This window comes from Bombina bombina, chromosome 3 (assembly GCF_027579735.1).
Source record: "Bombina bombina isolate aBomBom1 chromosome 3, aBomBom1.pri, whole genome shotgun sequence".
Taxonomy (NCBI): domain Eukaryota; kingdom Metazoa; phylum Chordata; class Amphibia; order Anura; family Bombinatoridae; genus Bombina; species Bombina bombina.
The window spans coordinates 215429923-215574101 of NC_069501.1; the positions used below are offsets into that span (position 1 = coordinate 215429923).

Below are 144179 nucleotides of genomic sequence, written 5' to 3' on the forward strand. Positions count from 1 at the left end.
TCTCAACATTCACAAATATACATTTCTGACATTCAAAAACAAAAGAAAAACAAATCAGTGACCAATATAGCCACCTTTCTTTGCAAGGACACTCAAAAGCCTGCCATCCATGGATTCTGTCAGTGTTTTGATCTGTTCACCATCAACATTGCGTGCAGCAGCAACCACAGCCTCCCAGACACTGTTCAGAGAGGTGTACTCTTTTCCCTCCTTGTAAATCTCACATTTGATGATGGACCACAGGTTCTCAATGGGGTTCAGATCAGGTGAACAAGGAGGCCATGTCATTAGATTTTCTTCTTTTATACCCTTTCTTGCCAGCCACGCTGTGGAGTACTTGGACGCGTGTGATGGAGCATTGTCCTGCATGAAAATCATGTTTTTCTTGAAGGATGCAGACTCCTTCCTGTACCACTGCTTGAAGAAGGTGTCTTCCAGAAACTGGCAGTTGGACTGGGAGTTGAGCTTGACTCCATCCTCAACCCGAAAAGGCCCCACAATGATACCAGCCCAAACCAGTACTCCACCTCCACCTTGCTGGCGTCTGAGTCGGACTGGAGCTCTCTGCCCTTTACCAATCCAGCCACGGGCCCATCCATCTGGCCCATCAAGACTCACTCTCATTTCATCAGTCCATAAAACCTTAGAAAAATCAGTCTTGAGATATTTCTTGGCCCAGTCTTAACGTTTCAGCTTGTGTGTCTTGTTCAGTGGTGGTCGTCTTTCAGCCTTTCTTACCTTGGCCATGTCTCTGAGTATTGCACACCTTGTGCTTTTGGGCACTCCAGTGATGTTGCAGCTCTGAAATATGGCCAAACTGGTGGCAAGTGGCATCTTGGCAGCTGCACGCTTGACTTTTCTCAGTTCATGGGCAGTTATTTTGCGCCTTGGTTTTTCCACACGCTTCTTGCGACCCTGTTGACTATTTTGAATGAAACGCTTGATTGTTCGATGATCATGCTTCAGAAGCTTTGCCATTTTAAGAGTGCTGCATCCCTCTGCAAGATATCTCACTATTTTTTACTTTTCTGAGCCTGTCAAGTCCTTCTTTTGACCCATTTTGCCAAAGGAAAGGAAGTTGCCTAATAATTATGCACACCTGATATAGGGTGTTGATGTCATTAGACCACACCCCTTCTCATTACAGAGATGCACATCACCTAATATGGTTAATTGGTAGTAGGCTTTCGAGCCTATACAGCTTGGAGTAAGACAACATGCATAAAGAGGATGATGTGGTCAAAATACTCATTTGCCTAATAATTCTGCACTCCCTGTAAATATATATATACACACACACACATTGGTACCCTTTCCATTCAAACATTTTGCCTTATACTATTTCCCTTTTTAACCCTTTTAAAACATTTTTATCATATTAAAAATATATTTTTATTAAAAAGTGTATGTATGAGTGTAATATTTAATTTTAATATGTTTGTGAAGTGTTTTGAGAAATCTTTTTTTTAACCTTTACATTTTACGCTAGGGGACCTATTTATTAATGTGCGAGCGGACATGATACGATGTAGAGTATCATGTCCGCTGCACATCGATAAATGCCGACAGCATACGCTGTCAGCATTTATCATTGCACCAGCTGTTCTTGTGAACTGCTGGTGCAATGCCACTCCCTGCAAATTTGTAGCAAATCGGCCGCTAGCAGGGAGTGTAAATTAACCTGATCGTATAGGATCGGGTTGATTTCTGTCCGCGGCCTCAGAGCAGACGGTCAAGTTATGGAGCAGTGGTCTTTAGAGCAGCGGTCTCCATTCTGAGCTTGATAATTCGTCCCCTTAGTCTCAAGTTGCACTAAATATTCTAGTGCAGTTTCAGCTCTTGCACTGGCACAACCTATAACTTTCAACTTGCAATAGGGTTGCCACCTCAGCCATGTTTTCCAGGACACTTATGAGTTACACATGCTGCAGGGAGGAACACATATTGTTATTCTGGACAGCACTATTCATATTCCTCCCTGCACACCCTGCAGCATGTGTAACTTATAAGTGTTCTGTATTTTAAGAGACAAGTGGCAACCCTAACTTGCAATATGAGCTCTATTTAGCATGGACATGATATCCATTAAAAATATAGGTTGTGCTAGAACTGTGGTTTTCAAACCTCTCCTCGGGCCTCCCTAACAGGCCAGATTTTCAGGATTACCTTGGGTGGGAGCAGGTAAAATAACCATGTTTACTAGTTCAGATATCCTCAAAATCTAGAGAGATGTTGGCCGGGCTAACCCTTCTCTGGTACATGGGATTTGCTAATTTAATAATTTAAGCACCTTACTATATGTTGTCATGCGGAGGAATAGTTTAATCTCTTTAAGATGGGGTGATTTCATTTCCTGTAAAATACTACCAAACAGTAAAAAGTTTTACTACCTTTTACACTATAACACAAAGCTGTTATTTCTGTCAGTAATATACATAGATAAGTGATTTAAACCCATCTGCCAGTAACACACATAGAAGAGTGACTGAACATCTTCCTATCAGTGACACACATGGGACTGTGATTTCACCCCTTTAAGGAGGATAGTGCTGAAGTTAGTTCCTTTACTGGGAAGCAGATTCAAGTGATTTGACTCAGGAAAAGGGCTCCTGCAGCAGAATGATCCAGTGGCCAGTATTAAGTTTCAAGGCAAAAAGTTTTCTGCCCCCAGGGCTGTCAGCTGTTATGCTGATCAGATGTTGCTTAATAGACAATAATGATATAATCAAATTGATCGATAATCAATATAAACTATAATCTAAATTCCATCTGTGCTTTGCTTTGCTGCAGATTCTCTTTTTGCTCACAACCTAAGCTCAACCAGAACATCTGAATTCAGTCTGCAAACAAATGTTATCAAATTTACAAGCTCAGCTGTCTTTATGAAAAAAAATCCTCTGTCTTCCATGCTATTACCTTACTTTTACCAACACTATTTATCCAATTTTAATTGCTTCACCCTTCTTCATATTCTCCTTAACTCTATGGGGTATATACAATGTAGTGTATCATGTCCGCTGCACATCGATAAATGGCAACAGCATACGCTGTCGGGATTTATCATTGCACCAGCAGTTTTTGTGAACTGCTGGTGCAATACCGCCCCCTGCAGATTTGCGGCCAATCGGCCGATAGCAGGGGGTGTTAATCAACCCGATCGTATTTGATTGGGTTGATTTCTGTCCGCGGCCTCAGAGGAGCGGACAAGTTATGGAGCAGCAGTCTTTAGACCCTATAACTATAAACATTTTGGGCTCCACCTCCATTTATTGAGCAACAGATACTGCTTCAGAGGCCCATTGTTTTAGGCTCGCCTGAAACGGAAGTTAAAAAGCAGCGGTCATAAGACCGCTACTCCTTAATCTGTTTGTCACCTTTTAGGTGGTGGATTGAAATCATCCCGATCCGATCGGGATGATTCATAGCCCCTGCTAGCAGCTGATTGGCTGCCAGTGAGCAGGGGGTGGCATTGCACAAGCATTTCACCAGAATGCTTGTGCAATGTTAAAAGCAGACAGTATATGCTGTCCACATTTAGCAATGTCAAGCTGACATGATTTGCTATAGCGAATCATGTCCGCTCAACATATGATAAATCCTCTTCAGCTATTCTTACATCCCCTCATGCAAAACTCACATCTTGCGCTTGCGTCCCACTGCTCCTCTATTCACTACGGAACCTTTGAGCTGCCACTTTCAGGATTTTTTTAATAAATTGTGCGCAAGATTTATCAAAACGTACCAGCGATTTATTAAATCATGAGCATGATTAAATAGATTGTGCATATAATTTACCAAAACGTTAGCCCATTTAACCTTTTTTCATGCGCACATTTTATTAAATTCTGTAAACAATTAAATACATTGTTCAAGAATTGATTGTTTAATAGAATAGTCATAGTGGATTATTTAAACCAGCTCCTCTAAAGTAGTTGGGAAATAAAGCAGAACAGAAAGACTGAATTATAATACCATACATAAGAAATGCTGTAAATACATGCTAGAGATAACGATGTATTCAAAGCAAAGATTATACTTAGAATAATATGTAGATCTAGTGTACAATTGTATTATTTGTTTAAATATTGAAAATATAAGTGTAAAGGTTTAGTTTTTATAAAGTAATGGGCGCCGTCATGTTTGAACAAGTTTTGTATTTATCCCTGTGTGTGCAAACAAAGTATATTACAAAGATTTTAAAATACACAAAACTAAACATTTTATATTACAATCTCATACTGTTTAATATCAATTTAAGACATAAAGAACACTCATTTTGCCTATATATATTTTCTGAAGTGTTTTTTTTTTACCTATTCAAAGAGGATAGTTTTGTCCAATTAAATGCTCACTTTTTCTCCAGTCACTTAAACTAGATCCTGCAGTGGAACCAACAACCTGTAAATGTCACTGTTATACAAAGAAATGTGATTTCCAACATCACCTGACCTTTGTGGCCCCTATAGGGACCTCAGGGCAGAATTTAAATTATTTGAGGCTTTATGGCATGTTTTTTGTTCTTAGGTAAAGAACATATTGTTAGTGTATATTCCTTAAAAGCCTATCCTGCCTTATCTCCATCTTCCCCTAGGAGGAATTCTCAGGCCAATCTTTGGTCATTCAGATTTTGGTTATCTTGTATTGACTGATACTATCTAATGAAAACTGGTTTAAACAAGAGAGTAGTTCAGCTGTTATTTAAAAAAGCCTGTTTAGAAATAAATTACAGTATTTTTGTTTTTAGTGTAAATTATGTTGCTGTATTAAATAAATCATATTTTCTTGTCAAACTTTTAAAGGATTATCCTTCTCTACTAGTGCTTCCGAAAACTCAGTGACCAATGAATAGCTAGATATGGACCAAGCCCTTCCTATTAGTTACTATTTAAATGTTAACATAATTTACTTACACCTAGATTACGAGTTATGCGCGCTATAGGGAAATTAACGAACGCAACAAAAGTCAAGTTATTTAACCCCTATAGCGCAGCCATTACAAGTTTTCAAACAGCTGTCTTGTGCGTGTGATATGGCTGTGTTAAGCTCCATACCGCACAAAATAGAAGCGCTGTTTTGACGTGCTCGTGCATGCTTCCCCCATAGACATCAATGGAGAGAGCGGGTCAGAAAAAAGCCTAACACCTGCGATCGAGGAATGAAAAGCTCCGTAACACAGCCCCATTGATGTCTATGGGAAAAATAAAGTTATGTTTAAACCTAACACCCCAACATAAACCCTACATCTAAACACCCCTAATCTGCCGCCCCCAACATCGCTGCCACCTACATAATGTTATTAACCCCTAATCTGCCACTTCCAATATCGCCGCCACCTAAATAAAGCTATCAACCCCTAATCTGCCGTCCCCAACATCGCCCCCACTATAATAAATCTATTAACCCCTATTCTGCCACTCCCCAACATCTCCGCCACTAAATAAAGTTATTAGCCCCTAAACCTCTGGCCTCCCACATCACTGTCACTAAATAAATCTATTAACCCCTAAGCCGTCAGCACCCCACATTGCAATAACCTAAATTAATCTATATATTAACCCCTAGGCCTAACGTAACCCTAACACCCCCTAACTTTAACATAATTAAAATAGAGCTAAATTAAACTTACAATTATTAACTAAATAATTCTTATTTAAAACTAAATGCTTACCTGTGAAATAAAACCTGAGCTAGCTACAATATAACTAATAGTTATATTGTAGCTAGCTTAGGTTTTATTTTAATTTCACATGTAAGTTTGTATTTATTTTAACTAGGTAGACTAGTCAGTAAATAGTTATTAACTATTTACTAACTACCTAGTTAAAATAAATACAAACTTACCTGTGAAATAAAACGTAACCTGCCTTACACTAAAACCTAACATTACAAAAATAAAAAACCTACCATTACAAAAAATAACAAACGAAATTATCCAAAATAATAAAAATTATTCCTATTCTAATACCCTTTAAAGAAAAAAAAACACTTCAAAATAAAAAAGCCTAATCTAGAATAAACTACCAAGGACCCTTAAAAGGGCCTTTTGTGGGCCCTTAAAAGGGCCTTTTGTAGGGCATTGCCCTAAAGAAAACAGCTCTTTTCCTACAAAAGAATAACAAACACCCCCTAACAGCATACAAACCCCACCCCCCAAACCCACAAAATAAAAATAAAGTAAAACCTAATCTATCCATTGCCCTGAAAAGGGCATTTGTATGGGCATTGCCCTTAAAATGGAATATAGCTCTTTTTCCTGCCCTTAAAAGGGCATTCAGCTTTTTTATGAAATGTCCAAGCCCTAGTCTAAAATAAAAACCCACCCCAAAACGAAAAAAAAAAACATTACACAAAATAACAAACAAATTATCAAAAATAATAAACATTATTCCTATTCTAATACCCATTTAAAAAAAAACACCCCGAAATAAAAAACCTAATCTAGAATAAACTACCAATAGCACTTAAAAGGGCCTTTTGTAGGGAATTGTCCTAAGTTAAACAGCTCTTTTACGTGAAAAAAAATAAATATACAAACACCCTCTAACCCCCATCCAAACCCACAAAATAAAAAATAACTATCTAAAAAAACCTATGTTAAAGGGACAGTCAAGTATAAATTAAACTTTCATTATTCAGATAGGACTTTTAATTTTAATTGACTTTCCAATTTACTTTTAGCATCAAATTTGCTTTTTTCTCTTGGTATTCTTACTTTAAACTAAACATAGGTAGGCTCATATGCTAATTTCTAAGCCTTTGAGGGCTGCCTCTTATCACATGCTTTTTAAATCTCTTTTCAACACAAAGAGACAGAAAGTACACGTGGGCTATATAGATAACACTGTGTTCAGGCACAGAAAGTTATTTAAGATCTAGCACAATACAATGCTAACTTTAAGACAATAGATAATAAACAGTCACAGTCATGTGATCAGGGGGCTGGAAGAAGGTTCCTAGATACAAGGTAATCACAAAGGTAAAAAGTACATTAATATAACTGTGTTGATTATGCAAAACTGGGGAATGAGTAATAAAGGGATTATCTATCTTTTAAAACAATAACAATTCTATGGTTGACTGTCCCTTTAACCATTGCCCTGAAAAGGGCATTTGTATGGGCATTGCCCTTAAAAGGGCATTTAGCTCTTTTGCTTTGTCCTGAAAAGGGCATTTAGCTCTTTTACCAAATGTCCAAACTAAAAAAAAAAAAAAAACACCCAAAAAAACCCATCACTAACCCTCGAAGATCCACTTACAGTTTTTTAAGTCCCGCTTAAACGATCATCATCCAGGCGGCAAAGTCCTCATCCGGGCAGAGAGAAGTTTTCATCCAAGCGGCCTCTTATATCTTCATCCAGGCGGCGAAGTCCTCATCCCGGTGGCAAGAAGTCTTCACCCAGGCGGCCTCTTCTATCTTCATCCAGGCGGCATCTTCTATCTTCATCCTGGCGGCACGGGTCCATCCTGAAGACATCTGGCGCGGAGCATCCTCTTCATACGGTCGCCGACGTACACTGTGGTACACTGTGATAAGCGTTTCCCTGAGGAAGGGGCGTGACCCTGAAATGCGTAGTGGTAACGTATACACAAAGTCTGGCCAGGCAAGTGTTTGCAGTTTTTTTCACTCTTTATCAGAACCAAGTATATTAGTATATTTTTATTGTATTATTGTTTTTTATTTGTGTTTTAATATAGCGTACATGTATTCTGTTGAATTTACATATTATTTGTTTTGCGGGTACTGATAGGCACCGCTTGAAATCTATATTAAACTATACCGGTCAAAACTACGCCATTAGGCGTCTGTTAGGAAGGTACTTGTTAAATATCTTTTAAATGTTTTAAAACTGAGATTTGTTAATAAAGCAAGTTGATATTTTTTATATATACATTGTGTATTTTGAATTTGTATTTGCTATATGCTGTTTCTATACTTCTAAAACAATTTTTCTTTTTTAATTTATTTGTTTAGCATAAGTGATAAAAATATTGAGAATAAAAAAGATACATACATATATATATATATATATATATATATATATATATAATTGCAACAAAGTAAGCAATTACTTTTTTTAGTGTGTGGCGCTTTCCTTTTTAACCTAAAAATGTACTTATTATATGAAGTGGTAATTCCTCTTGAGATTCTTTATTGGGTTGTCATATGGGTAATTATGGCCACATGCTTATCAGGCATATTGTGCCACATAAGCCTAGAGAAATAATATAAAATGTTTGACCATACATAATAATAATATTAGTACTCATCATCATCACCATAATAATAATAATAATAAGCATTGAAGTATATATGAAATATTTATTTTGCTCTATTTCCTTGTAAATTAATTCTGAAAAGTGTGGGTTTTATGATTCACAAGAGAAGTACATGTGTTAGACTACAGAAATGTAACCCTGTTACATTCTACACAGTGTTTGTCTAATCCGTGTAGTAGTCCCTTTATATCTGTCCCTCAGCACAGGAGATAAGAGGCTTTTAAAAGGTATGTCACTGGACTGGAAATGTACTATTTGGTTCACAAAATAGAAGTTTAAATGCTATTTATTACTCTGTGATAAGCGTTTCCCTGAGAAAGGGGCGTGACCCTGAAATCTTTGTACATAGATCTTTTGCAATGACTTATATGTCCCTTTAATCTCACCACCATGAACCATATGTGCAGCAGGTCATAAAACAGTACCTATTTATGTTCATAGTAGACAAGATGTGGTATTATTGTTAAATGCTTTCTAATTTATTGTTTTGCATAAAAATAGACATTTTTTTTAAATGGTCATTCTACTGTAAAATTAAAATGCATTATTTTGTTATTTTATTTTCATGTCACAGGACCACAATTTTAATAAAGTGTTTTAAATGAGTAAAATAAATAAAAAAAATAAAAAATTCTGTGTTTTGTTAGCACAACAATGTCCCTTTAAATACTATAATTTTTGGTTTATGGGTGTCTAGATGGCATATTTTGTGTTAATCTATATTATTATTAATATCTATGTGTATTTCAATATTACTGCCAAATAATAATTCCCATCATTATTAAATGCAACTTTGGAGTATGCTGTTTGCTGTCTGTAACTTACAATGTGTAAGTTATTTAATGGTTTTGGCTGAAATCTTTTTTTTTTGGGAGCAGTGCAAGACAACATCATTTAGTAATTGTGAAAAGGATGGGTGTTATTGACCTTAGCTAACCCTGCTGTGACATATCTATAAGAAAGCAGCTATGCAGCTGAGGAATTCCTTTTGCTAACACCCAGGGGACTCCACTGCTGCTGAGTGTGAAGACTGCAATAATCTGCCTGTGTCATCAGTTCAGTACGTGAGTTGGTTTATCCTGGGAGGACGATTCCACTTGAGCAGCCTTTAGCTGGGGCTGGGGCAGGGCAGCAGCAGCAGCAGTCTGCAGCAAACCTTGCAAACAAGCAGAAGTCTATAGTAACTCCGTCACAGGCTCCTGCACCACCCAGTTACTCTCAGTCACCTGTCTCTGATAAAGATACAGCTCTGCATTCTAACAGCTTTTTATCCTGGTGCCTCCATGGGATTTTAGCAGCTCTGCAGTAGTTTTTTTTTTTTTTAAATAGAATTTTTGGGAGCTAGCTCTCAGGACTGGACTATCATTGACATGGCTATTAACACAGATGCTCAGTACGAGAAGGAGCAGAGTGGCTCAGGTAACGCCTTGCCTGCAGACTCCCATGAAACTGAGAAGCTTCTCACATTTGTCTCAGATGGTAAGGAGGAGAACGGCATGAAAAAGTCCTTCTCTGTGACCATGTCCAGTGAGAAGTCCATGGCAGACCTAGATCAGAATGGGCACAGTCTTCCCTATAAGTCTGTGTCTGCAGGACAGCTGGAGTCAGCCCCCCTTTCGCCATCCAGAGCCAGCCTTGCCAGGGCTTCATCTACAGCAACCACCACCGCCCAGGACCAGGGCAGACCAACCGATTATCTGGTCCTGGCCATCTTCTCCTGCTTCTGCCCTGTTTGGCCAGTCAACATAGTCGCACTGGTGTTCTCTATCATGGTGAGTAGAATCCCACATGGGAGTCACCGCTATCAAAACTGCATATAGTCATAGAAGACAGCTTGAAGCCTCACTATGCAAAATATTATACATTTCTTTAAATCATAATATTATTTTTTTTAAACATATTTAAAATGCTTAACAGTCATCAGTAAAAAGTTATAGTAGAAGATCTGTAACTGCGTTATATGTAATGATGTATTGCAGGTATTCTAGAGTCAGTGAAATCACTTTTGTGTAACAGTTATTCATCTGCACTTGGTTTGTATTATTCATTCCTTATGTAATAATAATAATAATAATAATAATAATAATAAAAATCATAACATAATAGTCATATGCGATCTGTAGTTCTGGTTTCCTATAGAGCACGTTCTGCTTACTGTAAAATCATTACATTGCTTTCTCTGATAATGGGATACAGCAAGAGCCAGGCTCCTCCCTACGGTTTCCCTCATCCAATATAGTTTTTACTACCTCAGCAGTTGAAGTTTAAGACTATGCTGGTAATCAGATTCAGAAATAGGCAGATATATTGAAAAGCAAAGATTTATGTGCCATTGTTATCTGTTGTAGTGTAGCATATTCTGCATTTACCTAAATTAACTCTTAAAGGGACACACTCTTTTTCTATCATACACCTAAAAACTATCAATTAAAAGCAATCCGAATTGGAATGTGTGTGCGCTGATTGAAGCATGGACTTAATTACAGCTTATAAGGAAAAACTGCCACTGTTCTGTTGGCATAAAAGTGTAAACCTCCATAAGCATGAAAATAAAATAAAAAATACAACTTTTTAGTAAGCTTGACGACATTACATTTAAAATGTAATATTGTAATGCTTGAATGCCCCTTTAATAAACTAGATATAATAAGTACAGTTTTTTGCTTCTTTTAAATACAATACCCTTTTAAAAAATAGTATTTTTTAGTAAAAGAGATAAATTATCACTATAGATGACCAGTTAGGAATAATGTACTAGTCAACAGAAACACATCTCATGTGACACGCTCATGCATACTGTGGAAATAATGGACATCCTTTCAGAATACTGGCAAATAAAATGCCACAAACAGCTTATATTTTCTGTGCAACTTCAATAATTAAATCATCTTGTGGGTGGTACTTTAAATAATTTAGTATTAAATGTGCGCCTTGTGAAATAGCCAAAGAGGTAACAACCGGTCCAAAGGAAATTGACTATTTAATGTGCAGCACTAAGCAGATGAGGGAAAATGCTGTGCCCCAAGCAGAAGAGATACTAATGCCCTCACAAAATACCCTTATTGATTTGCAGACAGATGTGGATCAATAAAGGACTCTACGGTTGACATCAGCTCCACAAATTTATTTGCTCTGCAGCATTTGAGATCCAGAAATTTATATTTCATTTGGTTGTAAAATAATATATATAACTTAGTTCTTGAACTCAATTCTTTTAGATTTACTAACAGGCCAGATTTTCAGTTTTACCATGAATGAGAACAGGTTAGTCAATCACAGTAACGGAGTAGCTGATTATTATATTACATTATTATTATTATTATTATTATTATTATATTGTAATATACTTCAGACATTCTGAAAATCCAGCCTGTTAGTGGACTGATTTTAGGATTTCATTTGATAAGAACAGGTTTGTTTACCACAATTACTATGCAGTTGTTTATATCATATGTGCTTTCATTAAGACATCCTGAAAATATGGTTTAATTGTGAGGCCTGAATTTAATTAAAAAATAAATAAATAGAGTAAGACATAGGTCAGTGCTATACCAAAAGAAAAGGAGTGATGAACACTTTTATTCTTTGACAATATGTGTTTGTATTTCACTAATTGTCTATCTATCTATCTATCTATCTACCTAAATATGTCTATATCTTATTCTATGCATTTTATTGTGTTCTGTGTTCATCTAAATAGCAGTCACTCTGGCTAGAACACATCATTCTCACAGCACAAACTGCTACTGCAGTCATATAACTTGGGTGGGGACATGTAAATGAGAAAACGCTCAGTGCCATCAATTGTAGTTTTCATTCATTTACATTGATGCTTTTATGATTATGTTAGCTGTTTCAGCATAGCTATTTAAGCAAATAAAAAAAGAAATAAAAATAATTATTATTAATGGGCACAGCCAGTAAAACTACTTATTCAGTGGCCGTTTCTTGGCTCCATCTAGTCCTCATCATGTGGCATTCAGATCATTTCAAACAAGCAAAATAACACAGGTACTTAAACTATATGTAGAGAATAAAGTTGTGTATGCACACAATCTAACAGAAAAAAGATCATTTAAACGAAAAAGAGAAGTAATTCAAAAACAGTAAATTTATAGTTAGGTAGTTTTGAAACAGAATTTTTTTTTTTTACAAGGTAGAGGAAATGCATATTGAAGCTGTCCATGGTGCTGAACTAAATATTACATGAAAAATCTCTTAAATTCCTAGCAAAGTTGTCTGACTATGATACCTGTCTTCTACAATCCTGGCTTGCTTCACATATTACTGCATCTTCTGAAAATTATTTTGTTTGAATAAAAGAGCTTTTTGAATTCACATTTAATATGGTCTACTTCTTGTATTGAACCATTAATGTTAATAATTAAAGGGACAGTCTACTCCAGAATTTTTATTGTTTAAAAAGATAGATTATCCCTTTATTACCCATTCCCCAGTTTTGTATAACCAACACTGTTATATTAACCCCCTTAGTGCTAACGACGGCTCTGAGCCGTCGCAGTGTTTCCCACTCTGGTGCTAACGACGGTTCAGAGGCGTCGCTAGCACTCTCCCACCTTGAGGGAGATCTGGGGGCTCTCACCCGCTCCTACCCCGGGCCTGCATAGTGACAGGCATCGCCGGGGCTTCACGTTATGCACGGTGACGTCATGTGCAATAACGTGATGATGTCACCTCGCAACTTTATTTATACTTAAACATGTTAAGTATAGGAGCCTAACCTTTCCAACAGTCTAAGTCTTGGGGATCTAAAAAAAAAGTTAAAAAAATGTTTAAAAAACAAAACAAAAAAATCTTAGCACCCAGGTGGGAAAGTGCTTAGCACTCAAAGGGTTAATACACTTTTTATCTCTGTGATTACCATGTATCTAAGCCTCTTCAGACTGCCCCCTTATTTCAGTTCTTTTGACAGACTTGCATTATAGCCAATCAGTGCTGACTCATAAAAAACTCAACAGGAGTGAGCCCATTGTTATCTATATGACACACATGAACTAACACTGTCTAGCTGTAAAAACTGTCAAAATCCACTGCGATAAGATGTGGTCTTTAAGGTCTTATAAATTAGCATATGAGCCTACCTAAGTTTAGCTTTCCACAAAGAATACCAAGAAAACAAAGCATATTTGATGATAAAGGTAAATTGGAAAATTGTTTAAAACTGCATGCCCTATCTGAATCATAAAAGTTTAATTTTGACTAGACTGTCCATTTAATTAAAATTCATTGTGCAAATAAAAAAAAAATGAAAGGTTACATTTTAACAAAAAAAGTTATCCTCTTGTTTATTACATTTCCCTTTACTATAGTGTGAGCAATCCAACGCTTTGCCAATTCTTATACACATTACTTAGTTCATAAAAAAGCTATTTATTTTTCTTTAAACCAATATAGTGCAACTTAGTATCATGTTGATTATAATAGATAGAGAAGTGGCATTGCTTTATAGAAAGAAACAGTACAAATATGCAAAAGAAGAAACACTTGCTTAAAGGGACACTAAACCCAATTTTTTTATTTCATGATTCAGATAGAGCATGCACTTTTAAGCTAGTTTCTAGTTTACTCCTACTATCAATTTTTCTTCATTCTCTTGCCATCTTTATTTAAAAAGCAGGGATTTAAAGCTTAGGAGCCAGCCCATTTTAGGTTCAGCACCCTGGATAGCGCTTGGTTATTGGTGGCTACATTTAGCAAACCAATAAGCAAGCATAACCCAGGTTCTGAACCAAAAATGGGCCGGTTCTTAAGCTTTACATTACTGCTTTTTAAATAAAGATAGCAAGAGAATGAAGAAAAAATGATAGTAGGAGTAAATTAGAAAGTTGCTTAAAATTGCATGCTCTATCTGAATCATTAAAGAAAAATATTGTGGTTAGTGTCCTTTTAAATTACTTAAATAATATATGTTTCCATTCAATGTTTAAGCATGCCTCGATTTAACCTACTTAAAGTGATGGTAAACTCCATGTAGCCAAAAGCTGTTACTATAATCTGTGTTCTAATTATAATATGATCCAATTTTCGTCTAATCATTAATGTTAATGTAAAATAAATTACAAATGCAGTTTTTACATGAAGCCCCCTCCTGTTCCCCGCAGTCGAATAAGAAATCCTTCTGAGCAGCATCCAATCAGCAAACTTGTCGTTCAACAGGCTACCTTTTAGGTCGGCGTTATACGCATGCACATTATATCGCACTTCTCCCAACACGCTCCTCCAGTTGAAAGCGTTGCAAAAGGGCACAAAATTTGCACATGCATGTTAATGTTGCTCATGCATGGGGACACACTTCACACTGTCACGCCAAAGTAAACAATGAATCGTTCATTCTAGAGCATTTCATTGTTTACTTGGATCTGTGCCAGTAAGTGTCTCATAATGTTATTTTATAATAATATACGTATAGCACTTTTGAACTACTTATTATTATTTCAATTAACTGGAATTTACACCTAAATATATGCTATGTTAAAAATAGGTTATTATGGAGTATATAAAATGTTATTTTTAAATAAGGTATAAAAAATAAATCAGATATGATTGTTACTTTATTTTATGTGTGTGTATTACTGTATATAAATTATTGGCATACGTCATCTAGAGCCTTGCACATGCGCTATTAGAGAGCCGTGTCGGGAGCGCGCAGAGACTCTGACGTGTAGAGCGGGTGGGACCGATATGCACGTCACTTTGGTGCTTGAAGTTTTGTGGGAATGAGCTAAAACGTGATATACAATCATTAGAAAATGATAAATATAAAACTAAAGTAGGTAAAACAAAATTGTTGATGCGGTTCAAGTATTAGATGTATGAAGGGTGTAATTACACAATTGTACAAGTGCGGTGTTTACCATCACCTTAATGTTTTCATGATAAAGTATTACCTTTTAATATGTACTTTTTAAAATCTATAATGTAATTATGAAATTTTTTAAATCTGTTAAAATGTTAATTGAATATGTTCCTTTACTTTACAAAAATAACTAACTGAGCAATGTTTGTTAAGGTACTTAGCAAGTTTCTATTCAACTGTGTGCAATATATGTACATTTTGTACAGATTTTCACTTACCAGTCAATGTCAAAATTAAACTGATTATACATTTTCTAAGCTTAATAGAGTTTTATATTAAATAAACTGCCAAAAAGCTCCATATTGTAAGATATAAGCAAAAAAATGTTTTTGGGCAAACAGAACTGAACATCTAGAGCCAATAAGTAATCTAGTATTCAAAAGTTGCATAGTACACTGTATTTGTTTAACTTGACAAAAAAAATATAATTAAACACTGATATATATTTTCTTTTACAAGTTTCAACCCCTTATCCTCCAAGGAGTAATCAATTGTAATCCTTAATATATTTAGATAGATAAAGAGATAGATAAATAGATAGAGATATAGTATTAGCATTGTTAGAACTGAGGTTGTGATTAATCACATTCAGATTGAATATATAAAATATAACACTTGTACAAGGTTTATCACATTTTATTTAATAGCTGGCTCTTCTGAGATTGAAAGTGTCACATTTGTTTGCAAAACAGCTTGTGCTCATTGCAAATGAATGCAGCAGATAATTCCTTGTCCCAGCTGGCTGATTTTCCTTATGTTTATGGGTAACTAGAAATATTATCCTGTTATTTATGTCAGTGTGTTTGTAAACCATGACAAAATGCCATGCCAGTATTGTGTCACTGGAGAAGTTACTCAGAATTTGAATTGACATACATTGTTCACTGATAAAATATCAAGCGACATGTTACAATATTTTTGGCCTGAATAGTCAGTTTAAAGGGACAACTAGTCATTACTTTTGTTTACACTCCCTAAAGAATCCTAAAGTCAAATTCTGTTATTTGTGTATTCTGCAAAATGCTGTAGAACCAGCTACATTTCACACCGTCATTGCTTACAGTAGTAAACACACTAATTAACGGCTAGCCCTAATTGACAGCAATCAAGGGAGGTAAGATAAACATACTCACCAGGGTATATAGGTAGTATGTTGGCACAATATATTGTTTTCTAAATTGGTAATAAAGGTTTATTTTGTATGAAAATGCAACAAAAATAAATTGTGACCTTTTTTTGAATAAGATTGCTGTCAGAAAAAGCCAAGGCATGTGATTCTTTATCATTTTACATAAATTGTGACATACAAATACAAATCTAAATGTGAAGAAGAAAAGCTGCTAATATAAGAGCTGTGAAGAAATAATCAAAATCAATATTCCTTAGTACTTTATTGTTTAAAACAAGGCAGAATAAGCAATTTGGACATATTAAAGCATGTTGTAGGGTAAAACATAAAAAAATATACAGGTGGCCCTCGGTTTACAGTGGTTCAATTTGCACCGTTTCAGAATAACAACCTTTTTTTCAGTCATGTGACTGCTATTGAAAAGCATTGAGAAGCAGTGTATTGATTAAAATAGCCAGTAGGTGAAGCTGTTCGCTTGTGTTGCAGCAAAGATATGCAAGCCTAGCAAGCTGAAATTAATCAGTTTAACCAGACCTGAGCTATCGAGCAGCTTGCAAAAGAACAAGATCTTCCTGTCTATAAATCAGTCCAGATTGGAATGCATAGAAATAGCTGTTTGCAGAAAAATGCAAGTAAAGTCTGTGTTGTGTGATTACTTTATTAGGTTTATAATGCTGTTTAGCAAATGTTTTTGTTCATTTAACTTACTTTAATTATATATTCTATGCTGTGTGATTAGTTTTTGTTTCAAAGCTTTAAAAATAATGTATTAGGTGTTACATATGCCAATTTTGAGAGGGGCCTGGAACCTAACTCCCTCACTTCCCATTGACTTACATTATAAACTGGGTTTCAATTTACAACGGTTTCGATTTACAAGCATTCCTTCTGGAACCTAACCCCGGCGTAAACTGAGGGCTACCTGAAAGAAGACCACATGCTACAGTGAGTTTTCCTGCTGCTATAAGAACTGTAATCAAAACATCAAAATCAATATTCCTCTGTATAGTGTTGTATGATGCAAGTGAGAATAATCATTTTAGGCATGTTAAGCCATGTTGTATGTTACATGAAATATGTTAAAAAGTTTACCTGAGATGTTGATGTGCTGAGGATGTCAGCCATTTCTCCACATTTAATTGAAAGCAAAAGAGCAGCTACTTCCTAGGCAAACTGCTGAAGTGAATGTTGTGACATCACAAGTCCTTTAGCAAAATGGGATCTAGATTTATTTTTGACAGTGTTTTGACACATACTTGGCCCAATCCAATATACGGCGTAGGTTTCAGCGTAAGCGCAGTTCCTAAGTGGAACCTTGAACCGCGTACCTTGAATTCCTATTCAGTGTACGGTGGAGATCGTATGAAGAGGATCCTCCACGCTCCATGGCTCTGCGATCGCCGGTCTTCACTTCCAGGCTTGCCGGTCTTCAGTTCCAGAGTCGCCGGTCTTCAGCTCCGCGGTCATCGGTCTTCAACTCCGCCCTCCGCTCCGCACCGGCTGGTTCCTGGAAGAAGAAAGAAGAGGTCGCCACTTGGAAGAAGACTTCAACGCCTGGAACAGGACCTTCTCTGCCGGTCTTCAGGACAGGTGAGGACCACTTGGGGGTTAGACTTAGGGTATTTTAAGGGGTTTTTGGGGGGTTTATTTTATTTAGATAGGGTGGGCAGAAAAAGACCTGAATGCCCTTTTAAGGGCAATGCCCAACAAATGACCTTTTCAGGGCAATGGGTAGTTTAGGGTTTTTAGTGTTAGGTTATTTTTTTAGGGGTTTTGGTGGGTAGGGGGTTTTACTGTTGGGGGGGGCTTTGTGTATATATTTGGAAAAAGAGCTGATTATCTTGGGGCAATGCCCTGCAAAAAGCCCTTTTAAAGGCTACTGGTAGTTTATTAGATTAGGGGGTGTTTTTATTTTGGGGGGCTTTTTTATTTTCATAGGGATTAGGTATAATTTTTTAAAAATTTTGTAATTTTCTTTATTATTTTCTGTAATCTTAGATTTTTTTATTTTCTGTAATTCTAGCTTAAAGGTACAGTCTACTCCAGAATTTTGATTAGACTGCCCCTTTAATTTATACTTAGCTTATTTGTATTTTTAAAGTAGTGTTAGTTTTTTTAATTTAAGAGTAACTTTAGTTTTTTGTAAATTAGGTAATTTTGGTTCATTTAGGGGGTGTTAGGTTAGGAGGGTTAGGTTAGGGGGGTTAGGTTAGGAGTTAGGTTTATTGCGTTGTGGGCTATGGCGATTTAGGGGTTAATACTTTAATAGGTTTATTGCGTTGTGGGCTATGGCAGATTAGGGGTTAATACTTGGATATGTTTATTGCATTGTGGGTTAATGGTGGATTAAGGGTTAATAGTTTTAATAGGTAGTTTGCGATGTTGGGGTTTTAGGGGTAAATTGAGTTATTACTTGCGGTGTGGGTTTGATGGCGGATATAGGGGTTAATAGACTTTATTAGTTATTGCGGTGGGGGATTGCGGTTGACAGGTAGATAGGCATTGCGCATGCATTAGGTGTTAGTTTATTTTTGCAGGCATTTTCGGGAGTTACGATGCTCCCTTACTCAGCGCAAGGCTTGCTACGACTGTCTTTTATGGCGAGGTAAAAATGGAGTAAGATTTCTCCATTTTCCCCACATAAGTCCTTGCGCTGTATATTGGATACTGATTTGCGAAGCTTTTCTATGTTAGCTTATGGGAGTAAAAATTGCGGGCGACGGGTGAAATATACGCGTGTAACTTGTATGTTACGCCGTATATGTGATACCAAAACAGCGCAAAAAACGGCGTCGCCGGATTTTGCAGGCAACGCTGCATATTGGATAGAGCCCACTGAAAGTGTAATTCCCAAAAAAAAGAATTGTACTTCCAAATGAAAAAATCGTATTGTATATTCCAAAAAAGAAGATTGTACTTCCAGAAAACAAAAATGGTACTTCCAAAAAAAAATTACAATTGTGTTTGTAATTAAAGATTTGTATTCTAGAAAAAAAAGTATTTTAAAAAAATAATGTGTGTTTGAAAATATAGATTTGTATGTCACAATTTATGTACAATGATAAAGAATCTTATTCCATACTTTTTCTGCAAGTGCTTTATATTCTAGCAGACTTTAAGGGAAAAAATTATGAAACTTGTATATTTAAAAAAGAAGATATTTTTAGATTCTGATCTTCTGATCTGCATTACTTCATTCCTCTAGCATTGTCCCTCTGGTATCAGAGGTTGCTCACAGAGCTGTTCCCAGTTGCACTGCAATGCACACTATAAATCTCTCTGGACAATTTCTCATTCCAACTGTAACCTACAGTATATTGTATCATCTTTTTCACTGCAGCTTTACACGAGACTTCTCCATGAGCAAATAGATTTATTTGTTTAAAATAATCTAATAATGGTATACATCTGTATTTTGCACAGAATAATACTTTTATTAGTGTGTGGACTGAAATAGATAGATGAAAGAATGATAGATAAATAGATATATAGGAGCCAATTTACCAAGCAGCGGATGCTGCTTAGTTTGCGCACCAGGAACAGGAGTTAAGAAGCAGATACGATCGGAATGATTGACACCCCATGCTAGTGGCCGATTGGCCGCGAATGTGCCGGGGGCAGCATTGCACAAGCATTTCACCAGAAATGCTTGTGCAATAATAAATGCCGTCAGCGTATGTTGTCGGCATTTAGCATTGTCGGGCGGGCATAATCCACTACAGCAAATCATGTCCGCCTGACATTTAATAAATCGGTCCCAAGATTAGATATATAGACAGACAGACAAGTGGCTGGTTAGACCACTGGTTACATTTTTAAATGTGCCCCAACTGCCCTCCAAAAAATTGTGTAGTGCCTTTTGGTAAATAAAACATATGAGCATTTAAAAAAAAAAAAAAAAAAAAACTGCACTAAGCAGTTTTATGGGGTTAAAAGTGGCGGGCACTGAAAATTGTCTTTACATTGCGGTCTATGGGGACTGTGCTTATATACATATATATTTATGTGTTAATATCTGTGTGTATATATTTATACACATATAAATTTACAATCTGCTGTCCATCGATGCGCGACTTACCCCCTTTGCTGCACTAGTTCTCATGTCGTGTCTCACAGCATGAGAAAGAGGCTCCCATTGGAGCCTATGGAAGCACGCTCTTGTGAGCACAAAGCGTCTGTGTAATGCGAATGCGACCTCGCTAAGCATACCTAACTTGTAATACCAGCGCACATTTGCGTGTGCTAGTATTACTAAGTGGAGTGCAACTATCGCTTTCGCGGAAGCAATATTTTGCGCTCCACTTATAATCTAGCCCTTAGTTGTCCAAGGTGGCCCAGGTATGCTTGCAGTGCCTTCAAGTGTGCTTGCCTGCTCCCTTTCTGAGATCAAAGGTCGGATTTAAAGGGACAATAAAGTCAAAATTAAACTTTCATGATTCAGATTGTCAGTATATGGCTGGGTTATAACACAATATAGTTAATAATTTTTTTTAAAATAAACCCTTAATTAATATGCATAATTAACACAATGAGATTCCAAGATATTAGCTGCTAACATTCAACAGTACAATCAGCTATATAGCCACAATTGGTTCTAATACAATTCTAATTAGGACACTAAAAGTACATATCTTCTTAATGTAAACAGTCACTTTAAATGTTTACTTATAATTAAAACCAATTTTAAGATATATATATCTATATTTTTCAAAGATAAATTACTTAGCATACAAAAGAAAAGCTTAACACTATACAGGACTATGAAACACAGTTTAAAATACAGGGTGCCCCTTTAAATCTATTAATTACAATTTGACTATGGTCTTACCAATTACCTTTGTTTAAAATATAAAAAATTGGAACAACCATACATCACCAAAATTGACCAAATCGATAATTCAGCTTCAAAACTTGTTCCACCTCATATGAAAATAAGTGTAATTGCATTTGATAAGAAAAAGTATGGCCCACTTTGCTTATAGTTTGACTGTGTCCAACGCAACAGTCAGTTCAGCAAAATCATCAGCAGCCAGTCCCTTCTCCTATCCTGCACACAGCTTATCTTGTCTTTTAATAATTGATGAAACAAATGGGTGGCCCTACGGATCTGCTTTGTGATTGGATCATTTTGGCAATGTATGTTGCTAGGGAGATGCATCTTTGTTAACAATCAATTGTCTTTTGGTTGTAATTCTTGCATTGCAACACCGGATTTTGGCCATCGGATGGCAGCATGACAAACAAACAGCAATACATTTAATCATTTCTAACATTTAAAAATGTTTCTTTAAAATGTGTAATAAATGCCATAATTTCTTTACATTAATAATTTACATGTTCAAATGTATTGTACTATGTCACATTATTCCTTCTGATTATTTTAATATGAAACATCAGTATTCTTTTTAATATCATATTACATCAAAATAGTTTATACTGCTAACTATTAGCTTAAAATTTAAAATAGTCTTCAGTATCCTGGCATTTATATAAAAACCATAGCGTATTTCATATTCAATACTGCACTGCATCCCAACATGAATATAATATATTTCATATTTCTAATAAATCTTGAATGCATGAATCGTGTCTATGCAGATCTGAAATAAAAATAATAGTGTTATTAATCATTGCTTTTTAGTTCCACAGATATCCATATTCATATTCTTCCTGTCATTTTCCATTAGCTTCCTGGAACATAGAGAAATTTTATTAATTTTGGAATAACTTAAACATTTTATATCTATCTATCTATCTATCTATCTATCTATATATATATATATATATATATATATATATATATATATATATATTCATTTCTATGCTGTATTTTGGGGTTAAGAGTATAATTTAAAACATGTGTTTTTAGTTGGTCAAATTTCCATTGCTTCAATACACAGACGGGTAATTAACAAGTCTATGCTAATCACTATGCAGCCAGAATTACACTTGTTTATCTCCATACATTCCAGGATGTGTGCTGATTTGGTTGACCATCAGCCCTTTTTTGCTACCCCCTGCAGGGCTGTGAGCTTCAAAAGCTATGTTAATCAGGAAAAAAGTGTCTCCTATCTGATTTCATATACTGAGCATATAGCCAAATATAGATTGACCATCTCTTATTGAAGTTTTTGCCTTTGCAATGGTTCAATGGTCCTATTGTAATTTAAGCTATAAAACTCTTTCTCAAAATCACTTTTACAACATTCCTTTTTAAGTGACTTTGTGACCCATCCTGTGTGATCACAGCAGTGGGGGAGGATTGAATATGGGTTTCAAGTCAATTTTAATGTTTTATGAATGAATTAATCATTTGGTGCTGATAGGCCAAATATATATATATATATATATATATTAATCTTCACATATACCTTGACAAGATAAAGCATGCAGTTTTAACAAACTTTCCAATTTACTCCCATTATTAAATTGTACTCAGTCTTTTTATATGCACTCTTTCTGAGGCACCAGCTTCTACTGAGCATTTGCACAAGTTCACAGGGTATATGTATACTAGTCTGTGGTTGGCTGATAGCTGTCACATGATACAGGAGGCTGGCAAATGAGGGGGAATAACATTTGTCAGAAACAAGCCTACTGCTTATTTGAAATTCAGAGGAAGTGATATTGCATTTTCTTTTTTATTATGCACTTGTTAATTATGCAATTCTACCATATTTAATGGTCCTTTAATTAACCTTAGTATTAGCCTGTGTCCACTTACTACATCATAGATGGACAACCCAACTAATCATAAAGTGAAAATGTCTGGACTTTTTTTTGGGTGGTACAATACAATGGCTGCAAAGGAAACTTGTACATAAAGTTTGGTTAGCAGCTGTAATTGCTTGCCATTCGCATTTGCCTTTGCAATAAACGTGCCCGGGCATAGGAACGATCACCTTCTCTACTTCAGGAGTCATAGTTAACAGCAGGTACTTTCTCAGACTAGTCACTTGCTTTTTGAGCTAAAGATCTGACCAAGAAGGTTAGCCAAAATATGTCAAATTGCACAGTTGCTATCACTGAAGAACTGGCCACAACAGTTCTGCCCTCTACGAGGAGGTGCAGGCAGCTGGGCGGCCCACTCAGACAGCGCAGGCTGCTTACAAATTGGACACCAATGACATTCAGCAGAAGAGGATGTCACCACAAATCTTTCCTTCCCACATGGGACATATGGAAGTTGGCAGACAATTTTGGGATCCACACCCAGTTGCTTGAATGAAGATTATTGCCCTGAATCATTTGCTAAAATGAAGATCCCCTACCTGATGAATCTGGGAGCTCCTCAGCATCTGATTTCCTCCTCTCTTCAAAGGCTCATTCTGCGATCTGTGCCAATTAAACAGTTCATTCATAAAGAGTATGCAGAGGATAGTGCAGAATGGAATGATCTTCCAAGAATATATGATTACCCCTTCACCACACATGCTCCAACTTCTTTGCAGTATCTACAGCAGTTTATTGAGGACATGTTCTGTTCTGAATGGCACAAATTCATGTGACTGTTTGGATTGCTCGTCATATGTCAGCTATTGTTTGGTGCTAAGACGCCTTTCTTAGAGGACAGGTACTGCTAGGATTTGTGTGGGGTAAGGTGCTTTCAAGCTTCTGGCAGACACGGATGTAACACTATCCCTTGTTATGGACTTTCAAACAGTTTTTTTTAACTTTTTAGATGGTTGCTGCGATAGCCTTTATTATGGTTTACTAGTAAAGTTTTATTTTTGTTTTATAACTTTATAGGTACTTAAAGGGACACTGAACCCAAATTTTTTCTTTCATGATTCAGATAGAGCAGTGATTTGCAACCTTTTTTTTGCCATGGCACACTTTTTTACATTAAAAAATCCTGTGGCACACCACCATCCCAAAATTTTACAAAATCACACATTGTAGCCTAATACAGGATATATATATATATATATATATATATATATATATATATATATATATATATATATATATATATAGTGAGTGCAGAATTATTAGGCAAATGAGTATTTTGACCACATCATCCTCTTTATGCATTTTGTCTTACTCCAAGCTGTATAGGCTCGAAAGCCTACTACCAATTAAGCATATTAGGTGATGTGCATCTCTGTAATGAGAAGGGGTGTGGTCTAATGACATCAACACCCTATATCAGGTGTGCATAATTATTAGGCAACTTCCTTTCCTTTGGCAAAATGAGTCAAAAGAAGGACTTGACAGGCTCAGAAAAGTCAAAAATAGTGAGATATCTTGCAGAGGGATGCAGCACTCTTAAAATTGCAAAGCTTCTGAAGCGTGATCATCGAACAATCAAGCGTTTCATTCAAAATAGTCAACAGGGTCGCAAGAAGCGTGTGGAAAAACCAAGGCGCAAAATAACTGCCCATGAACTGAGAAAAGTCAAGCGTGCAGCTGCCAAGATGCCACTTGCCACCAGTTTGGCCATATTTCAGAGCTGCAACATCACTGGAGTGCCCAAAAGCACAAGGTGTGCAATACTCAGAGACATGGCCAAGGTAAGAAAGGCTGAAAGACGACCACCACTGAACAACACTCACAAGCTGAAACGTCAAGACTGGGCCAAGAAATATCTCAAGACTGATTTTTCTAAGGTTTTATGGATTGATGAAATGAGAGTGAGTCTTGATGGGTCAGATAGATGGGCCCGTGGCTGGATTGGTAAAGGGCAGAGAGCTCCAGTCCGACTCAGACGCCAGCAAGGTGGAGGTGGAGTACTGGTTTGGGCTGGTATCATCAAAGATGAGCTTGTGGGGCCTTTCGGGTTGAGGATGGAGTCAAGCTCAACTCCCAGTCCTACTGCCAGTTTCTGGAAGACACCTTCTTCAAGCAGTGGTACAGGAAGAAGTCTGCATCCTTCAAGAAAAACATGATTTTCATGCAGGACAATGCTCCATCACACGCGTCCAAGTACTCCACAGCGTGGCTGGCAAGAAAGGGTATAAAAGAAGAAAATCTAATGACATGGCCTCCTTGTTCACCTGATCTGAACCCCATTGAGAACCTGTGGTCCATCATCAAATGTGAGATTTACAAGGAGGGAAAACAGTACACCTCTCTGAACAGTGTCTGGGAGGCTGTGGTTGCTGCTGCACGCAATGTTGATGGTGAACAGATCAAAACACTGACAGAATCCATGGATGGCAGGCTTTTGAGTGTCCTTGCAAAGAAAGGTGGCTATATTGGTCACTGATTTGTTTTTGTTTTGTTTTTGAATGTCAGAAATGTATATTTGTGAATGTTGAGATGTTATATTGGTTTCACTGGTAAAAATAAATAATTGAAATGGGTATATATTTGTTTTTTGTTAAGTTGCCTAATAATTATGCACAGTAATAGTCACCTGCACACACAGATATCCCCCTAAAATAGCTATAACTAAAAACAAACTAAAAACTACTTCCAAAACTATTCAGCTTTGATATTAATGAGTTTTTTGGGTTCATTGAAAACATGGTTGTTGTTCAATAATAAAATTAATCCTCAAAAATACAACTTGCCTAATAATTCTGCACTCCCTGTATGTATGTATACACACACACACACACACTGTACTGTGCTGTCATGCCATGCCTCTTGCAAACTATACGTGACATATTGACATTCATTCACAAACATTCATAATGATTGCCTGTGAATGAATGTCAATGTCATGGTTGTAAATGATGCCTGATGAGCCTGTCACATACCTCCCAATATTTAAAAATTTGAAAGAGGGACACCCCCGCACTGTTGTCAGTCTGCCGCGGCACACCTGAGGATCTCTCATGGCACACTGGTTGAAAAACACTGAGATAGAGCATGCAATTTTAAGCCATTTTCTAATTTATTCCTATTATCAATTTTTCTTCGTTCTCTTGCTATCTTTATTTTAAAAAGCAGACATCTAAGCTTTTTTTTTATTCAGAACTCTGGACAGCACTTTTTTATTGGTGGATGAGTTTATCCACCAATCAGCAAGAACAACCCATGTTGATCACCAAAAATGGGCCGGCATCTAAACTTACTTTCTTGCATTTCAAATAAAGATACCAAGAGAATGAAGAAAATTTGATAATAGAAGTAAATTAGAAAGTTGCTTAAAATGTAATGCTCTATCTGAATCACGAAAGAAAAAATTTGGGTACAGTGTCCCTTTAAGGTTGACAGTTTTTTCCTCTTTAGTTTTTCTGTTATATCTACACACTGTAAAAATGATTTGCAATAATAATAGCCCTAAGATACTGTCCTGCTTAGCTGAGTACTTATTTAAAGGGAAAGTCTAGTACAAAATAAAATTTCATGATTCAGATAGGCCATGTAATTTTAAACATTTTTCCAATTTACTTTTATCACCAATTCTACTTTGTCCTCTTGGTATTCTTAGTTGAAAGCTAAACCTAGGAGGTTCATATGATAATTTCTTAGACCTTGAAGGTCGCCTCTTATCTGAATGCATTTTGACAGTTTTTCACCACTAGAGGGTGTTAGTTCATGTGTGTCATATAGATAACACTGTGCTCATGCGCTGATTGGCTAAAAGGCATGGCTGTCAAAAAAACTGAAATAAGGGGGCAGTCTGCAGAGGCTTAGATACAAGGTAATCACAGAGGTAAAAAGTGTTTTAATATTTTTAATAATCTGGTGTAGGCTGTCCCTTTAACAGTAATTATTGTAGACACAATATTTCTCAAACAGAGGATTTTTACTGTAGAGCAGTTTGGTTGCATTTAAAAGGACATAAAACAAGTTGGGATAGAGACAAAATATAATAATATGTACTTTAATTATTTTACCTGCAAATTTATACTGCAGTGTCTCGCCATTAATCCTTTCTTTTAAGTTTCCGAATTGTACAGCTCTAACTCCCCCCACACAATTCCTTTTATGGCTGTATCTATATCTAGCTTAGCTTTGGTAGAATGCAAGACTTTAACACTCATTATCTGCTGGCGCATGCCTAGACGCAAATAAGCTGCTGTGTACTTAGTTGAAATACAATGTCTGTGTTTGTGATGCTTAACACTGATGAGGGGGGTGGATCAGACATCTCCAGACTGCATGGTTATGTATGTAATTTTGCTTATTTTTGAAAATTATTTTAAAATACTTGCCAGCAATTTTTAAACCATTTTTATTAACGCAAACTATTTTTACTTAAGGATATGCACAAATCTCAACATGTTTTATGACACTTTAATATGAAATAAAGCTTGCAATTTGATTGTGTAGTCACTTTATGGTAGATTCTGTTGCTGTTGACATTATTTTAATCAAAATGTAAGTCTGTGAGGATTCGTATGCTGCTTTAAGCTTTTCAAATTATTAAAGGGACATAATACTCATATGCTAAATCACTTAAAACTGATGCAGTATAAATGTAAAAAGCTGACAGGAAAATATCACCTGAGCATCTCTATGTAAAAAAGGCAGATATTTTACCTCACAATCTCCTCAGCTCAGCAGAGTAAGTTCTGTGTAAAAAGTTATAATTCAGCTGCTCCCAGCTGCAGGTGAAAAAAAATAATAAAATGAAGAAATAAACAGCAGCCAATCAGCTTCAGCAGTGCTGAGGTCATAACCTCTTTTACTGTGATCTGATGAGATTTGACTTAACTCTCATGATATTTCATGGTAAACTTCCTTAAACTGAATAGGGAAATAAGATGAGTGTGCACAAAAGCTCACTCCCTTAGCTGTCCTGGGACAGACATACTGAGTTGCTGCTTAGAAGTCCTTTACAATGGGATGTGGCTACTGAGGAACTTTTGAGGTAAAATATATTTATTTTTTACATAGAGATGTTCAGGTGATATTTTCTAGTCAGCTTTTTACAGCTATGCTGCTTCACTTTCAAGTGTTTCAACATTTGGGTATAATGGCCCTTTAAGAATATAACCAGAATTTAAACTTTGCAATCTGTTTTATTGAAAATTACATGCTGTATTGCACACTAAGCAACATAACAATAAATAACAATGATTGATTTAGATGTAGCATGTTTAGGATCTCATGATGTAACTGATATGGAACAATGACATCTGTCATTTAAAGGTTATTTTATTTTAAGACTTGATACAATTCTGATTTTATGCATTAGGAACAACTTCCTGTTTCTAATGTATCACTAACAACTCTGTACAGTGCATACATTACCATCTCTTGTTTAAAGTGTACTTTTAAATGTTAAAATCCACCTTTTTAAAAAAACTGTAAGACATGGAACAGTTTGAGAATTGGAAGTGCACACTGCATACTTCACAAGCCAAATTCTTCTACTTAGCTGGCTCTAACTGGCCCCAGCAAGGGGTCAGTTATAGAATTCAAACAATAATAGTTTTGCTAACTTTATGACATTGGATAGCCAAGTCCGGATAGGTTCTTCCAAGTAAGGCAAGTGATGAGGAGATTTTGGCTATTGAAAAAACAAACAAATGCAGCAAACAAGGTGTTAAAGGGACATTCCAGTCAAAATTTAAATGCACATAGATGAATTACATCTTTGAAAAGAAACATATTTGCAGTATACATGTATTGGCAAAAATGGTTCTAGTTAAAGGTATCACTGTTTTAGTGTTAGCATTTTTCTGTGCATGTGAAGCATAGCTAGATTTTCTCAGAGCACCAGCATTTTAAATACTACAGCAGCTCAGAGCACCAGTAGGGTTGTATAATGTCAGCAATTAACAAATTGAGTCATTGCCAGATGGTACAATCACCATAGGCTCTCTGACCAAGTGCTGTGTTTTGCTGGTGCACGGTGCATATTTAAAGGACAAGTCAACACTCCATGATATCAGCATGCTGTAAATGTTTGCACAAAGTTAAAATAATAATTTAGAGCTGTACCTGGTTAAAATGTGCCTCATAATCGTTGAAAACAATTGTTTTGAAAATCTTTTTGCTTTACCATCCTCCCAGGTCATGTGGGTGATGTTGCATAATGAAAACTGCATGTACGCATATGCAGTTTTCCTCCACTACGCATGTCCGACCGGAAATGGTGACGTTGCATGTGACATCACTGGCAAAACAGGATTGTGCTTCTTTCGTGGAGCAGTGCACATAAAAGACTGTGCACTGCTCACATAGGCAGAAAAGCACCTGCCTGCAGGCAAATAGTAATAAAAGCTTATAATGGAGAAACGTATGCAACTGACATGAAAGGGAACAGCCCCAGCTTTATTGCTGATACAGCCAAGCTGCTCCCTTTCATGCTATGCCAGATGGTTTGCTCGAATTCATCAATGCACGGAAGTCACTGAAGCCATGTTGGATGTGTGTTCATGCGTACATTGAAAATAGCATGCAAATTAACGCACTATTGATTGGCTGGAAACCGTTGTCAATAACTGTGAGGGAAATACTCCTCTGGCCTGGGGTGGAGGGACAGCAGTGGCAAAATGGAAGAAGCTGCAGTTTTAAGTTAAGTTTTCTTCCTCTTCACCACATTAAAGGGACATGAAACCTACTTTTTTTTTTTTTTGCTTTCATGATTCAGATAGAGAATACAATTTTAAACAACTTTCCAATTTACTTCTAGTATGTTATTTGCTTCATTCTATTGGTATTATTTGTTGAAGAAACTGCTAAGCACATTGGCGAGACAATAACATGAGGCATGTATTTTCAGCCACCAATCACAAGCTCCTGAGCCTACCTAGGTATGCGTTTCAACAAAGCATAGCAAAGGAACAAAGCAAATTAGATAATAAAATCACAAGTTCTGAATTATGAAAGAAAATAATTGGGTTCCATGTCCCTTTAAACTCAGGCTGGTAAAATGCTTGGTGAAGGCAATGGCAAAGACGGACTCTAAAGGGTTCCCGACTAGAAAACTTTCAAACAAACGAATAGGTAAACTGAAACAAGAGGTCTTTGTTGGACCCCAAATCCGATATATCCTAAAAGATAGAGTGTTTATGGAAAATCTGACTGGGGAAGAATGAGAAGGTTGGATGAAATTTGATTTCTGTGATATTGTCAATAAACTTCTGTGTGCATACAGGAAAATGGGATGTTGCATATAACTTAAGCTACACTTTCTACACTCCCATTTAAATGTCTTCCCTATTAACCTTGGTGATGAACAAGGTAAACATTTCCACCAAGATATCAGGTCAATGGAACAGTACTACCAAGGTTTCTGGAATGATGGAACACTACTGTTTGATATTGTATCATAATGCCCCTGATGCAGTGTACCACAGACATGGACAGTCATCACATTTTTGAATAATATTTACTTGCATAGCTTAAATCCAATATTGTTGTATGTGTCATATTAAGAACACTTTTTGTTGTACTAAAGAGGTTTGTATTTCAAAAATGGTGGGTGGTAGCACAAATATGATTGAAAATCCATGACCAGTATTAAAAACTGGTCTAGAAAATTCTCTTTGTATTTCTGATGATTAAAAAAAGTTTTTTTAGTAGACCTGTGTAATTGTTAGTATTCAGACAACTCCCTTGGAAAAGCTTGGAGAGGGATTTAAGAATCAAAACGTTCTATAGGAAAAAGAGAAGCAAGACAGAAAATGTTAGCTCCTACTTTCGAGAAATAATAAGTATAAAAGACCTCTCACCACATAATATGATATTAAGTAACATGAGTGTAGGTTACAGACTCTATTAGAATCTTACAGTAACTTCAGGCAGCTCCCTGAGAAGAGATGGACCTGTACTATAATGAGTGAGGGGAAGTCATAAGATTTTAAATCCTCCTAATCCAGCAAGAAATGCACAAAGTAGAATATGTAGGAAGAGTAATGTAAAACATGTACAAGTCAAATATGAACATGTGTTTATCATGCAAGACAGTGCCTGATTGCTGAAATATGATTTGCACGTAAAATACATTAGTTTATTGCCTTTAGTATCCTGGTACCACTAGGAACAGGCTCCTTAGGTGCCCAATTTCCCTTTTCTTACCATGTCTGTTTAGTGAGGTTGCTATAGAATATTAGACAAGAGAGAATGGATTGCAATGCTGTATCCTGAGACTAAACATGCAGACGTCCTTGTGATTGGAGATTCAGTAGATAACTGAATAATTTGTCTTATTGATGAAAATGCTTTTTATTTCTCAGTATAAATGTGAGGTCATCTTGTAATGTGAGCGTGCAAACCATTCTCTGTGACTAAAGAGAATTATATTCTCGAGAGCAAATGTGTATTTTTGTATGATTTCTTTTTAAACACTTGAGAATTTTAAAATAGTAGATGTACTAAAGTAAGAATAAAAAGGAAAAACAGTATGGGACAAGAGTTTATTCCCCAAAACATTATTTAGCAGGACTGCAGGGAGTGCACTTAAAGGGACATGAAACCCCAAATTTTTCTTTCATGATTCAGATAGAGAATAAAATTTTAAACAACATAACAATTTACTTCTATGATGTAATTTGCTTCATTCTTTAGATATCCTTTGTTAAAGAAATAGCAATGCACATAGGTGAGCCAATCACACAAGGTATTTATGTGCAGCCTCCAATCAGCAGCTACTGAGCCTGTTTAGATATGTTTTTCAACAAAGGAAATCAAAAGAATGAAGCAAAGTCTCTATCTGAATCGTGAAATAAAACATTTGGGTTTCATGTCTCTTTAAATAGAAAATTGTATGGGGGCCATTCAAAATGCAACATGTAAATAAGGTCCATTTAGGAATTCTACTTTATCTATCTTTTGAGAAAGCATAAAATAGACTGAACTCATTACAAAAATCTTAATTTAGAATACTACATAGATACTTTCGTATACTACTTAGATATCCTATTCAGGGCACTTGGAAGAGTTCCAGCATAGGAACCTTGCATGTCTACTTTATTTCTTCACACAGCAAAAACCAAACAGGCTAAAAAATCACGCTATTTTATTAAATTAAAAGGCTACAACTTACGTGGGCCAAGCATGATGCACAGTCCACACATAGGACGCGTTTCGGGTTAGCCCTGTATTCACAACTGAATGGGAAACTGCACATACTGACTATTTATATAAATATACTCCTCATTTAAAATGAACAAGTTACACCTAAGCTTTCAAGGAACAATACTACAGAAATGAGTCAATAGTTAAAGTTTTCTCCTATACATACTATTAGCTGAGTGATATGCGAATCAATGAACAAACAAATAAATATATATATATGCTGCTTATTGGGTGATGCATTTACTTTGGAAAAATAGTTATTCAAACTGCTGACTATAGACTATAGCAATAGCTATTTTCACGATAAACTGAAGGATTATATATATATTTTTTTCCCTTTTTTTTTTTTCCCCAAAATAGTTGGATATTCTCTCTGCAATGGCTATTGAATACCTTGAATTCTCCCCATGCAGTAATAAGAAAACTTTTAATAAAGTAAAGACCAACTCCTGCAGCAACTCTGGGTATTGAGTAGGGTAACACAAGCTAGTGTAGATGCTATTCTTTTTCCTCTTTTTTTTTTTTTTCCCCCTTCTCTTCTTTATTTTTTTTTTTTAGGGGCCCATTATTGCCACAGCTCTGGCATGTCTCAGTCCTGAGCAGATATACAGATAAACAAGCAGGCTAGTAAGCAAATATACAGAGCAAATCAACCGATATACAAGACAGTTAATAAGACAGGTAGAAATCCATATAGAAGTTGCAGTACATCAAGCAGCAGTTCCTACCTTCTCCCGGTGTTTCACACTTTTTATTTGGGGGATGAAGACCTCAACAGAGGCAAGCCTGCGGCTACAGGGCGTCCACCTCCAACCTCTAAGACACCCCACAGTCACAGCGATGGTCGGTAGCTCTCTTTTCCAAAAAGTAGCTCCTAGACCCTCCTTGTGTTGCTGCTCTTACAGCCTGCACGGTATCCCGTGCCTTAGCGCTCACCCTTCCCGTTTCCCCCGATCGGGAGATGCCGATCTAGCTGGCTCCTTGCTACGCAAGAACTCTCCTTCGGCTCTGGAAACTCAGTAGGGCTCCTTGAATCTCAGTCTCCGTGGCAGACGCAGTCACCTCTGTTCCGCTGTTGCTATCTCCCCTCATCCTGAGTTTGTGCTTCTCACGCTGCGTGTTGACGTAGCAGCATACATGCCCCACCTCTCACACCTTCCAACGAAGGATTATATATATACCAGATTTCTTAAAGGGACATGAAACCAAAATGTTTCTTTCATGATTCAGATAGAGAATAACATTTTAAACAACTTTTGAATTTACTTCTATTATTTAATTTGCTTCCTTCTCTTGTTATTCGTTGCTGAAAGGTTTATCTAAGCAAGCTCAGGAGCAGCAGAGAGCCTAGGTTCTAGCTGTTGATTGGTGGCTGCATATATATATCGATTGTGATTGGCTCACCCATGCAGTCAGTTAGAAACCATTAGTGCATTGTTGCTCCTTCAACAAATGATACCAAGAGAATGAAACAGATTAGATAATAGAAGTGAATTAGAAAGTTGTTTAAAATTGTATTCTCTATCTGAATCATGAAAGAAAAAAATTTGGGTTTAATTTCCCTTTAACCCCTTAATGACCACAGCCCTTTTCCATTTTCTGTCCGTTTGGGACCAAGGCTATTTTTACATTTTTGCGGTGTTTGTGTTTAGCTGTAATTTTCCTCTTACTCATTTACTGTACCCACACATATTATATACTGTTTTTCTTGCCATTAAATGGACTTTTTAAGGATACCATTATTTTCATCATATCTTATAATCAGTGTTAATTTTGACGACAAATTTCAATTTAGTCTTAGTTTTAGTCTTTTGACTAAAATGCCATTTTAGTTTTAGTCGTATTTTAGTCATCTGAATTGTTTTAGTTTTAGTCTAGTTTTAGTCGACTGAATCTCCAGTAGATTTTAGTCGACTAAATCTCCAGTATCTACTGGAGATTTAGTCGACTAAAATCTACTGGAGATTTAGTCTACTGGAGATTTAGTCAACTAAAATCTAAGGGGTTTAGTTAAAGTGTAATGCATTATTTAAGCATTTCTCTATAATTTGCAAACTGATTATATACTCCAGAAGTAAACACCTGTTATCATTTATGGTATTAAGGTTTAAACCCTCAATACAGACACATATTTAGCCGTTGTGATATATCTTTATTAAACTTAAAATTAAATAAAACCAAGTTTCATAAACAAACAGAAGTGCAACTTTAAAATATAAAAAAACAAAACTGTAAACTGTATTGGCTGTATTGCACATATTACCCAATATAAAATTTTTAACAGTTCTCTGTTAATAATTAAAACAAGTATCAAGTAACTCAACACAACAAAAAGTTTCTGCAGATAGCACAGGCACAGCATAACTTAAATCCATACTCATGGGTTATGCTTATTTCTATAGGAAGAATCAATTGATTGTTCACAGATTCGAAACATTTTCGGCAACTTCCAAACAAATTATATAGTCCTGGAGTAAAGGTTTATTAACCTGATTTTATTTATGGTATTAAGATTTGAACATGCAATACAGATTTAACAGATTTAACTGTTGTGGTATATAACATGTCTTTATCTTAAAATTTAATAAAATTAAGTTTAGTAAATTTTACAAAAGAGCAGTAATTGGATAGGGATTGATTAACACCTTGCATAAAATGTTTTTGTCAGCAAATTTTGATTTAGTTTTAGTCATAGTCTTTTGACTAAAATGTCATTTTGATTTAGTTTTAGTCATAGTCTTTTGACTAAAATGTCATTTTGATTTAGTTTTAGTCATAGTCTTTTGACTAAAATGTCATTTTAGTTTTAGTCGTATTTTAGTCATTAGAATTTCTTTAGTTTTATAGTCATTTTAGTCTAGTTTTAGTCGACGAAATTAACACTGCTTATAATATACTATTAAAACATTTATAAAATATGAGGAAAAAATGGAAAAAACACACTTTTTCTAACTTTGACCCCCAAAATCTGTTACACAACTACAACCACCAAAAAACACCCATGCTAAATAGTTTCTAAATTTTGTCCTGAGTTTAGAAATACCCAATGTTTACATGTTCTTTTGGTTTTTTTTGCAAGTTATAGGGCAATAAATACACTGAGTGCAGAATTATTAGGCAAGTTGTATTTTTGAGGATTAATTTTATTATTGAACAACAACCATGTTCTCAATGAACCCAAAAAACTCATTAATATCAAAGCTGAATATTTTTGGAAGTAGTTTTTAGTTTGTTTTTAGTTTTAGCTATTTTAGGAGGATATCTGTGTGTGCAGGTGACTATTACTGTGCATAATTATTAGGCAACTTAACAAAAAACAAATATATACCCATTTCAATTATTTATTTTTACCAGTGAAACCAATATAACATCTCAACATTCACAAATATACATTTCTGACATTCAAAAACAAAACAAAAACAAATCAGTGACCAATATAGCCACCTTTCTTTGCAAGGACACTCAAAAGCCTGCCATCCATGGATTCTGTCAGTGTTTTGATCTGTTCACCATCAACATTGCGTGCAGCAGCAACCACAGCCTCCCAGACACTGTTCAGAGAGGTGTACTGTTTTCCCTCCTTGTAAATCTCACATTTGATGATGGACCACAGGTTCTCAATGGGGTTCAGATCAGGTGAACAAGGAGGCCATGTCATTAGATTTTCTTCTTTTATACCCTTTCTTGCCAGCCACGCTGTGGAGTACTTGGACGCGTGTGATGGAGCATTGTCCTGCATGAAAATCATGTTTTTCTTGAAGGATGCAGACTTCTTCCTGTACCACTGCTTGAAGAAGGTGTCTTCCAGAAACTGGCAGTAGGACTGGGAGTTGAGCTTGACTCCATCCTCAACCCGAAAAGGCCCCACAAGCTCATCTTTGATGATACCAGCCCAAACCAGTACTCCACCTCCACCTTGCTGGCGTCTGAGTCGGACTGGAGCTCTGTGCCCTTTACCAATCCAGCCACGGGCCCATCCATCTGGCCCATCAAGACTCACTCTCATTTCATCAGTCCATAAAACCTTAGAAAAATCAGTCTTGAGATATTTCTTGGCCCAGTCTTGACGTTTCAGCTTGTGTGTCTTGTTCAGTGGTGGTCGTCTTTCAGCCTTTCTTACCTTGGCCATGTCTCTGAGTATTGCACACCTTGTGCTTTTGGGCACTCCAGTGATGTTGCAGCTCTGAAATATGGCCAAACTGGTGGCAAGTGGCATCTTGGCAGCTGCACGCTTGACTTTTCTCAGTTCATGGGCAGTTATTTTGCGCCTTGGTTTTTCCACACGCTTCTTGCGACCCTGTTGACTATTTTGAATGAAACGCTTGATTGTTCGATGATCACGCTTCAGAAGCTTTGCAATTTTAAGAGTGCTGCATCCCTCTGCAAGATATCTCACTATTTTTTACTTTTCTGAGCCTGTCAAGTCCTTCTTTTGACCCATTTTGCCAAAGGAAAGGAAGTTGCCTAATAATTATGCACACCTGATATAGGGTGTTGATGTCATTAGACCACACCCCTTCTCATTACAGAGATGCACATCACCTAATATGCTTAATTGGTAGTAGGCTTTCGAGCCTATACAGCTTGGAGTAAGACAACATGCATAAAGAGGATGATGTGGTCAAAATACTAATTTGCCTAATAATTCTGCACTCCCTGTACAAGTAGCACTTTGCTATTTCCAAACCCCTTTTTTTCAAAATTAGCGCTAGTTACATTGGAACACTGATATCTTTCAGGAATCCCTGAATATCCCTTGACATGTATATATATATATTTTAGAAGACATCCCAAAGTATTGATCTAGGCCCATTTTGGTATATTTCATGGCACCATTTCACCGTCAAATGCGATCAAATAAAAAAAATCGTTCACTTTTTCACAATTTTTTTCACAAACTTTAGGTTTCTCACTGAAATTATTTACAAACAACTTGTGCAATTATGGCATAAATGGTTGTAAATGCTTCTCTGGGATCCTCTTTGTTCAGAAATAGTAGACATATATGGCTTTGGCGTTGCTTTTTTGTAATTATAAGGCCGCTAAATGCCACTCCGCACAACACATGTATTATGTCCAACAGTGAAGGGGTTAATTAGGGAGCATGTAGGGAGCTTCTATGATTAATTTTAGCTTTAGTGTAGTGTAGTAGACAACCCCAAGTATTGATCTAGGCCCATCTTAGTATATTTCATGCCACCATTTCACCGCCAAATGCGATCAAATTAAAAAAAACCTTAAATTTTTCACAATTTTAGGTTTCTCACTGAAATTATTTACAAACAGCTTGTGCAATTATGGCACAAATGGTTGTAAATACTTCTCTGGGATCCCCTTTGTTCAGAAATAGCAGACATATATGGCTTTGGTGTTGCTTTTTGGTAATTATAAGTCTACTAAATGCCGCTGCGCACCACACGTGTATTATGCCCAGCAGTGAAGGGGTTAATTAGGGAGCTTGTAAGGTTAATTTTAGCTTTAGTGTAGTGTAGTAGACAACCCACAGTATTGATCTAGGCCCATTTTGGTATATTTCATGCTACCATTTTTCCGTCAAATGCGATCAAATAAAAAAAATTGTTCCCTTTTTCACTAACTTTTTCACAAACTTTAGGTTTCTCACTGAAATTATTTACAAACAGCTTGTGCTATCATAGCACAAATGGTTGTAAATGCTTCTCTGGGATCCCCTTTGTTCAGAAATAGCAGACATATATGGCTTTGACTTTGCTTTTTGGTAATTAGAAGGCCGCTAAATGCTGCTGCGCATCACACGTATATTATGGCTAGCAGTGAAGGGGTTAATTAGGTAGCTTGTCTGGAGCTTGCAGGGTTAATTTTAGCTTTAGTGTAGAGACCGGCCTCCCACCTGACACATCACCCCCCCCCTCCCAAACAGCTCTCTTCCATCCCCCACCCCACAATTGTCCCCGCCATCTTAAGTACTGGCAGAAAGTCTGCCAGTACTAAAATAAAAGTTTTTTGTTTTTTTTTATTATTATTTTTTTAGCATATTTACATATGCTGCTGTGTAGGATCCCCCCTTAGCCCCCAACCTCCCTGATCCCCCCCAAACAGCTCTCTAACCCCCCCCCTCTGCCTTATTGTGCGCCATATTGGGTACTGGCAGCTGTCTGCCAGTACCCAGTTTGAAATCAAATACGTTTTTGTTTATTTTTTATTTAAAAAAAAACAAACTATTTTCTGTAGTGTAGCTGCCCCCCCACAACCCCCAACCCTCTCCCAGATTGCTAATTTTATTTATTTTGACCCTCTCTCCCACTGAGTCTCTCCCACTGAGTCCTTATACTTGTTCCAAAGTGTAGGGTTCCCACCCGCACACGCGCGCAACCGCTCCCGTGCACACGCGCGCATTCTGGCACACACCCACACGCGATCCCGCCCCCCTCCTCCACTGATCGCCGCCCACCCACCTCCCTGGATCAGTTCCCATCCACCAACGAACACGGCGATCAATGGCCGATGCAGAGAGGGCCATAGAGTGGCTCTCTCTACATCGGACTGCTCAAAACTGTTATTGCAGGATGCCTCAATATCGAGGCATCACTGCAATAACATGAAAGCGTCTGGAAGCGATCAGGATCGCTTCAAGGGCTTTCAAAGACCAACGACGTACGGGGTACGTCCTTGGTCGTTAACTGCATTTTTTTGCAGGACCTACCCCATTCGTCGTTGGTCGTTAAGGGGTTAAGAGTACAAGATAGTTCATTATACCTATATACACATATGTGCTTAAAGGTTTAGAGAGGAGGACTTGTAAAGATAAGGGAATATCAGAAACATTGGGAGAGTATTCAGTCTAGTGAACAAGCACACTAACAGTGATACATGATATATGATGACAATTTATACAGCCTAGTGAGAAAACACATTTACAGTGCTACATAGTATATGGCGACAATTTATACAGATAAATCACATAAATCACTACATATGTCAGTCAAGCATTGAAGTCAAACACACCTTATTCATATAGCTGTGTATACATATTTACATATACAGTATATATAAATAAGTCTAAACAGACCTGTACACCTTTAAATGAAAATATACAATAGAAAGCATATATAAAAAAGAGTATTATTAGCTTGAGTAAGACCGAAGTCTCAATATTACAATTTCTTTCATGTAATTGGCAAGAGTCCATGAGCTAGTGACGTATGGGATATACAATCCTACCAGGAGGCGCAAAGTTTCTCAAACCTCAAAATGCCTATAAATACACCCCCCACCACACCCACAATTCAGTTTTACAAACTTTGCCTCCTATGGAGGTGGTGAAGTAAGTGTGTGCTAAGATTTCTATGTTGATATGCTCTTCGCAGCATGCTGAAGCCCGGTTCCTCTCAGAGTACAGTGAATGTCAGAGGGATGTGAAGGGAGTATCACCTATTGAATACAATGGTCTTCCTAACGGGTATCTATTTCATAGGTTCTCTGTTATCGGTCGTAGAGATTCATCTCCTACCTCCATTTTCAGATCGACAATATACTCTTATATACCATTACCTCTACTGATTCTCGTTTCAGTACTGGTTTGGCTATCTGCTATATGTGGATGGGTGTCTTTTGGTAAGTATGTTTCATTTACTTAAGACACTCTCAGCTATGGTTTGGCACTTTATATATAAAGTTCTAAATATATGTTTGTACTTTGCCATGATTCAGGTTTATCAGTATATTTCCTTTTTGCAGACTGTCAGTTTCATATCTGGGAAATGCTTTAAAAAATTTTTTTTCTTACCTGAGGTTTTCAAATGGACTCTTTCTAATTGCGGGCTGTATTAGGCTCACGAGAGCGCAAAATGCTATAATTTATTGCATCATTCTTGGCGTGAGACTTCTTTGGCGTGAACAATTATGTTTGTTGGCGCAAATTCGTCATTTCCGGCGTCTTAGTTGGCACTGAATCTTTTCACGAGGTTGTGTCATCTATGATGCTCGAGTTTCGTTCCGGACGTTTTTGGCGCCAAAAAATGTTTTTCAGTTTGTTGCATCATACTTGGCGCCAAACATTTTTTCTTTATTTAAGACCTCATTCCTTTTGCCTCTGGAATTTTTTCTATGTCAGAGGCTTATTATGTTTGCATTTTTTCCCATTCCTGAAATTGTCATATAAGGAAATTGATAATTTTGCTTTATATGTTGTTTTTACTTTTACATACTGCAAGATGTCTCAATCTCATCCTGTCTCAGAATCTACTACTGGAATCCTGCTGCCTGATATCGGTTCTACCAAAGCTAAGTGCATTTGTTGTAAACTTGTGGTAACTGTTCCTCCAGCTGTGGTTTGTAATAGTTGTCATGATAAACTTTTACATGCAGAGAATGTTTCCATCAGTAGTAGTTCATTACATGTTGCTGGTCCTTCAACATCTAATGCTCAGGATATTTCTGTAAATTTAAGAGAATTTATTTCTGATTCCATTCAGAAGGCTTTGTCTGCCATTCCGCCTTCTAATAAACGTAAAAGGTCTTTTAAAACTTCTCATAGAGTTGATGAATTTTCTAATGACCGACAACATACTGATTTATCAATCTCTGATGAGGATCTGTCTGATTCAGAGGATCCTGCCTCAGATATTGACACTGACAAATCCTCTTATTTATTTAAAATGGAGTATATTCGTTCTTTATTAAAAGAAGTGTTGATTGCATTAGATATGGAGGAGACTAGACCTCTTGATACTAAAACTAGTAAACATTTAAATTCGGTTTATAAACCTCATGTAGTTATTCCAGAGGTTTTTCCAGTTCCTGATGCTGATTCAGATATGATTTCTAAGGAATGGAATAGACTGGGTACTTCTTTTACTCCTTCTTCAAGGTTTAAAAAATGGTATCCTTTGCCTACTGATAGATTGGAGTTTTGGGAAAAGATCCCCAAAGTTGATGGGGCCATCTCTACTCTTGCTAAACGTACAACTATTCCTACAGAAAATAGTACTTCTTTTAAGGATCCTTTAGATAGAAAGCTTGAATCTTATCTAAGGAAAGCTTATTCATGTTTAGGCCATCTTCTTAGGCCTGCTATTTCTTTGGCTGATGTTGCAGCTGCTTCAACTTTTTGGTTGGAAACTTTAGCGCAACAAGTATCAGATCATAATGTGTATAGCATTGTTAAATTAATTCAACATGCTAATAATTTCATTTGTGATGCCATTTTTGATATCATCAGAATTGATGTTAGATATATGTCTTTAGCTATTTTAGCTAGAAGAGCTTTATGGCTTAAATCTTGGAATGCTGATATGACTTCTAAACCGACATTGCTATCTCTTTCTTTCTAAGGTAATAAATTATTTGGTTCCCTAAGGAATCTGTCTCCAATTGGAAGCCTTCCTCAATCTGGAATAAATCCAAGCCATTTAAGAGATCTAAACGAAGGTGCGGCCCTCATTCCAGCTCAGCTGGTAGGGGGCAGATTAAAAATTTTCAAAGATGTTTGGATAAATTCATGCCAAAATCATTGGATTCAGAACATTGTCTATCAGGGGTACAGAATAGGTTTCAGAGTAAGACCGCCTGTGAGAAGTTTCTTTCTCTCACACATTCCAGTGAACCCAGAGAAAGCGCAGACTTTCCTGAAGTGTGTTTCAGACCTGGAGTTATCTGGGGTAATCGTGCCAGTTCCTTTTCAGGAACAGGGTCTGGGGTTTTATTCAAATCTGTTCATTGTCCCAAAGAAAGAAAATTCATTCAGACCAGTTCTGGATCTAAAAGTCTTGAATCGTTATGTAAGAGTACCAACATTCAAAATGGTGACTATAAGGACTATTCTGCATTTTGTTCAGCAAGGGAATTATATGTCCACAATAGACTTACAGGATGCATATCTTCATATTCCGATTCATCCAGATCACTATCAGTTCCTGAGATTCTCTTTTCTAGACAAGCATTACCAATTTGTTGCTCTTCCTTTTGACCTAGCGACAGCTCCAAGGATCTTTTCAAAGGTTCTCGGTGCCCTACTCTCTGTAATTAGAGAGCGGGGTATTGCAGTGTTTCCTTATTTGGACAATATCTTGGTACTTGCTCAATCTTTACGTTTTGCAGAATCTCACACGAATCAACTAGTGTTGTTTCTTCAAAGACATGGTTGGAGGATCAATTTACCAAAAAGTTCTTTGAATCCTCAGACAAGGGTAAGCTTTTTAGGTTTCCAAATAGATTCAGTATCCATGACTTTGTCTCTAACAGACAAGAGACGTCTGAAATTGGTTGCAGCCTGTCGGAACCTTCAGTCTCAATCATTCCCTTCAGTAGCTATGTGCATGGAGGTTTTAGGTCTCATGACTGCAGCATCGGACGTGATCCCCTTTGCTCGTTTTCACGAGACCTCTTCAGCTTTGTATGCTGAACCAATGGTGCAGGGATTATACAAGGATATCACAATTAATATCCTTAGATCCCAATGTTCGACTATCTCTGACTTGGTGGTTAGATCACCATCGTATAGTTCAAGGGGCCTCTTTTGTTCGTCCAACCTGGACTGTGATCACAACAGATGCGAGTCTTTCAGGTTGGGGAGCTGTCTGGGGATCTCTGACAGCACAAGGGGTTTGGAAATCTCAAGAGGCGAGATTACCAATCAATATGTTGGAACTCCGCGCGATTCTCAGAGCTCTTCAGTTTTGGCCTCTATTGAAGAGAGAGCCGTTTATTTGTTTTCAGACAGACAATGTCACAACTGTGGCATATGTCAATCATCAAGGTGGGACTCACAGTCCTCAAGCTATGAAAGAAGTATCCCGGATACTTGTTTGGGTAGAATCCAGCTCCTGTCTAATTTCTGCGGTCCATATCCCAGGTATAGACAATTGGGAAGCGGATTATCTCAGTCGTCAAGCTTTACATCCGGGAGAGTGGTCTCTAAACCCAGATGTGTTTTTTCAAATTGTTCAGATGTGGGGGCTTCCAGAAATAGATCTGATGGCATCTCATCTAAACAAGAAACTTCCCAGGTACCTGTCCAGGTCCAGGGATCCTAAGGCGGAAGCAGTGGATGCATTGACACTTCCTTGGAGTTATGAGCCTGCCTATAATTTTCCGCATCTAGTTCTTCTTCCAAGAGTGATTTCCAAGATCATCATGGAGCAATCATTTGTACTGCTGGTGGCTCCAGCATGGGCTCACAGGTTTTGGTATGTGGATCTTGTTTGGATGTCCAGTTGCCAACCATGGCAACTTCCTTTAAGGCCAGACCTTATATCTCAAGGTCCGTTTTTCCATCAGAATCTCAAATCATTAAATTTGAAGGTATGGAGGTTGAACGCTTAGTGCTTAGTCATAGAGGTTTCTCTGACTCAGTGATTAATACTATGTTGCAGGCTCGTAAATCTGTTTCTAGAAAGATTTATTATCGAGTTTGGAAGACTTACATTTCATGGTGTTCTTCTCATAAATTCCCTTGGCATTCTTTTAGAATTCCAAGAATTTTACAGTTTCTTCAGGATGGTTTGGATAAGGGTTTGTCTGCGAGTTCCTTGAAAGGACAAATCTCTGCTCTTTCTGTTTTATTCCACAGAAAAATTGCTAAACTCCCTGATATTCATAGTTTTGTACAGGCTTTGGTTCGTATCAAGCCTGTCATTAAATCAGTCTCTCCTCCTTGGAGTCTTAATTTGGTTTTGAAGGCTTTACAGGCTCCTCCGTTTGAACCTAATCATTCTTTGGACATTAAATTGCTTTCTTGGAAAGTGTTGTTTCTTTTGGCCATCTCTTCTGCTAGAAGAGTTTCTGAATTATCGGCTCTTTCTTGTGAGTCTCCTTTTCTGACTTTTCACCAGGATAAGGCAGTTTTGCAGACTTCTTTTAAATTCTTACCTAAAGTTGTGAATTCCAACAACATTAGTAGGGAAATTGTTGTCCCTTCTTTGTGTCCCCATCCTAAGAATTCTTTGGAAAGATCTTTACATTCTTTGGATGTGATGAGAGCTTTGAAATATTATGTTGAAGCTACTAAAGATTTCAGGAAGACTTCTAGTCTATTTGTTATCTTTTCTGGTTCTAGGAAAGGTCAGAAGGCTTCTGCCATTTCTTTGGCATCTTGGTTAAAGCTTTTGATTCATCACGCTTATTTGGAGTCGGGTAAATCCCCGCCTAAGAGGATTATAGCTCATTCTACTAGGTCAGTTTCCACTTTCTGGGCTTTTAAGAATGAAGCTTCAGTTGATCAGATTTGCAAAGCAGCAACTTGGTCTTCTTTGCATACATTTACTAAGTTCTACCATTTTGACCGTTTTTTTCTTTTTCCATTATAAGATTAAAACTTATGATTTGGGTTGTGGATTCATTTTTTTCAGCGGAATTGGCTGTCTTTATTTTTATCCCTCCCTCTCTAGTGACTCTTGTGTGGAGTTCCACATCTTGGGTATTGCTATCCCATACGTCACTAGCTCATGGACTCTTGCCAATTACATGAAAGAAAACATAATTTATGTAAGAATTTACCTGATAAATTAATTTCTTTCATATTGGAGTCCATGAGGCCCACCCTTTTTATGGTGGTTATGATTTTTTGTATAAAGCACAATTATTCAAAATTTCTTTGTTGATGCTTTTTTACTCCTTTCTTTATCACCCCACTACTTGGCTATTCGTTAAACTGAAATGTGGGAGTGGTGAGGGGTGTATTTATAGGCATTTTGAGGTTTGGGAAACTTTGTCCCTCCTGGTAGGATTGTATATCCCATACGTCACTAGCTCATGGACTCTTGCCAATATGAAAGAAATTAATTTATCAGGTAAATTCTTACATAAATTATGTTGTTTCATATCAGTCAAACCATGCCACATAGTGGACCCTAGGATTTTATATATATATATATAAATGTAGAGCGCATTCCCACCTAAATAGCTACCAGGGTGCAGGCAAATGTACTAACAAAAATAGAAAAAGGCATGTACTCTCTGGATTTGTGCAAAATAAGTGGTTTATTGGCACGTCAAACAGGTAACTTTTCTGGGATCAATCACCCCTTCATCAGACCAAGTGAAAAAATGAACAAACACAAGTGATTATAACTGGTGTAAACCCCACCCCCAATCAAAGAAGAACAGCCCCTGTTACAATAGGAAGTGACATAGAAATATACAAAACATCAAAATAAAGTTCTATGACTGATATCAGTGATCAAAACTATCATAGTTGTGGGGCTGTATGCGTGCACAATATATACACACAGTGTTAACCATAAAAGAAAAAATATATAAATAAATATAAAAAATAAAAATATATAAACAATAGGATCCTAAGATGTGGATCCTATCCATAGGTCCTTACTATAGTGCAGGAGGGGAGAAAATGACAACTTCTACAAGGACTAGAGCCAAAACTGTTATATACACATAAGTATCAAATCCTTATTGTGATGTTAGAAAACCATATCATAAACATGCGCTGCTACAACCTAAACACATTCAAGACACCATACAATCAAAACGTGGGCGTGTCAGACTACATCACGTCTCAGATACATTTATAAAGTGTCCATAGTCGTAAATAGTGACACACTTGTCAACAAGCAATTTATCTTGGTCACTCCAAAACATAGGATGTGCATGATCAAAGAGCCCTCAACACAGCCACCTGATTGCTGCAATACACAGTCGAAAACGCTAGGGACGCCACACGATGGGTCGTGGGCGTAACTTATAACGTCATGTGTTAAGACCTCCCATAGTAACACGTAGAGGGTCCACATATGTAAACAATACCGTAGTCATCATAATCACCCCTACTATGAGTATATAGTCAAACAGCCCTCACAGCAATAATATGTTACAAATATATAATCCAAGGGTGACGTTCACAGTTGCATACTGATCACACAAACCACTACAACATAAGACAGGGAGAATATCCAACGTGCTGTCCACAATCTACACTTAAACATGACATGGCCACAACTAACAGTGTTATAAAAACACATCATAATAAGCATATCGTCAAATGTCACAAGAGAATATGCGAGTGTAGCATATAGACATAAGGTACTTAGGAATGTCACACGATTGAGGAATGGGCGTGGTCAACCTTGGCACATATACTCATTGACTATATACTCATATTAGGTGTGATTATGATGACTATGGTATTGTTCACATATATTGACCCTCTACGTGTTACTATGGGAGGTCTTAGCACATGACATTATAAGTTACGCCCACGACCCAATCGTGTGGCATCCTTAGCGTTTTCGACTGTGGATTGCAGCAATCTAATTGAATTACGGGGCATCTGTAACTGGTAGGTGGCTGTGTTGAGGGCTCTTTGATCATGCACATCCTATGTTTTGGAGTGACCAAGATAAATTTCTCGTTGACGAGTGTGTCACTATTTACGACTATGGACACTTTATGGATGTATCTGAGACGTGATGTAGTCTGACACGCCCACGCTTTGATTGTATGGCGTCCTGAATGTGTTTAGGTTGTTGCAGCGCATGTTCATTATATGGTTTTCTAACATCACAATAAGGATTTGATACTTATGTATATATAACAGTTTTGGCTCTAGTCCTTGTAGAAGTTGTCATTTTCTCCCCTCCTGCACTATAGTGAGGACCTATGGATAGGATCCACATCTTAGGATCCTATTGTTTATATATTTTTATTTTTCATATTTATTTATGTATTTTTTCTTTTATGGTTAGCACTGTGTATATATTGTGCATGCATACATCCCCACAACTATGATAGTTTTGATCACTGATATCAGTCATAGAACTTTATTTTGATGTTTTGTATATTTCTATGTCACTTCCTGTTGTAACAGGGGCTGTTCTTCTTTGATTGGGGGTGGGGTTTACACCTGTTATAATAACTTGTGTTTGTTAATTTTTTCATTTGGTCTGATGAAGGGGTGATTGATCCCCGAAATGTTACCTGTTTGACGTGCCAATAAAGCACTTATTTTGCACAAATCCAGAGAGTGCATGCCTTTTTCTATTTTATATATATATATATATATATATATATATATATATATATATATATATACTGTATATACTGTATATACTGTATATTTATATATATATATATATATATATTTGATGCAATGTACTCATATATGCTTAGTGTTTAAAGTGTACAGGATAAGGTATATACCAAGGCACACAGAACATTTGCTAAGACCGTAGGACAAAGTTATAAATGTATACAATCCATTCTAATTGGCAAATTCTAACCTTATAGAACCTAGCAAAGTAGTGAAATTTATAATTCAATTTTCCTAGTGATTTATTATGTCATATTCTGAATTAAAACCAGATGAAAGTCTTGTACACAACTTGAATATCCAGAAAGTTTCTCTTCTATTTAGTGCTTTTAATCTATCACCTCCCCTCTTGGGGCACCTCACCAGTTCAATGGCTTGCCATTTAAATGTATCAACAGATGTGTGATGAACATGTATAAAGTGTTTGCTAAGGCTGAACACTCTTTCGGACAATTATTGTTACTAAGGTGCTCACGCATTCTGGACCTTGCTTCCCTGGTGTTAAACCAAAAGTATTGGAGTCTACATGTTACCCAAGAGATAAGATAAACCACATAGCACATGCTACAATTTATACATTGGTAAGTTTCATATCTCTTTCCCATGACATAGGATTCAAAATGGGTATTCACTTGGATATAGTCACAAGCTTTACACCTTGTGCTCCCACATCTGAAAGTTCCTTTGGGAGTTAGCCAACTACTAGTCTTGATTGAATTTGGTAAAACAGTGGGGGAAAGGATAATACTGCGTCTGTATGCGTAAATGAGTATGAGTAAATTCATCACTCAATAAGCAGCATATATATATATTTATATTTATTTGTTTGTTCATTGATTCGCATATCACTCAGCTAATAGTATGTATAGGAGAATACCCCTTCTTTGAGCTTTAACTATTGGCTCATTTCTGTAGTATGGTTCCTTGAAAGCTTAGGAACACAGGTGTAACTTGTTAATTTGAAATGAGGAGCCGGTATATTTACATAAAAAGTCAGTATGTGCAGTTTCCCATTCAGTTGTGAATACGGAGCTAACCCGAAACGCGTCCTATGTGTGGGATGTGCATTGCTTATTTTGTTTCTTATTTTTAAGATTTTTTCTGAGTAAGCTTGGCCCACGTAAATGGTAGCCTCTTAATTTAATAAAATAGCGTTGATTTTTGAGCCTGTTTGGTGTTGTTATAATTGCCCTGAAATAAGCTTATAGGTTTTGTTGCTATTCATGTACTTCAACTCATACAGATTTTATGACAGGACTCAAATAGCATTTTTATAGATTCTATAATAAAGCATATATTCTGCAACATGAATTTGTTACAAAGTATAATTGTGAGAAAAGCTTTGCTGACTGCACTTGGTTTTACTTATGCCTTCTTAGTAAGCACTTTGTTAATGGTATATAGGTTAGTGATGATATCGCAGGTATATTTGTGAATTTAGCAAACAAAGTTCATTTTGTCAAGCAGATATTAATTAGTATAGCAAATGATAAGATGAGTGATGGTTATCAGAAACACAGTTGTACAAACAAAGTAGAGGTGAATAGATCGACACTTGTTTTTGTAAGGAGACAGATAATACTTGCGGCTGTTACGTGCTCTCTGAACTGGAGGTGGAGACCGCGGAGTTCCGACAGAGCGGGTGTGGCAAGTCAGGCTCAGAGCGGATGTTTTTGGCTCAGCGTCTCAGGAGTATATACTTGAAAGTTGGAGCGGGGGTGGATCGCTCTTGTCTTTGCACCGGCTGTGGGACTCCGTTACGCAATTTCGTCACTACGACACTACTGGAGGAGGGATCATCTACGTGAAGGCCACTGCATAAAATTTACAAAGTGAATGGTTGCCGTGTCTGAGCGCTCCCTTACGTTTGTTTTATATACTTGAAAGAAGGTAAAAGTCTGTTTAAGCAGAAGATACAATAATTATACTTGCGGTTGTTTGAGATAAGCACAAGATCTTTTGCAGGTAACTTGACTGGCCGCCGAAGATGAGTTGTTATGCAGAGCGTGAGGGATTTGCAGCAGGTTAGCGGAATAGAAAAAGTTCAGTGTTTGTTGAAAGTCAGCCTTAGTTAAATACAGCGGATTGCTGACATGAAGAGGCAAAGTTTAGATTCGTCAAAGGTATTCCTCTGGTGGTAACAGTTATCATTCACAATAGGAAAATAGATCCAAACAATTCTTTAGGCTTGTCAGAGATTCAGAGGTTTGGAGTTGCAGGCAAACAAACTTCAATTAACAAGCAAAGTACAGTAGTAACAGTCACACCTTTATGGGGCAGAGCTAGTAGGCGGTATCAGAGAAGTTAAAGGTACAGAGAGTCTTGACAGGTGTCTTTTTTTTTGCTGTGTGAATCGTTTTTGATTACACCTGGGCTCTGACGCTAATCACCGGCACCAGATCACTTTCCCCCTACCCGGAAGTTCTTTGGGACACCCACGCTGGAAGGCTGTTACAGGGAAGAGAACAGCCAAGGAGAAGAGGTGCTGCGGCATTAGCCTTTTGGCTCCGCAGTGAGCTGAAGTTTACATAGGACCTCATTGTAAGTGTTTCCTTTTTGTCTCCATTTTTATGCTTATGCATGTATGTTCTGTTCTTGATGGTGTTGCTTAGAGTATGGGGACTCTAAATTTGAATACTCCCCGCTAGTGCTTTTCAGCCATTACTGTATATTTGTGTCTACTTTATTTCTTCTCACTCCAGCCTTTATTGCAGAAACTTTTATGCCAATGTGAAATCTTCTAAGTTGGAGATTCCCTGATAACCAGTACGACACTAAAGGAACCTGACTGTTTTAGCTGGCCCTAGGCTAGCCAGCAGAACAAGTCACTTAGTCCAACCTGTCTTTATACAGATCAGACTGCAAGCTACAACTCCCTATCTTCTGCCCTGGGAGAGAAAACTTTATGGGGCCGATTTATCATGGCCCGAATGGGACCAAATACCCCTGTTTTCACACAAGCCTTTAGGGTCAGAAACAGGAGTTAAGAAGCAGCGGTCTTAAGACCACTGCTCCTTAACTCGTCCATCGCCTCTGAGGCTGCGGACATCAATCTGCCCGATCTCATACGATCGGGCTGACTGCTTGTGCAATGATAAATGCCAACAGCGTATCATGTCCACTAGACAAATGATAAACCGGCCCCTATATGTGATTTGAGCAATGCCATGGTCTATTCCACTCTTAACCTTTCATGTCCAAATGAATATACACAATTATAATGAAGGAGGAAACAAATACCACATTTACATGTCAATCAAATTAAATCAAAATTTATATATATCAATGAACGATATACTTTCTACAAAAATATCATATTCAGCACTTATTTACTGTCTACTAAGGGACAGGAGGTAAGTAGCACGAATAGGCTTAAGAAGTCTGCAATATGCACTTCCAATCCTCAGAAATGGAAAGCTCACAATTTTCAGACTAAAATTACTGATGAAAAGGGGAAAAATAAATAATGAAAGTATATCGCAAAGGTTGTTTTTTTTTGCTTCAGATAATTGAAATGTATATTACTATCTCAAATTGTTAACTGTATTTTTAATATTTTATTTCAGAATCAAATATGAGCATATTTGGTGGATCTTCTGCTTGTTATCTTATTATCTATATTTCCATGAACCGTTGTCTATATTTCCATAATATTTCTGTAATATTTCGTCTGCCCTTAGATTAGATTAGGTAAGAGAGTTATTAAATAAACAGCAAACACAGACATGGAAATAAATCTATTGGAGTGATAGAGATATATAAGATTGTGAAAACTTACTGAAGATATGCAAAGAAGACCAAGTGGCTGCTCTGTACAAGTTTTTGCTAGAAGCTTCATTATACACAGTAAAATTTGCTTTAACATATAGGGGTAAATTTATCAAGTGTCGAGTGGACATGATTCGCTATAGCGAATCAAGTTTGCTCGACATTGCTAAATGAACACGGCATACGCTGTCAGAATTTATCATTGCACAAGCATTTCTAGTGAAATGCTTGTGCAATGTCGCACACTTCTCACTGGCGGCCGATCGGCCACTAGCAGGGGCTGTCAATTGTCCCGATTGTTTCGGAACAGGGTGATTTAAATCCGCCACCTAAAAGGTGGCAAACAGGTTAAGGAGCAGAGGTCTTTTAACCGCTGCTTCTTAATTTCTGTTTTAGACAAACCTTAAACGATGGGACTCCAAAGCAGCATTCGTTGCTTCATAAATGGAGCCCCTGGAGTTTTTTGAGTGTAGGCCATAAGGCTTGTATAACAATCAAATTTGGACCAATAATTTAGGACAAGTGAGGAGCAGTGGCAGATGTAGAAAGCTTTTTTTCAGTGCTGTACTGATTTTGGAATACGATTGCTGTCAAAAAGGCAAGCATGTGTGATACTTTGTCATTGTACATAAATTGTGACATACAAATACAAATCTAAATGTGGAGAAGAAAAGCTGCGATGAAATCATCAAAATCAATATTCCTTAGTACTTTATTGTATAAAACAAGGCAGAATAAGCACTTTGGGCATGTTAAAGCATTTTGTATGGTAAAACAAAAAAATATACTCTGAAAGAAGACCACATGCTACAGTGAGTTTTCCTGCTGCTATGAACACTGTAATTAAAATATAAAAATATTGCTGTATATTGTTGTAATGATGCAAATGAGAATAATCATTTCTTTCATGTAACTGGCAAGAGTCCATGAGCTAGTGATGTATGGGATATACAATCCTACTAGGAGGGGCAAAGTTTCCCAAACCTCAAAATGCCTATAAATACACCCCTCACCACACCCACAATTCAGTTTTACAAACATTCGCCTAGATTACGAGTTTTGCGGTAAGGTAAAAAAGCAGCGTTAACAGGTCTTAATGCTGCTTTTTTATGCCCGCTGGTATTACGAGTCTTGCAGGTATAGGGGCACCGCAGACTTTTTTGGCCTTACCGCAAACCGACTTACGTAAATTTCGTAAACCCTTTTTTCTATGGGACTTCCATAGCGCTGGTATTACGAGTTTGTCCTAGGAGGCCAAAAAGTGAGCGGTACAGCCTATCCCGTCAAGATTCCTAACGCATTCTAAAGTCAGTAGTTATGAGTTTTACACTACAATGCCGTAGCTTAAAACTCATAACTAAAGTGCTAAAAAGTACACTAACACCGATAAACTACCTATTAACCCCTAAACCGAGGCCCTCCCGCATTGCAAACACTAAAATACATTTTTAACCCCTAATCTGCCGCACCGGACATCGCCGCCACTAGAATAAACATATTAACCCCTAAACCGCCGCATTCCCGCATCGCAAACACTAGTTAAATATTATTAACCCCTAATTTGTCACTCCTAACATCGTCGCCGCCTACATTATACTTATTAACCCCTAATCTTCCGCTCAGGACATCGCTGCCACCTACATTATATTTATTAATCCCTAATCTGCTGCCCCCAACATCGTCGCCACCTGCCTACATTTATTAACCCCTAATCTGCCATCCCCAACGTCGCCGCCACTATTCTTAATTTATTAACCCCTAAACCTAAGTCTAACCCTAACCCGAACACCCCCGACTTAAATACAATTTAAATAAATCTAAATAAAATTACTATCATCAACTAAATAATTCCTATTTAAAACGAAATACTTACCTATAAAATAAACCCTAAACTAGCTACAATATAACTAATAGTTACATTGTATCTAGCTTAGGGTTTATTTTTATTTTACAGGCAAGTTTGTATTTATTTTAACTAGGTAGAATAGTTACTAAATAGTTATTAACTATTTACTAACTACCTAGCTAAAATAAATACAAATTTACCTGTAAAATAAAACCTAACCTAAGTTACACTAACACTACACTACAATTAAATAAATTTCCTACATTAAATACAATTAAATAAATTAAATTAGCTAAGTCGCAAAAAAAACAGACACTAAATTACAGAAAATAAAAAACAAATTACAAGATCTTTAAACTAATTACACCTAATCTAATAGCCCTATCAAAATAAAAAAGCCTCCCCAAAATAAAAAAAAACCCTAGCCTAAACTAAACTATCGATAGCCCTTTGAAGGGCCTTTTGTGGGTCATTGCCCCAAAGAAATCAGCTCTTTTACCTGTAAAGAAAAATACAAACAACCCCCCCAACAGTAAAACCCACCACCCACACAACCAACCCCCCAAATAAAAGCCTAACTAAAAAAAAAACCTAAGCTCCCCATTGCCCTGAAAAGAACATTTGGATAGGCATTGCCCTTAAAAGGGCATTTAGCTCTATTGCTGCCCAAAGCACTAACCTAAAAAATAAACCCACCCAATACACCCTTAAAAAATCCTAACACTAACCCCCGAAGATTCACTTACCAGGAGAAGTCATCCAAGATGTCCTCAACGAAGCCGGCAGAAGTGGTCCTCCAGATGGGCAGAAGTGGTCCTCCAGACGGGCAGAAGTCTTCATCCAGACGGCATCTTCTATCTTCATCCTTCCGACGCGGAGCGGCTCCATCTTCAAGACATCCGGCGCGGAGCATCCTCTTCAATCGACGTCTTCATCGGAATGAATATCTCTTTAAGTGACCTCATCCAAGATGGCGTTCCTTAGATTCCGATTGGCTGATAGAATTCTATCAGCCAATTGGAATTAAGGTAGAAAAAATCCTATTGGCTGATGCAATCAGCCAATAGGATTGAGCTGGCATTCTATTGGATGTTCCAATCAGCCAATAGAATGCGAGCTCAATCCTATTGACTGATTGGATCAGCCAATAGGATTGAAGTTCAATCCCAATAGGATTTTTTCTACCTCAATTTCGATTGGCTGATAGATTTCTATCAGCCAATCGGAATCTAAGGGACGCCATCTTGGATGACGTCACTTAAAGAGATATTTATTCAGCAAGAAGCCGTCGATTGAAGAGGATGCTCCGTGCCGGATGTCTTGAAGACAATAAAACACATTATTAAATATTAATATATAGTGGGAATTGCTTTTGGATATTATTTACCCTTATACAAGCAGCATGAACACCAGCAGTAAATAAATGGGACGCTAACAAGAACGCAGCAGTGATAACGGCCTCTAACATATACCAGAGTATATGCAGGAAATATTGGGTTCTCAGATTCAAATGTCTGCATAAATTTAAGTGATGTTTGCACTGCGCAATAGCATCTATTAAATGGAGTGTATATTATAGTTTTGCGCTTGTAATGGTATCTTTTTTCTACTTGTTAAGATTTAAATATTATTATATAATTATTATTTACACATATATATATTACAGCCCTTTGCAGTCAAATACATGACCAGATACCCTTTAACCCTTATAGTTTTTTTTTAAATATTTATATGAATAATTTACAGATAGTGTTTATATGAGTGTAACAGTATATTTTTATGTATTTAATTCAATTGTGCTCAAGCAAATGCGTTTAACACGTCCATGATATTCTTATATTGCACGCTAATGTTAGCACCACTTGTTATCAAGCTCATAATCAAGGAACAAATCATAATCCAGAATATCAAGTCAAACTAATAATCCACCAAAACAGTCAGAGATTTGAAACTGTATACAGCAAGCAGGATAAAAATATTGAAGTTCGATCAGCAAGACATATTTAAAGGGACATGTTTTTCATATGCTAAATAACTTTAAAGGGATACTAAACCCACATTTTTTTCTTCCATGATTCAGATAGAGCATGCAATTTTAAACAACTTTCTAATTAACTCCTATTATCAATTCTTCGTTCTCTTGCTAACTTTATTTAAAAAGCAGGAATGTAAAGCTTAGCAGTCAGCTCATTTTAGGTTCAGCACCCTTGATAGTGCTTGCTTATTGGTGGCTACATATAGCAAACCAATAAGCAAGCATAACCCAGGTTCTGAAACAAAAAAGGTCCGGCTCTTAAGCTTTGCATTTCTGCTTTTTAAATAAATATAGCAAGAGAACTAAGAAAATTTGATAATAGGAGTAAATTAGAAAGTTGCTTAAAATTGCATGCTCTATCTGAATCATTAAAGAAGAAAATTGGGTTTAGTATCCCTTTAAGGTGATGTAGCATGTCTGTGAAAAAGCAAACTAGAAAATATCACATGAATATCTCTATGTAAAAAAGAATATATGATACCTTAAAATGTCTTCAACTCACCTGAGTAAGTGCTCTGTGAACAGTTATCCTTTAGCTACTACTTTTACTGTCATCTGTATGAAGGGAAAAAAACAGCCAATATGCATCATAAATGCTGAGTTCACACATTGAGGCCGATTTAACAAGCAGTCAATCGGCCCCAATGCATCTGTTTTCTCGTGCGAGCCTTTAGGCTTGCTGGAAACAGGACTTAAGAAGTAGCGGTCTTGAGACCGCTGCTTCTTAGCTTATCTGCTACCTCTGAGGCGGCAGACAGCAATCAGCACGATTTGATACAATCGGGTAGATTGACACCCCCTGCTAGCGGCAGGCTGCGAATCTGCAGGGGGCAGTATTGCACAAGCATTTCTTGTGAAATGGTTGTGCAATGATACGCTGTCGGCATTTATCGATGTGCGGCGTATATGATCGCTACAGCGGATCATGTCTGTCCGCACAATGGTAAATCTCCCCCTTTGTGTTACTGTGATCTTGTGGTATTTCACCATAATCTTCTGTGATTTTATAGTAAACTTATTTAAACTGAGGAGGGAAATAAAAGGACTGTGCCTGCAAATGCCAGAACCAGTGAATGTTCCAGGACAAACATCCTGATTGGCTGCTTAAAGTCCCTTTACAATGTAATGTGGCTACTGAGGAAATCTTGAGGTAAATGTCTTCCTTTTTTACATAGAGATGTTCATGTGATATTTTCTAATCAGCTTTTTACAGTTATGCTGCATCACTTTCAAGTGCTTCATCCTTTGGGTAGCATGTTCCTTTAACAAAAGAACACATAAGCATGCAGAGAAAGAGAGAGAAAAAAAAGCACAGAAATAGCTGAAACCTTAATTGCATTTCTGAAATTAGTATCTTCAAAGTCAAACTTGATGCAGAAACAAATTCAGATCCAGTGGGATTTTTAAAATTAGAGCCTGGAAGACTTTCAAATATCAGAGTAAAAATCTAATGCAAGCTGAAAGAGTGTAAACCTGAGTCTTCAGAGAACTATATGTATGCCATCTCAAAGATTTATATATTAAAGGGACACTAAACTTAAAAAATAATGTTATATCATTCTGCACATTATCTTAGCGGCAGCTTTCAAAGTCAAAAGGTTGGAGATATTTTTGCTATCAGAGTTGCACTTACCTGGTCTCCAGCGAGCTACATTCAGTTCAATGGAGCAATTGGGCGTGCTGTGATTAGACAGCGTGCCCTCAAAACGCTTTTGAAAACCAAGACCCGATCAGAAGAGCCTGGAGTGGAGACCAGGTAAGTGCAACTTTGATAGCAAAAATCTCTCCAAGCTTTTGATTATTTTTTTAAGTTTACTGTCCCTTTAAGTCTAGGGTAGTCATACCTTCACACCTTTTGCCACAACTGTACCAGAGCTAATACTAAAAGGCAGATATATCTTTGTCCAAATGGACAAGGTTTAAAGGAAGTGAACCTGTCTACCCAAAATTGCGAATTGCAGGGCGCATTATCTCCACAAATGTATCACTGTATTGGCAGATGCTCATGCAATGTTGCTCATGCTTTTAATAGCAGTAGAGCAGGGTTTGTCAATCACCCCTGTCCAATAAGACCAGTTCAATAAGACCAGTTTGATTGTCATCCACCAACTATAATTTGGAGGAGAGGGTTTAAGGAGCAATATACAGTATACACCCACACCCACACACACATATATATATATATATATATATATATATATATATATATATATATATGTGTGTGTATGTATATATATATATATATATATATATATATATATATATATATATATATAAAAATATATATAAATAAAGAGAGGGAGAGACAGACAAATAAATAGATAGAAAGATAGATTGAGTAAATAAATAGACCCTTAAAGGATGAGCAGAGGGACTCATGAAAAAGCAAAATGAATTGTCTCTTGCGATTCAGCCATGAAAACAATGACCACTATTCACTCATCTGTGACAGAATAGCACCAGTTTGCACTCGCTAAGTAAATGAATAATATTGGACATTCTTCTGCCTGAGAGAAAAGCTATTGACAGCTCTTTCTGCATGATGAAACCAACTCATTATGAAAGAACACTAAGCTTTTAGACTGATGGATCTGTAAATTTTAGCTCTGATTAGACTGAACCATCATGGAAATGTGAAATGCGATCACCTTCTCAAACAGTGCCTTGATTAGGATGTCTGACTAAATAACGAGTCTCTAAATTTCCCTGAAATCTAATCATCGCTGGAAGAGTGGCAAGCACATTAGTAAGATCCATGGAGTTGAAAATAGGTAAATGAGATCTTCAAATGATGTGCTCTCTCTTGCTCTAAACTTGCGGAGAAGTGTACAATTAGCATTAGTATTTAAATGTAGAAAAATAAAGGAGTGATTAATTTGGGATCCAATTTGTCAAATTATTTCAGTGTAATAAATCAATGCATTCCTAAAGCAGGAAAACCCATAGATTTATCAAGGGCCGAAAGGCCCCTGATGCCGCGCCGGAAACAGCAGTTATGAAGAAGCGATCTTAACTGGTTCGCTGCCTCTGAGGCTGCGGACATCAATCCGCCGGATCCTATACGATCAGGTTGATTGACACCCCTGTTAGTGGTTGGCCGGCGAATCTGCAGGAGGCGGCATTGCACAAGTGGTTCACTAGAACTGCTTGTGCAATATTAAATGCAGCATGATACGATACAGCGTATAAGGTCCACCAGACTTTAATAAATCGGCTCCTTAGGGCGTTTGGTTTATAGGAACAGTTATGTCAAGCAGATGAGATTTTACTAGAGAGACTTCAACCCTCAATGCAGCTTCACCAGAAGGATATGAGCTAAATTTGGTAAAAGGATGGCTAAATGATTTGAGATCTGAAAATCACTTTTAGTAGAAAAAAGTTGTCCCTCACTATGCTCAACTTGTGTGAGAGAAGCAGAAAAGTTCATATTATAGAAGCATTTAAATATGTGAATTCAATTCAAGGTGAATATATTTTTTTCAGAAAAAAAAGGGAAAGGGATCTGAAGGTGGAAGGTAATAGGTTCAAAAGTAATTTATGAGAGCTCTGTGTACATTAAAAGGGATTGATTTATGGGATAACCTTCCAGCAGAAGTGATATGGACAAATACATTAAAGGAAAGTCTGGCTATGCATAAATCTGCTTTTGTGTATCTGGTCCCTGCCCTGAGAAAAATGTAACTTCTATTATTAGCACAAGCTCAAACCATCCTTTAATTATTAAAGAGACAGTAAAGTCAACACTAAACTTAAATGGATTGGATAAAGCATGACATTTAAAAAACCTTCCAGTACACTTCTGTTATCAATTTTGCTTAGTTTTCTTGGTATCCTTTGTTTTCTGAGGTGGAGGACAGCAATCCAGTCAATCGGATACAATCGGGTTGATTGACACCCCCTGCTAGCGGCCGATTGGCCACAAATCTGCAGGGGATGGCAGATTCTGATTTTTTACATGCGTGATATGGTCTTTTCGCAATTAAATTTCCATTGCGCAGGAATTACAAGTTTTGAAAAATTGCGATTGCGCTTGCGCATTCGCCTTTTACGCAGCAATCCTTTCTGTGCTCAAAGAGCTGTAGTTAATGGTTTTGCGCAACATAAAAGTTTCACGAAACACTTAAAAAATACATTACAAAGTACAGTTACACTCATATTAACATTGTCTAATAAAATTATTTTATAAAAATATTGCACACAAGGTATTAAAGATATGCAAACTCGGGTTTTTACATTGACATACATACACATACATAGAGAAACATGGATTTATATGTATAGAGATATGTTTAACTATGGAGATAATTAAAATATTTTACATTACAATTGTCAGGGTGCCAGGAATCAGACTGAGACGAGAAGTGCAAAAATAATCACACCTTTATTATTAGCAAAAAATAGTAAAAAGTCCACAAGTCAAATAACAAGCCAAGAATCAAAACCAGAGCTGGTAGTCAGACGAGCCGAGTCAAGAGCCAAAGTGAATAGTCAGACGAGCTGAGTCAGGAGCCAAATCGAGTAGACAGACGAGCCGGAATCGGGAACAAGGAGAACAGCAGAGTCAGGAACAAGCCAGGGATCAGGAACCAGGAGGGACGTCAGACAGCCAGGTAATACACAGGAGCTCTCACAAACAGGTCTGAGACAATGCAAGGGCAAAGCATAGTGAACAGAGGACCTTTAAATAATAAGTGATGACATCACAATTCTGAGACTGCATCCTGTCTCACACGGACGATGTACACCAGTCTGGCCATAAAAGGAAGTGCAGGAAATGAACAGCATCACACAGTATACACCAGAGTCAGCAAGAGAGGTGAGTAAATGGCTGCCAGCAGCACATGGCAAACAAAGCAGGGAAAAAACCCTGACAACAATCTTATTTACATTTAACAATATTTCAGAGGGATTTTGAAAGAGATATTCACATATAGATCTCGAGATATCTAGACATATATATATTCATATACATATCTCGCTATAAATAGATTTATCAGTCCAAAATTCATCACATATATATAAAGAATTATTTATTTATAAATAAATAGAACATATTCCATTACGAAAACATTTTCGCAATATGAAATAATCACATTTTCATGTACACTTTTCAAGGAGAATAGGTCATGGGCTTTTCGTAACAGATTAGGATTTTCATGTTTTTTTTCTATTTTCTTCTCCATTGACTTCTATGGGGAATATGTGAACACGCACGCGATTTTAATGTTTGCATTACGCGGCTTAACTCGCTCACATAATAAGTTATTTTGCAGCTTGTAATATATATATATATATATATATATATATATATATATATATATATATATACACACGCACACACATTACAATTTGTATATATGTGTATGCGTGTGTATGTATATATATATATATATATATACAGGTAGCCCTCAGTTTACGCCGGGGTTAGGTTCCAGAAAGAATGGTTTTAAATCGAAACCGTTGTAAATTGAAACCGAGTTTATAATGTAAATCAATGGGAAGTAATTGAGTTAGGTTCCAGGCCCCTCTCAAAATTGGCATAAGTAACACCTAATACATTATTTTTAAAGCTTTGAAATGAAGACTTTAAATGCTAAACAGCATTATAAACCTAATAAAATAATCACACAACACAGAATATATAAATAAACTAAGTTAAATGAACAAAAACATTTGCTAAAACAGCATAATAAACCTAATAAAATAATCACACAACACAGACTTTACTTGCATTTTTCCACAAACAGTTCTTTCTATGCATTCCAATCTGGACTGATTTATAGACAGGAAGATCTTGTTCCTTTGCAAGCTGCTTGATAGCTCAGGTCTGGTTAAACTGGTTAATTTCAGCTTGCTTGGCTTGCATATCTTTGCTGCAACACAAGCGGACAGCTCCACCTACTGGCTATTTTAATCAATGCACGGCTTCTCAATGCTTTTGAATAGCAGTCACATGACTGAAAAAAAGGTTGTTCTGAAATGGTGCAAATTGAACCGTTGTAAACCGAGGGCCACCTGTATATATATATATATACATATGGATCATATGCATACATCTATACATAAGCATATTTAAAAATGCTTGAGTTTCCTAGAAAATTTTTAAATTTTAAAAACTCAATATATATCAAATAATATACCAAGATCGAAAATTTGTACATTTATACATATAATCGAAACCTGGTTATATTAAACCTATTCGCCTAGATTTAGAGTTTTGCGGCCAAAGGGGTGCATTAGCTACGCGTGTTTTTTCCCCCCCGCACCTTTTAAATAACGCTGGTATTGAGAGTTCTCTGAAGGGCTGCGTTAGGCTCCAAAAAGGGAGCGTACAGGCATATTTACCGCTACTTCAAATCTCAATACCAGCGTTGCTTACGGTAGCAGCTAGCTGGAAAAACGTGCTCGTGCACGATTCCCTCATAGGAAACAATGGGGCAGTTTGGGATGAAAAAAAACCTAACACCTGCAAAAAAGCAGTGTTAAGCTCCCAACGCAGCCCCATTGTTTCCTATGGGGAAACACTTTCTAAGTCTGCACCTAACATCCTAACATGAACCCCGAGTCTAAACACCCCTAACCTTACACTTATTAACCCCTAATCTGCCGCCCCCGCTATCGCTGACCCCTGCATTATATTATTTACCCCTAATCTGCCGCTCCGGACACTGCCGCAACCTACATTATACCTATGTACCCCTAATCTGCTGCCCCTAACATCTCAGAACACCTACATAATATTTATTAACCCCTAATCTGCCCCCCCCCCAACGTCGCCGCTACCTTACCTACACTTATTAACCCCTAATCTGCCGACCGGACCTCGCCGCCACTCTAATAAATGTATTAACCCCTAAACCGCCACACTCCCGCCTCACAAACCCTATAATAAATTGTATTAACCCCTAATCTGCCCTCCCTAACATCGCCGACACCTAACTTCAAGTATTAACCCCTAATCTGCCGACTGGACCTCACCGCTATTCTAATAAATGTATTAACCCCTAAAGCTAAGTCTAACCCTAACACCCCCCTAAGTTAAATATAATTTTTATCTAACGAAATAAATTAAATCTTATTAACTAAAGTATTCCTATTTAAAGCTAAATACTTACCTGTAAAATAAACCCTAATATAGCTGCAATATAACGAATAATTATATTGTAGCTATTTTAGGATTTATATTTATTTTACAGGCAACTTTGTATTTATTTTAACTAGGTACAATAGCTATTAAATAGTTATTTACTATTTAATAGCTACCTAGTTAAAATAATTACAAAATTACCTGTAAAATAAATCCTAACCTAAGTTACAATTAAACCTAACACTACACTATCAATAAATAAATTAAATAAATTAACTTCAAGTACCTACAATTAAATAAACTAAACTAAATAAAAAAAAATAAAAAAAGATTACAAGAATTTTAAGCTAATTACACCTACTCTAAGCCCCCTAATAAAATAACAAAGCCCCCCAAAATAAAAAAAATTCCCTACCCTAATCTGAATTAAAATAGTTAACAGCTCTATTACCTTACCAGCCCTTAAAAGGGCTTTTTGCGGGGCATGCCCCAAAGAAATCAGCTCTTTTGCCTGTAAAAGAACCCACAATACCACCCCCCAACATTACAACCCACCACCCACATACCCCTACTCTAACCCAAACCCCCCTTAAATAAACCTAACACTACCCCCCTGAAGATCTCCCTACCTTGAGTCGTCTTCACTCAGCCGAGCAGCAATGGACCAAAAGAAGACATCCGAAGCGGCAGAAGTCTTCATCCTATCCGGGCAGAAGAGGACATCCGGACCGGCAAATCTCTTCATCCAAGCGGCATCTTCTATCTTCATCCATCCGACGAGGAGCGGCTCCATCTTCAAGACCTCCGGCGCGGAACATCCTCTTCTCCCGACGACTAGACGACAAATGAAGGTTCCTTTAGGTGAATTAATCCAAGAATAGGATTCTATCAGCCAATCAGAATTAAGGTAGGAAAAATCTGAGTGGCTGATTGAATCAGCCAATCAGATTCAAGTTCAATCGGATTGGCTGATCCAATCAGCCAATCAGATTGAGCTTGCATTCTATTGGCTGTTCCGATCAGCCAATAGAATGCAAGCTCAATCTGATTGGCTGATTGGATCAGCCAATCCGATTGAACTTGAATCTGATTGGCTGATTCAATCAGCCAATCAGATTTTTCCTACCTTAATTCCGATTGGCTGATAGAATCCTATCAGCCAATCGGAATTGGAGGGACGCCATCTTGGATGACTTCACTTAAAGGAACCTTCATTCGTAGTCTAGTCGTCGGGAGAAGAGGATGTTCCGCGCTGGAGGTCTTGAAGATGTAATGTAATGGAGGCCTAAGTGGCTGGCCAATGCTCCAGTGAGCTTGTGGTTTCACGTAATGCTTAGCACAATTAACCAGAGGTTAGACCTCTGGTTAATAAAAAAAAAAAATTGCTCCAAATGTCCCCAAAATAAAGTGTACAGTTCCTTTACATAAATACAAAATATAAGCATTTTTATTTTTTTAATAAAACACTGCACAAAGCAGTTATAGGGGTTAAAGCGAGAACAAAAATGGCACTGAAAGTGCCTTTACATAGAGGTGAATGGAGGACTGTGTTTTTGCTATAAATATATATGTATATTCTTATATACATACTGTATATTTATGTGTTAATATGTGAATATACACATATAAACAAATAAATATATATCTATATATTCATATACATATTTATTTTTATTTTTATTTCCAATGCTGCGTGAATTGCCCCCTTGTCTGGGCTAGGTATTTTGCTGTGTTTCACAGCATGAGAACGAGGCTTCCATTGAAGCCTATGGAAGTGAGCTCTCGTGAGCGCAAGGCTTCCAGGCATTTTGCGTAACTTTGTTGTAATACCAGCGATCATTTGCATACACTGGTATTACTGAGTGGAGCGTAAATATCGTGCTTGTGGAAGTGCAATTTTGCGCTCCGCTTGTAGTCTAGGCCTACATAAGATGTTTAGGTGTATACTTTTAATATATATTGCTTTTACATTTTTTAGGAAATTCAAGCATTTTTAAATATGCGGATGTTTACACATATATACAAATTTTTATGTATAGTGTGTGTGTATATATATATATATTAATATATTTTCCATGTTTCATTACTATTTGTTATTATTTATTAAACACAACCCGTAGGTAGATAGTGTCTTTCTTCCGTGTCAACACACTGTAGTGGGCATGAGTGGAAATCTGGTACAGAGGAAGTGGCCCTGTATAGGCCAAAGCTTAGCATGTGACACAAGATTCCCGGCATTCAGTAATCCACAAAATATAACACTCAGATCCAAGATAACGCTCTATTCCAAACAGCCGAGCCAGGCAAAGTAAGAGTTCAAGAATGAAATTTTTTTACATAAGAACATATGTCATGCACCGAGGTACAAAGTAAAAAAACGGAGCAAAGTGGAAGGACTATGGTCCCTCCGTAACTAACGGCAAGCAGTTCAAGCATGAATTTTTGGAACCGGAAATGTTTCCGGATTGGATAATATCTGTTATTTAAAGGGACAGTCAACATCATAATGTTTTGGTTTAAAAAGATAGATACTCCCTTTATTACCCATTCCCCAGTTTTGCATAACCAACACAGTTATAATAATAAACGTTTTACCTCTGTAATTACCTTGTATCTATGTCTCAGCAAACTGCTCCCTTATTTCAGTTCTTTTGAGAGACTTGCATTTTAGCCAATCAGTGCTGACTCCTAGATAACTTCACGTGGGTGAGCTCAATGTTATCGCTATGACACACATGAACTAACGCCCTATAGTGGTGAAAAACTGTCAAAATGCATTCAGATTAGAGGCGGCCTTCAAGTTCTAAGAAATTATCATATGAGCCTACCTAGGTTTAGCTTTTAACTAAGAATACCAAGAGAACAAAGCAAAATTGGTGATAAAAGTAAATTGGAAAGTTGTTTAAAATTACATGCCCTATTTGAATCATGAAAGTTTATATTAGACTTGGCTGTCCCTTTAAACAGGGTAAGACAGAGCAACAGCCATTCTTGAAACGGGCCCCAATAGGACCAATTAGGACCAAAAAACTTTGAATATTGGTGTTCCTCGAGTTTCCTGAATATGTCACTATATCTGATAAGCCTCATATCATATTGGGGTCATTATTTGTAGCCTTTTTGCACTATGTTCACTTTTCTTTTTTAGATTATCACTCTTCTTATCACATTTGGATATATATATATGTTACGTGTAAAGTAAGAAATCAACGGACATTACCTATGCGGTTGTGGGTAAAGCCAGATGTCCTGTTATTCCCCCATCTACACAATTTCTTTTGCCTCCGCCTGGGGGATTCAAGGAAGGTGTCCCACTGATCCTCTGGCATCCACCCCAGTGAACCTTGGGGAATAAGGTTTACAAGGGGGGCTTCATGCCCCTCGAACCCTCCAGGCGGAGGCAAATAAGATAGTGAAGATGGGGAATTACAGTGCATGCTATAAATGTTTGATGTGGTGACTCCACACTCTGAGGGGATTTATGATCATACATCAGGCTTTACCCACAGCCACTTGGGTAATGTCAGTTCCGTTTTACCCGGGTTATCCTAGGATTACCCAATATCTGACCTTACCTACAATATATATATATATATATATATATATATATATATATATATATATATAACTTATATATTTTTTGGATCATCATTTATCTTGGATTTTCACTGGGACATTATTATTCGTAATGGACACTATCTAGGACACACGCCTAGATTACGAGTTCTGCGTTAGCCTTAAAAAGCAGCGTTAAGGGGTCCTAACGCTGCTTTTTAACGCCTGCTGATATTACGAGTCAGGCAGGAAAGTGTCTACTGCTCACTTTTCTTCCGCGACTTTTGGCTACCGCAAATCCCCTTACGTCAATTGCGTATCCTATCTTTTTAATGGGATTTTGCTAACGCTGGTATTACAAGTCTTGGAAGAAGTGAGTGGTACAGCCTCTACCTCCAAGACTCCTGCAGCATAAAAAAGTCAGTAGTTAAGAGTTTTATGGGCTAACGCCGGAACATAAAGCTCTTAACTACAGTGCTACAAAGTACACTAACACCCATAAACTACCTATGAACCCCTAAACCGAGGCCCCCCACATCGCAAACACTATAATAAAATTATTTAACCCCTAATCTGCCGACCGGACATCGCCGCCACCTACATTATACCTATGAACCCCTAATCTGCTGTCCCTAACATCGCCGACACCTACATTATATTTATTAACCCCTAATCTGCCCCCCCAACGTCGCTGCAACCTACCTACACTTATTAACCCCTAATCTGCCGACCGGACATTGCCGCCACTATAATAAATGTATTAACCCCTAAACTGCTGCAATCCCGCCTCACAAACATTATAAATTTTATTAACCCCTAATCTGCCCCCCCCAATGTCGACGCCACCTGCCTACAATTATTAACCCCTAATCTCCTGCCCCCAACGTCGCCGCTACTAAAATAAAGTTATTAACCCCTAAACCTAAGTCTAACCCTAACACCCCCCTAAGTTAAATATAATTTAAAGAAATCTAAATAAAATTACTATAATTAAATAAATTATTCCTATTTAAAACTAAATACTTACCTATAAAATAAACCATAAGATAGCTACAATATAACTAATAATTAAATTGTAGCTATTTTAGGATTTATATTTATTTTACAGGCAACATTTTATTTAATTTAACTAGGTAGAATAGCTATTAAATAGTTAATAACTATTTAATAGCTACCTAGTTAAAATAATTTCCTAACCTAAGTTACAAATACACCTAACACTACACTATCAATAAATTAATTAAATAAATTAACTACAATTATCAAACATAAAATACAATTAAATAAACTAAACTATATTACAAAAAGTAAAAAAATATTAGAAGAATTTTAATCTAATTACACCTAATCTAAGCCCCCTAATAAAATAAAAAAGCCCCCCAAAATAATAAAATTCCCTACCCTATACTAAATTACAAAAGTAATCAGCTCTTTTACCAGCCCTTAAAAGGGCTTTTTGCGGGGCATTGCCCCAAAGTAATCAGCTCTTTTACCTGTAAAAAAAATACAAGACCCCCCCAACATTACAACCCACCACCCACACACCCCTACTCTAAAACCCACCCGATCCCCCCTTAAAAAAACCTAACACTACCCCATTGAAGATAACCCTACCTTGAGCCGTGTTCACCCAGCTGGGCACCACTGGTCATCCGATCCGTCCAGAAGTCTTCATCTGATCAGGGCAGAAGAGGTCCTCCATCCAGCAGAAGTCTTCATCCAAGCGGCATCTTCTATCTTTATCCATCCGATGCGGAGCGAGTCCATCTTCAAGACATCCGACGCGGAGCATCCTCTTCTTCCCAACGACTAACGACGAATGAAGGTTCCTTTAAATGATGTCATCCAAGATGGCGTCCCTCGAATTCCGATTGGCTGATAGGATTCTATCAGCCAATCGGAATTAAGGTAGGAAAAATCAGATTGGTTGATTTAATCAGCCAATCGGATTGAAGTTCAATCCGATTGGCTGATTGGATCAGCCAATAGAATGCAAGGTCAATTCTATTGACTGATCCAATCAGTCAATCGGATTGAACTTCAATCCGATTGGCTGATTAAATCAACCAATAGGATTTTTCCTACCTTAATTCCGATTGGCTGATAGAATCCTATCAGCCAATCGGAAATCGAGGGACGCCATCTTGGATGACGTCATTTAAAGGAACCTTCATTCGTCGTTAGTCGTCGGGAAGAAGAGGATGCTCCGCATCGGATGTCTTGAAGATGGACCCACTCCGTGCCGGATGGATGAAGATAGAAGATGCCGCTTGGATGAAGACTTCTGCTGGATGGAGGACCTCTTCTGCTCCGATCGGATGAAGACTTCTGGACGGATCGGATGACCAGTGGTGCCCGGCTGGGTGAACACGGCTCAAGGTAGGGTGATCTTCAATGGGGTAGTGTTATTTTTTTTTAAGGGGGAATCGGGTGGGTTTTAGAGTAGGGGTGTGTGGGTGGTGGGTTGTAATGTTGGGGGGGTCTTTGGGGCAATGCCCCGCAAAAAGCCGTTTAAGGGCTGGTAAAAGAGCTGATTACTTTTGTAATTTAGTATAGGGTAGGGAATTTTATTATTTTGGGGGGCTTTTTTATTTTATTAGGGGGCTTAGATTAGGTGTAATTAGATTAAAATTCTTGTAATATTTTTTTATTTTTTGTAATTTAGTGTTTGTTTTTTTGTAATATAGTTTAGTTTATTTTATTTTATGTTAGATAATTGTAGTTAATTTATTTAATTATATTATTGATAGTGTAGTGTTAGGTGTATTTGTAACTTAGGTTAGGATTTATTTTACAGGTAATTTTGAAATTATTTTAACTAGGTTATTAACTATTTAATAGCTATTCTACCTAGTTAAATTAAATACAAAGTTGCCTGTAAAATAAATATAAATCCTAAAATAGCTACAATGTCATTATTAGTTATATTGTAGCTATCTTATGGTTTATTTTATAGGTAAGTATTTAGTTTTAAATAGGAATAATTTATTTAATTATAGTAATTTTATTTAGATTTCTTTAAATTATATTTAACTTAGGGGGGTTTAGGGTTAGGGTTAGACTTAGGTTTAGGGGTTAATAACTTTATTATAGCAGCGGCGAAGTTGGGGGCGGGAGATTAGGGGTTAATAATTGTAGGTAGGTGGCGGCGATGTTAGGGAGGGCAGATTAGGGGTTAATAAAATTAATTATAGTGTTTGCGAGGCGGGAGTGTGGCGGTTTAGGGGTTAATACATTTATTATAGTGGTGGCGATGTCCGGTCAGCAGATTAGGGGTTAATAATTGTAGGTAGGTGGCGGCGACTTTGGGGGCAGAAGATTAGGGGTTAATAAATATAATATAGGTGTCAACGATGTTGGGGGCAGCAGATTAGGGGTTCAAAGGGATAATGTAGGTGGCGGCGGTGTCTGGAGCGGCAGATTAGTGGTTAATAATATAATGTAGTTGTCATCGATAGCGGGGGCGGCAGATTAGGGGTTAATAAGTGTAAGGTTAGGGGTGTTTAGACTCTGGGTTCATGTTAGGGTGTTAGGTGTAGACTTAGAAAGTGTTTCCCCATATGAAACAATGGGGCTGCGTTAGGAGCTGAACGATGCTTTTTTCCAGGTGTTAGGTTTTTTTTCAGCCAGCCCAGCCCCATTGTTTCCTATGGGGAAATCATGCACATGCACGATTTTCCAGCTTACCGCTACCGTAAGCAACGCTGGTATTGAGGTGAGAAGTGGAGCTAAATTTTGCTCAACGCTCACTTTTCTGAGGCTAACGCAGCCATTCAGAAAACTCGTAATACCAGCGTTGTTTAAAGGGAGCGCTGGGAAAAAAAGGAGCCTTATCCCCGCAGGTTTTTACAGACAAAACTCGTAATCTAGGCGTTAGAATTCCAATACATTTTTTCTTTTTTCTCTTATATTTTTGTAAAACATTTTTGGGTCACAATTTTTTGTTTTATGTGCATATACTTATTGTACCTATTACCAGCCCTAGGGGCCTATTTATCAAGCCGTCAACTGTGCTGCATTCGCCGGCACCAATACGCTCGCCTGACATCGCCTAACATCGCTGCCGCGGACCTGAATACGCTCTCCATATTTAACAAAAAAGCTGTCTAAAAGCCGCGCACCAAGTAAGGAGCGATGAGCAGCGGACTGTTGTTAACTAACAGTCATCGATCGCGCTGCTCTTCGGCTTTTTCACAGCTTTATTTGTATACTGTCACTAAACATCCACACTATACTAAAATGTTTAACCCCTATACCGCCGCTCCCGGACCCCGCCGCAACTAAATAAACTTATTAACCCCTAAACCGCCGCTCCCGGAGCCCACCACCACTCTAATAAACTTATTAACCCCTATTCCTCGGCTTCCGGCGCCCACCGCCACCTACATAAAGTTATTATCCCCTATCCTGCCACTCCCGGAGCCCACCGCAACTAAATAAATGTATTAACCCCTAAACCGCAAGCCCCCACATCGCCATAAACTAAATTAACCTATTAACCCCTAAACCTAACAACTTGCTAACTTTATATTAATTATTAACTCATCCCTATCTTATAATAAATTTAAACTTACCTTTAAAATTACATTAAACTATTAATTAATCTACCCTAACAATTATAATAAAATTACATTAAACTATTAATTAACCTACCCTATTATAATAAAAATACATTAAACTATATTAAATTAATGATTAATCCAACCTATCTTTTAAACTAAAATTACATTAAACTATATTAAAATAAAAATTAATCTAACCTAACTTTTATACTAAAATTACATAAAACTACAAATTAAATTAAATATATTATATATTTAAACACCTAACCCTACTCAAATAATTTAAATCTACACTACAAAATTACAAAGTTACAAAAACTAACTAAGTTACAAAAAATAACAAACACTAAGGCCTAGATTTAGAGTTCGGCGGTAGCCGTCAAAACCAGCGTTAGAGGCTCCTAACGCTGGTTTTGGCCGCCCGCTGGTATTTGGAGTCAGTGATTAAAGGGTCTAACGCTCACTTTACAGCCGCGACTTTTCCATACCGCAGATCCCCCTACGCCATTTGCGTAGCCTATCTTTTCAATGGGATCTTTCTAACGCTGGTATTTAGAGTCGTTTCTGCAGTGAGCGTTAGAGCTCTAACGACAAGATTCCAGCCGCCTGAAAATAGCAGGAGTTAAGAGCTTTCTGGCTAACGCCGGTTCATAAAGCTCTTAACTACTGTACCCTAAACTACACTAACACCCATAAACTACCTATGTACCCCTAAACCGAGGTCCCCCCACATCGCCGCCACTCGATTAAAATTTTTAACCCCTAATCTGCCGACCGCCACCTACGTTATACTTATGTACCCCTAATCTGCTGCCCCTAACCCCGCCGACCCCTATATTATATTTATTAACCCCTAACTTGCCCCACACAACGTCGCCGCAAGCTACTTAAAATAATTAACCCCTAATCTTCCGACCGCAAATCGCCGCCACCTACGTTATCCCTATGTACCCCTAATCTTCTGCCCCTAACATCGCCGACCCCTATGTTATATTTATTAACCCCTAATCTGCCCCCCACAACGTCGCCGACACCTACCTACACTTATTAACCCCTAATCTGCCGAGCGGACCTGAGCGCTACTATAATAAAGTTATTAACCCCTAATCCGCCTCACTAACCCTATCATAAATAGTATTAACCCCTAATCTGCCCTCCCTAACATCGCCGACACCTACCTTCAATTATTAACCCCTAATCTGCCGACCGGAGCTCACCGCTATTCTAATAAATGTATTAACCCCTAAAGCTAAGTCTAACCCTAACACTAACACCCCCCTAAGTTAAATATAATTTTTATCTAACGAAATAAATTAACTCTTATTAAATAAATGATTCCTATTTAAAGCTAAATACTTACCTGTAAAATAAATCCTAATATAGCTACAATATAAATTACATTTATATTATAGCTATTTTAGGATTAATATTTATTTTACAGGTAACTTTGTATTTATTTTAACCAGGTACAATAGCTATTAAATAGTTAAGAACTATTTAATAGTTACCTAGTTAAAATAATTACAAATTTACCTGTAAAATAAATCCTAACCTAAGATATAATTAAACCTAACACTACCCTATCAATAAAATAATTAAATAAACTACCTACAATTACCTACAATTAACCTAACACTACACTATCAATAAATTAATTAAACACAATTGCTACAAATAAATACAATTAAATAAACTATCTAAAGTACAAAAAATAAAAAAGAACTAAGTTACAGAAAATAAAAAAATATTTACAAACATAAGAAAAATATTACAACAATTTTAAACTAATTACACCTACTCTAAGCCCCCTAATAAAATAACAAAGACCCCCAAAATAAAAAATTCCCTACCCTATTCTAAATTTAAAAAGTTACAAGCTCTTTTACCTTACCAGCCCTGAACAGGGCCCTTTGCGGGGCATGCCCCAAGAATTTCAGCTCTTTTGCCTGTAAAAGAAAACATACAATACCCCCCCCCCCCCAACATTACAACCCACCACCCACATACCCCTAATCTAACCCAAACCCCCCTTAAATAAACCTAACACTAAGCCCCTGATGATCTTCCTACCTTGTCTTCACCATGCCAGGTTCACCGATCCGTCCTGGCTCCAAGATCTTCATCCAACCCAAGCGGGGGTTGGCGATCCATAATCCGGTGCTCCAAAGTCTTCCTCCTATCCGGCAAGAAGAGGACATCCGGACCGGCAAACATCTTCTCCAAGCGGCATCTTCTATGTTCTTCCATCCGATGACGACCGGCTCCATCTTGAAGACCTCCAGCGCTGATCCATCCTCTTCTTCCGACGACTAGACGACGAATGACGGTTCCTTTAAGGGACGTCATCCAAGATGGCGTCCCTCGAATTCCGATTGGCTGATAGGATTCTATCAGCCAATCGGAATTAAGGTAGGAATTTTCTGATTGGCTGATGGAATCAGCCAATCAGAATCAAGTTCAATCCGATTGGCTGATCCAATCAGCCAATCAGATTGAGCTCGCATTCTATTGGCTGTTCCGATCAGCCAATACAATGCGAGCTCAATCTGATTGGCTGATTGGATCAGCCAATCGGATTGAACTTGATTCTGATTGGCTGATTCCATCAGCCAATCAGAAAATTCCTACCTTAATTCCGATTGGCTGATAGAATCCTATCAGCCAATCGGAATTCGAGGGACGCCATCTTGGATGACGTCCCTTAAAGGAACCGTCATTCGTCGTCTAGTCGTCGGAAGAAGAGGATGGATCCGCGCTGGAGGTCTTCAAGATGGAGCCGGTCGTCATCGGATGGAAGAACATAGAAGATGCCGCTTGGAGAAGATGTTTGCCGGTCCGGATGTCCTCTTCTTGCCGGATAGGAGGAAGACTTTGGAGCACCGGATTATGGATCGCCAACCCCCGCTTGGGTTGGATGAAGATCTTGGAGCCAGGACGGATCGGTGAACCTGGCATGGTGAAGACAAGGTAGGAAGATCATCAGGGGCTTAGTGTTAGGTTTATTTAAGGGGGGTTTGGGTTAGATTAGGGGTATGTGGGTGGTGGGTTGTAATGTTGGGGGGGGGGGTATTGTATGTTTTTTTTTACAGGCAAAAGAGCTGAAATTCTTGGGGCATGCCCCGCAAAGGGCCCTGTTCAGGGCTGGTAAGGTAAAAGAGCTTGTAATTTTTGTATTTTAGAATAGGGTAGGGAATTTTTTATTTTGGGGGTCTTTGTTATTTTATTAGGGGGCTTAGAGTAGGTGTAATTAGTTTAAAATTGTTGTAATATTTTTCTTATGTTTGTAAATATTTTTTTATTTTCTGTAACTTAGTTCTTTTTTATTTTTTGTACTTTAGATAGTTTATTTAATTGTATTTATTTGTAGCAATTGTGTTTAATTAATTTATTGATAGTGTAGTGTTAGGTTAATTGTAGGTAATTGTAGGTAGTTTATTTAATTATTTTATTGATAGGGTAGTGTTAGGTTTAATTATAACTTAGGTTAGGATTTATTTTACAGGTAAATTTGTAATTATTTTAACTAGGTAACTATTAAATAGTTCTTAACTATTTAATAGCTATTGTACCTGGTTAAAATAAATACAAAGTTACCTGTAAAATAAATATTAATCCTAAAATAGCTATAATATAAATGTAATTTATATTGTAGCTATATTAGGATTTATTTTACAGGTAAGTATTTAGCTTTGAATAGGAATCATTTATTTAATAAGAGTTAATTTATTTCGTTAGATAAAAATTATATTTAACTTAGGGGGGTGTTAGTGTTAGGGTTAGACTTAGCTTTAGGGGTTAATACATTTATTAGAATAGCGGTGAGCTCCGGTCGGCAGATTAGGGGTTAATAATTGAAGGTAGGTGTCGGCGATGTTAGGGAGGGCAGATTAGGGGTTAATACTATTTATGATAGGGTTAGTGAGGCGGATTAGGGGTTAATAACTTTATTATAGTAGCGCTCAGGTCCGGTCGGCAGATTAGGGGTTAATAAGTGTAGGTAGGTGTCGGCGACGTTGTGGGGGGCAGATTAGGGGTTAATAAATATAACATAGGGGTCGGCGATGTTAGGGCAGCAGATTAGGGGTACATAGGGATAACGTAGGTGGCGGCGGTTTACGGAGCGGCAGATTAGGGGTTAAAAGTGTAATGCAGGGGTCAGCGATAGCGGGGGCGGCAGATTAGGGGTTAATAAGTGTAAGGTTAGGGGTGTTTAGACTCGGGGTACATGTTAGGGTGTTAGGTGCAGACGTAGGAAGTGTTTCCCCATAGGAAACAATGGGGCTGCGTTAGGAGCTGAACGCTGCTTTTTTGCAGGTGTTAGGTTTTTTTTCAGCTCAAACAGCCCCATTGTTTCCTATGGGAGAATCGTGCACGAGCACGTTTTTGAGGCCGGCCGCGTCCGTAAGCAACTCTGGTATCGAGAGTTGTATTTGCGGTAAAAATGCTCTACGCTCCTTTTTTGGAGCCTAACGCAGCATTTGTTTGAACTCTCGATACCAGAGTTAAATTTATGGTGCGGCCAGAAAAAAACCCGCGGAGCGTTAACAGCCCTTTTACCGCCAAACTCCAAATCTAGCCGTAAGTTACACAAAAAAAATAAACACTAAGTTACAAAAAATAAAAAAGAAATTATCAAAGCTTTAAACTAATTACACCTCATCTAAGGGCCCTATGAAAATAAAAAAGCCCCCCCCCCAAAATAAAAAAAACCTAGCCTCCAATAAACTACAAATACCTGTAAAAAAAAAAAACAAATACCCCCCCAACAGTAAAACCCACCACCCACATAACCAACGCCCCAAATAAAAAAACCTAAGCTCCCCACTGCCCTGAAAAGGGCATTTGGATGGGCATTGCCCTTAAAAGGGCATTTAGTTCTTTTGCAGCCCAAAAACCCTAATCTAAAAATAAAACCCACCCAATAAACCCTTAAAAAATCCTAACACTAACCCCTGAAGATCGACTTACAGTTTTTAAGATCCGACATCCATCCTCCAAGAAGCTGGGAGAAGTCTTCATCGAAGCGGCAAGAAGTCCTCCAAGAAGCCGGCCGAAGTCTTCATCCAAGCCCGCAGAAGTCTTCACCCAGACGACATCTTCTATCTTCATCCATTTGTCGCGGAGCGGGTCCATCTTCAAGACATCCGACGAGGAGCATCCTCTTCTTCCAACGGACTAACGACGAATGAAGGTTCCTTTAAATGACGTCATCCAAGATGGCGTCCCTTAGATTCCGATTGACTGATAGAATTCTATCAGCCAATCAAAATTAAGGTAGAAAAAATCCTATTGGCTGTTGCAATCAGCCAATAGGATTGAGCTCACATTCTATTGGCTATTCCAATCAGCCAATAGAATGCAAGCTCAATCCTATTGGCTGATTGGATCAGCCAATAGGATTGAAGTTCAATCCTATTGGCTGATTGCAACAGCCAATAAGATTTTTTCAACCTTAATTCCAATTGGCTGATAGAATTCTATCAGCCAATCGGAATCTAAGGGACGCCATCTTGGATGACGTCATGTAAAGGAACCTTCATTCATCGTTAGTCCGTCGGAAGAAGAGGATGCTCCGCGTCGGATGTCTTGAAGATGGACCCGCTCCGTGCCGGATGATTGAAGATAGAAGATGCCGTCTGGGTGAAGACTTCTGCGGGTTTGGATGAAGACTTCGGCCGGCTTCTTGGAGGACTTCTTGCCGCTTCGATAAAGACTTCTCCCGGCTTCTTGGAGGATGGATGTCGGATCTTTAAAACTGTAAGTCGATCTTCAGGGGTTAGTGTTAGGATTTTTTAAGGGTTTATTGGGTGGGTTTTATTTTTAGATTAGGGCTGCAAAAGAGCTAAATGCCCTTTTAAGGGCAATGCCCATCCAAATGCCCTTTTCAGGGCAATGGGGAGCTTAGGTTTTTTTAGTTAGGGTTTTATTTGGGGGTTGGTTTTGGGTGGTGGGTTTTACTGTTGGGGGGTATTTGTATTTTTTTTTTACAGGTAAAATGCCCCGCAAAAGGTCCTTTTAAGGGCTATTTGTAGTTTATTGTAGGCTAGGTTTTTTTTATTTTGGGAGGCTTTTTTATTTTCATAGGGCCCTTAGATTAGGTGTAATTAGTTTAAAGCTTTGATAATTTCTTTTTTATTTTTTGTAACTTAGTGTTTATTTTTTGTGTAACTTAGTTTTTTGTAACTTTGTAATTTTGTAGTAGATTTAAATTATTTGAGTAGGGTTAGGTGTTTAAATATATAATATATTTAATTTAATTTGTAGTTTTATGTAATTTTAGTATAAAAGTTAGGTTAGATTAATTTTTATTTTAATATAGTTTAATATAATTTTAGTTTAAAAGATAGGTTGGATTAATCATTAATTTAATATAGTTTAATGTATTTTTATTATAATAGGGTAGGTTAATTAATAGTTTAATGTAATTTTATTATAATAGTTAGGGTAGATTAATTAATAGTTTAATATAGTTTAATGTAATTTTATTATAAAAGTTAGGGTAGATTAATTAATAGTTTAATATAGTTTAATATAAATCTAAAGACAAGTTTAAATTTATTATAAGATAGGGATGAGTTAATATTTAATATAAAGTTAGCGAGTTGTTAGGTTTAGGGGTTAATAGGTTAATTTAGTTTATGGCGATGTCGGGGGCTGGCGGTTTAGGGGTTAATATGTTTAGTAAGTGGTACTGATGTGGGAGGTCAGGGGTTAATAACTTTATTTAGTTGCGGTAGGCTCCGGGAGCGGCTGGATAGGGGTTAATACTTTTATGTAGGTGACGGCGGTGTCATGGAGGCAGATTAGGGGTTAATAAGTATAATGTAGGTGGCGGCGGTGTAGGGGGCGGCAGATTAGGGGTGTTTAGACTCGGGGTACATGTTAGGGTGTTAGGTGTAAACGTAACTTTAATTATACCATAGGACAGTGTTTTTCAACCAGTGTGCCATGGCACACTAGTGTGCCGTGAGAGATCCTCAGGTGTGCCGCGGCAGACTGAGAACAGTGTGACATATTTTTTAAATTTTGCTTGTTTTGATGTGACAGGCTCATCAGGCAGGCATCATTTACAACCATGACATATTGACATTCATTCACAGACAATCATTATGATGTCTAATATATGCTGTATTAGGCTACAATGTGTGATTTTGTAAAATTTTGGGATGGTGGTGTGCCGCAGGATTTTTTAATATAAAAAAGTGTGCCACGGCAAAAAAAATGTCGAAAATCACTGCCATAGGAATCAATGGGATATCGGGCAGCAGCGAACATAAGCTTTCGCTGCTTTCAGACTCCCATTGATTCCTATGGCATCCGCCGCCGGCGGATTGAAAACCAGGTACGCTGGGCCGGAATAGTGGCGAGCGTACCTGGTAGTTATTTGCTAAGTAGCAAAAGTAGTCAGATAGTGCCGAATTTGCATTCAGAACATCTGTAGTGACGTAACCATCGATCTGTGTCGGACTGAGACCGGCGGATCGTATGTTACGTCACAAAATTCTACTTTTGCCGGTCTGTAGGCTTTGATAAATAAGGGGAATAAGGCTCGCCACAATTACACTGCGGAATTCCAGTGTATTTGCGGTTGACGGCTTGATAAATAGGCCCACTAGTCTGGTTCTATTTTTAAAGTGTATTATCTATGGCGAATAAATCAATGTAACCTTTTTGTTTTTTTTTTGTTTTTAACATTTTTATTGAGAAGAAATTCGCAGTACAATAGCAGTTAGACAACACTGCAACATAAGATACATGCATCCAATATAAATGGTACAGTACAGCTTGATGGTCACATACATTTCACGTACTGTTATAGTAAAAAAAAAACTTACAAGCATGAAAGAAAATAGCAAACTTTTCAGTCATAAAAGAAGCAGGGCGTTTTTTTAGCCCTAGTTATAGAAACTAGTAAAGAAAGGGTCCGTAGAGCCCATATATTGGTTTTCCAGGTAATTTGATAAGCTAAAATCAAACAGATGTAAACATCTCTCTCGACAAATGGTTAGAAGGAAAGAGGTTAGGGTAACAGGGAAGGGGGAGAAGAAAAAGAAGGGAAGAGAAAAAAAAAAAAAGGGGGGGAACATACAGACATAATCCTCAATATACAAATGCGATGGAGGAAAGGATATAGACCGTATCTATAGGAGCTCGAACCAGTCAGACCACGTCTCCCAATAAGAGTCTAGAGTATTAGTTTCTCTAGCAACGTACTTTTCCATGTTTGCGAAATGATTAATCACCTCACAGACCTCATTTAGATTTGGGGGATCCAACCGCTTCCAGGCTCGGGCTATGCAGAGTTTGGTAGCAGCTAGAACATAGATGAGAATCCTCTTGACATTCTGGGAAAATGACTTCGGGAGGATATGAAGCAAAGCAATCTTGGGGGTCAAATGAACATCTAAATTCATGGAACCCAACAACATTTCAACCTCACTCCACAAAGAGGCCACCTTCGGGCACTCCCACCATATATGGAGGTCTGTACCTTCTAGATCACATTGTCTCCAGCATTTCCTGGTAGTTGATGGGTACATCGCCGCTAAGCGTACCGGAACTCTATGACATTTCAGCACAACCTTCATGTATGTTTCAAAAACTGTGACACAGTGAAGTCTTTTTTGAGAGAGTAATCGCATTTGAGATGTCTCGTTCTGAAATAGTTGAATTTAATTCTCGTCACCAGGCTCGTATTTGCCACGGTAGATTGGGCATGTAATCATTTAGAAGGGTGGCATAATGGAAAGATATTGGCCTGAGTCCCAACCCACCTTGACACCACCTCAACTCCCACCTCGTCCTCTCCCTCAATGAGGTTGCAATGTAACCTTTTATCCATAAGTTTGTATATATATATATATATATATATATATATATATATATATATATATATATATATATATATATATATAATTATAAGCAATGGAATGCACTCACTGGTCTTTTTAAACAAACATGTTTTTTAATGTGACGTTTCAGGGACCATATCCTCTTCCTCAGGGGATACGGTCCTCTTTACTATGTAAAGAAATCCTCCCTATTTCTTTACATAGTATCTACAAATACAGAAGTTATGTTCCTAAAGTCCAGAAACCTGTAAGAGTCTGTCTTTGATAACCAAGAATCATTATGTATTGAGGCCCTCTTGTGGTAACTCTTATTTCTACATTATAAATTATGCACATTTATTATCCAGAAGAAGCACTGCCCATCTGTGAGCCGCCAGAGTTTTAAGGGACACTAAACACAAATCTTTTCTTTAATGATTCAGATAGAGCATGCAATTTTAAGCAACTTTCTAATTTACTCCTATTATCAATTTGTCTTCGTTCTCTTGCTATCTTTATTTAAAAAGCAGGAATGTGATGCATAGGAGCTGGCCCATTTTTGGTTGAGAACCTGGGTTATTCTTGCTTATTGGTGGGTAAATGTCAGCCTCCAATAAGCAAGCGTTATCCATGGTGCTAAACCTAAAATAGGCTGGCTGCTAAGATTTACATTCATGATTTTCAAATCAAAATAGCAAGAGAACAAAGAAAAAATTATAATAGGAGTAAATTAGAAAGTTGATTACAATTGCATGCTCTATCTGAATCATGAAAGAAAAAATTTGGGTTCAGTGTCCCTTTAACTTTTTCAGTATGTCCACACAGTGCCGTAGCGTAAGTTATCAGTGCCCAGGGCAAGGCAAGTATTGCACCCCGTAACCCATTAGCACTGACTGATACATACACACACACACATATATGAATCAAACTACTCACTGATTACAAACACTCATTGGGGCAAATACAGAAGGGTTTTATCATATGCTGCTTTCCATGTAGGTAGTTTAGTAGGGACTCTAATTTACAGCATGCCCATGGGGTTCAATGAGATATAGTTAAGTGAAGTTAAAACAAACAAAAAATCCTCTAAAATACAACATTTGAAACAGACCAGCAACACAATCAATCCCCAATTCTGCATAGATTTTTATAAGGAGGGACACTGATCTGATCCTGAATCCTGTGCAATGTTCATACTGAAGGGGGGACTGAAGACACAGCACTGCCTGCTACAGGATTTGTTTACTGAAGACACAGCACTGCCTGCCACAGGATTTGTTTACTGAAGACACAGCACTGCCTGCTACAGGATTTGTTTACTGAAGACACAGCACTGCCTGCCACAGGATTTGTTTACTGAAGACACAGCACTGCCTGCTACAGGATTTGTTTACTGAAGACACAGCACTGCCTGCTACAGGATTTGTTTACTGAAGACACAGCACTGCCTGCCACAGGATTTGTTTACTGAAGACACAGCACTGCCTGCTACAGGATTTGTTTACTGAAGACACAGCACTGCCTGCCACAGGATTTGTTTAGTGAAGACACAACACTGCCTGCCACAGGATTTGTTTACTGAAGACACAGCACTGCCTGCCACAGGATTTGTTTACTGAAGACACAGCACTGCCTGCCACAGGATTTGTTTACTGAAGACACAGCACTGCCTGCCACAGGATTTGTTTACTGAAGACACAGCACTGCCTGCTACAGGATTTGTTTACTGAAGACACAGCACTGGCCTGCCACAGGATTTGTTTACTGAAGACACAGCACTGCCTGCTACAGGATTTGTTTACTGAAGACACAGCACTGCCTGCCACAGGATTTGTTTACTGAAGACACAGCACTGCCTGCTACAGGATTTGTTTACTGAAGACACAGCACTGCCTGCCACAGGATTTGTTTACTGAAGACACAGCACTGCCTGCCACAGGATTTGTTTACTGAAGACACAGCACTGCCTGCCACAGGATTTGTTTACTGAAGACACAGCACTGCCTGCCACAGGATTTGTTTACTGAAGACACAGCACTGCCTGCTACAGGATTTGTTTACTGAAGACACAGCACTGCCTGCCACAGGATTTGTTTTAGTGAAGACACAGCACTGCCTGCTACAGGATTTGTTTACTGAAGACACAGCACTGCCTGCTACAGGATTTGTTTACTGAAGACACAGCACTGCCTGCTACAGGATTTGTTTACTGAAGACACAGCACTGCCTGCCACAGGATTTGTTTACTGAAGTCACAGCACTGCCTGCTACAGGATTTGTTTACTGAAGTCACAGCACTGCCTGCTACAGGATTTGTTTACTGAAGTCACAGCACTGCCTGCTACAGGATTTGTTTACTGAAGACACAGCACTGCCTGCCACAGGATTTGTTTACTGAAGACACAGCACTGCCTGCTACAGGATTTGTTTACTGAAGTCACAGCACTGCCTGCCACAGGATTTGTTTACTGAAGACACAGCACTGCCTGCTACAGGATTTTGTTTACTGAAGACACAGCACTGCCTGCTACAGGATTTGTTTACTGAAGACACAGCACTGCCTGCTGCAGGATTTGTTTACTGAAGTCACAGCACTGCCTGCCGCAGGATTTGTTTACTGAAGTCACAGCACTGCCTGCCACAGGATTTGTTTTAGTGAAGACACAGCACTGCCTGCTACAGGATTTGTTTACTGAAGACACAGCACTGCCTGCCACAGGATTTGTTTACTGAAGACACAGCACTGCCTGCTACAGGATTTGTTTACTGAAGACACAGCACTGCCTGCCACAGGATTTGTTTACTGAAGACACAGCACTGCCTGCTACAGGATTTGTTTACTGAAGACACAGCACTGCCTGCCACAGGATTTGTTTACTGAAGACATAGCACTGCCTGCCACAGGATTTGTTTACTGAAGACACAGCACTGCCTGCTACAGGATTTATTTACTGAAGACACAGCACTGCCTGCTACAGGATTTGTTTACTGAAGACACAGCACTGCCTGCCACAGGATTTGTTTACTGAAGACACAGCACTGCCTGCTACAGGATTTGTTTACTGAAGACACAGCACTGCCTGCTACAGGATTTGTTTACTGAAGACACAGCACTGCCTGCCACAGGATTTGTTTACTGAAGACACAGCACTGCCTGCCACAGGATTTGTTTACTGAAGACACAGCACTGCCTGCTACAGGATTTGTTTTAGTGAAGACACAGCACTGCCTGCCACATGATTTGTTTTAGTGAAGACACAGCACTGCCTGCCACAGGATTTGTTTACTGAAGACACAGCACTGCCTGCTACAGGATTTGTTTACTGAAGACACAGCACTGCCTGCCACAGGATTTGTTTACTGAAGACACAGCACTGCCTGCTACAGGATTTGTTTACTGAAGACACAGCACTGCCTGCCACAGGATTTGTTTACTGAAGACACAGCACTGCCTGCCACAGGATTTGTTTACTGAAGACACAGCACTGCCTGCCACAGGATTTGTTTTAGTGAAGACACAGCACTGCCTGCCACAGGATTTGTTTACTGAAGACACAGCACTGCCTGCCACAGGATTTGGTTACTGAAGACACAGCACTGTCTGCCACAGGATTTGTTTACTGAAGACACAGCACTGCCTGCCACAGGATTTGTTTACTGAAGTCACAGCACTGCCTGCCACAGGATTTGTTTACTGAAGACACAGTACTGCCTGCTACAGGATTTGTTTACTGAAGACACAGCACTGCCTGCTACAGGATTTGTTTACTGAAGACACAGCACTGCCTGCTACAGGATTTGTTTACTGAAGACACAACACTGCCTGCTACAGGATTTGTTTTAGTGAAGACACAGCACTGCCTGCCACAGGATTTGTTTACTGAAGACACAGCACTGTCTGCCACAGGATTTGTTTACTGAAGACACAGCACTGCCTGCCACAGGATTTGTTTACTGAAGACACAGCACTGCCTGCTACAGGATTTGTTTTAGTGAAGACACAGCACTGCCTGCCACAGGATTTGTTTACTGAAGACACAGCACTGCCTGCCACAGGATTTGTTTACTGAAGACACAGCACTGCCTGCTACAGGATTTGTTTAGTGAAGACACAGCACTGCCTGCTACAGGATTTGTTTACTGAAGACACAGCACTGCTTGCCACAGGATTTGTTTTAGTGAAGACACAGCACTGCCTGCCACAGGATTCGTTTTAGTGAAGACACAGCACTGCCTGCTACAGGATTTGTTTACTGAAGACACAGCACTGCCTGCCACAGGATTTGTTTACTGAAGACACAGCACTGCCTGCTACAGGATTTGTTTACTGAAGACACAGCACTGCCTGCCACAGGATTTGTTTACTGAAGACACAGCACTGCCTGCCACAGGATTTGTTTACTGAAGACACAGAACTGCCTGCCACAGGATTTGTTTACTGAAGACACAGCACTGCCTGCCACAGGATTTGTTTACTGAAGACACAACACTGCCTGCTACAGGATTTGTTTTAGTGAAGACACAGCACTGCCTGCTACAGGATTTGTTTACTGAAGACACAGCACTGCCTGCCACAGGATTTGTTTACTGAAGACACAGCACTGCCTGCCACAGGATTTGTTTACTGAAGACACAGCACTGCCTGCCACAGGATTTGTTTGTTTACTGAAGACACAGCACTGCCTGCTACAGGATTTGTTTACTGAAGACACAGCACTGCCTGCCACAGGATTTGTTTACTGAAGACACAGCACTGCCTGCCACAGGATTTGTTTACTGAAGACACAGCACTGCCTGCTACAGGATTTGTTTACTGAAGACACAGCACTGTCTGCCACAGGATTTGTTTACTGAAGACACAGCACTGCCTGCCACAGGATTTGTTTACTGAAGACACAGCACTGCCTGCCACAGGATTTGTTTACTGAAGACACAGCACTGCCTGCTACAGGATTTGTTTACTGAAGACACAGCACTGCCTGCTACAGGATTTGTTTACTGAAGACACAGCACTGCCTGCCACAGGATTTGTTTACTGAAGACACAGCACTGCCTGCTACAGGATTTGTTTACTGAAGACACATCACTGCCTGCCACAGGATTTGTTTACTGAAGACACAGCACTGCCTGCCACAGGATTTGTTTACTGAAGACACAGCACTGCCTGCTACAGGATTTGTTTACTGAAGACACAGCACTGCCTGCCACAGGATTTGTTTACTGAAGACACAGCACTGCCTGCCACAGGATTTGTTTACTGAAGACACAGCACTGCCTGCTACAGGATTTGTTTACTGAAGACACAGCACTGCCTGCTACAGGATTTGTTTACTGAAGACACAGCACTGCCTGCCACAGGATTTGTTTACTGAAGACACAGCACTGCCTGCCACAGGATTTGTTTACTGAAGACACAGCACTGCCTGCCACAGGATTTGTTTTACTGAAGACACAGCACTGCCTGCCACAGGATTTGTTTACTGAAGACACAGCACTGCCTGCCACAGGATTTGTTTACTGAAGACACAGCACTGCCTGCCACAGGATTTGTTTACTGAAGACACAGCACTGCCTGCCACAGGATTTGTTTACTGAAGACACAGCACTGCCTGCTACAGGATTTGTTTACTGAAGACACAGCACTGCCTGCTACAGGATTTGTTTACTGAAGACACAGCACTGCCTGCTACAGGATTTGTTTTAGTGAAGACACAGCACTGCCTGCCACAGGATTTGTTTTAGTGAAGGTTCCAATGTCTAAGGTAGTAAAAGCCACAGAAAGAGAGGGAGGGCATAAGGTCAGCAGCTGACCTTTCACACTCCACGCTGAATTCAGAGCTGGGAGCCCGGCACTCGTGTGTGAGACAGGGAAGATTTCCATCAGCTAGAGCAATCCCCAGCTCTGTAACTGCATAGCTACATCTGCTACATTTCTTTTGAAAATTTGCGCCCCTAAGAATTATGCGCCCCTGTGGCCCCCCCTCACGCTACGCCACTGTGTCCACATGATACAATATTACTTTTTCTTGGTAACATGTGGTAAAGCTTGTGGCTTTACCACAAGATGTCCTTATTTTGAATGGCTACTTTTCTAGGTAGTGGTTATGACAAAGAGAGTGCTGTGAAGGGGCAGGAAGCCAGTTAAATAACCTATTATTAAAGCTAGTAAAAAGTTAATTTTACCAAGTATGCAGTGGGAGGTCTATATCATATAAATTTGGAGTTATTAACAAAGGTTAGTTGGAAAACTAGATATTTGTGCTGGTGAGGTTTTCTCTTACTTATAAGTAGGTATAGGTATATCTTTTTATTAACATTAAACATCTCTTGGTTCTATTGAAAATGTGTGCTTGTGCTCCAGGCCAAAAAGCTAAATTTGTTACCCAAGTTTTCTTCAAAATGAATGGAAAAGCTGGTGTAGGCCTTACTTTGCTACAGAATATGCTTTTTTGGCTTCTTGAGTGGGTATAGGAGAAACATAATTTTCACACAAAATCCCATTTACTCTACCCCCCCCCCCCCCCCTTTTTTTTTTTGCTCTCTTTCTTCTGCATTTCCATGGTCAGTCTGTTTGGCAATGTGCAGTTACTTATTTAAAGGGATGATCTAAGTATTATTACACAGCAAAACATGCAGCATTGTGTGTTTGAGACATCATAGATATTGAAGGTAGAGGTTGCTGCAACAGAAATGTGGGAAGCAGGAACACCCGGAAATCCTACATATAGTGAACTTTGGATTTATCTTGTATTATCCTTATAAAGTGGTTTTTACCACAACATAATTTCCAGTACCAGGAAATAATGAAATCTTTTAAAGAGGCTGCTCCTGGGTGGTAACTCGCCATAGAAGAAGCTACTGAGCTGTTGTTCGTCCCTAGTAGAGCGCTTCTCTTTCTGTATACATTTAGAATTCACTGCCACACATTAAAAAACATTTTATTACCTCCTAACCCTAGCGCACATGCAAGCAGTCGGAAATCAGTAGTTTATACGTTAAGGACCAAATGCCTAGAGCTAATTTGTAGAATCACTAGTTGGTAGGTGCCATTTTAGAGTGTCCTGAAGACCTTTTAAGTGAACATGTTCTGTGGATTAGGTAAAAAGACAGGATTAAAGCAGTTGGATCAAAGGCTTTTGGAACCTTTTTAGATATTGCCAAATTATTCAGTCCATGTAAAGGCAAATTGTATTATAATATTTTCTCCCCTCTAATGTGATCCCCACAATCCATTGTATTGCTTATAATGAGCTAATTTACTTTATTTTGTCATGTGAAATAGCTGCATTTAACTTTTGAAACCACCACCTATACTGAAAATGTCCATACTACACTAATGGTCAAAGAAAATCTAAATAAAAGATAGCAGAAGAAATGAACCTTCCAGTGGAGGTGGGAGAGAGTGAGTAAGGTCCAAGCCTATTTGGAAGAGCTTTGAAAACAGTTAACTTATTAGTTGCTTGCATGAGTTCATTGTCCTAAGTAGCTACCAAATGAAACATAATTAAATAACTCTCCCTTCTTGTGGTGTCTACTCTGTTATGTACATAAATAGCTAAATATTGTTTGCCAGTAGTATGCCTGGAACTGTAGGAGAAAAGGGGAATTTGAAACCTTGCCATATATAGCGAATTTTCACATATATGAAAAAATATTATATAATGAGCTTCTCTTTTGCACCATAGCAATTAAACTAATATCTTTCAAAACCTCTATACAAAAGAGACCACTTTAATAATTAATGCTAACCAACACTGAAGCATGGCAACTTGGCAAGTGAATCAGAAAAGCATGTAATCCCTCAAAAACATAAAGGATTCAGGAAATAATTGATATCACCAAGATTATATTATAAAATAATAGTGTTCAAATACAGCTTCCAATTCCAGTCCACAATGCATTGCACAGGATTTTCAAATGTGAAGCCATTCTAATGTATTACAGCATTGTTTCTCAATTCCAGTGCTTATAGACAGATTTTCAGGATTATCTTGGATGAGAGGAGGTTAATAACTATGGTTACTGATCAGCTAATTATTTCAACTGTGTTCTAGTTCAGATATTTTGAAAATCTGACTTGTTAGTGTGCCCTGAGGACTGAATAATTGAGATTACTTCTTTTCTCTTTATAAACACATTCTTTATTTAGGCAAATTATCAAAGCATTACAAGTAGGCCAGCAATCTTCACGTTGTACATCATAATATACACTAATACATAAATATATAGAGCAGGATTTATCAAAGCACTTCTCCTAAAATTGTGCCCATAAATCTGCATACGACTGAATCCTTTGATTTATTACTTTAAAGTTCTCCTAACATTGGGCGAGTCCAACTATACATTCCTCTCACTTTGTTCGCGTTCACTAGATACATATGTCAAATATAGAATGTAAAATTGCCCCACAAAGATTGTGAATTGTATTACCAATTTGAATGTGTTACGGTAATATAGGGTTATTATTATAACAAAATAAAAACGTATTGTGGTAACACACCAACATTAATACACAAATTTGCCCCACATAAATGTAATAAATTACTTGAAGAGGGCAAAAAATACAACCTAAAAAAACACGGGTTTGAAATGATGTCAGACTTTTTTTGTGTGGAGAAAGTCATCATAGTCTCGCCTTCCACATATTATGTGCAATGTTTTGATAAATTTGTGTGCAGAAATTTAGCCGATAAGTTCACATGAACCATGAGCTCAAAGTGCAACACAATAGATAGGTTAAACTTTTAAAATAGCTTAACAGATGCCTGCAGATCACAAAGAAATTCCAAACTCAATATTACAGTTCCTTACATGTCGCTTCTCATCTGTTGCACCTCTCTGCCAGTCCCATCACTGACTTCCTCTAACCTCTAAAATGCAATACAAAATCCTGACTCTAACTTTTAAAGCTCCAGATACTCTCCCTTCCCTCTAGTTCACTCTGCTCATGACCTCCTTCTCTCCTCCTCTCTTGTCACCTCCTCACATTCCTGTCTACAAGACTTCTCCAGACTGGCCCCTATATTGTGGAACTCTTAGCCTCACTCTACACGACTCTCCTCTAGTTATGAAAGTTTCAAGTGCTCCTTAAAGACTCTACTGTTCAGGGATGCATATAATATACACTAACCTTTTCCTATCCTAGTAATTTGATACTGAAGGAAAAAGAAGACACAGCCTCTTACTGAGAAAACTAGAGGCCCCCTTTGGACCCATGAACTCATAAATGTACTGCAATAGGGGATAATGAGTGGTACAGAAATTAAATAGGGCTACTTTTGGACCCATGGTAAAACAAAGTGGAAGTCAGATAGGGGATGTCAACAGATGGGTCCAATATGCTGAAGAGCGGGGGTAAATCATTTCATGTGAGGCTTGCAAGAAAATCTCAGTAACTAGGTTATTGGGTTAAATACTGTATAGCTGATAACAAACATATGCTCAAATGAGTGCTCCTTAAAGGGGTAAACATAATATCCCCAAAAATATACATATTACCAGATTTGTAAATAAATATATATTAACCAAAAATAATAATCAAGTGTTGCCCAAATCTAAGCAAATAGCTATAGAGCAACTGTAAACACTGGTTGTAAGCAATAAGAGATCCAGCGACTAATAACAGTACTATACAGATAAATGAACTGGCAGGCGTAATACATAGGTAATCAGCCAAACCCTGAGAGCTTGGCACTTGGTATCTATTAAATTGCCCTGTCAAGTCAAGTGCTGTCCTGCCACTCTGTGCCCCCTGCTTTCCTCACATCCAGCATTCTTTTCCCAGGCACTGTTGGTAGGGCTATTTTCCTCTAAATTGTTTTTACACAAAATAAACTTATTATCATCAAACTAATAGCATTACTTCCTAAAGGCAAACATTAGCCCATGGAGACTCTGTTTAATGTCAGCTTGATCTAAGGTTGGGGTTGTAATCTGTATTTCACAAAAAATACTGGACTATCAGCAAATGACCAATAAAGGGCATTAGCATCATGAAATGGCTGCTCCCCAAAACGCAACCTTAGTCTCCACCATAAGTGTCACTCCAACCTGATTGTTTGCCTCACCATATCTATTTCATTTTGCAAATGAGCTTGATTGATTTTATCCTCTCGATTGCCATTGACAAACAAAGCAATTACTCTATGCTAGGCTGTGGATAGTACACAAAGCAAAATGTAACTTCAGTTTGGCTGCAGTAACATACATCAAAGGCATAGGGGACTTTTACATTTGAAGGCATGACTCAAGGAACCTAAAACAATGGCCATTTTGTACAGATTTTACTGTGCTTGCCAAATGAAAAACTAGACCATCCAATTCTAGATTGGACACCTGGCAACCCTAGCTGAGGTAATGCCTAGTAAGCAAGTCATTTTCCCTTTGTTTCCAATGGACATTGCTACAATAAAACTGCAATTGTCTTAAATACCATTCAAATTTTAAATAACTTCTATTGCTCATGGGTTCTGCTGTAAATGGAGAAAGCTCCAAACTAATTAATGGGAATATATGATATTAGGCACAGTAACTTTATTATATGCATAATTAAATTGTGTAATTTCTGGGAATCGTTACAAACTTTCATCAACAAAATATGCTTACTGTGCAGTCTATAATGCAATAATTGTAATCAGTTTGTAAATGTTTATTTTGCTACATTTATATATGTAAAGAAGAACATATTCTAATTATGATTAGATACATAAACTTTTATCTAAAATTGAATGTGTCTCCAAATTCCACTTTAATAATGTGCATTTAAGATGCTATATGTTTAATACTACATTTAAATGGACATTCTAGTGTGAAAATGACTTGCTTTCATTTGTTGCAGCAAGCCATTTTTGTATTACATTTTTATATAAGAATTGTATATGTATGAGCAATACAGTAAATGCAAAAGCACAATAACTATAAAAAAAATCTGGGAAAAAGAATACAGTGCAGCACTACCCGCTTACAATTCATGTTCCAAGTAAGTGATTATTTGTTGTTTTAAAGCAGTTGTGTCAAACTGGCGGGCCGAAGACCTCAATCGACCCACAAACTAATTTACGGCGGCTCACAACACGTCAAAGAAAAATAATGATAACATGGTTATTACCTAAAGAGCGAGCACGCTTACTATTAGGGTTGCGCATGTGTGCAACCTCAATTCAACTCTCCATTACAATGACTTTATCCCTTTGTTCTAGCATTGCAATTCACTCGTATAGTGAGCAGCTGCGCTACAGTAACGAGATCATTAAAACCCCTGACACTTTAACAAGCCACATATCTATTAAAAAGCACACAATTTATTTAACACACGCAGCACTTCTTTATATATGTTCATTACTATGGCAGCACTGATTTCCAGCATCATTTATGCCCATTCCTTATCATAATTTTCTCTATAACTAAAATCACATACTTTATATTTGATAAATATATAATTTTATATATATATATATAAATGTATATATTTATATATATCTATACTATAGTCGCATTTGTAACGCGTCCGTCGGTGTTGCCAGTTGCGCAAGCATCCTCAAAGGAATGTTGGAAGCGCGAGGCAGCCAAAAGAATGTTGGCTGCGCACGCAGCCTATAGAATTCACCTGGATGCAGCAAAGTGAAAATGGCAGGTTGGTGAAAGAATACACCGAAGGTGTATTCTTTCACCACCCTGCCATTTTTGGAATCCAAATGGATGCAGCGAAGGCAAACGGAGCATTACAAAAACATAATCACCCGCAATAAGTATTAAAAAAAAAACATAACGACCTGCAATAAGCATTAAAAAAAAAAACATAACCCCCTGCAATAAGCATTAAAAAAAAAACTGCCTGCAATAAGCATAAAAAGCATTTAAACAAATAAAAAATAATAACCACCTGCAATAAGTATTAAAAAATAAATAAATTAAATAACTGTCCGCAATAAGTATTAAAAATATAAATAAATAACCGCCCGCAATAAGTAAAAAAAACAAACAAACTACCTAATAAAATTATTAACCCCTAAATCCGCCAACCCCAACATCGCAAACTAATACATCTATTAACCCCTAAACCGCCAAACCCCACAACACAAATAACTAATCACTGAGCCCTCTAACCTAACACCCCCTAAATTAACCCCATTACATAAATAAAAAAAGAATCCTAAATTACAATTAAAATAAAAACCTTACATTACTTTAAAAATAAAGAAAACTAAATTTAAACTAATCTAAAAGTACAGAAAATAAAAAAATTCTAACATTACACAAAATAAAAAAAGTCTAACATTACACAAAATAATAAACCACATTATCCAAAATAAAAAAATTAAACCTAATCTCTATGAAAATAAAAAAGCCCCCCCCCAATAAAAACACCCTCTAATCTAAGAATAAACTACCAATAGCCCTTAAAAGGGCTTTTTGTAGGGCATTGCCCTAAATAAATCAGTTCTTTTACATTAAAAATAAACCAAGTCCTCCCTAATAGTAAACACCCCCACCCACCAAACCCCCCAAAATAAAAAAAACCTAACACTAAAAAACCTAAACTACCCATTTCCCCTAAAGGTTAATTTGTATGGGCATTGCCCTTAAATGGGCATTCAGCTCTTTTACTGCCCTTAAAAGGGCATTCAGCTCTTTAACAGTGCCCATATCCCTAATCTTAAAAATAACCCCCCCCCCCAAAAAAAAAAAAAACTAACACTAAGCCCCAAATATGTGTATATATAGTGTGTGTGTATATATATGTGTATATATATATATATATATAAAATATATATATATATATATATATATATATATATATATATATATATATAAAAATGATTAGATATTGTGGATGGAAAAATTGCTAAAATAGTAAAGTGTTGCAAGAGTATACCTAGCCTACTAAGTACACTTCAGAATACCAACTCTTATATAGTAGAATTAGGAGAAGGATAATAAATAAATGTGGTGCAGACCCATTAAAAATTTATCAAGCAAACATCAAGAAGAGAAGAGGTTTATAATAAAAACTCATAAAAGACTGGGGATTCAGCATTCTTTTAAAAAATAAATAAACTAAAGTAACACAATTTGCATTTGAAGTGGTAGTTTTTATTCACACACCGTGCCAAGCACAAGCTCAATAAAAATGGCAACAACCATGTGATAGTGAAAAGTGATTTAAGAACAATATTAAATACATAGTACACTGTATATTTAAACACTAAACGTTACTTGCACCGGTCTATGAGACAAGACAAGCATCCTTGTGGAAATAAAATTTCCTTTGTAATTTAAAGAGATATACCTAAATAATTATAACTGTTATGGAAAGTCAGGTAAGTTATGCACAAAATGCAGATCTCAAATAAAATATGCAGACCAAAAAAGGTTTTAGTAAACTGAACATATAGAGTTACTGTGCATAGCCGCCTATATCATAAGCATATCATACATTTTACTACAGAACCAGCAGATAATATGCTATATATATCATAGCTGACATATGATACAGGGACACTTTAAATGCATGCAAAAACCAGTGATTATGCAGATGTTCTTAAAGTACCAGGAAAACCAAACTTGTCCATATAGGATGTTATAGGCAAATGAGCCAGTGGTGAATAAGGTATCAAGTTCTCTTATAATGAGGAGATATTAAGTTGCAACTTGCAAAGAGTCACTTGCATAAAGTCACATGAGCCAGAATAAGCAGAAATGTGTGTTATGTCTTGCGGCACAGAAAGCATAGATATTAGTATTGTAATTGTAGTAAAGATGCAGGAGGATATCATGTTAGTTGCTATATCCCTCTGTCAACTGCACCTAACTTGATCAAGTCACAGCAAAGTAAAAGCAAGATGGTTAAGAAATTGAAGGCAAAAGCAAAGATGCAGGAGGATACTATGTGTATAGATCCGTATCCCTCTGTCGACTACACCTGATTGCTGCCAACTTAAACCTCCTTTCCTTCCGTCAGACGAATGATTTTTCGGATGGAATGTAGAATCCGCTGTGTAATCAAGCTACAAGCCTCTATGCCACTCTGGTTAAATTCCGGAAAACCCAAGCACTACCACTTCAAATGCAAATTGTGTTACTTTAGTTTATTTATTTTTTAAAAGAGTGCTGAATCCCCAGTCTTTTATGAGTTTTTATTATAAACCTCTTCTCTTCTTGATGTTTGCTTGATATATATACAGTATATATATATATATATATATATATATATATATACAGTATATATATATATATATATATATATATATAAAATTTATTTTTTTCAAAGGGATAAATAGATTCTCTGCAGCTATCACAATAGGTATATGTCTATCACTATATAAACAGCGGATCGCTATGCCAACAGCATTGTGATCCACTGTTTATAATGCAGAAAAAATGTTATACTATTTGCATGCGTATGCTAAACTGTGAGCTAACTCGGAACAGGGCTACTAGGAAAAAAAAAAGCACGAACATGGGAGAACAACTAGAGGAAGCGTGTGTATCACCTTCTTAAAAGCATTAAAGAACATTTCTGCATTACAGAACACAATCTTTTGAAATGTATTCAGTTATAGCAAACGCCACTGCTTCGTTTAGCAGTGGCAAGATATGTATGTATTGTGCAGCCCACGTGAGTTGCACTTGAATGGAAAATGGCTTGCAACTGATATGAGTTTGACACCCCTGTTTTAAAGTATCAATCATGTAACAATTTAATTATTATAATACTTAGAAATAATATTTATAAAATATGTAATATATATTTTATAAAGTTTAAAGATTTCTCATATTTGGGCTATCCAAATAAAGGAGTGTGATGAGATTGACTAATATGAGGCAAGTTACACAATATTTATAAATTATTATTCAGCACAAAATCGTTGCTAAGTGGTCAGTTAGATAATAATGGATATAAAATGAATACTAGGGTGATTTTGCCCTTTATCTTTAAATTAGGTCTACCTGGGTAACCAATTTTACATACATTTGAGCTTACTTAGTTGATTCTATAAAAAGCTAAATTGCAAGTGGAGAGGAATCAATAGCACATTGACTTCTATGGGGGAATAGTTATTGTTTGCGTGACAGTCTAATTGCGCTAGAAGTAAGCTGTTTGTGCTCGCCGAGTTAGCAAGATAACTTTTAACTTTCAACTCATAATACCAGCTCAATCCTACAAGCGCAAAAAGTTTAATTCTAGCGCAATTAGCACTATAGCGGAAGTGCAAAATACCACTCCACTTGTAATCTGGCATATAATGTTTGTGTGTAATAAATTAGTTATTTAAGAAAGGTTTGTCTTATTTTCTTTTCTATAAGAGAAAGAAGCACAGAGGCGCCAACATGGCCTAGTAACGTCACGGCAGTCGGATACAAAACATCAGCAGGATAGGAAATATACTCACAAGCGTAGCGCACCCAAATGGTGCTATTGTGGCAGCCTGGAACATCAAACAGTGGTCCAGCTCACTGGTGTCTCCAGCCAGATAGAGATGATCCTTGGCAAGGGCCTATCCTATGATGCCTATAAGGGCAAAAAAGGCACACACATAGCCCAGTAACGTTTGTACACCAGATAAAAAAGGATTCAAGGTTGTACTTACAGGAAACAAAGCACCACCAGGTGCAATATCAGCAGTACTGGGACCTCTCAGCCGCCCAGTGGACTGTGGAATCCAATTTGCAGGATGCAGAAAATCACCACTTTGGAAGATAGAACTAGCACACACACTCTGCCCCCAAAAAGGAGCAGAATAATTGTGATAAAGCAAGTGTATATTTAAAAACTTTTATTTTAAAAACAGCGACATGTTTCTCAGCCACCACAGGCTGTTTCCTCAGGCTATGTTAAAATGTTAACAACACTTGCTTTATAAAGACAATAGAACATATAAAACTAAATCTGATAGGCTAATTAATTTCTAAAGTGTGAACACCTGTTGCACAGGTCAGCAGTTGGTAGGCATGGAAACCCCTATATACAAAGCTCTCATATGTAACACAAACCATTTTGAGAAAATCCCAAATAAGAATAGATATCTCTGTATTAACCTCCATACCATTGCCATACCCAAAATAGACAATAGCAATAACCTTGTAACCCTTCAAATTAAGATTAAAAAATGGAAAACAGTAATATAACAATCACAATGTTTTTATTGTGATTGTTATATTACTGTTTTCCAGTTTTTAAAATAAAAGTTTTTAAATATACACTTGCTTTATCACAATTATTCTGCTCCTGTTTGGGGGCAGAGTGTGTGTGCTAGTTCTATCTTCCAAAGTGGTGATTTTCTGCATCCTGCAAATTGGATTCCACAGTCCACTGGGCGGCTGAGAGGTCCCAGTACTGCTGATATTGCACCTGGTGGTGCTTTGTTTCCTGTAAGTACAACCTTGAATCCTTTTTTATCTGGTGTACAAACGTTACTGGGCTATGTGTGTGCCTTTTTTGCCCTTATAGGCATCATAGGATAGGCCCTTGCCAAGGATCATCTCTATCTGGCTGGAGACACCAGTGAGCTGGACCACTGTTTGATGTTCCAGGCTGCCACAATAGCACCATTTGGGTGCGCTACGCTTGTGAGTATATTTCCTATCCTGCTGATGTTTTGTATCCGACTGCCGTGACTTTACTAGGCCATGTTGGCGCCTCTGTGCTTCTTTCTCTTATAGATCACGCCACACCAGGATGACCGTCCTATGACAGAGAGCTGCCTTCTTTCTTTTGGATTATTCTTTGTGTGGACATTTTGTTATTTGATTATACCAATATCATCTGGGTCCACTTGTGAGCATATCATCTCTTATAATCTGATATAAGTGTGCTAGGTTTATTGTATATTCTCTTAATTATCTGTATATATCTGCTTACTGTTTGCTGCTTATTGTTAGCGCCCCCTAGGAGTGTGGTGTATGTTCTATATGCACCACCCTCCTTATATCTTTTGTTATCTTATTTTCTTTTCTTACTGCACTAGGTCCTAGGGATTGCAGTTAACATTAAATTAAGATGGGGTAATATTAAGTGTTAATTAACATGAAGTCATTTAGGTTATGGTTAATTAAATTGGGATAGTGGTTAGGGTTTATTACAATAGAGGGTTGTGATTAAGGTTGATTATGATCAGAAGGTTAATTAACTTTAATGATTCAGACAGAGAATGGAATTTTAAACACTTTCCCAATGTATTTCTATTATCAAATTTGATTTGTTCTCTTGGTATTCTTTGTTGAAGACTAAACATAGGTAGGCTGATAAGAGCTTAGGAGTGTACATGTGGCTATAGCAGTCTATGGCAGCAGTGTTTGCAACTTTGCATAACGTTGCTATAAACAATGTTGAAAACACTGCTGCAAGATGGCTAAAGACACGTGCATGCTCCTGAGCTCTCATATAATTACTCTTTAACAAAGGATAGCAAGACAACTAAGGAAAGTTGATAATAGAAGTAAATTGGAAAGTTATTTAAAATTTCACACCCTATCAAATATTTTTATATATATTTAAGTTTCATTTTCACTTTACTGTCCCTTTTTAAGTAGAGTTGCAACAGAAAAAACAGTACCACTATTTTAGTAGCTTGCATTAGATATAGCCCTTACTTTGTATAGTTTCCTAGGCTGCAACATCACAGTTTTCTAAATCATCGATAGAAACAACACTTGTCACACTTACAGCAGCATTATGACTTTTACGTAGAAAAGATGTAAAAAGATATCGGTTATATGATGTTTCAATAGACATATAGGCACCAATATTTTATGAGTCCTGGCTGAAACAGGCAGCATATCTAAAACAACTCGCTGAGATTAGATGTAGGGACTGAATGAAAAAGAACTATAGCCACATAATTATGCAGAAAGCCTTAAAGGACCAGTCAACACTGTAGATTTGCATAATCAACAAATACAAGATAACAAGACAATGCAATAGCACTTAGTCTGAACTTCAAATGAGTAGTAGAATTTTTTTCTGACAATTTTAAAAGTTATGTCTTTTTCCACTCCCTCTGTACCATGTGACACCCATCAGCCAATCACAAATGCATACACGTACCATGTGACAGCAATCAGCCATTCACGAATGCATACACACTTATTCTTGCACATGCTCAGTAGGAGCTGGGGACTCAAAAAGTTTAAATATAAAAAGACTGTGCAAATTTTGTTAATGGAAGTAAATTGGAAAGTTGTTTAAAATTGCATTCTCTATCTGAATAATGAAAGTTTAATTTTGATTGAGTGTCCCTTTAATAGTCTGCTGCAAAAAAAAAAAACCTGGCAGAGGCATTCTCCTATAAGGATTAAAGGCAAGATTGCATCCCAAGTTTTAATGACACGTGTGAGACCTTTTTAGCTAGCAGACTTATGGGAGGGAGGCCTGTGAAAACCTGCATTTCAATGAAAAAATCCTACCCAAACCATTAGCCTAATGCAACATAAGCATCTAGAAAGGCTCCTAAGCTAAGGACTTAGGGAAAAGATGTATAAAAGTCATATTTAAAATTGATCTTATTGACGCATGTGCTTCTTATTCTAGCAATGATAGATTCATCATTAAAGTAATGTAGATTTTTGAGATTCAAACTGTATGTAAATACTATTTAATATAGTATTGAATTATTAATTATATAATTATTACTAAATATATGAAATAGCATTGGCTACATATTTATATTCTCCACACGCTATAAATGTTATTGCATCATTAGTCGTTAAAAGTGGAAAATGCACAAGAACTATTGCTGGTAAAATTGTTGATATTGTGAGTACATTCTGTATATTACTGGGGAAACAAAAATATCCATCATTTTATGTTGTTTAGTGGATAAAAAAAAGGCTTTTAAAAAATTATTTACACTTGAGAATTTTATATTAGTGAATGTAACCTAATGTAAGATCCCGCATTGTATCACCTGGTTACATCTGAATACTAAAGAACACAACATCTAGCTCAGCTCATATTGTCTTATTGTCTGTTAATCTCTCTAGTCACGAAACAGTTTGCAGCAAGGGGATATGGATGGAGCTCGAAGATTAGGAAGACTTGCCAGGCTACTGAGTGTTGTGTCCATCTTACTGGGGATTGTTATTATTATTCTCTGCATCCTCAGCTTTACAGGTAAGTCGGCCAGCATGCTACTTAGTCCAGGCTTATTTCTCATATGTGTATGTTTAGTAATACTTTATGGTAAGACTATAACACTCTATGGTAATTCAGCCACACTATCCACCCCATGTAACTATTTACCATTATAGCAAATAGACATACAGTATATCATTCTAGAACCATGGGGTTCATTATTATCTATCATTTAATAATTATTAAAATGTTAGTCATTTCAGATGAGTTGTTATTCATGTTGCCGCAATCATGATCAGAAATTTGTATTGTTTATCAGCAGCACTTTTTCATTATCTCTGTGGTGAAAAAGAGGTTGTGATTTTAAACATCTTTCCCATTAACTTCTATTAGCTAATTTGTTTTGGTCTCTTGGTATCCTTTGGTGAGCTAGGCTCAGGAGCTGTTGATTGGTGGCTGCACATATATGCCCCATGTTACTGGCTCACTCAATGCTTCAGCTAGCTCCCAGTAGTGCATTGCTGGTTCTTTAAGAAAGGATACCAAGAGAATAATGCAAATTAGATAACAGAAGTAAATTGGAAAATTGTTTAAAATTGTATTGGATTTTATGTCCCTTTGTCACGGGATTAACTTAGGTTAGAACATGGTGGTGCCAATTGCTTTAAGACTTTACATTTATATTTGCAATATTTAAACAACTAATACTGTATATTATTCTCATGCTAATATTTGCTTTGAATATATCATACTATCTAGCATTTAATTAGTGTTTCAAAAAAGTGCTAGTGTATAATTAGTGCGCCAATGGTCTGAAAATCCACTGTCTGTATGACAGTGAGACACAATCACAGTGTTAAAAATCTAAATATATAACTATACGATACAAATCGTTATAGAAAAATACCCCAATCAAATTATATTAGGATACAAATGAATTCTTAAGAAACAAATAAATTCTTCTTAGATATTAAAAGTGATAACATAATATAGTGGTGTCTTTGCAGCAAACACCCCAAAATAATAAGGTGATAAAACTGCAAGGCACTGTAAATAATAAACACAGCAATGTGATAGAATTGTAAAATATTATAGTGAAAAAGTCCCAATGATCAAAGTTCAAAGTGTTACATATATGATGGGCGTAATGTCCAAATCACAGTAGGCAGGCTCTTCTCCAAAAGATCCCTGTTGGTGACCCAGGGGTGGATACTATATAGAAAAAAAGATAAAAGAAGGCGCCAACATAGTGCGGTTACCAATGGGATGGAACACGCTTAGTAAATAATACCAGGTACTCACAGGATGAAAGACACTTGAGAAGTGTCACAGGTGCCTCCTGGACTCTCAGAGTTGTCCAGCTAACTCCCACTCCACTGTGGTGGTAAGGTTCCGCTTGTCTCTACCGATTAGGATGGCTCCGCTAGTGGTTGTGGCTCCCAGCCAGTATTCCAATAGGACTCTCTTGCGGTTTCCCCAAATCCAGCTATCCAGTTAAAATCCGTGCTCTCCGGTGAGAGGTGATACAGCAAGGATAAAAGTGGTTTGTGACGGTGGTAACAAACTACAATATTGCCATTAAAAATATCAGAAAAGGAAGTTCGTGGCTGCAGTAATAAAATCAAAAAAAGACTTTATTTACACAACGTTTCTCGGTCTGTACGTGACCGTTTCCTCAGGTGCATAAGTGTATAATAAAACACATAAAAACCACGAACTTATATCAGTAATACAGCGTCTCCAAATGCATACTGCGCATGTACGTGGGTGTGTCCCCATACTGGGAGTTCCATTGGCGTTAACTAACCAATGAGGTGCTTGTAATCACACACCTCCATAATTACGAGTGTATTGGGGAATTACTCAGTGTGGTTTTAACAAATAGCCCACACAGTTTTAAAAGCCGCAACGGGCCATGGTAATCAATAAATCTAATGAACAGATACAGTACAAGAAAAAATATTATCTAAAAAAATATATACATGTATATAAAAATATATATAAAAACATATCAATAAAATGTGTAAATATACAAACTACCAGATTGGGCACACCAACTCGCTATGTATACAAACATACTATTACTAACGTTCATGAAGTCATTAACTCTTCATAAAATTAGTTCACATACAGATGGTTACTTGCATGGATATAGGAGAGATCTTACATGTAAAATGCAAACTATGAATATAGTAACCTATATGTAAAAAAATATATTAGAAGTATAATACGTCTCTCCCCAAAGATACGGTTAATTCCATAATTTGGTTAAAAATGACAGTATTAGATAAATCCATATTCGTCTACGTGATCAGAGAGAAAATTGCTTAACCCTAGACAGAGTGATTAATAAAAAAACTTAGCTAGGGTGAATGAAAAGGATTTAGAACCCAATCCAACCTGACTGTCTAATTATAAGGACTTGTAATAACTGTGTTAGCTCATTAATGGACATTAATCATGTTGTTTCTATAAGGTGCCTAGACTAAAACTGGTTATACTTATTTAGAGGTGCATAACGTGACATTCATATAAATAGTAACGATATATTGTATATCAAAATACATTAAATTTTATAACCACATATACATGTTGATGCTAACAGGAGTCAGGAACCAAGCCCTACAAATCTAAATAAAAATACTAATTAAAATGACCTCGAATTAAGATACTAAGTGTTGGGTTTGCTATATGTGGACTATAGTTTGATCACTTGATGATGTTCATTATTCCTCATAATAGAGTGCTTATAATTATAGTAAAATTATTTAGCTAACATATACCTAGTGTATTAGATGAAAAGGGTCAAATTAAAGCTAGATGGTAATCTCACATCAATGAAGGAGGATAATAACAATAAGGTTATAATGTGTCTAGCAGTATAATAATATCAGTGTGGAGCCTATATATCAGGGGTGGGTATTAAAGTCCTATATTGAACTAAATACAGAATGACTCATAGTGGATCAGTTAGTTGAAGGCCGCCATATCAATATTAGCGTTTAGGCCACCAGGGGACAGGGTGCGCATCTTCCAGATCCAAAAAGTCTCCCTTTGTCTTAAATGCAAATATCTGTTTCTACCCCATTTGGGGTACACTTGTTCTAGAGGGAATATGCTAAACACATTTGATGTATTAGTATGGCATGTATTAGCATGCCTAGGGACACTATGATTGGCAATGTTTTTACTGATATTCCTTAGATGCTCACCCCATCTTTTTTTGAGGGGTCTCGAGGTCCTACCCACATACTGGACCCCACAGCTGCATTCTAACAAATAAACTACAAAGGCCGAATCACATGTGAAGTGTGTTTTGATATGAAATTTTTCCTTACTCATATAGGATGCAAATTCAGTTCTCTTGCTATTTGTGTATTGACATAATCCACAATTAGCTCTATTGCACTTAAAAAAACCTGGTTTGTCTAGGAACTTATTACCTCTTGTACTACTTAATTTACTCGTCAGTGATCTTTTCTTCATTACTATTTTACTCGGGGCTAGTACATTCTTTAACGTGGGAGCTCGTCTAAAAGTACAGACAGGTGTATTACCTATACTATCCCTCAGCAAAGGGTCCCCTGTCAAAATGTGCCAGTGTTTGCCTAATATAGTTTTAATTTTATTATGGTTGTTATTGAATTGTGTTATGAATCTGACTTTCTCACTCCCTTTAATAGAACCTCCAATAGGTATAGTCTCCTTATTCTTGGCAAAGAAATCTTCTCTGCATTTATTTCTTGCTCTCTTGTAGCTAGTCTCAATAAGATCTGTGGGGTAATGTTTTTCAACAAACCTTTTCTTTAAAATATTAGCTTGTATATCAAAACTGTCTAAATCTGTGCAATTCCTACGAATCCTACAGAATTGGTTGTAAGGGATATTGTTCTTCCACGGTAAGTGGTGGTTGCTTTTATAGTTCAAATAACTGTTAGCATCCACCGACTTAAAAAAAGTTTTGGTAGAGATGTTACCTACACTGTCCCATGTTAAAATGAGATCCAGAAATTCTATACTAATCGCATCTATTTTAGAAGTGAAGTTCAGACCTAATGAATTGTTATTTAGACTATCCAAAAATTTCTGAGCCAATGATGTGTCCCCCTCCCAGATGAACAACAGGTCATCTATGAAGCGGCCATAGAAAACCAGGTTCGCCCCATATGAGGAAGGATATATATATTGTTCCTCAAAAAATCCCATAAAGAGATTAGCAAAACTAGGGGCGAACCTGGTTCCCATGGCCGTTCCCCTAATCTGCAAGTAAAATTTCTCCTGATATACGAAGTAGTTATTTTTTAATACAAAAGATATGCATTCCAAAAGGAAATCTCTTTGCTTGACTGGCATGTATATGTCCCTCTCCAAGTAATATTGGATGGCTTGAATACCCAGATGGTGTGCAATATTAGAATATAGGGCAGAGACATCACAGGTCAGCCATATCAAATTTCTTCCCTCTTTCTTTATGTGTGATAACATATATTAAGTCTGGTGTGTCTTTTATGTAGGATTTTAAAGTAATCACAGATTTTTTTAAAAAGGAATCCACATATTCGGATAAATTACAGGTTAAATTATCGATTCCTGATATGATGGGCCTCCCCGGAGGGTCCACCATACTCTTATGTATCTTTGGGAGGTGATAGTAATATGCCAAATTTGGTGCATAGGGTATTAAATAGTCTCTCTCTTTCTTAGTGAGTATTCCCTCTAACCAGCCTGCATCAACCATTTTAATCAAGTTAGTTAGAAATTTTGCTGTGGGATTGTATGTTAATAATTTGTAATATTCTGTGTCTAAAAGAATACGATCAGCTTCTTTGATATAATCCTTAATATTCTGGATGACTATCCCACCTCCCTTGTCCGCTTGTCTAATTGCTATATTTTTGTTGGCTGCTAGTCTAGATAAAGCTGTTAATTCATAAGCATTCAAATTAGGATTCTTAATATTTTTTTCAGAAAGTTTGCCAAATTCTTCCAAAACTAGATTTTGAAATATTTCTAGACTAGTTCCTGTGCAAGGAGGATTAAAGTTGGATTTAGGGGTCAAATCAGAATGTAAATAATTCTCAAATAATTCATCACATAATATCTCAGGCTCAAAATAGATAATATCTGTCAAGGGCCTTTCTGTCATTTCATTCGTTAGAATTGGTGCATGACCAGTACCTTTGAGCTTCTTGTCACAGAAATATCTTTGGATCGACAATTTTCGCACAAATTTATTTAAATCTACAAATAATTCGAACAAATTGTGATTTCTAGAAGGACAGAAAGAGAGCCCTCTATTTAAAACTCCCACCTCCTCATTAGTTAAAACATGATCAGAAAGATTAAAGATGTTCTCCCTCATTCGTTTAAATTTCTCCTTTTGGGAGAATATTAAGGATTATATCAAAGAAGCTGATCGTATTCTTTTAGACACAGAATATTACAAATTATTAACATACAATCCCACAGCAAAATTTCTAACTAACTTGATTAAAATGGTTGATGCAGGCTGGTTAGAGGGAATACTCACTAAGAAAGAGAGAGACTATTTAATACCCTATGCACCAAATTTGGCATATTACTATCACCTCCCAAAGATACATAAGAGTATGGTGGACCCTCCGGGGAGGCCCATCATATCAGGAATCGATAATTTAACCTGTAATTTATCCGAATATGTGGATTCCTTTTTAAAAAAATCTGTGATTACTTTAAAATCCTACATAAAAGACACACCAGACTTAATATATAAGTTATCACACATAAAGAAAGAGGGAAGAAATTTGATATGGCTGACCTGTGATGTCTCTGCCCTATATTCTAATATTGCACACCATCTGGGTATTCAAGCCATCCAATATTACTTGGAGAGGGACATATACATGCCAGTCAAGCAAAGAGATTTCCTTTTGGAATGCATATCTTTTGTATTAAAAAATAACTACTTCGTATATCAGGAGAAATTTTACTTGCAGATTAGGGGAACGGCCATGGGAACCAGGTTCGCCCCTAGTTTTGCTAATCTCTTTATGGGATTTTTTGAGGAACAATATATATATCCTTCCTCATATGGGGCGAACCTGGTTTTCTATGGCCGCTTCATAGATGACCTGTTGTTCATCTGGGAGGGGGACACATCATTGGCTCAGAAATTTTTGGATAGTCTAAATAACAATTCATTAGGTCTGAACTTCACTTCTAAAATAGATGCGATTAGTATAGAATTTCTGGATCTCATTTTAACATGGGACAGTGTAGGTAACATCTCTACCAAAACTTTTTTTAAGTCGGTGGATGCTAACAGTTATTTGAACTATAAAAGCAACCACCACTTACCGTGGAAGAACAATATCCCTTACAACCAATTCTGTAGGATTCGTAGGAATTGCACAGATTTAGACAGTTTTGATATACAAGCTAATATTTTAAAGAAAAGGTTTGTTGAAAAACATTACCCCACAGATCTTATTGAGACTAGCTACAAGAGAGCAAGAAATAAATGCAGAGAAGATTTCTTTGCCAAGAATAAGGAGACTATACCTATTGGAGGTTCTATTAAAGGGAGTGAGAAAGTCAGATTCATAACACAATTCAATAACAACCATAATAAAATTAAAACTATATTAGGCAAACACTGGCACATTTTGACAGGGGACCCTTTGCTGAGGGATAGTATAGGTAATACACCTGTCTGTACTTTTAGACGAGCTCCCACGTTAAAGAATGTACTAGCCCCGAGTAAAATAGTAATGAAGAAAAGATCACTGACGAGTAAATTAAGTAGTACAAGAGGTAATAAGTTCCTAGACAAACCAGGTTTTTTTAAGTGCAATAGAGCTAATTGTGGATTATGTCAATACACAAATAGCAAGAGAACTGAATTTGCATCCTATATGAGTAAGGAAAAATTTCATATCAAAACACACTTCACATGTGATTCGGCCTTTGTAGTTTATTTGTTAGAATGCAGCTGTGGGGTCCAGTATGTGGGTAGGACCTCGAGACCCCTCAAAAAAAGATGGGGTGAGCATCTAAGGAATATCAGTAAAAACATTGCCAATCATAGTGTCCCTAGGCATGCTAATACATGCCATACTAATACATCAAATGTGTTTAGCATATTCCCTCTAGAACAAGTGTACCCCAAATGGGGTAGAAACAGATATTTGCATTTAAGACAAAGGGAGACTTTTTGGATCTGGAAGATGCGCACCCTGTCCCCTGGTGGCCTAAACGCTAATATTGATATGGCGGCCTTCAACTAACTGATCCACTATGAGTCATTCTGTATTTAGTTCAATATAGGACTTTAATACCCACCCCTGATATATAGGCTCCACACTGATATTATTATACTGCTAGACACATTATAACCTTATTGTTATTATCCTCCTTCATTGATGTGAGATTACCATCTAGCTTTAATTTGACCCTTTTCATCTAATACACTAGGTATATGTTAGCTAAATAATTTTACTATAATTATAAGCACTCTATTATGAGGAATAATGAACATCATCAAGTGATCAAACTATAGTCCACATATAGCAAACCCAACACTTAGTATCTTAATTCGAGGTCATTTTAATTAGTATTTTTATTTAGATTTGTAGGGCTTGGTTCCTGACTCCTGTTAGCATCAACATGTATATGTGGTTATAAAATTTAATGTATTTTGATATACAATATATCGTTACTATTTATATGAATGTCACGTTATGCACCTCTAAATAAGTATAACCAGTTTTAGTCTAGGCACCTTATAGAAACAACATGATTAATGTCCATTAATGAGCTAACACAGTTATTACAAGTCCTTATAATTAGACAGTCAGGTTGGATTGGGTTCTAAATCCTTTTCATTCACCCTAGCTAAGTTTTTTTATTAATCACTCTGTCTAGGGTTAAGCAATTTTCTCTCTGATCACGTAGACGAATATGGATTTATCTAATACTGTCATTTTTAACCAAATTATGGAATTAATCGTATCTTTGGGGAGAGACGTATTATACTTCTAATATATTTTTTTACATATAGGTTACTATATTCATAGTTTGCATTTTACATGTAAGATCTCTCCTATATCCATGCAAGTAACCATCTGTATGTGAACTAATTTTATGAAGAGTTAATGACTTCATGAACGTTAGTAATAGTATGTTTGTATACATAGCGAGTGGGTGTGCCCAATCTGGTAGTTTGTATATTTACACATTTTATTGATATGTTTTTATATATATTTTTATATACATGTATATATTTTTTTAGATAATATTTTTTCTTGTACTGTATCTGTTCATTAGATTTATTGATTACCATGGCCCGTTGCGGCTTTTAAAACTGTGTGGGCTATTTGTTAAAACCACACTGAGTAATTCCCCAATACACTCGTAATTATGGAGGTGTGTGATTACAAGCACCTCATTGGTTAGTTAACGCCAATGGAACTCCCAGTATGGGGACACACCCACGTACATGCGCAGTATGCATTTGGAGACGCTGTATTACTGATATAAGTTCGTGGTTTTTATGTGTTTTATTATACACTTATGCACCTGAGGAAACGGTCACGTACAGACCGAGAAACGTTGTGTAAATAAAGTCTTTTTTTGATTTTATTACTGCAGCCACGAACTTCCTTTTCTGATATTTTTAATGGCAATATTGTAGTTTGTTACCACCGTCACAAACCACTTTTATCCTTGCTGTATCACCTCTCACCGGAGAGCACGGATTTTAACTGGATAGCTGGATTTGGGGAAACCGCAAGAGAGTCCTATTGGAATACTGGCTGGGAGCCACAACCACTAGCGGAGCCATCCTAATCGGTAGAGACAAGCGGAACCTTACCACCACAGTGGAGTGGGAGTTAGCTGGACAACTCTGAGAGTCCAGGAGGCACCTGTGACACTTCTCAAGTGTCTTTCATCCTGTGAGTACCTGGTATTATTTACTAAGCGTGTTCCATCCCATTGGTAACCGCACTATGTTGGCGCCTTCTTTAATTAGTGTTTAATGTCCCTTTATGTCAAGTAAATTAATAGTGCAATGGCGATTTCTATAACATTACATATTTGTTCAAAATCATTCCACATAGCTACTGATAGAATTGTTAGTTTATTGTGTATCTAGAACAACATCATTTAATAACTTATATAAATGTGATTTATAACAGCACAGCCTTGCCTCTAATCCATTTGTTATTCACACAGCAAAATGAATGCTTTCAATTCCATGCAGGTCACTAAGATAAGATAAATGGCAACACCAGTATTTTTCCTTTTTTATTAATAGTTTGTAAGCCAGTTCTGTCTTTGTTCTGATCACGAATGGGGATTCAATATTTTAAATACACTCTGGAATTTTTCCATGAATAGTGAAATATCAGCGTGTAGGTAAGACATAGGGGCCACATTTTCAAGCTCTAAATGGAGATTGATGCCCCTCCCGCTGGAAACAGTAGTTATGAAGACCGCTAAAGACCACTGCTCCATAACTTGTCCGCCTGCTCTGAGGCCTATACGATCGGGCTGATTGACACCCCTTGCTAGCGGCTACAAATCTGTAGGGGGCGGCATTGCAAAAGCAGTTCACCAGAACTGCTTGCGTAATGATAAATGCTGACAGCGTATCCTGTCGGCATTTATCGATGTGCGGCGGTCATGATACGCTACATCGTTTCATGTCCGCTCACACTTTGGTAAATTGGCCCCCTAGAATACTGTTGTAGTCCCTGTCTGATCTCTTTTAAATCCTGAACTTCAGGCAGAAGAAACTTTTGGATATACATCAATCATTTAAGCAGATTTAGCGTTTTCCTTTGAAAACAGCTTATTTGAAATAACATTAAAAAATCATTCAAATTTATAAAGAAAAATCCAAAGAAGAATCCAAAGAAGAGGACAATATTATATATATATTACAATGCCTTCTTTTAGATGCCTCTAAAATGACTATTGTGTCCCTTTAATACATTTTTAAAAAAGATTTTAAACACTTATTAATTGCTAGGTAGGAAATATTTGCATGGGAATAATATGCAGATGTATTTTTAAAATCAAATAAGTTATTTAAATATTGGGGAAAAGTGTTATACTTTAGTGCCATTAAACAATAGGTGCTGCCATATTGTGACAATCTAATCTTCTCTGTGTTAAGTCTGTAGTTTACACTTTCTCTTCTAACGGGAATTGGAAAGATCAGAATTAAATTGAACTTAAAGGACCACTAAAGACAGTACAATAGCATAATAAATAAATGCATAATAAAGATACAACGCACTTAGTTTGAATTTCAAATGAGTAGAAGTTAGTTTTATTTTCCTTTCCATTGCATCATGTGACAGCCATCAGCCAATCACAAAATGCATATATGTATATTCTGTGAAATCTTGCACATGCTCAGTAGGAGCTGGTGCCTCAGAAAGTGTAAATATAAAAAGACTGTGCACAATCAGAGAATAGGAAAGTTGTTTAAAATAGTGTGCTCTATTTGAGTCATTGAGTCATGAAAGTTTAATTTTGAGTTGAGTGTCCCTTTAAACATTTTAAATGATAACATCAAAAGTGTTTAATGTCTTTTTAATAAAACCTAGTCCTGCTTTGTTGCCTTTTCCAATGCAGATTATATTCTCTGACAACAACTGCTTTTCTTGTTTCCAGTTTTCAGTTGAGATGTTGCATAGTGGGACATCCGGACATGGCCTGCCTTTCCTTCACACACATTTTTTTAACCTCCTCACTGCAAGAAAATCGTAAATTTTCAAGGATTGCTGGAGGATGGAGCAGGCCCAGCTCTTCCTAAAGTCCAAGGGATTGCATGCAGCACTTTATAACCCCTTGGGAGTCAAGAGATGGAGTTCAGCAGCACACAACGTGAAGGACTTACTATAGTGGAGTAGAGAGATGCCCGGAGGATTCTCCCCAACAGTAAAAGCTGAGATTGGACAAGTGTGGAGGAGCATCCTGGGATTGGCACTCAGGTGACGGCACAAATCATGTTTTTATTCCCAGCTTTTATATCAAAGGAATGAAAGCTATTGTCTGTATTAAATAATAAAGCTGAAAACTGCCATAATAGGGTTGCAAATAGTAAAAGACCGTAACACAGAAAGACGCTGTCTCCCCATGTTTTGGATGATGATGCTTCCTCGCTGACAAATGGACTTTTAATCTCTCTTTTTTTTTTAAATATATTTTTGATGAGCAATTTGAAAACAAATGTAGTCTTATGCATGGTGGTGCTTCTCTGTTGCAGGAATCAACGCTTTTCTTTTGTTTGTATTATGCTGGACACTAAAACATAGTCTGTAATGCTGCTTACAGAATACCGCGCACACACATTCTAGAGATATCGGTGAGGGGTATTTTATTGGTTGTTAAAAAGACGCTGGCCTAGACTCTCCATTCAGAAAGTGTCTCACATTCTGCTATCATGAGGAGCAAATTTACTAGGTAGGGGGCCGGCTTCTCTCTGGAAAGCCATTCAATTTTTTAGGTTACTGTCACACAAACTGAGTTGGTTTTGTATCCTAAACACTGAAAATCTTGTATTCATTTTAGTAGTGATTTTATTTTTAAATTTTTTTATCTGTATCATGCTTGGCATTTATAGAAGAGTCTCATTTGTGCTCCATCTCATGACAGCTAGTTTGTTGGATGAAAATCACACACATGATAGGCTGAATATAAAGTTACCTGCTTTAGTTAATCTAGTTTACTGGTGATTAGAAATTATCTACCCATGATATCCTGCAGTTATGTCTGCTCTCTACAAATCAAATACTACCATGCTCACATATTATATAGACTAATGTTCTGGGTTAAAGGTATAAGAAACACACATTTTTTTCTTTCATGATTTAGATAGAGTATGCAATATTAAGCAACTTTCCAATTTAAGAAAATTTTCTTGGTATCTTTATTTGAAAAGAAGGAATGCTTAAGAGATGGTCCATTTCTGGTTCAGAACCCTGGGTAGCACTTGCTGATTGGTCGCTATAATGATGCCAAGACAATGAAGAAATATTGATAATAGGAGTAAATGAGAAAGTTGCTTAAAATTGCATGCTCAATCTGAATCATGAAGGACCCCCCCTCCCAAGAGGCAACCATTTCAAATATCATAGAGGGAGCTTGGATATGTCTGAAGAAAGCATGTTGGATACATGTATCTGTTACCCCTTTTAATATTTCTGTTGTGCCCTATCAAGTATTTCACCTGAATTACATTTGTATAGAATCATCTTAGGCAACTCCACACTTCTTCTATTCTGCCCTGTCAGTTCTATTACCCCCTTTTCTTTCTGGAACATATTAGTAGTATTATGGCTTTCAAGCTTTAGTTAGGCTAAATTGGAAATAATATCTAGTATTTAATTAATATACTTATATTAAGTTAATATCATAAATCATGACTATTAATGAAAGGGGTTATTTTGGATTAAATATATTAAAATTGTACTATTTTTTTACAAACATAATGCAATCATAGCTACTCTATTAATTAAATGATGGTGTATGTGCTGTTCAAATTGCACATGTTTTATTAAATATTTGAGTGTATATTGTTCCATTTCAGCTTTATTAAACAATATAAAGCCACTTTAAATGCTCAGCTAAAAGGATCATTTAAAATTGACACTTTACCTTTAATGTCTTACTGAAATCTAATGATGTATCAGTTCATAAAGCATTCAGCTTCAGATTTTGTATGAAGAGCTAACATTCTTTTTTTAAAAATGTATTTATTTTATAATATTAGGTCACTAAGAACCAAATGTATTTTTTTCTTTTGATTGATATCCAAAAATCCTCTGTTTATTTGATATTAGCACAGAATCCGCTATTACTGAATAAAGGGATAGTAACCCCACATTTTTTTCTTTCGTGATTCAGATAGAACATGCAATTTTAAGCAACTTTCTAATTTACTCCTATTATCAATTTTTCTTTGTTCTCATGTTATCTTGATTTGAAAAAGCAGTAATTAAAGGCTAGGAGCCGGCCCATTTTTAGTTCAGCTCCTGGGTAGAGCTTGCTGATTGGTTTGCTACATTTAGCCACAAATCAACAAGTGCTACCCAGGTGCTGAACAAAAATGGTCTGGCTCTAAAGCTTACAGTACTGCTTTTTCAAATCAAGATAGCATGAGAACAAAGAAAAATTGATAATAGGAGTAAATTAGAAAGTTGCTTAAAATCTCATGCTCTATCTGAATCATGAAAGAAAAAAAAATGGATTTAGTATCCCTTTAATGTAATGTAATGTGGATATATAAAACATGATATTAAAAAAACAGGCTTGGAGGTCCAAATGCGATTCTCAAGTAGACGTAAATCTTCTCTTACTAAATAAATAAGGAGTCAAAAGTATAACTCATAAGCTAGTATATTTTAAATTGTAGTTTTCACTGTTCTGTGTGAACAATACAAAATACAAATAAGATGTTTAGATTTTTTTTATTGCTAGCAGCCTATATGCTGGGAGTTTCAAAGAACACATACTTTATATTAATTTATATGCTTAATCTTATCAACCACAAACTGACATACAATCTCTACAAAATCCCAAGAGACCATGGGGACAATTTATTTAACTGCAGTCGTTTTGTTCATTGTAATATTACTGCAATGGAATGTACTTACCCTTAACATCCATTGACAAAATGATCTTTCAATTGTGGCTGTTTTCTTTCTAAAGACAGATTTTCATTTGTAGACTGTGCTTGCTGCAACACCATAATAATGATTACAACAAGGAATCTTGGGAACAGCTCACCAGCATTACCAGTGCATTTTATGCTTCTCACAAATAGCAGAACAGATCACATTAAGAAACTAATGTAAATGAGGGTTAAAATTGTTCATTTCAAGGTTAATGTGATTGATGGAATCAAACAGAGGCTTTCACTAATGTTTCATATAATAGTGGATTTCTTTAAGCATATGATTTTTACATTTTTCCTGATCTGGTAAAATGATTTTGGAATATTACCAGAATCGTTATTTTTGGTCATTGTTTTTTGAGAGTAATAATTACAAATCATAAGAGCCACAAGTAAATAAGCCAGGAAACCCTTTATCTTACTACTAATTACAGGTTTGTAAATGATAAAAACAAAGCGTTGCATATTGCACTGAAAAATAAAATATTATAGATATGTTAAGCTAAACCTGTGATATAACAAATGTAACATTTTAATGGGGTATGGAAGTGATGCATTACGTTTCATAAACAACTTCTATTCCAGTCTGAAAAGTGTCAAAAAAGAATTATCAAACTCTTTAAAATATTACCCAGGACTGAATCAATAGCTTTAATGTTATTTGAATAGACTAATATCAGTATCAAAAGAGCACTTGCAATACCACATAGCCTGGACAATACAGCCTCTCACTGGCTGTATAGTCTTTGCTTAAAAGTGCTGTTTTGGAAGACAGATTAATGACAGGAATGGAAGTCATACAGTAAATCACGTCTCATATTATTTTTTTCTTCTTGAAGTAAGAACTTGCTAATTGATATGCTTTTCTATTCTATTTGCTGAGTGGAGAAGGGATCATGCAAACTATACTGGTCATGGATCATGTGGTTTTCAAACATGAAATTCTTATTGCAAAATGCCAAAGACTATCACCTAGGGATAAACATCATTAATGGTTTATACTGTTTTGTTTATTTGACTTTTTCACTTTACAGAAATATAGTGTTTTATTCCTTATTATTTCATAAAATTGTATAGATCCATTGACAACTACTGTTATGCTATAAAGGGAAATCCAATATGCACAGAATCAGACATTTCTGACTAATGTGACAGGTCACTTTGCAGCATATTAAATTATTCACACAAACTCTTCATAAACTATGTTGCTAATAAGAATAGAAAATGTGTTGTAAAATAGTCCAAAATGAAATATAGTTTAATTCCCAGCAGTCAAAGCTGACCAAGAGGTAAAATGTTTACCCTCTATGCAATGCAATCTGGCAGCCAAGCAGTTAAATATGTTTTGAAATATATTACTGTGCACAAACACATAGAGAAAGATAAATTCATGTAATCAACAATGTTATATTTTTACAGCACACAGATATATGGAAATTAGGGCACAGTTAATTTAATCGCATCTCCCATTTTTGTCAACCAGAGATAATTATTTAAGACACAGCAGGAATGTATCTATGCCAAAATGAGGTGCAATGCAGACAGGGCAGCATGCCATGCTTAGATACGCTGCATGGCTGTGATCCAACCCTTGCTAAGCACTGGCATGGTCCATCTGCATTACATTATATGTTTCTCCTGTAGCATACGCAGCAAACCTTCCCTTTATACAACAGGGTCCCTCCTAGGTTCTAATATCATTCAGCGAACAAAAGGTAGCATGCAGAAATTCCACACAGACTCCTTCTTGTCAAAGTCACAAAGGCATGATGATATATTGAGTATATAAAATAAAGGAGGTGAGGGATTGAATGCATTCCATTTTGTATTTTTTGGCATGAATGAAATAAAGTTTACAATGCATGGGTCCCGTGTCTGCAGTCTGATTTTTCATGTGCCTAAAAAGATGGAATTGATAATGACACCCATTTGTTCAATGGTTCGGGCAGGTTTATGTCGGCCGTGTGTGCGCAGTGAGATGGAAAACATTGGAACACGGCCAGGTTTGTAATATATCACTTGTGAAAAATGAAATGAAACAGATAGCAGGTTGTGCACACAGTGGGACGGCATTCATCAGCCTCTGTTTCCTGCACAGTATTCTGGTTACCGCGGGTAGCTGAGGCTTGGCAGTCACAGATCAATGCAGGGAGTAATAAAAGAAGCCTTGTAGAAAGGAAGGAAAAAACAGACGGACAGGAAAATAGCTGCACAGTGTGCTTACTCTAGCAGTACTGGCAGTTTTTAGCCTATGGGCAAATGAAAAAAAATAATAGTACCTTCAGCTTTTTGTTTTGTTTTAACAAAGACAAAAAGTCAACACTTTAACTTAAAGGGACAGTCTACCATAGAATTGTTATTGTTTTAAAAGATAGATAATCCCTTTATTACCCATTCCCCAGTTTTGCATAACCAACACAGTTATATTAATGTACTTTTTACCTTTGTGATTACCTTGTATCTAAGAACCTTCTTCCAGCCCCATGATCACATGACTGTGACTGTTTATTATCTATTGTCTTAAAATTAACATTGTTTTGTGCTAAATCTGAAATAACCCCCTGTTCCTGAACACAGTGTTATCTATATAGCCCACGTGTACTTTCTATCTCTTTGTGTTGAAAAGGAATTTAAAAAGCCTGTGATAAGAGGCAGCTCTCAAGGGTTTAGAAATTAGCATATGAGCCTACCTAGGTTTAGTTTAAATTAAAGAATACTAAGAGAAAAAGCAAATTTGATGATAAAAGTAAATTGGAAAGTTGATTAAAATGACATGTCCTATCTGAATAATGAAAGGTTAATTTTGACTAGACTGTCCCTTTAATGATACTGACGCCTGACCCAAAGGTCGATAATATTATTCAAAACTAATTTATCAGAGGGTAAAATCCTAAAGGGGGATCTCGTCATTGAGCACAGGTGGCGATCGGTCTTGAAAGCAAATGGCTGCCATGCTTGTTAGCATATATTAGCATACATAATTACTCAGCTTAACTCACAAATTAAAACTGATTTTAAGTGAAATTGGTTTTAAATTAATTTGCCACACATTTAGACGTGTGTATAAGTTTATTGCCCCGTTTATTTATTATTGTGTATATTGACCTAAACCTTAAAAATACAGATGTATTGCGCACTGGACAGCTTACCATTGTGGTAAATACTTAAAAGAAATAAGAATAAATAAAACATTAAAGATCTGTAGTGCAGCACTACTAGGAGCTACCTGAACACATCAGGTGAGCCAATGACAAGAGAGTATTGCTACTCCTGAGCCTACCTAGGTATGCTTTTCCACAAAGAGAACAAAGCAAATTTGATTTTAGAAGTAAATAGGAAAAGTGTTTAAATGTGCATGCTCTATCCGAATCATGAAAGTTTAGTTTTGAATCTACTGCCTCTTTAAATACACTTTTCTTGTTAGATCAGACACTGATAAACATTCCTAATATTTTACATTGTCTTAGTGAAAATGTTTGTATACGCTGTGCTCGTTAATCGTAGCTGAACACAGAAACCTAAAGGGACATAAGTCACTGTTTTTCTTTGTTGCATCTAAAAGAGAGTATTTTAACGTGTAAACCAGATATTCCTGTATTGTTTTTATGCTGTCTGATATGTGTGGCTGTGCAGTATAGCTTTGGGAGTACTTTTGGCCCAGACACATTTCCTTTTAGCTTCAAAATCAAAATAAACAGCTTTAACTTAACCTTTTTTTCATACAAAAACAAAATGTATTTTTAGAATGTTTGAATAAAGCTCTTTAAATGCACGACAGAAAATGTTACAGTTTATGATGCGTTTAATCTTTCAGCCACTTATTTACAAACCACCTACACAGGAGAATATGCCTGAATCATAGCCGTCTGATCTCTTTTCAGCACCTTTAATATCACAAGGTGTTAAAAGGTTATTTTATTTGTTATTTCAGTTTTGGTATAAAATAATATAAGCTTTTGTGTGAAAAACACAGCATAATATGGACTATCAATAATATATATAGTGATGTAGCCAGAATCTAAATTGTACTTTTTATGAGGAAATAAATACAAAATTTCTAATGAAAAAATTTCTAAAAAAACAAAACAGAGAACTACATTAAAACAAGGTTACCTCAGAAGCAGGTTTTGTGCATTATTAGCCAGACATGATTATATAAATATAAACATGACATGCACCGGTTCATACACTTTTGTTGAGCTGTTTGCATTTGAAAAACATAAAAACCAATAGCCTTTGTATTCTTCTCAAAAGACAGCTATCAAAATACGGAGGCTAAAATTAATTTTACGTGGGGGGTGGCGCCTAACCTCGCTCAGAGATGGTAGATTCGGGTGGCAGTTTGATCAAAACCAGTTTCCTGCAGCACCGAGCAAACCCTGACCCACATAAAAGACATCAGGAAGTGTCCTGATGAACGGCTGACATTTTTGGTAGCTTTGCTGACAGTCTCGAGACCAGATTAGGCTATAATGCCGAAAGAAGAAGAGGGCCGCATCTAATCAAGCTCCACAATATGGCGACCGGCAAAAATTAAGCAGATCTTAACCTACCTGGAGTAGGTGACACAGGAGCGACAGACAGCAGCACAACTTGTGAGTACTACACAGGAACCCTGGTGTACCGGGCGACACTTTGAGAGGCCGTCAAAACCCAGTCAATACAATTGCCGGATCCAGGTAGACAAGATAGGCCACAAAACAGACCACACCATACTATGTGACGCAGTCTCATGAGGGCTGTAACTTACATCTAGCAGTACACTGAATGTACTTCAGACACACACATATATATCCTAAAGGAGAGCAATTTACACTAACCTCTTATATAATGTAAAGGAATAGAGAAGTCTGGGAATCGATGAAGAGTTAAACTTGAATGATAGGAGATGTAAAAAGATGCCTTACTATACCTTCTTGTATTAAACATACACTCTAACAGCAAACTTCAATAATATCAACTCTGGTAAACAACCATATTTATTCAGAGTAAAGATTGGTGGGGACATCTGAGTAACCAAACTTCTGGGAGAATAAATACATAAATATTGCACAGCTCATACATACAAAGATCACGGTATGAGGATTAACTTATTAGCATCAACTTTCGGTTTCTGACAAGCCTCTACTTATTCTAGGCCAGGCACTAACTACAATCTTAATCCCAAAGAGAATGTCTTCCAGAAAACTTACTAAAATGGGGGGAAAAAACACTAAAACTACATCAGTACAGTGACGTGCACTCATTGGAGGCAGGTGAGGCAGTGCCACCCCTGGCCAATCTAGGTATTACAGCCTTTTTTTATATAAAAATAAAAAAAATAAAAAATAAAATCTTTTTTTTTTTTCCATTTTTTTTTTAATAAAAAGGTGACCCCCCTACCCCCCCCCCACCCCTCCACCAAAATCAGTACTTTATTATTTTGATGTGTTAAAAAAAAAACGTAACAGAAATACATTGGCATTCATATTGCGCAACTAGAGTCCTGCCAGCTATCCTTCTATTGCGCAATATGAATGCAAGCTATTATGGAAGTCTATGGGCCGCTGAGACACTGCCACCAGGAGGAGAATAGGTGCCATTGCAGTGCTCTCTTGCGGCCCATACTGCTCCCACCGGAGGCTTGACTCTGAAAGCCTCGGGAGCCGTTGCCGCCTCTCAGCCAATCAGACGACAGCAAGTCTAAGTCTGTTGTGCTGAGTGCCGGGCGCATGGGCATATTATGGCCTAGTTCGGCAGATTTGAGGGGGCGGCACTTTTTGGGGCCGGGGCACTCAAGAATTGGCCCTTTATTGGTGTCTGAGTCCAGACAGGGGCAACACATCCACATCATAGCCGCAGGCGCAGACACACAACAAGCAGCGGCTGCTACGGATGGTGGGAATGGAACCTCACACTGACTGTGTTGAAATCAGGGCCTCATAGTGGCGGGCAAACCGGCAGTAGCCACTAGCCTGGGGAGCAACGGGTACACAGGGCGCAACCTGCAGAGAAACATAAGGTAAGTAACACATCCTGGCTGGCTCTATAATAAAAAATACAGCCTTTTTAATGTGTTCAGTTTGCGTGGCTTATGGCTCTATAATAAAAAATACAGCCTTTTTAATGTGTTCAGTTTGCGTGGCTTATATACTGCAGGCTGCAGCAGTATATTAGCCACACAAACTAAGCACATTAAAAAGGCTGTATTTTTTATTATAGAGCCATAAGCCACGCAAACTGAACACATTAAAAAGGCTGTATTTTTTATTATAGAGCCATAAGCCACGCAAACTGAACACATTAAAAAGGCTGTATTTTTTATTATAGAGCCATAAGCCACGCAAACTAAGCACATTAAAAAGGCTGTATTTTTTATTCTGCCCCATGTGCCATGACCCAGCTATGATTAAACTTTAGGCACTAAGTGCACTGTGCAGGGATCAGAGTGATACTTCTGCCGGTGCCGTGGGACCTTTGACAGCTGGGCTTGTTTATGACATGCTGTCTAACTTCCCTAACTGCTGGAATGTAGCATTGAAGAGACAACGGGGGTTGGGGCTTTCAGGACGGAGAAGACCAGACCGTCAGGCAAGGTAAGTTTATGACTTTAAAAATTATCTTTTTTTTTTCCCCCCTGCCGTTTTTTATGGCCTTTCTCCTCTGCAGACAACTGATACTGTGAGCATAAGGGACTTATAAGTGTGCACTGTTTCTTATAGTATAGCACTATTTTCTGTTACACAAGTTAAACTGTGATGGTGCCAAATTGATAATGCCCAGTGTGTGTTTGTGAGAGAGTTTGTGTCTTTGTGTGTGTGTGTGTGTCTTTATGTCTGTGTAACTGTGTGTGAATGTAAGTGTCTTTATGTCTGTGTAACTGTGTGTGAATGTAAGTGTCTTTATGTCTGTGTAACTGTGTGTGAATGTAAGTGTCTTTATGTCTGTGTAACTGTGTGTGAATGTAAGTGTCTTTATGTCTGTGTAACTGTGTGTGAATGTAAGTGTCTTTATGTCTGTGTAACTGTGTGTGAATGTAAGTGTCTTTATGTCTGTGTAACTGTGTGTGTGAATGTAAGTGTCTTTATGTCTGTGTAACTGTGTGTGTGAATGTAAGTGTCTATGTCTGTGTAACTGTGTGTGTGAATGTGTCTATGTCTGTGTAACTGTGTGTGTGAATGTAAGTGTCTTTATGTCTGTGTAACTGTGTGTGTGAATGTAAGTGTCTTTATGTCTGTGTAACTGTGTGTGTGAATGTAAGTGTCTTTATGTCTGTGTAACTGTGTGTGTGAATGTAAGTGTCTTTATGTCTGTGTAACTGTGTGTGTGAATGTAAGTGTCTTTATGTCTGTGTAACTGTGTGTGTAAATGTAAGTGTCTTTATGTCTGTGTAACTGTGTGTGAATGTAAGTGTCTTTATGTCTGTGTAACTGTGTGTGTAAATGTAAGTGTCTTTATGTCTGTGTAACTGTGTGTGAATGTAAGTGTCTTTATGTCTGTGTAACTGTGTGTGTGAATATAAGTGTCTTTATGTCTGTGTAACTGTGTGTGTGAATGTAAGTGTCTTTATGTCTGTGTAACTGTGTGTGTGAATGTGTCTTTATGTCTGTGTAACTGTGTGTGTGAATGTAAGTGTCTTTATGTCTGTGTAACTGTGTGTGTGAATGTAAGTGTCTTTATGTCTGTGTAACTGTGTGTGTGAATGTAAGTGTCTATGTCTGTATAACTGTGTGTGAATGTCAGTGTCTTTATGTCTGTGTCTGTGTGTTAGTGTTTTTATGTCTGTGTGTGTGTAACTTTGTGTGTGAATGTGTCTTTATGTCTGTGTGTCTTAGTGTGTGTGAGTGTAAAAGTGTATTTTACTGGGAACAACAGTTAACAAAGCTGCTGATTAAATCCACCAATGGAAATCAGTGTTATCTCCTCTCCCTGCTCTCCCTCATCTGTCTACCCTCCCAGCTCCTTCATTCTCTTCCTTGCTCTCCCTCTTCTATTCTGATTTAGTTTAAAAATAGCATGAAAAATAAAAAAGGCATGTTGCACCCTGACCAAAAAGTATTATGGCTAAAAAAAAGCCTAAAACCTGTGGGGGTGGGGGCAGCACAATTTTTAGTGCCTAAAAAAACCTAAATACGCCACTGTATTATATCTGATATATACTGTGTAGGCTTTTCTCTCACTACTTACTCACCATAAGCTATTTGGATGCCTCTCTTTTCCAGACATTTTGTAGAACTTCATGCCTCAAAACCATAAATATAAAGCCTGCCTAACCCCCCTACTCACTGTCACACCAGATACAAATCTGACATCTGCTTCATCCCCTCTCATGCTATTTTCTAAACCATAACACAGTAGGACCCTGCACACCTTGAGTCACTGTCCTCTTACATTGTTGGTTTTCTTCATTCTTTTGATATCCTTTGTTGAAAATCATATCTAAATATGCTCAGTAGCTACTGAGCATATTTAGATATGATTTTCAACAAAGGATATCAAAAGAATGAAGAAAATCAGATATCCTTTTTTGATAATCATATCTAAATATGCTCAGAAGCAACTGAGCATATTTAGATATGATTTTCAACAAAGGATATCAAAAGAATGAAGAAAATCAGATATCCTTTGTTGAAAATCATATCTAAATATGCTTAGTAGCATCTGAGCATATCTAGATATGATTTTCAACAAAGGATATCAAAAGAATGAAGAAAATCAGATACCCTTTGTTGAAAATCATATCTAAATATGCTCTGTAGCTACTGAGCATATTTAGATATGATTTTCAACAAAGGATTTCAAAAGAATGAAGAAAATCAGATATCCTTTGTTGAAAATCATATCTAGATATGCTCAATAGATACTGATTGGTGGCTGCATATAGATACCTCATGCGATTGGCTCGCCCATGTACATTGCTATTTCTTCAACAAAGGATATCTAAAGAATGAAGGCGTATCCGATTCCTAGCCACTGCCTCACCAGCCTCTGAAGTCACCGCACATCACTGCATCAGTAAACACATTCTTCAAATCAAAATCCAATAAACAGAATAAACTCTGATACTCTGAACTCAGAGGAAGACCAAACTCCACTAACTAAGGCAGATGTACGCTCTTTAGTTTCAAAACAAGATATCTCCTCTAATTTTGAAAAGTTATGGGAGAAGATAGATTCGATGCACACAGAGGTAACGTCTAGTCTGACTGAGATTAAAAACAAACAAAAAAAGTTGGTAATGCTCACCTACCAATAAAAGAGTGACTAAGAGTGCAACCTAGATAATAGTATAGTATAGTATAGTATATAAATAGTAGAAAGAAAGTGGAGTTCACAATTGCGTGAATTCCAAAAGTCTAGGATATAAGCACCTAATAGACAATATTTAAAAAAACAATGACAATTGAGTATGATAAGTGCAAAACATACTTTATATAAATTCATGTAGATATAAATATACATAACAAATCCTAAAAAATAATAAACCATTCATACATTCACTCACACACAGCAAGGGGTCCCCTTAATGCAAACAGAGCATAAATGGTATAAATGAGTGGTGCACCACTATAAAGTCCTGTTACCTCAGATAGAAAAGGCAAAAAAGCACAATGAAGCCATAAGGTGTTCAAGCATAGGTATTGCAGGAAAGCAGCAAGCAAGACTGTAAAGCTGGTCTTAAATGATGCAAAGTCAAGCTGTGATGTGGTGCAAGACTTCATATACAAGAGGAAACACAGTTGCTCAGTAAGCAAGGAAATTATGTTGTCAAAGAATTTATGGTAAATGTTCCAATCATTTCCACCAAACGTTTTAGATGGTAATAATGCAAGATAGATTATTGCAAAAGTTCCATGGAGCAAGTGCCACAGTTATTGCGGACCATCAGCATACAACCGCATCCGGCTGTGCCTTAGATGTAATAAGGAAGAGTGATACTTATCCGCTCAAAGAGTTCATCAGATGGGCACTTTTTCCAAATACCGAAAAGGCAAGCAAACAGGTGGAAGCGGGGACTGCCTAAGCAGGGTGAGGTAGCGACCGACCTGACTGAGATTAGGTCGGATATAGCAGACCTAGGCGGTAGACTTGAGTCCTTAGAAGAACACAAAGAGACCATTACAGAAGAGATAACCACTGTTTCTCAGACTGTTTCATCTCAACAGCAACTCCTTTCAGACCTTCAGGACAAGCTGGAGGATCTAGAAAATAGAAGCCGACAAAATAATATTCGTTTTAAGGGTGTACCAGAATCCTTTCTACAGAAAGATTTAAATGTATACCTCCAACAACTATTCAGGCTTATAACTGGAGACACCAATGAAGATGCATATAATATAAAACGAACACATAGAGCCCTTAAGCTAAAACCGAAAGGTGATGCACCACTCAGGGACATTATAGCTAAACTAACTTTTTTTCAGGACAAAGAGAAGATACTATGGACAGCCAGAGACAACCCTACTTTTAAATATCAAGGAAATATAGTGTAATTCTACCAAGATCTCAGCTTAAGAACTCTTTAGAGAAGAAGCGCACTGCGGCCCTTGACCTTATGATCAAGGAAAAACCAAATACCATACAAATGGGGATTTCCGTTTGCACTCTATATTACAAAAGACAACAAAACCATAACTCAGAGAAGCCTAAGATATCGCAGAAGTTTGTCAGATATTAGGATTGGAGACCCCATCTCTTCCTAAAGAGGACAATCTTCCACAGACTTCAGGATCCCAGAGACATCCTCGTAATACTGGACTCCAGAAATGGACGAAGGTCACCTGAAAGAGAAAATTGACAGAATGGAACACATACTGCCTCCACAAAGACACAAATTTTAGACTAACAGCACTGAGGTCCACAGATATGTATCTCCTTTACCAAGCTTAATTGACTGATCCAATGGGATCATATTCTCTGTTCTTGAATGACTCTCCTTGGTTTATATAGGTTTAACTGTTACTACATTACTGGTTTACTGAGTTAATAATATAAGTTAAATTGATTTTTTATACTGCTTAACCGTACCCTAGCAGTTTAATGCACTCCGGTGCAGTACCCCCAACCCAAACTATTGGCGTATCCACACATTCATCAAGTTTGTTAATGTTGTTTAATGTTTGGTTGTTGTTTTTTTCTTGTTGTTATTATTTCTTTTGTCTAGACATGCTGCACCATACACACTATCTGTACTCACTGTTAAACTCGCTAACCAAAACAACTGGACGCATCAACTACCTTCAAAGGTAAAGTCTACAAAACTAGTTTGTGCTATTAAGCAAAATGGTTTTATTATCACTAACTACCAATGATAACTAAAATACACTTCATTTCACATAATGTGAGAGGCCTAAATAATGACACAAAAAGACACATGGGCCTCTAGTTATCAAGCCGTCAACCACAAATACGCTGGAATTCCGCAGCGTATTTGTGGCGAGGCTGATTCGCTGTAGTTATCAAGCCCTACATCCCGGCAAAAGTAGAATTTAGTGACATAACATACGATCCGCCGGACTCAGTCCGACACAGATCGATGGTTACGTCACTACAGATGTTCCGAACGCAAGTTCGGCACAATCTGACTACGTTTGGTAGTTATCAAATACCTACCAGGTACGCTCGCCACTATTCCGGGCCAGCGTACCTGGTTTTCAATCCGCCGCCCTGGAGGCGGTGGATCCCATAGGAATCAATGGGATTCTGACAGCAGCGAGAGCTCATGTTCACTGCTGCCCGATATCCCATTGATTTCTATGGGAAGTGTCTGCACCTAACACCCTAACATGTACCCCGAGTCTAAACACCCCTAATCTGTCCCCCCTACACCCCTGCCACCTACTTTATACTTATTAACCCCTAAACCGCCACTCCCGGACCCTGCCGCCACTATAATAAATTTATTACCCCCTAAACCGCCGCTCCCGGACCCCGCCGCAGCTATAATAAACTTATTACCCTCTAAACCGCATCTCCTGGACCCCGCCGCAACTAAATAAATATATTAACCCCTAAACCGCCGCTCCCGGACCCCGCCGCCACCTACATTACATTTATTAACCCCTATCCTGCCCCCTACACAGCTGCCACCTACAGTACATTGATTAACCCCTAATCTACCCCCCCTACACCGCGGCCAATATATTAAATGAATTAACCCCAAAACCTAAGTCCAACCCTAACACCCTAACTTAAATATTATTTAAATTAATCTAAAAAAATATTACTATAATTAAATAAATGAATCCTATTTAAAACTAAATACTTACCTAAAAAATAAACCCTAAGATAGCTACAATATAATTAATAATTACATTATAGCTATTTTAGGGTTTATTTTTATTTTACAGGCAACTTTGTATTTATTTTAACTAGGTACAATAGCTATTAAATAGTTATTAACTATTTAATAGCTACCTAGCTAAAATAAATACAAAATTACCTGTAAAATAAATCCTAACCTAAGTTACAAATACACCTAACACTACACTATCAATAAATTAATTAAATAAATTAACTACAATTATCTATAATAAAATACAATTAAATAAACTAAACTATATTACAAAAAAAACACTAAATTACAAAAAATAAAAAAATATTACAAGAAGTTTAATCTAATTACACCTAATCTAAGCCCCCTAATAAAATAAAAAGCCCCCAGAAAATAATAAAATTCCCTATCTTAAACTAAATTACAAATAGTAGTAATCAGCTCTTTTACCAGCCCTTAAAAGGGCCTTTTGCGGGGCATTTCCCCAAAGTAATCAGCTCTTTTACCTGTAAAAAAAAAATACAATACCCCCCAACATTACAACCCGCACCCACACACCCCTACTCTAAAACCCACCCAATCACCCCTTAAATAAACCTAACACTACCCCATTGAAGATCACCCTATCTTGAGCCGTGTTCACCCAGCCGGGCACCACTGGTCATCCGATGTGGCAGAAGAGGACATCCGGACCGGCAGAAGTCTTCATCCGATCGGGGCAGAAGAGGTCCTCCATCCGGCAGAAATCTTCATCCAAGCGGCATCTTCTATCTTCATCCTTGCGGCGATCAGTGGCTCCATTTTGAAGACCTCCGGCGCGGAACATCCTCCTTGGCCGATGACTACCCGACGAATGACTGTTCCTTTAAATGGCGTCATCCAAGATGGCGTCCCTCGAATTCCGATTGGCTGATAGGATTCTATCAGCCAATCGGAATTAAGGTAGGAAAAATCCGATTGGCTGATGTAATCAGCCAATCGGATTGAAGGTCAATCCGTTGGCTGATTGGATCAGCCAATAGAATGCGAGGTCAATTCTATTGGCTGATCCAATCAGACAATCGGATTGAACTTTAATACGATTGGCTGATTACATCAGCCAATAGGATTTTTCCTACCTTAATTCCGATTGGCTGATAGAATCCTATCAGCCAATCGGAATTCGAGGGATGCCTTCTTGGATGACGTCATTTAAAGGACCTGTCATTCATCGGGTAGTTGTCGGCCAAGGAGGATGTTCCGCGCCGGAGGTCTTCAAGATGGAGCCGCTCATCGCCGCAAGGATGAAGATAGAAGATGCCGCTTGGATGAAGATTTCTGCCGGATGGAGGACCTCTTCTGCCCCGATGGGATGAAGACTTCTGCCGGTCCGGATGTCCTTTTCTGCCGCATCGGATGACCAGTGGTGCCCGGCTGGGTGAACACGACTCAAGGTAGGGTGATCTTCAATGGGGTAGTGTTAGGTTTATTTAAGGGGGGATTGGGTAGGTTTTAGAGTAGGGGTGTGTGGGTGGTAGGTTGTAATGTTGGGGGGGGTATTGTATTTCTTTTTTTTACAGGTAAAAGAGCTGATTACTTTGGGGCAATGCCCCGCAAAAGGCCCTTTTAAGGGCTGGTAAAAGAGCTGATTACTACTATTTGTAATTTAGTTTAGGATAGGGAATTTTATTATTTTGGGGGGCTTTTTTATTTTATTAGGGGGCTTAGATTAGGTGTAATTAGATTAAATTTCTTGTAATATTTTTTTATTTTTTGTAATTTAGCGTTTTGTTTTTTTTGTAATATATTTTAGTTTATTTAATTGTATTTTATTATAGATAATTGTAGTTAATTTAATTATTTAAAGGGACATTAAACCCACATTTTTTCTTTCATGATTTAGAAAGAGAATGCAATTTTAAACATCTTTCTAATTTACTTCTATTATCTAATTTGTTTTATTCTCTTGATATTCTTTGCTGAAAAGCATATCTAGATATGCTCAGTAGCTGCTGATTGGTTGCTGCACATAGAAGCCTTGTGTGATTGGCTCACCCATGTGCATTGCTTTTTCTTCAACTAAGGATATCTAAAAAATGAAGCAAAATAAATAATAGAAGTAAATTGTAATGTTGTTTACATTTGTATTCTCTATCTGAATCATGAAAAAAAGATTTTGTGTTTAGTGGCCCTTTAATTAATTTATTGATAGTGTAGTGTTAGGTGTATTTGTAACTTAGGTTAGGATTTATTTTACAGGTAATTTTGTATTTATTTTAGCTAGGTAGCTATTAAATAGTTAATAACTATTTAATAGCTATTGTACCTAGTTAAAATAAATACAAAGTTGCCTGTAAAATAAAAATAAACCCTAAAATAGCTATAATGTAATTATTAGTTATATTGTAGCTATCTTAGGGTTTATTTTATAGGTAAGTATTTAGTTTTAAATAGGAATAATTTATTTAATTATAGGAATATTTATTTAGATTAATTTAAATAATATTTAAGTTAGGGGGGTGTTAGGGTTAGACTTAGGTTTTGGGGTTAATTAATTTAATATATTGGCGACAGTGTAGGGGGGGTAGATTAGGGGTTAATCAATGTACTGTAGGTGGCGGCGGTGTAGGGGGGGCAGGATAGAGGTAATAAATGTAATGTAGGTGGCGGCGGGGTCCGGGTGCGGCAGTTTACAGGTTCAACAATTAATTTATTTGCGGCGGGGTCCGGGATTGGCAGGATAGGGGTTAATAACTTTATGTAGGTGGTGGCGGTATAGGGAGCGGCAGATTAGGGGTTAATAGTTATAATGTAGGTGGCGGCGGGGTCCGGGAGCGGCGGTTTAGGGGTTAATATATTTATTTAGTTGCGGCGGGGTCCGGGAGCAGCAGTTTAGGGGTTAATAAGTATAAAGTAGGTTGCGGCAGTGTAGGGGGGGCAGATTAGGGGTTAATAGGTATAATGTAGGTGGCGGCGGGGTCCGGGAGTGGCGGTTTAGGGGTTAATATATTTATTATAGTTGCGGCGGGGTCTAGGAGTGGCGGTTTAGGGGGTAAAACTGTATAGTTTAGTGTGGGTGCTTAGTGACAGGCTAGTAAGAAAGCTGCGAAGAAGCCGATGAGCAGCGAGATCGATGACTGTCAGTTAACAACAGTCCGCTGCTCATCGCACCGTACTTAGTGCGCGGCTTTCTTGATAACTTTGGCGAACGTATTCAGGTCCGCGGCGGCGATGGTAGGCGAGCGTATTAGGCCGGCGAATGCAGGTAAGTAGACGGCTTGATACATAAAGGCCATGGTGATGACTCAATATCATAACCTACAGGCAAACATCATATTCCTCCAAGAGACCCACTTTCTCAAACCACAAATCCCAAAATATTGGTCCAAACTATTCACCCAACATTATCATGCCACAACTGATACGAAAAAGAGAGGAGTGTCTATTTTTTTTTTTTTTTGTAATAAATGTTTTTATTGAGTTTTCCAATTTCTTGTGTACAAAACAAATTATCTGAGTATACAAATACAAACATCTTATAATCAACATAAACATATGTATATTAGTGAAGCAACCAGTTCGCCCTAAAATGTTAACATATTGTATTTAATTACCGATTTCTTATAGCTGGCATATCTGCAAGTTCTATTATCCTACAGAAAAGAGCAAGACCTTGTTTATTTTTATTTTAATGACCTTATTTCAAAATTAAGTAACATTAGTAGGATCTGTCTCCCACAAGAATATGACCTCCAGTATAAAATCCTTTTTCCCTAAGTAAGTATAGTGCATTTTTTCTAATTTTAGGACCATGGTAACTTCTTTAATCCATTGTGTTAAGGTTGGGATTTCTTGTTTCTTCCATAGCCTAGGGATTAGTCTTTTCGCACAACTCAACATACTAGACAATAGTTTTTTTCTATATGCACAGCTTAGGTTGGGTATTTGGTTCAGTAGAACTATAGTGGAGTTTAGTGTGATATTGAGTTGTAATTTATTTTTTATATATGCAGTGATCTGGTCCCAGAACGGTTTCAGTTTGGGGCATGACCACCACACATGGGTCATGTTCCCTATTTCTCCGCATTGTCTCCAACATAGAGGGGACGATGCTGGAAAAATCTTGTTTAATCTATGTGGAGTGAGATACCACCTGGAAAGAATCTTATAATTAAGTTCTACTAAAGTGTTTGAAATGGAGGATTTCCTAGTAGAGGAAAATGTGTAAGCCCATTGCGTTTCAGTGAGGAGTGTCTATTCTTATCCATTCCTCCTTAAACTTCCTCCACGATACCACAATAGCGGACCCAGAAGGTAGATATTTACTAGTGAAGGGCCAGATACACAATGCAGACATTGTTTTATGTAATGTGTATTCCCCCTGCGAAAACCAATATGATTTTTTCAAACATATATCCTACCATCTAACCCACTAGTCGCAAACTAAGATCTTCCTAGCAGAAGACTTCAATATCTCTATGGCTAAAATCACCATGATCGGAACAGCCAATAGAATGCAAGCTCAATCTGATTGGCTGATTGGATCAGCCAATCGGATTGAACTTGAGTCTGATTGGCTGATTCCATCAGCCAATCAGAATATTCCTACCTTAATTCCGATTGGCTGATAGAATCCTATCAGCCAATCGGAATTCGAGGGACGCCATCTTGGATGATGTCCCTTAAAGGAACCGTCATTCTTCAGTTGGACGTCGCCGGAAGAAGATGGCTCCGCGGTGGAGGTCTTCAGGATGGAGCCGGTCGTCATCGGATGAAGATAGAAGAAGCCGCTTGGATCAAGATGGTTGCCGGTCCGGATCGCCTCTTCTTCCCGGATAGGATGAAGACTTTGGAGCCTCTTCTGGACCTCTTCAGCCACCGGATGATGGATCGCCAACCCCCGCTTGGATTGGATGAAGATTTTGGAGCCAGGACGGATCGGTGATACCTGGTGAGGTGAAGACAAGGTAGGATGATCTTCAGGGGCTTAGTGTTAGGTTTATTTAAGGGGGGTTTGGGTTAGATTAGGGGTATGTGGGTGGTGGGTTGTAATGTTGGGGGGGGGGTATTGTATGGGTTTTTTTACAGGCAAAAGAGCTGAACTTCTTGGGGCATGCCCCGCAAAGGGCCCTGTTCAGGGCTGGTAAGGTAAAAGAGCTTTTAACTTTATTAATTTAGAATAGGGTAGGGCATTTTTTATTTTGGGGGGCTTTTTTGTTTTATTAGGGGGCTTAGAGTAGGTGTAATTAGTTTAAAATTGTTGTAATATTTTTCTTATGTTTGTAAATATTTTTTTATTTTTTGTAACTTAGTTCTTTTTTATTTTTTGTACTTTAGCTTGTTTATTTAATTGTATTTATTTGTAGGAATTGTATTTAATTAATTTATTGATAGTGTAGTGTTAGGTTAATTGTAGGTAATTGTAGGTAGTTTATTTAATTAATTTATTGATAGTGTAGTGTTAGGTTTAATTGTAACTTAGGTTAGTATTTATTTTACTGGTAATTTTGTAATTATTTTAACTATTTTAGCTATTAAATAGTTCTTAACTATTTAATAGCTATTGTACCTGGTTAAAATAAATACAAAGTTACCTGTAAAATAAATATAAATCCTAAAATAGCTATAATATAATTATAATTTATATTGTAGCTATATTAGGATTTATTTTACAGGTAAGTATTTATCTTTAAATAGGAATAATTTATTTAATAAGAGTTAATTAATTTTGTTAGATCTAAATTATATTTAACTTAGGGGGGTGTTAGTGTTAGGGTTAGACTTAGCTTTAGGGGTTAATACATTTATTAGAGTAGCGGTGAGCTCCAGTCGGCAGATTAGGGTTTAATAATTGAAGTTAGGTGTCGGCGATGTTAGGGAGGGCAGATTAGGGGTTAATACTATTTATTATAGGGTTAGTGAGGCGGATTAGGGGTTAATAACTTTATTATAGTAGCGGGGCGGTCCGCTCGGCAGATTAGGGGTTAATAAGTGTAGGCAGATGGAGGCGACGTTGAGGGGGGCAGATTAGGGGTTAATAAATATAATATATGGGTCGGCGGTGTTAGGGGCAGCAGATTAGGGGTACATAAGGATAACGTAGGTGGCGGTGCTTTGCGGTCGGCAGATTAGGGGTTAATAAGTGTAGGCAGATGGAGGCGACGTTGAGGGGGCAGATTAGGGGTTAATAAATATAATACAGGGGTCAGCGGTGTTAGGGGGAGCAGATTAGGGGTACATAAGGATAACGTAGGTGGCGGTCGGCAGATTAGGGGTTAAAAAAATTTATTTGAGTATCGGCGATGTGGGGGGACCTCGGTTTAGGGGTACATAGGTAGTTTATGGGTGTTTGTGTACTTTAGAGTACAGTAGTTAAGAGCTTTATAAACCGGCGTTAGCCCAGAAAGCTCTTAACTACTGACTTTTTTCCTGCGGCTGGAGTTTTGTCGTTAGATGTCTAACGCTCACTTCAGAAACGACTCTAAATACCGGAGTTAGAAAAATCCCATTGAAAAGATAGGATACGCAATTGACGTAAGGGGATCTGCGGTATGGAAAAGTCGCGGCTGAAAAGTGAGCGTTAGACCCTATTTTGAGTGACTCCAAATACCGGCGGTAGCCTAAAACCAGCGTTAGGAGCCTCTAACACTGGTTTTCACGGCTAACGCCAAACTCCAAATCTAGGTCTTAGTTAATCTACTAACAGATCATGCCACCACAGCTATACACAAGCTAAAAACACAATATTACATCTATGCTAACAAGCCTGATAAATACATGGCTCACAAAACAAGAGAGAGGGGTAAGTCTTCTGCCATACCATATATACAACAATTAAATGGAACTTTAACATCCCACCCACAACAAATAGTCGATACATTCGCTGATTTTTATGGAACACTTTATGATGGCAAAAAAGTTGCCCACTCTTCTGCAACAGAAACCCTCACCAACCAATTCCTGTCAGAACTACAACTTAAAACTATTTTTGAGAAAGATAGGGAAATTCTTAATGCCCGGATATCACCATTAGAGATATGTCTAGCTATAAAAGATCTTAAGCCAGGAAAAGGAGCAGGCCCCGATGGCTTCCCAGGCGAATATTACAAATTATTTAAGGCCACACTAATTCCACATCTCAATACATTTTGCAACTACATTTTGGATGGCCACGACATCCCCCCTGAATTGTTGTATACTAAAATCATAGTTATTCTCAAACAGAGTAAAGATCCTAACATTTGCTCTAATTACAGGCCCATATCACTAATTAATTAGGACCTAAAAATCTTTACTAAGATTCTTGAAAATCCTTAAATCAATTTTGCCAACCTTAATCCATCCAGATCAGGTTGGATTTATCAAAGACAGGGAAGCACCTGATAATATCAGGCGTATGATAGATATAGTGGATTACTTAGATAGATCTCGGACGCCTTCTCTGCTCCTTTCTTTGGACGCGGAGAAGGCATTTGACTGAATAGATTGGGCATACATGCTAGCAGTACTTTGCCACATGGGTTTCAATGGGTCCTTTACCAAAGCCATTACAACAATCTATTTCAAACCAACGGCCCAGGTTTCTTCGGCGGGATATAGATCTAAGACCTTCCCCATAATAAATGGTACAAGACAGGGATGTCCCCTATCCCCACTTATATTTACCATGTGCATTGAACCTCTAGCAGCCAAAATCAGACTCTCCCCAGATATATCAGGAGTCCGTAAAGCAAACACAGAATACAAACTAACATTATTTGCAGATGATATATTGGTAACAATAATCAAACCACTTTTCTCACTCCCTAACCTTTATGACATAATAGCCACATTTTCAGCAATCTCAGGTTATAAGGTCAATTTGAATAAAAGTGAAGCCCTATCACTGGCCCTACCCCCTCAAACTAAAAAATTATTAGAACTAAATTTTGACCTGAAATAAGCTTAAAATTCCCTCAAATATTTAGGAATACACTTAACTACCCAATATAGCCAACTATATAAAGCTAACTATATCCCAATATATAAAGATATTAGACGGGATATTCATAAATGGAAATCATACACATTCTCCTGGCTGGGATGATTAGCAGCAGTAAAGATGAACATATTACCACGACTACTCATTTGTTTAGAGCTATACTGATTAAAATACTGATCCCCGAATTAGCAATTTTGCAGTCTGAATTACTGGCATATATTAGAGGTAAAAAACAAGCAAGAATATCATTCTTCATTCTGACTCGACATAAAACATTAAGGGGAGTGGGAGCTCCTAATTTAATAGACTACTATCGAGCAGCTAGAATGGCCCAAACAACACTTTTAGACAGAACATCTAGGGAGGTCCCATGGACATCCCTGTAGGCAGATCTGGGAAACAGCACACATCTAGATGCTATATTATGGGAAAAAACAGACTACAACAAACTCCCAAAGCAATATAAACCATTCACCTTAGCCCCTCGATTCAAATATGGACTTTGATCACAAAACACCAATCTATACTACCTAGCAACTCTCATTCAATGCCACTTAGGTATCTTCTCCCAAAAGACACACATAGAACAGTGGGGAAATAGATAAACAAAGGCTTTATCACTCAAACCCCACAGCAACCCAACACAGTCTTACAACACAACAAAGACCAAAACAAGCGATATCTAGACCAGTGATTTTTAACCTTTTTTTTGCCTTGGCACACTTTTTTCATGAAAAAATCCTGTGGCACATCACCATCCCAAAATTTTAAAAAAATCACACATTGTAGCCTAATACAGCATATATATATATATATATACATACACACAAACACACACATACTGTATGTATTGTGCTGTTATGCCATGCCTCCTACAAACTACCCCTGCACTGGGAGTAAAAAACAAGCAAAGTTTAAAAAATATGTCACACTGTTGTCAGTCTGCCATGGCACACCTGAGGATCTCTCACGGCACACTAGTGTGCCACGGCACACTGGTTGAAAAACACTGATCTAGACTATATGTCAAGATCCAAAAAGCAGACTCCAAGGGGAAAACTACAACCATGCTTAATTTGGAAAAATATCTAGAATTCACTCAGGAAAAACAAGCCTGGGAAAAAAAAAACATTTGAAACAGCTAGAAAGGGTCTTCTGAGTGCAAACGTACGGGAAATTACTATGAAAACTATATTCCATTGGTATCTAACACCACTAAAAAACCTCACATATGATTTAAAATGGTTCAAGACTATGCAATCAAGGGTGTGTAGAACTAGGGACCTACCATCATATGTGGTGGGACTGTATAAGAGTTAGAGCTATGGGACTCAAAATGACTTAGTTCACTACTTGACGATAATATACGACTCAATATGCAACAAGCACTACTACATGTACACTTCCAACAATATAACAAACCCATCAACACCTTCTTAAAATTTTATGTACCATCGCTAGGACTTGCATTGCCAAATATTGGAAAACTGGGGTACCAACGTAGGTAGAAATATATAATAGAATTACACTAACATATACATTATATGAATCAGCAGTGGGTTTCCTCGACACAAGATAATCAGTTACGAATACAGAGGCCCTCACTGATACCAGAAGGCGAAATGTCCAATGAGTAAGTACAACTTTGATGTCTTGGTTAACAGATATGAAGAATCAATAATAAAAATTAGCTACATAATTTAATATAACAAAGAATGGCATAAGGTTCAGCATCAAAGTCTTATAATTTCTTTTCTTACTTTTAATTTTGCAGTTTCTTTTTTACTTATTTTATTTCTAAAATGTTATTACTGTATTAAGATTATAATATGCTCACCATTTATATCTCTATTATATATTGTTGTGGGGAAAAGCCCAACCTTTGACTCCTATTTCAAGATTAACTCGCTCTAACAACCTGCTAAAGGAGGACAGGAGGAGGAAATAGAATGCTTGCAGACTAGTTGGTGCTAACCATTATATATATATATATATATATATATATATATATATAGTAAAAATGTTGTTCATGCAAACTGTGTACAACAAAGATAAAAATAAAAAGAGTTAAACATAAAATTAATTTTACTTTTCATGTACACTATGAAAACATGTTATGTTTTGTGTTTAGCCAGTTGCTGAAGGTTTTTACACTAATGTTATCATATTATATATAACTGTATATAACTCAATTAACTGTGTAGATTAGTGTCATGTCTGAGGTCTTGTCAGTTTGTCTGCCCCTTTAAATTTGAACCCTTTATAAGGCTCCTCCTAACTAAATCCTGTGCTCTGTAATTTGATCCTTATGCTGAGTATCCTGGCTTGTGCTGAAGCAATCTAGATGCTCTCTGGATCTCTACCTGAGCCTACTTACAGGAACTCACCAAAATCTATTTCCTGCAACTTTTTGTTATTTCTTATGCTTGCTACAAATACCTTTTTGTCTCCTCAGCATTTACTTAAGCTTTTAGGCTTACAGCTCACAGATTGTGCTTTTCAGAATTCCTCTGCCATGCCTGTCAGCAGCTCCTCTGCTATACTCACAGCCTGCACTTCCTGTTTGGCCTGCACTTCCTGTTTGGCGATACTGGACTCCAGGTAACTGCTGCTTTTCCTCTAGCAGAATCTTTCACCAGACCACAGGATTAAAGGTACTGAATATTCCTTTGGCATTACCATTTTGAAAGTGTTTTCTGGACTCATCAGGTTTTTTTTTAGAATCAAAGTTTTTTTTATTGAGGAATACCAGATATACAAGGGTAACATTCAATAAACATTATACATAGAATTGAAACACGTCACCTCTGAGGTTTTGTCAAACCATAAATCTCTAGCATAACAAGAAGTAATCACATTCTGGCATTACCTCTTTTTCGTTTTGTTTCCTATGTTACAACACAGAAAGAAGAAAAGAACCATTCACAGTTTAAATATCCAAGACAACTTGTATATCCTATAGTATAGTAGACTGAATACAATATAAAGATGTATTTGGATTCTATGTAAATAAAAAAGGGATATAAGAAAAACTTATAACTATGTATTAACAATTGCGGATAAACACCGCTTATTTGTTCACTTACAGTAAGGGTGAACAGTAGCTAAAGTAAGGGCGGGGGACGGAGCCCTAAGTTATATTGGAGCTAACAAGTTTCCCAGATTATTATCATGATGTCTGCTCTCTAGAAAAATACTTAAGTGGAAACCTGATAAAAGTCCCTGGACCTTTGTGTATAAAAAGAATACGATAATATTCTGGATCAGTTACTCTCAGAGAGGGGTATTAGGATGTGTGCACTATGAGATATAGGACAAATGGTAGCATACATGGTATAAGATGAGATATAGGGGGCTTCTAGATGAGCTCCTCTCCAGGGGAGATGCCACCTAAGGGCGATGAGGGGAAAGGGAGTAGGGGTATGACCCGCAGGCAACCAGTACCGGCGGGAAAGGGAGGAGAGGAGCCTAGCAATAATAAATGATGTGCTCTAATAATGAGGTGGTGCTGTGTCTGAAGCTACATATCTACTATATCAGGGTTTGTCAGGTATGACAACTATATACATGTTAAGACCTATTAAAGCTATAGCAAACTGTCTCGGCCGCTGACAGTCCGCTCGTGCATCATAGGGAGATAGTGCAGGGTAACCCCAAAGGATAACCATAATGAAATATATATAGAAAAAAAAAAAAAAAAGTCTTAGCTGATTCCCAGGGATTAAACATCTCTTCATGAATGACAATATCAGACATCACACATCGACCTCATTCTCCAATCGTATACAGTTTTGACATTAAACTTATAATTAAACAAACACTACCTAAACAAGAACAATACATTGAAAATGTTAACTCCCTATTCCTCTGCTCACGCAGAGAGAAAATGGAGCCATGCCTTCTGTGAAGAATCTCTATATGGCAACCTGCAAAAGACTAGAAAATAAATACACATCACAGTAGGTAAATTAGTATATGCGTTACATAAGTCTACCTCACAGCCCTCACTCTTTTATGAAATAACTAAATTATCTCGCTTAGCTAGGACTGAGTGTAGTAGCAGAAACACTGCACAAGCTGCATCTTATATATCGACTGCTATAAAGTAGAGGACTGGTAAAATAACAGTTTATGCATACATTACTATAGTTATACAAAGGGTAAGCATGCGTAATTGTTATGTGCATCAACATATAATAATATAATACAGTTTTATAACCATTTTAGCTAAAAAAAGTGGTTTGGTCATTAAAACTAATACAAAAGTAAGATGCTCTAATTTAGGGGTAAAGCTAAGGTTTTCAATATGAAGCTTTAAGGTACTCAATACTATATAGATGACAACTGCTACTGCCAAGGGAAATCCCTATGTTATAGACCCATAAAGACCTGTGCTTTAAACCTCTATAAGGAAGTACTTCTTTAAATAAACTAACTTAAGCTAGACAGTATACAGATGTCCTCTTACTACTTTAACAAAAGACGATTGTTATGTGGTATCTCATAAAAGTATTAGCTAAACCAGATTTTGTAATATTTAGGCTATAGAGTATGGGCAGACAGGAATCTCTCAAGCTTCCCATTATGTACCAAGTGCAGTAGATAATTCCTGTGACTATAGTATGGGGAGAGTAAAACAACATAGGGGGATATAGCTTCTCTACATCTAATCAGATCTCAGCATCTTGTATTCTAGCGGGAGTAAACAGGGCCCTTAAGGGGAGCATAACATTGAGCCAGGTAGATAATAGTAAAGTGACACTTTGATAGGGAGTGCTTGGCCCCCCTTGCATATGACAGTTCGTCTCAAAACAGGAGAAGCAGGTATCAGGGGTATCCAGAGAAGTTCATCTCTTAACAGACAACTCGTGGGTAGGAAAAAGATCATCCAGTTGAGCCCTTAAATCAGTCCTACATCGCTAGATGTCTCAGCCGATGCCTTCTCTCAAACAGAAACTTTTAGTAGGGGGTTAATGGAACCCAGTAAGTAGAGATATTATGAATAATAATGTTTTATATGTTTTATAATGGATCTGGGTCTAGGGGTATCTACCTTATCTGTGTGGGAGCTAGCAAAGTATAATTATTAATTATTAAGTAATACCAGAGCATAAACCAATATCCTGCTAATCTGGGCTAAAGGTAACTCTGGGGAGATACCCAATGTCTAATATGGAGGCTATAATCTGTAGCAGGGGACTCCCTGAGATAGGGTAAGAGAGAGAGCTTTTTATTGTATATGTATACTTAAAAGGCAGATAAACATAAAAACCCTGACATCAGTACATCATTGACATCTCTAAGGTTAAATGAGAAGGACTGGGGCAAGTTTCCTCAGGGCTGGTTCCCTAATAAAAACTAGCTGTGTAACATTAGGAATAATTCTAACTAGTGGTGGGGACTGTAAAATGAAGTAACAGACAGCTTAAGATCATTGTGTGTGTATAGTGGTTGAGACCAATATATCTTATAAATATATACATACTTATGACATCTCCCTGTTAATTATTTTTTTCTGGATAGGACTGACATCAAACTGGCCAGGCACATGCAGTAGCTATATAACCCAGTAAATAAGAGTTTCAGGAATATATATAAAAAGGATTTGAGAGTATTCTTGCCTCATGTACATAAGTAGGAGGATGTCAGAAGCCACATTCTAAAATAGGGGAATCAATAACAAGGTATATGAATAGTTATCCATGTCTAAATATAAGCAGTGTAATTAATTGCTGTTGACTAAGTATTTGTCTAATAAGTCCGTTCATTCTACCAAGTATAGGTCACATATTAAATGGGATTCCAATAGCCATATAAGTGGAGCTATAACATACAGTCTAGTATTCCCCATGTTAGATATAGTAGCCTGAAAGTAGAGTCAGGTAATGTCCCGTGATGAGAGAGATTAGGTTCAAAAGAGATGAGAGTTCTTAACCACAGTTACTGTGGGTATATGAGACAATCTGGGTGGTGGGAAAGGAGTGTCAAGCTTAAAAGAAACCGACTAAACTATCTAATAACAACAACTACGTTAAAGTCAGTATGTCAGACCCCAACTGGATATAATGCACTAAGCTAAGAAGGGCCAGATTCAAAGAATTATGTGCAAGAGACCTTCTTATTTGGTGTAGAGATTAACCCTGCTGTACAGTAGGTATAGTGTGTTACCGTGAGAGAGCCAGAGTAATTTCCCATCAGACAAAGGGACATGCATAAATCAGTACAGGCAGGATATAAGTAGAATAAAGATATAAGTATGTATCCAAGATCTCTTAGCAGGCTACAAATTTTTTCAAAAGCTGGTAGTGATAGAGGATGAAGGGCAGCACCTCGCATAGAACACATACTAGTGACTGCTGACACAGCTTAGTTAATATCCAATGTTGGAAACCCAAATGAAGTATGATTAAGATAAAGGTAGAGAGATTATTAAGGTGTTAAATATAGCTGTGTTAGAGTGTACCTCTCTACTAAACTAGTGGTTATTCAGAGCATAAAGCAACATATAATGTTAAAAAAACAACAAAAAAAGCCTACAGAGATCATGAAACTAAACACAGAGGAATATACAAATTATATATTATATGAATATGGGGGGTTGTAAATATTACTGCTTTTGCTGTGAATTAAATTGACAACGATATAATAGTGTATAACCCCTATTAGGAGCAAAAAGTCTGCTGAGGAGGTTTCGTATAATAGCACTGTGACATAGAAAGAAAAAACTGTTTAGGTTATGTAAAATATATGAACATGGAAATAAGAGTAGGTCAAACAAACAAGCAGAGGAGCGTGTGTCCATATAATTAGCCAATCCCTCTCCTAAGGGGACTATCTAAGGCGAGTGTATGTGTCAGAAGAGAGTCCCATGAGTGCTGAAAGTTAATTAGGCTTGGTCGAATAAAATCCATGTGTAGAGGAACATGCGGTCTAAATATTGTGACGATCCCTGCCTCTGGCTTGATATTGTGTTGTCGCAAGTCACTTTGACCCTTCTGTATTGAAAGACTAACCTCTGTGTCAGAATGAGTGACCGGCACCTGGATATCAGCTCCCTCTGTCTGAAGATGCGGGACCATGCCACAGATTTTGGAGGAAGACCAGGTAGTGTCTTCAGCGGCATACAAATAAGGGAGTCCCAACTGTGTGCTTTTCCATATGGGTGTCCCTATTAACCGCTCAGAGCCCTCTGCAGGATGACTTTCACCTTCTCTGCTCCATCCAGTGCTAGCCTCTGGAACATTTTCTTCTGTAGCTTGAGTCGCTATGGACGGCAGGTTGGCAACCCCAAGATAAGCTATGTTGCTGTCAGGTGTCACTGTAGAGCCTACAAACCACTCCTGCATGGGTTCGTAGCCAGCCCTTATCTCTTGTAGCAGCGTAAAATGGTATATATCCAATTTGCTGCTTAAGGAACGTAATGCGCAGATAATGTGTGACTCCATGGCCATGTTTCAGTCTCAAAAGCGCTAAAATGTTAAAACGTTCTCCCCTGCTGAGAGCAAGGCTCTGACTCGATTGGCCCTGAATTCCAACTGAGGCTGCTGCTAAAGCTCCTATACTAAGGAGTTAACCTGAGGAACTCTCGGGAGCGGCACGGGGGAAGCACTCTGTGGCTTATCAGAGATAGTTTTCAGCCGCAATTGTCTCGGCCGACACCCCGTGCTCCAGGAAAGAGCAGAGTAGAAAAAAAAATGGCTGCTCCTACTCAGTCTCGTGTATGAGCTGCGATGAGTGAAGATAGCTAGTCCCAATTTAGCCGTTCAGGTCCTCTATTCACCTCCAAAAGTAGTGGTCTTGTATGCTGGGTCCTCTGGTACAGTTTTGTGGGATATTAGGTAAAACTGAGCGGTCTTAATGTAGCTTAAATATGTTATTTGAGCAGAGCTCTCTCAATGTGCGACCGCTCAGGTGCTTGGCTTGCTCCGCCCCCCGGACTCATCAGGTTTTATTGCAAACTTATATGCTGTGAACTGAACTTATCATTGAAATCTGTGCCTATGTACATTCACTCCTGGAAAAGGCTGCATTTCTCATATATGTGACTCTATTTTCTGATACTCCTACAAGTGAACTGACTTATTAGCTTAAGTATAAGTATAAATATTCTACCTATTCTTCAGTATTATATGCAAGTTTCATTTTTGTCTCACTCTTGCCTGTTAATCCTTATATACAGGCACTAACATCCTTTTCTCCTCTGTTCAGCAAGTATTGGATTCAGCTTTCACTAATTGAGCTAATCCTTTCTGCAGAGTTGAGAATTCCTTTTTAACCCATATTGGGCCCTCAGTCTAGGATCAGAATAGGGGATTGTGACTTAACAGCCCCGATATTTGTGAGACTGAGTGGTAACCTAACCAATTCCCTGTATTGATTCTTACAATTAGTTTGTATTAACAACTGCTGCATTCCTCCTTGCATTTCCTAGAGGCATTCTGGGATTGGGAGTTTAGATAACATCTTGGAATTGGCCTACCTGTGCTTTGTGGGTGGGGTTGAAGAGAGATATGGGCATGTCTGGGTGTGTCATGGGTCACACATGATGTGTCCTGTGAGGAGCTAGTTCAGTACCTGAGAAGAATTACATTTGCCCTGGCTGAGAACCAGCGGACAGGAAGCATGCCGGACCTCCCAACCCATTACAATTCTACAGGATCTGGGATGGGTGGGGGGTCTGTTGCTGAGTACCGGTTTCTCCTTAATGCACACAGTCCTTAAAGTTTTAAAGGCATTGGACCCAAAAAGTACATATATTGGGGCCTATTCCAAAACAAAGTGATGGAAAAGGGAAGTGTGTTGGAATGTGCAACAGACTATCCAATTGTTGTTGAAAGACAAATATATCTCCAATAGAAGAGGCAGGTACAAATACACTGTAAAATAATGCTTATTCCAGAAGCCCCCTAGGGGTTCTCCACTTACTTCAGACTTCAAAGAACCTCAATCCTATGAGGTAAGTGCTGGGAGTAAGGGTGTAGCCTCACTGATTCTCTGCATTTCTTACAATCCTGCTTCTTGAAGAATGTCTATAATATATATGTTTTTTTTTATGCCTGAGGAAACAGTCTGTGACTGAGAAACGCGTCCTGTATTTTAATTTTTGCCAGTAAAGTTTAATACTTTTTTCTCTCAAACACTTGCTACTGTGTTTTATTTGGATCTTCACTTGGTGCACGGGACCTATGCGGTCTGCCTCCTGTGGAAGCCTTGTTACAGTCTACTGGGTGACTATATTGATCCCTTCCTGTCTGATTAGAATCAATGGAGATGCTTTATATCTTGTGAGTATATATCTTACCATACACACCACTGCTCCTGGTATAAGACAGTACTAGGCCATATAGGCACCTTTGTGTCCCCTTGTGTTTTACTACAGATTATCCACCTTCAGCTTGAGAGGTCGGTCTGCTGGGTGACTGTTATAGATCCCAGACTGCTCCCATTGCACTACTTGGAGTGCTTCCCAGATTGTGAGTTTAACTTAATACAATCTGATAGTCCAACTCTGTGGATCATACAATATTGGGCCATGTGGCGCATCTGTCTTCTTTTTTGCTTCTTGAAGAATGGTAGTTTCTCTAATGTCTATAACATAGGATGAGCTGGCACAGAGGGCATGATGTTGGGTCACACAGGTGGAATGGAACAGAGGACAAGATGCTGGGTCACAGATAGAGTTGGCACATAGGCTGTATATGGGTGCATACGCAGGAATCACCTTCCACCAGCAGATGTACAGTCCTTTATTGCAGACCATCATCCAGTAGCTTCCTCATCTTTACAAGTAACCTCCAGAGAACCAGAGTTGAACTCAAAGTATTTTTTTTTCTTTAACTGAAGAAAAAGATGTGTGGCCATTGGTCAGAGTAAAAGTAAAACAAAATGGCTAATTGATTCAATATTGATAATGACAACCTAATTTATAGACATTCCTGCATTTTCATATATCATTTCTAGTTATCTTGGCTCATCCTAGATAATAATTACCAATGAGATCAGAACAAAGCAAATTACAAAATTTAGAAATGTACTGCAAAATATGCATATTTTGTTGTTGCGCAACAATATTCAACATCTTTCCTCAAAACATTGTGGACATTGATTACGATATATACATCTTGTATTGGTAAAGGTATTACATAGCAGTTCAGAAGGCAATACATCTGCGTCTTGCCAAAGAGGTTGAAATGTGCCAGCTCCCCTATCGAACCAGAACTCCCTTTAGATGAGATGCTTAAAGGCACAGTAAAGCCATTAAAACATTCATGATATAGACAGAGCAGAGCTGAACCTTCAACAAAGCATACCAAGAGAATGAAGCAAATTTCAAAATAGAAGTAAACTGGAAAGTGTATGTTCTACCTAAATCATGAAAGAATTTTTTTGGGTTTCATGTCCCTTTAACAATGCATTCTGCCTAGGGATGGGCTAATATTTTGCAACATTCAATAAATGAAACAAATTTTAACACATTCGTTTGTTTGTTCGTTTTTGAATTTCGAATGTTTGTACAACATTCTAACATTTGTTAAATCAATGTTATAGTATTTCTAATGCTTTCTTTAAATGCAATATTCGATTTGAATTTTCTAATAATTCTATTCAAATAATGCAATATTTTTGAATTAAAAAAACTTGAATCAATATATTTGTAATAGTTTTTCTAATGCTCTCTTTAAATGCAATATTTGAAAATAAGCTGTATTTGTATCTATTATGTACCAATTTACTACATTCTCTACCACAAGAACTATTGAACTTCTGAATAGTATTTGTTAAATCAAATTTTACATTCGAAATTTCAAATGTGGATATTCGATCTAATTATGTATATTCAAAAATGAAAGTAATATTTGAAAACCGGAAATAACATTCGATTACTGAATTTTAATTGATTTTCATTCTTATCAACATTCGATTCAATATGAATGTCCACAAGACTTTTCGTTCTACTAAGCAAATTACAATTTTAGCACATTCGCCCATCTCTCATTCTGCCATAGCAGTTGAAATGATAGTCTTTGCAGAAGAAATACCTTCATACTGTCCATGTGGAAGAGCAGTTGATTTGCTTTCCTCTAGTCTTCTGACATATATGTTTAAAACTCTCACGCAATCCTGTCTGCACAATGGTTTACTAGTTATTGTGTTCTTATCTAGACAATAAAAACATAGAACTATTATCACACATGATTTCCAGGTTGAATCTGAAGTCCATGTCACATGTCTGCCTTTTTACAGCAGTTTCACTATTTACTAATTTGGTGGGGGGTTCTAAGCAAAGGGTGTGGATGGCCTACTGTATTAAAGCAGAAGAATTACTATGAATTTTGCTCAATCCTGCTCAGAAGGTGAAGTATCAGAGGGATAGGAGAAAGATATATCAGTTAAGTCTCACATCTGAGAAAAAGCAAAGTAATATGCAGTCCACAGTTACGGATAATATGAAAACATGTATTGAATCTTCATATTAAAATACAAAAATCAGGGGAAAAAACAATCTTCCATCTGCTTCATTCTCTTGGTATCCTTTGTTGAAGCAGCAGCTCTGCGCTACTGGGAGCTGGCTGAACACATCAGTTGAGCCAATGACAAGAGGCAAATATGTGCAGACACCAATCAGCAGCTAGCTCCCTGTACTGCATTGCTGCTCCTATGGCTACCTAAGTATGCTTTTCAACAAATGATAACAAGAGAATGAAGAAAATTAGATAGAAGCAAATTTGATTATTTTTTTAATTGCATGCTCCGTCTGAATCATTCCATATAAGTTAAATTTGAGTTTACTGTCTTCTCAAAAATGAGTGGAACTTCTGCTGTGTGAAGGTTTTTGGAATTACATGGGAGGGAGTGAATGGGAAACTTTGAAAACCTAATTAACCCAACATTTGTTTACCCACCTCAGTGAGCATATTTCCACCATGGATGCTGCATAACCTTGTTATGTTGTATTGATATGCTGTGAAGCCTCCTTTTGTCTTTGGAGACAACTTGAGCTGGACATTGCACTATATATGATATCTATTGATTCATTTTCTTGTTTTGAGTTTAAGGTCCCTTCTCTGTCCACTGTTTGATATCCTTGATAGAAGGTACCAAATAGAATTAGGTTGGAAGTTACTTTGAGCAGGTTGTAGAGTACTCGGGTAGATCAGAAGAGTGGTTGATAAGAAAACCAGAGGTCAGCACCTGGTAATCCGGCAGTGGACGTAAAATACCAAACTCATAATTCAGGGTACAGTTCCAAAGATATTTAGCCAGCAGGTCAGTCCTCAGGTAACAGTGCATATAGGGTTAGACAAGTAACAGAAG

The 144179-nt window shown here is 37.4% G+C and overlaps 1 protein-coding gene across 1 annotated transcript; it reads left to right on the plus strand.

Annotated features, from left to right (window-relative positions):
- The first annotated feature begins 9443 nt into the window (after positions 1–9443).
- Positions 9444–110549, plus strand: TRARG1 (trafficking regulator of GLUT4 (SLC2A4) 1). The gene is made up of 3 exons (XM_053706132.1): positions 9444–10049; positions 97895–98024; positions 108648–110549. The coding sequence occupies exons 1-3, from the start codon at positions 9648–9650 to the stop codon at positions 108656–108658; spliced, it is 543 nt and encodes a 180-aa protein (XP_053562107.1). The 5' UTR covers positions 9444–9647; the 3' UTR covers positions 108659–110549.
- The last annotated feature ends 33630 nt before the right edge of the window (positions 110550–144179 follow it).

Excerpts from the sequence above, each read along its gene's own strand:
- TRARG1 (XM_053706132.1), top strand. The coding sequence starts at position 9,648 with ATGGCTATTAACACAGATGCTCAGTACGAGAAGGAGCAGAGTGGCTCA. Across the intron at positions 10,050-97,894 it reads CACTGGTGTTCTCTATCATG|TCACGAAACAGTTTGCAGCA; the intron begins GTGAGTAGAATC and ends TAATCTCTCTAG.